This window comes from Neoarius graeffei, chromosome 9 (genome assembly GCF_027579695.1).
Source record: "Neoarius graeffei isolate fNeoGra1 chromosome 9, fNeoGra1.pri, whole genome shotgun sequence".
Lineage (NCBI taxonomy): Eukaryota > Metazoa > Chordata > Actinopteri > Siluriformes > Ariidae > Neoarius > Neoarius graeffei.
Genome location: NC_083577.1, coordinates 22,728,000 through 22,872,178, shown reverse-complemented (window position 1 = coordinate 22,872,178; position 144,179 = coordinate 22,728,000). Strand labels below are relative to the sequence as shown.

Genomic DNA, 144,179 nt, shown 5'->3' with positions numbered 1-144,179 from the left:
TTCAATTTTTACATTTTGCAATCACACAGTGGCTCTAAAAGAGATTGGCATCATTCAAAACATTATTACTGTGCTGCCAAAAGTACAGTAAAAATACAGCATTTACTATTCCATTAGGCAGATATACACTGTAAACCCGAATAAGTTGAGTTTACTTAAAAAAATTGAGGAAAGTGGTTGCCTTAAAAAAATAAGTAATTATTAATGAGGGCGGCACGGTGGTGTAGTGGTTAGCGCTGTCGCCTCACAGCAAGAAGGTCCTGGGTTTGAGCCCCGGGGCCGGCGAGGGCCTTTCTGTGTGGAGTTTGCATGTTCTCCCCGTGTCCGCGTGGGTTTCCTCCGGGTGCTCCGGTTTCCCCCACAGTCCAAAGACATGCAGGTTAGGTTAACTGGTGACTCTAAATTGACCGTAGGTGTGAATGTGAGTGTGAATGGTTGTCTGTGTCTATGTGTCAGCCCTGTGATGACCTGGCGACTTGTCCAGGGTGTACCCCGCCTTTCGCCCGTAGTCAGCTGGGATAGGCTCCAGCTTGCCTGCGACCCTGTAGAAGGATAAAGCGGATTGAGATAATGAGATGAGATGAATTATTAATGATTGAATTGAGTACCTTAAACTTACAATCTTCTGGTAAGTTTAAGGTACTCAATTCAATCATTAATAATTACTTATTTTTTTAAGGCAACCACTTTCCTCAATTTTTTTAAGTAAACTCAACTTATTCGGGTTTACAGTGTAGAGTCATGGCTACTTTGTCATTAGTTCCAACACAACTTCGGCTTTATTGCATGTGGAAGTCAAAAAGTTTTTTTTTTTTGTCAGGATGAAATAGTGAAAAACGACACACTTCATGCTCTTGACCTTGATAATGCTCTTCCAGGGAATTTGCACCTCCTTCTGCTCTCATTGTAGACAGACCAGTGGTCTGTGTTGTCTAGATGGAGAGGGTCTCTTGGTCTACAGGCACAAGACAGCCTCTATTTTGTTCATATGGAGACTTGCCTCAACAAGAAGGAAAGAGCCCTTTTCATTTCAATTTATTTGTATAGCGATTTTAACATAGACATTGTCACAAAGCAGCTTTACAGAAAAATGAAGACTTTAAACATATGAACTAATAAATCTATTCCTGATGAGCAAGCCTGAGGAGATGGTGGAAAGAATAACTCCCTCAGATGACATGAGGAAGAAACCTTGAGAGGAACCAGACTCAAAAAAGGAACCCAACCTCATCTGGGTGATAACAGACAGCATGATTATAATAAATAACTCACTTCTATAAGTGTATCCTCTATGGTCAAAATGTGCAATCAAGAAATTCCTTATAGTTTTGACATGAAGTCTACTTTCCTGATGTTATCAACTGTTCATTGATGGAGACTTGAGTACAAAACTGTTCATGACAACTGTAGTCCTAACATTATCATAGGAATTGTAGTCCCAAGCCATCACAGCAAAACATTTTAAGTATTAAGCATCCAGAGCCATCTTCTAAGTATATTTTTATGCTGTCCATATGGGGCCATCCTCCACAGGAGTGAAGCATTTTGAACTTCAGGCATCAGGATAGATCAGCCAGGTCCGGAAAACAGAAGAAGTCAGCATCACTAGTATCTCAGGAGTGACGTGTAACTCAACTGAGAGAGAGAGAGAGAGAGAGAGAGAGAGAGAGAGATTGTTCGGTATGCCTGTTGTCACTTAATGGTTAAGAACAGTGTACATTGTGTGCTGAGTGCAAGCAAGGACTCCGTCAAATCTAATTATGACAGCATAACTAAAAGGAAGAGCCAGAAGGTAACACAGACATGAGGGAGCCCTGAGACATAAAGCAGCCAGCCACTCCACCATCCACAAACCTGAGTGAACATGTGAGAGTAGGAAGGCGACAGCATCCATACAGCCCAGTTTACCAAAACACTCTACACCCGAGAACCCTCTATATCTACTGCTTTACCTAAGGAAAAAAAAACATATTAATTAAAGGTGTGACTAAACAAACATGTTTTCAGCTGAGACTTAAACACTGAGACTGTGTCTGATTCCTGAACACTACTTGGAAGGCTGTTCCATAATTATGGGGCTTTGTAAGAGAAGGCTCTAATCCCTACATTATATGAGGTACCAACAGATAGTCTGCACCTTTTGATCTAAGTAGGCGTGGCGGGTCATAAAGGACCAGAAGTTCATTCAGGTACTGAGTACCTGAGGTCTTTACTGAATGGTAAAGACAATTCAGTGCTTTAAAGATCAGTAGTAGTATTTTCTAATCAATGTGAAATTTGATTGGGAGCCAATGCAGTGTATATAAGATAGGGACGATGTGGTCATATCTTCTAGTTCTAGTCAGGACTCTTGCTGCTGCATTTTGAACTAACTGGAGCTTGTTTATGCACTTATTGGAACATCCAGACAGTAAGGCATTATAATAATCCAACCCAGAGGTTACAAAAGCATGAACTAGTTTTTCTGCACCATGTAGTGGCATTATATTTCTTATCTTAGCAATATTTCTGAGATGAAAGAATGCTATCCAAGTAATGTTATCTTCATGAGTTTCAAATGAAATACTGTAGTCAATGATCTCCCCAAGATCTTTTACTGCTGCACGTGAAGAAACAGAAGGGCCTTCCAGATTCACTATGTAATCAGAAAGCTTTCTTCTAGCATGCGGTCCTAGTACAAGTACTTCTGTCTTGTCAGAGTTAAGTAGAAGGAAGTTAATAAACACCCAGTCTGTAATGTCCTTTACACATTCTTCAATTTTATTAAGCTGGTGTCTCTCATCTGGCTTTGCAGAAACATACAACTGTGTGTCATCAGCATAACAGTGGAAGTTAATACCATGTTTATGAAGTGTATGAATACTATTACCCAGAGGTAGCATGTATAAAGAAAAAAGCAGTGGGCCTAAGACAGAACCTTGTGGACAGAGGTGGAAAGAGTACTAAAATATTATACTCAAGTACAAGTACTGTTACTCTGATGAAATTTTACTTAAGTACAAGTAAAGTTACCAGACAAAAAATCTACTCAAGTAAAAGTAAAAAGTAGATCATTTAAAATGTACTTTGAGTAAAAGTAAAACGTTACTTTTAACAATGGGTGTTTTCTGCCTCCATTGTGTTGTGCAAAAATGAAAAAGAAGAGGAAACAAGGATATATGTACATCTCAACCCAGATGTTTTATTTAAAGGAAGTGTATCAAATTGAATGCTTAGGATAATGCTGCATTAAAACTGAGACAAACAAAAAAGGTCAATACAATACCATGGCCAAGCCATAGATTTTTTATGAGATTTTTTAACTTTTGTGTGATTTCACATACAATGGAATTTAAGACACTTACTTTAAGTGTGTGAGTGAAATATCAGTTGGGCTTAGTGTCACCATGTGGATGACAAATGAACTGCTTAAATATATACTGATTTTTATTTATTCACCTATTTGCAAATAAATGGTAGGGATATGTGTCTTACTAACACTCACACAAAGATCGGCACAGTGCCATGGCCATGCCCAAAAGGAGGTGACAATTCAACCACTACTTGATCTCACATACAATGAAATGAACTGGCAGTGTACCACAAATAGACATCTTCCTCATACCTTTAAGAACACAAAATAAAATCAAACAAAATCCTAACAGAAATGTATCTTCTCTTATTCTCTAAACTTCCTATTCAGTCTCAGCAGCAGTTGGTTTTCAAAGTTAGTAGAGTTCATCCTTGCTCGCTTGGGAGTAAACAGCAGGCCAGCACAACTAAAAAGCCGCTGACGCAGGCAGGCCAGTGTTGAGTTTGAGAGCAAGTTTTTTGATGTGTGGAAATGAGTTGAGTAGATCCATCTTGTTTGAAACACAGGCAAGATACCCATCCAGTTCCCCTGTACCTTGTGACCTTCTTGTCTTCATTGATGCGAAGAAGTCTTCCTCATCGGATGAGTTTTGCCCGACTTGCTCTGCCACCTCTGCCATCCGGTCAAGGTGTTGTCTCACATAGGTCAGGCCTGTTGAAAGCCAAACACACAGCATATGCAAGTATTGAGTCTTTCTGACAAGCTTTGATTAATTAAGCAACAGGAGTTCATACAAATGCATAAATTACAATAACTACAACTTGTGTAGAAAGAAACATATTACATTAGTGACTCTGTGTGGAGTAAAATCATTGTGGACAGAACCACTACGATTCCACTTTTATGCAACTAACCCTTATGTTTACAAGATGCAGGGTTCAAAAGTCTTGGCCAGAAATATTTATTGTTTTCTTTTAGAGACCTTTTAAATTAGGATTTTGCCAAGGTCCTGTTTATACTTCATTTCAAATAAAAAACCTTTTTGTAAATTCCTTTAGTTCTGTCTGATTTTTGTTAGTGCAGATTTCCATATTATAACTATTTATCTCTTTTGTGTGGATGTTTTCAGTTAGCTGCAATATTAATATTAAGATGTAGCAGCAGGCAGCCTCCAAGTGTCTGAAAGGCCCTGGACTTTTCACGGAAATTAGAATATCCACAAATTGTGTAGAAACGCATGTTATTACGGCATAACTTCAAAAGATGAAATCATACCTGCTTCAATGATATCTGCCCTCTCAGTCCAGTTGGTCTTGAATTTCGGGAGGAGGATGGCAGCAGCAATCAGCTCAGGATCCTCCATCATCTGACCAAATCGTTTTGAGACACCATCCTGAATGGCTCTGATGAGTGGCAGACATGTCTCGGCGGAGGTTTGCAGACTGCTGAGCTTTGCTTGTAGTTGGAAGATCACTGGCAGGAGCCACCCCATGTGCGTGTTGGTTTCAGACTGCAGGATGTTCAAAGCCTTTACCAAAGGAGTCATCACGTCTCGGTACTCTCTCAGGAAAGCAATTTCTGCAGGACTCAACCTGTATGAAATCAGGGCAAATTAATACAATGTACTTTGTTAATTGAAAAACAAATCAATAAGATAGCCTCAGCACTTTCTTTAAAATTACATTATATCACATTACATTTAGCAGATGCTTTTATCCAAAGCTACTTACAAAGAGGACATAATAGCATACAATACGTATAGAAGTACAGAGTATAATGGCCAAGCAGAGTAGTGCATTTAAGTGCTTAGCAGGGAGCAGGGTTTAGTACATATAAGCATAGTGTATCAGAAATTAGTGCTTAAAATGTGCATTAAAAATGGGAATTTAAAAACTCACATTTTCACTCTGAACTCCTCGCAGACATTTCTGATTGCCTCCTCCCCCTTGTCTTCTATGATTCGCAGAATCCGCTCTATGGCCATGTAAGTAGAGTTCCAGCGAGTTTGATTTGGTCGAATGAGCTGAAGTTGGCACTGATCTTGCACAATTTCTGCTGCCACGTATGACCGGCCTGATTTGTTCCACATACCTTGGCATTTCACAAAGGATGAATGTGTCAATCTTTTGTACGTGTCATTCTTTTCCTCTGCCATTGTTGCATCTGTTGTGGCAATGAGGTTTAACAGATGGCATGCACACCTTTGATGTGGAGGAAGTTGGAACTCGAGGCCGTTGTCTTCTTCCAGAATGGTGAATGTGTCCACCAGGTAGTTGGCATCGGGTTCTTCAGATGAATCGTGGTCGGATTCTGACTCCTCAGGATCCTGGCTGTGTTCAACAAAGACAGTGAAAGCTTTAATGAAGTTTGATCTACTGTTGGTTGTTGTTCTAACCACTTTGCCCCTAATTTTGTACTGGCAATGAATGTCATCAATTGCGGCTGCCAAGACATCGAAGGTGTGGGAACCTTTCAACCTCTTACAAGCAAGTGCAGCAGACTGCCTCTCCAAAGTTTCCTCATCTATCCAATGAACTGTGATGCCTTAGAAACTTTGTTGGTGCGCTGTCCAACAATCAGTTGTGGTGCCAACATAGCTGACCTTACTGAGATGTGACATCAAATTCTTCTTCATCTGATTGGCAGCTTCTTCTATTCTGGTCCAAAGAGTAGGTCTTGAAATGACGTTGCATTGAGGATTCAGCGTGATTATGAGCTCTTTGAAAGCTGGTTGTTCAACCACAGAGAATGGATGAAGACCATCACAAATGAAGCTAATCACTAGCTTGTCAACTTTCACCTGTGGCACACGTCTGCTTGCACCAGCTGCCATCATGTCACCTAGTTTAGCTTGTTTGGTTGGGGTTTTTGGAGGTTCCAGGGTTCGCTTCCGTGTTGCCACGCAGTCACTAAAGGCCTGCAACTTCGATGGATGTCTCCTCTGAAAACATACATAAATATACAAATATTTTATTAGTATGTGAATCACTACCTTCATTAAATACTCAGCATTTAAAATATTTATTATATTCATAGTCTAGATATGTTTTCTACACAATACATTTTGTGCTTTACACATCAGAATGCAAAAGTTGGTCACAAAAACATATTAAGTACAATAATTAACCTGTAAACAAGAGGAACTGTGAAATGATCAATGATAAGAAATGCGTCTTGGTTTACACATCTAATAATGATCTAATAAAAGAACAGATACAACTTAAGCAGTTGTAATGTGTTAATTCGTTCTGAGGATGCTAATGTAGCAGATTTAGGGCTTCCATTCTGGCAAAAGTGGAATTAAAAAAAACAAAAACATGTAAACAGAGAAAAATGGAGACGGGCTTTCTCCTTCCATCGACACTGTCGCGAACAGCATATGCGGATTCACCGATAGTGTGTGAATAAAGTTAGGCTATTCTAGAAAACGGAGGGAAGAAAGTGTCCGTTCATCAAAATACCATACTCTATCATGAATGACAATGTTCTCAGATGCAGGACAATAGGTTGAGATGGTTAGGGTTAACACGGATGCCAAATAACTAGTTTGCAAGTTTGCATTTCTCAACTGCTAGCAAGGAAAGCCCTTACTACAGCAGGATAACTTACAAGGCATTGTCTTTTGTGGCACTGGTTCATCTGTACTAGCTACAATGAGAGCAATGAGTGTGCTATGCTTCAATTCAAATCTGTGGCCGAGCGCAACACAGCCTCGAATATGACCCACTACACACAGTCATGTTGTTTACATCGCCCTGACCACACACAAAGCATTGTACACGAAATATGAAAGTGAAATGTTGCGCCTAAATCTCGTAGCTTGCCTGTGTGCACTGTGTGTTATTGAACAAATGAAAAGGATTAATAAACCATGCTAGGGGTAACAAAAGGTTGGTTTCAGTACCAAAAACCATTGCAACCGTTTCAATTCAAACATTATTTGTTTTGCTTAGTATTCCTTTCTGGCCTGTTGGATGTAGAATGGTAGGAGGACTGATCACGTCAGGTTGGCGAGCTAACTTGCTTGCATGATTACCCAACCGAATAACAGACGAGTTACCGTTATGTTACAGTACCAACAGGTTGCTACTTCAACATTAGCAATGCCATCCACTATTTTTTGAATATAACCAGCCTATTGTCGGTTTTACTATGGAAAGGAAACATTATGATGCCAATGACAATACTTACCTCAACATGCTTGCGCAGATTAGACGTCAAATTTTTGTATGCCGCAATGGTTGTCTTCTTGGGCACATATATTCTGCATTGCATAATGAAACTGTCACCCCTTTTCTCTACGAAGCTGAAGTGATCACGTATGTAGGGCCAGGGGTGCACTTCATTACTGGAAGAAATTGTGTTTTCTGCAGGGTCGTCCACCACAGGTTCCTCGGTCTCTTCCATGTCCGCCATCGTCTGTGTGAGACTCGCGCGTGCGACAACTGTCCTTCCCGTGATTCATTTCCAGAACGCATTTCCCCTTCTCCGTTTTAGCCTTTTTTAATTTTTTATTTATTTATTTTTTTTACTTAGTAACGGTTGTGATGTAAAATGTACCGAAGTACACTACTTAAAAGAAAACATACTTAAGTAAAAGTAAAAGTACACTCTTTAAAAATTACTTGAAAAAGTATAAGTACACAAAAAAGCTACTCAAGTACAGTAACGTGAGTAATGTAATTCGTTACTTTCCACCTCTGCTTGTGGAACATCAAACTTTACCTTAGTATGCATACAGAATTAACCATTTACATTCAGCAAACTAATAGTGATCAGTTACATAAGACCTGAGCCAGGAGAGGGGTGTTCCCTTAACTTCAATAACATTTTGTAGTCTATCGAGTAGAATACTATGATTAATGGTGTCAAAACCTACACTACGGTGAAGCAATACAAGCAGGGAGACACAGCTCTGATCAGATACCAACATTAGGTCATTTACTACTTTAACCAGTGCTGTTTCTGTGCTAAGATGAGGTCTAAATCCTGATTGATACATTTCATGGATGTTATTCCAATGCAGATATGAGCATAATGTAACTGCTGTGCCACAGCTTTTTCTAGGATCTTGGAGATAAAGGGGAGGTTTGATATTGGCCTATTGTTGGACAGCTGACGGGGTTGAGGTCAGATTTTTTAATCAGGGGTTTGATGACTGCTAGTTTAAAGGATTTGGGTACATAGCCAGTGTGAAGGGAATATTTGCTTATTTTTAGAAAAGGTTCAATTACTTCTGGTATTATCTGTTTAAAGAGTCATGTACAGTAGGTAAGGCATCTAGTACACCAGTTGAAGATTTTGAAGAGGAAATTAGTGAAATTTGTTTGGGCTGTCTAAGGGGAATAAAACATTCTAATCACTGATCTTATATAGTTATACTGTTATCTCCAGGTTTACTTATCAAATTGTCTGGCTTCAAATTAATAGTTTGAATTTTTTGTTTGATATTTTCAATTTTCCCATTGAAAAAAATTCATGAAGTCGCTGCTACTACAGACTGAAGGTGTGCATGTTTCTATGGTGGTCTTATTTCTAGTTAATTTTGCTACAGTGTTAAGTAAGAAGCTAGGATTATTTGTCTTCTCTTCTTGCAGTCAACTTTTTCTTGATTGTTAAGGCAGTTTCCCACCTCAGTTGTGAAGTTCAAGAAGTTAAAGTTGCTCCTTTTTTCGGACATCACAACCAGTGGAATCCCTTCTGGAGAGCAGCCAAGCTTCCACCATTGTGACATCCATCATCTCAAAGAAGAGTCAGTGATACCAGTTCTTCAATCTTATTTTTGTGCAATACAGCACTACTATGGAATTGAGGAGGCCTTCTCCACCCATGCTTTTGTTGTAAATGGATACAATGGATACACACAGAAAACCAACAAAGCTACAGCCCTAACACAATGTGGATTTATTTCTATCATGAACAGGTGACTACCAATAGATAAATCAATAAATGTATGATACAGTATTGTTACTTATCATGGTAATCTAAAAAAAAAAGCATATATAGTGAGAGTTAGTACAATAATTGTTGATTTCCTGACATCTCAGTGGCATATTATTAACAAACATGGGAACATAGAATCCTCAGTCCGTTGTTGCATGTTGGTGATTCAAAGCAACATAGCTATTTTATCCATTTGCAAAATAAATCTTTGATGAACATGAAAAATAGAAAAAAAAATGAAACCAGAACTTAACCAAGATTGTGAAAAGAATTTTTTAGCTGATGAAATTCTTCAGGATGGTGCCATTTTTAGACAATTTGGGGGTGGTTAAAATATGGCTGCCACAAATGATGTCAGTTGAGGAAGAGAGTTATAAATAAATAAATGGGAAAGATCATGTGATCAAATACAGTGGTATGCAAAAGTTTGGGCACCCCTGGTCAAAATTGCTGTTACTGTGAACAGTTAAGCAAGTTGAAGATGAAATGATCTCCAAAAGGCATAAAGTTAAAGATGGCTCATTCCCTTTATATTTTAAGCAAAAAAATATATATATATTTTCATCTTTTACATTTTCAGAATGACAAAAAAGGAAAAGGGCCCGAAGCAAAAGTTTGGGCACCCTGCATGGTTAGTACCTAGTAACAACCCCTCTGGCAAGTATCACAGCTTGTAAACACTTTTTGTAGCCAGCTGATAATCTTTCAGTTCTTACATGGGGGATTTTCACACATTCGTTCTTGCAAAAGGCTTCCAGTTCTACAAGTTTCTTGGGCTGTCTTGCATGCACTGCTCTTTTGAGATCTATCCACAGATTTTCAATGATATTTAGGTCAGGGGACTGTGAGGGCCATGGCAAAACCTTCAGCTTGTGCCTCTTGAGGTATTCCATTGTACAGTAGATTATGAGGTGTGTTTTGGATCATCATCTTATTGTAGGACCCATCCTCTTTTTAACTTCAACTTTTTTTTACAGATAGTGTGATGTTTGCTTCCAGAATTTGCTGGTATTTATTCAAATCCATGCTTCCCTCGACCAATGAAATGTGCCCTGTGCCACTGGCTGCAACCCAACCCCAAAGCATGATCGATCCACACCCATGCTTCAGAGTTGGAGAGGTGTTCTTTTCCTGGAATTTGGCACCCTTTTTTCTCCAAACATACCTTTGCACATCGTGGCCAAAAAGTTCTATTTTGATTTCATCAGTCCACAGGACATGTTTCCAAAATGCATCAGGCTTATTTGGATGTTCATTTGCAAACTTCAGATGCTGAATTTTGTGGCTAGGATGCAGGAAAGATTTTCTTCTGATGACTCTCCCATGAAGGTCATATTTGTTCAGGTATCGCTGCATAGTAGAACAGTGCACCACCACTCCAGGGTCTGCTAAATCTTTCTGAAGGTCGTTTGCAGTCAAACAGGGGTTTTTATTTGCCTTTCTAGCAATCCAACGAGCAGTTCTTTCAGAAAGTTTTCTTCATCTTCCAGACCTCACCTTGATCTCCACTGTTTCTCTTAACTGGCATTTCTTAATAACATTACAATCTGAGGAAACAGCTACCTGAAAACACTTTGCTATGTTCTTGTAGCCTTCTCCTGCTTTGTGAGCATCAATTATTTTATTATTCAGAATGCGAGGGAGTTGCTTAGAGGAGCCCGTGGCTGTTGATTTTAGGGACAAGTTTGAGGAGTCAGAGAATTTATACAGCTTTGAAATCTGCACCATCTGACCTTTCCTAAAGGCCCGGTCCCACTGCACTTATGGATGCAAAGAGGATGTAAAACGTAAAAAAAATTTGCCATCCGTTGGAAAACGCTATGCATCCGTTGTGTACTCATTGCATACGTGCTTCATACGCTCTATCCATCGAGCATCCGTCCACTGTGATTTCATCCGCGCAAAAAGTTTTGAGCTGCACAAAACTTTTAGAACGGATGAACTTTCCGCCGTGTACGATGTAAATCCACGACATATACGAGCAACAAACGTTCTATGTCCGTTATCATCCATTAAACATCTGCTGTATCCTCTCTGCATCCTCTGGGCATCCTCGCAACTCACATCCGCTGCAGCTGAAAACGGAAAGAGGGAGGAAAGATAAGGTACATGAAACGTCTATTCATCGTTAGTAGCACAGAAATAGAAAGGATGTAAGCGTATGCATCTCGTATATAAAGTATTCAAAACGGACAAAGCGTTTATATCTGGGATGTATCTCGTATATTTAGGATGTCTGGAGTATGTCTAGAGTATGTAGAAGGACACCTAGCGGACAATCGGTCTGCATCCGATATACATCCGCGCAACATCCCCTTTGTTTCCGTTAGGCGTAAGTGATGCATCCCCTTCATCTGCTATGCATCGGCTCTTTCTGCTATGCGTCCGCTTCTCAGTTATCACCGGTAACCCCTTCGGAGCTGTCATCCACTTCCGTCCACTTCCATCCGCTAGGCTTCCTATGAACATGCGTTTAACATCCCCGCTATATACTACCCACGTCCGTTCTTTTCCGTTCTGTTTTCGCAAATTTTCGCCAATTTTGTCCATTTCTGGAGCGGATGAAAACGGATAGAGCCACCCCCGAAATTTTGCTCGTCTGCTGTGTCCTTTTTGCATACGTTTTGTGTCCATCGGCCAGTGGGACCGGGCCTTAATGAAGAATTTGAACAAGCCATCGTTCAAAAAGCTAATTAAGGTCTGAAACCTTGGTAAAAGTTACCTGAGAACTCAAATGTATTGGGGTGCCCAAACTTTTGCATGGTGTTCCTTTTCTTTGTTCACTCTCCAATTTTACAAAACAAAAATAATACACAAATCTTGCAGAAAACGCTGAAAAGAAATGTGTCATCTTTACCTTTATGCCTTTTGGTGATCAATTCATCTTCTGCTCACATAACTATTCACAGTAACAGACATTTTCAGTAAGGGTGCCCAAACTTTTGCATGCCACTGTATAAGCACACTCTTGGTTTCCTTAAGTTTCTCCCTTTTACAAAGGACAATTTGAATTAGTGTCTTTTGTGTGTGTGTGTGTGTGTGTGTGTGTGTGTGTGTGTGTGTGTGTGTTATATTAATCAGGAAAAGGTATGTTACTCTGACACACCACCATGCAATTCAGGGTTAATATCCAAGATTCTGCACTATTTCTAGGTGCCTAATTAAACATAAGCAAGTTTGTGATATTGACTATGTTAACTACTTTGTACAAAAGGTCTGATTTTCCTCATGTCCAATCCCTTCTAATGAAGCGTTGTGATCAGAGGGCACTCTGATGGATTTGATCTAAAATTGATCATATGGTTTTGCATAAACTTGTGGAGTCCATGCCAACTTGAGTGCACACTGTCATTAAAGCAAAAAGAAGATAACAAACTTGAAATTCATGCAAAGATTTCAGATTCTACTTTCCCACTGACCCTGTTTCAAAGAAAAAGGTAAGTAAAATCATTAAAACTGTACTTTGTTTAAAAGCAAGTGAAGTATCAAAGGACTTTCTTAAGAGTTTGGAGATCTCATCTTGCACTTGAGTACCTTTTTTCCAGCAGTTAAATGTCTGCTTTTAGCTGCATGGTGCAGGATTAGATATAAACAACTGGAAATTGACAGTATAGCCCACACTGCTGTTGTGAAAGAAATGGCAAAGCATATATCTCTTTTAGTAGAAAAGTTATTTATTCCTGACTTCCCTCCTTAATTGTGGCTCTGCATAAAAGTATCCCTACTCGATTTACCAGCATACCTTGATGTCTTCTAGCTTAATTTCAGCACTTGGCAGATGTCGTCAAGGGATAGCTGACATTACATCTGCTGTGTCTCCTTTTTCTCTTCTGTCTGCAATTTGCTTCCAATTTTTTTTATTTTTTCTAACCACCCACCATCTGACTGAATAAGTCGATGTTCTTCCTCTTACAATAGAGGATAGTCTTCATGGTTTCTCTAATGTGTAATTAAGGCTCACATCAATGAAGGTTTTAGTTCTCAATGGACTTAAATGGACTGGAGTCACATAGGTAAAAAAAAAAAAAAAAGCAGGCTGTAAAAGGTAACAACACAGGAAGGGAAAAAAAGATATCCTAAAGGTATGTTTCTTCAGTTACTTGGTTGTCTGGGAAAACAAATATCAGCTTTCCTTTTACACATACATGATTTAGGTTTCAAAGGAAAATATATAATACATTTTTTAAATACAAATTCCAAATCCACAATGTCTCCTACACTCTAAAAATAAATTGATTAAAAATTAATCCCATTTGTGTCAATTTGGACACCCAATTTGGTGGATCCAATATGGACTAAACGAGCATTGGTTGTTTTAACACAGAGAGGTGTAGGATGTTGTCTGAGCTTGCTTTTCTTTTCACCCCCCTTGAGGGGAAAATGACTATATTGCTGAAGTATAGATACCCCAGAGTGAAAGCATCCTTACTTGACTAAAGCATGATAACTCAATATCATATCCATCTATCCAACCATTATCTATACCATTTATCCATCAGTCATTGGGAGAGCTGGAGCCAATTCCAGCTCACTTGAGGCAAGTGGTGGGGTCCACCCTGGGCAGGTCGCCAATCTATAGCAGAGCTAACATAGAGATGAAAAAACATGCACATCAATGGGCAATGTAGAGTTGCCAGTCAACCTAATCTGTATGACTTTAGACTGTGGGAAGAAACTGGAGCACCCGGAAGAAGCCTACACAGGCATGAGGAGAACATGCAAAACTCCACACAGAAAGGCCCCAGTTGGCCACAAGGTTCAAATCCAGAAACTTCTTGCTGCACTGCAAAAAACTGAATTTGAGGAAAAAATTACTTAATACTAGTGAAGTTATCTTGCTGCATGGACAGATAATTTTACTTGAAAAGACATCTTGGAATAAGTTGGTTGCAATCCAGAACTAGGTTTAAAAATCCCAGAATTGGTGTCTTGTATTCTTCTAATAGGAAATGCTAGATCATTTAAACTATTTTCAAGATATTTTCACTTGCTATCATTTTTTTGCAGTGCACGGGGCAACAGTGCTAACCGCTGCACCACCATACCACCCGTCACTATCATCTCATCTCATCTCATTATCTCTAGCCGCTTTATCCTGTTCTACAGGGTCGCAGGCAAGCTGGAGCCTATCCCAACTGACTACGGGCGAAAGGCAGGGTACACCCTGGACAAGTCACCAGGTCATCACAGGGCTCCGTCACTATCATATCCTTGTAAATACTTGAAATCATAAAGGACAAATATGAAATGCAGGATGAGAATGAACTTGACTCCAGAGATAAATTTACAGAGAAAATGTGAATTTACAGAGAAAATCTAGTATTTTTTAAAAGTAGATACTACTATATATGGTGGTGCAGTGGTCAAAACCGTCACCTCGCAGGAAGAAGGTTCTGGGTTCGAGTCCAGTGACTGACGGGGGCCTTTCTGTGTGGAGTTTGCATGTTTTTCCTGTGTTTGCATGGGTTTCCTCTGGGTGCTCTGGCTTTCCCCACAGTCCAAAGACACTCAGTTAGGTTAACTGGCTACTCTAAATTGCCTGTGTGTGTGAGAGAGAGAGAGAGAGAGAGAGAGAGTGAGTGTGCAGAAAGGAAGTGGCCACGCTACTGCTGCAATTCTGGCCAAGTCAGCCAAACATGGTTCACCTCAAGCCCTGACTGGGTTCAGCAGTGACAATGACAACTACAATATCTATATACAATATACAATAACTACAACTGCACTTAACATTGTCATTAACATGATATCCAGTTAAAAATAACCTTACATTTTCTCTGTAACACTGTCTAGGTTTATAATCATAATGTTACAGAGAAAACAGCAGGTAATTTTTCAGTACCTAGAAGTAGCAATAATAGTTAATCAGAAACCCAAAGTTATGCAATTTAACATTAACTGTAAATATAATGTGGCAGCGGGGGCATGGCCAAGCATTGGTTTGTGAATCGAGGGCGAGTACAGGGAAGGTGAGTGGCAAAATGATCATGCCTGTTGTCAATTAATATTGTGTGTGTCTCTGTTTCGGTGATGACGGAGTGGAGAAAAGAAGGGAGAGAGTGAAGAGGCGAGGTCTGTCCCAACCAGAGCATGTGTGTGTGTGTGTGTGTGTGTGTGTGTGTGTGTGTGTGTGTGTGTGTGAGCTAATGACCTTAGTGAAGCTGAAAAGCAAAAAAAAATAGAGAAAATAAAGTTTGTGTTGACATCATGCTCTGCCTGTTCACGCTTCAGTATTCCACTCACGCAGGGATGTGCTACACTGGTGCTGAAACCCAGGGTACTGAAGTGAACCACCCATGGAGTCCTCCCCACTCAAGGACCTCATCCATGCCCTTACTGCCACCCAACAGAGCCAGCACTAAGTGGTGATTGCCCTCTGAAAGGAGCAAAAACAGTACTTTGAAGCCTTGTTGCTGGCCCAGCAGGAAGATTGCCAGGTGTTCTGGCACCTGTTTGTGTCAGCAGGTTCCTTGACCACCTCCACTGTTGACCCACCCCACATCATGCTCATGAAAATGGGGCCACAGCAACAACCCGGAAGCTTTCATCAAGCTATTTGAGCAAGAGGCCGATGTGCAGGGGTGGCCGGTTGAGTAACACATGGCTCATCTACTACCATTGGTGTCCAGAGAAGCCCAGATCACCGTGCAACAGCTCCCCAGCTTGATTACACCAACTTGAAGCAAGCCATCCTGTAGCGTGTCTGCTGCTCCCCGTAACAACACTGTCAAGTGCTTCTGCACACTGACACTGAAGGAAGTCAGCCAGCTGTTTTCTTTCAGCCAACAACTCTGGGATGCCTGCCGGTGGTGGCTGAGGGTGGAAGACTGTGACGCCAAGGAGATCATCAACGTGGTGGTGCTGGAGCAGTTTATTATGTGGCTGCCAGAAGGGACAGCAGAGTGGGTCCAGTGCCACCACCTGACATTGCTGGATTGAGCAATCGAGTTGGCAGAGGACCATTTAAAGGTGGTTCCAGTGGCAGGCAGACATCCTGCCTCTTCTCGCTTTCTTTCCTTCCCCTTCTCCCTTTCCTCCTCTCATCTCTTCCTATCCCTGACCTGTTCCCCACCATGGAAATGCCCCCCCCCCGCAGCCGGCTCACTGTGCCCATGGTGTCCCCCTCCCATCTTTCCCCTCTGTGTCTTCTCCCCCACAGATGAGTGATCCCCAAATTGCCAGTGCAGAGGTGAAGCCTGGGCCGGTATGCTGGCGCTGTCGGAACCTGGGCATCTCCAGGGCCAGTACTCTGTGATGGAGGTGAGAGCTGTTGTCTGGATCCCCAATGTGCCAGAGACCACCCTCAATTGGATCAGAGCATATCACATACTGGTTATTATTCAAGGGGATACATATCACATGTTGGTGAATTCTGTCTGTAATCAGATCTCCATCCACCAAAGCCTGCTTCAAGGTGAGGCATTGGGAGAGCACAAGTGGTGAAAGTTTTGTGTTTTCAATATCTACTAGTGTCAGTCAACATTCTATTTCAAGGTGAAAAGCATAGTGTAGAGGAGGCAGTTAGCCTGCACCCCCCCCACACACACACACACTAATTCTGGGGACAGATTGGCTAGGGTTTAAAGGTTTAATGGAGCATGTAGTAGTTGGTGGGTCCTGTCACATGCACACTTCAAGCACAGTGAAATCATCCTCTGCATTTAACCCATCTGAAGCAGTGAACACACGCACACACACCCAGAGCAGTGGGCAGCCACACACAGCGCCCGGGGAGCAGTCAGGAGTTAGGTACCTTGCTCAAGGGCACCTCAGCCCAAGGCTGCCTCACGTCAACCTAACTGCATGTCTTTGGACTTTGGATGGCTGGACACTTAGGTCAGGATAAGACATGAGCCCGAATAATGGCCCACTTCTATTGGGCAAGGATTCATGGGGATATCCATTAGTGGTGTGCAGCTTGCTGTGAATGCCAGCTGGTGAATACAGCGGCCACTCCAAAAGAGTCCTTGCACCCTCTCCCTCTAATCAAGACCCCCTTCAAAAGAATTGGCATGGATCTCGTAAGGCCATTAGACTGGTCAGCACAAGGATGTCACTTTATTTTAGTCCATGTGGACTATGCAATATGATATCCAGAAGCAGTCCTGCTGTGTAACATTTCTGCACATAATGTGGCAGAGGCACTGTTCAAAATTATCTCCCGAGTCAGGATTCCCAAAGAAATTCTGACTGACCAAGGGACTACATTCATGTCATGCCCACTTCATGAGCTTTATGAGTTATTGGGGATTAAAACCATCTGCACCAGCATATATCACCCATAAACAGATGGCTTGGTAGAACGATTCAACCAAACACTTAAAAACTTAATTTGGAAGTTTGTAAGCAAGGATGCACATAATTAAGATAAATGGCTTGAGCCCTTGTTATTTGCAGTACAAGAGGTCCCGCAAGCCTCCATGGGATTCTCCCCATTCAACTTATTATATGGGCATTAGCCTTACAGGGTTTTGGATGTGCTGCAGGAAAATTGGGAGGAGGGACCTTCAAATAGTAAAAACAAAACTCAGTACATTCTCAACCTGCGTGCAAAGCTCCACACACTCAATCACTTAACCAAGAAGAATGTATGGCAGGCACAAGAACGTCAAGCCTGGCTGTACAACAGGGGCTTAGAGAGTTTATACTGGGAGATAAAGTACTCATATTATTGCCCACTTCAAGGTCAAAATTGATTGCCAAGTGGCAAGGGCCCTTTGAGGTCACAGGGCGAAACCTCCTCAACCTGTTAAAACATTGAAATGAGGGGGTCCCTGTGGCACTGGCATTGGTAGTTCTGGAGAGGGCAGAATTTGGGCCAGAGGTAAAAATGAAAGTAACTACTCAAGCCACTCTGGTCTCTTGTGGAGACCACCTCTCACTGGCCCAGCTTATGGAGGTTGCCAGTTTGCAAGCATAGTTTTCTGACATGTTCTTGTCCCTTCCCAGCAGCATTTGCTTCATAGAACACCACATTGAGATTCCCCCAGGGCGATGGTGTGTCGCCGCCTATGCCACTTGCCTGAACACAAGTTCAACAAGAAATTGGTGGTTTGGGACAAACTCAGGGCCATGCTTGAAATGGGAATAATCAAGGAGTCCCACAGTGATTGGAGCAGCCCGGTGGTCCTGGTCCCCAAGACCGATGGGTCGGTTCGGTTTGTGTGGACTATAGAAAAGTCATTGCGGTGTCTACATTTGTCGCATACCCAATGCCTTGCATTGATGAGTTGGTCGATCGAGTCGGTGCTGCTCACTTTCACTCGACACCGGATTTGACAAAGGGACATCAGCAGATCCCCTTGACTCCTCTATCATGAGAGAAAATGGCCTTTTCCACACTGTTTGGCTGACAGCAATTCGTCATTCTTCTTTTCAGATTATTTGGGGCTCCTGCTATGTTCCAGCGGCTCATGGACAAAATTCTCCGCCCCCATGCCACCTATGCCATGGCCTACTTAGACAACATCATTATATCTGTGAAGATTCTCAGTCATCCAGGTCATAGTAAACTGTGGGTGGTAAAAGACAGGAACTGGATTTGCTTGAAGATTCTTGAAAATGTTTCACCTCTCATCCAAAAGGCTTCTTCAGACCCAGTAACACCCTGAAGCAGAAACTGGTCCACCCTAAGGACAGAATAGCTAGACACAAACAGGACAACGTAGTGTCTGCAATTCAGTGGAGTGAGGAATGCAACACAGGGCTCAGAACATTCCAGGGGACCAGAGAGGTACGTGATGCCAATGTCCCTTTTTGAACCTCCGGCCCCAGCTCCGCCTTCTCCGGAACCACCGACACCAACGCCACGGGGACCTCCTCGTTCCAGAGTTTAAGCAGATTGAGGTGGTAAATCTGTAGCGCCCCACCCCTGTCCGTTCGCCTCACCTCATAGTCGATGTCCCCGACTCGCCGTGTGACCTCAAAGGGTCCTTGCCACTTGGCGATCAATTTGGAGCTCGACGTGGGCAACAGTACGAGAACCTTATCTCCCGGTGTGAACTCTCTAAGGCGCGTACCCTTGTTGTACAGGCGGGCTTGTCATTCCTGTGCCTGCCGCAAATTCTCCTGAGTTAGGTGGGTGAGCGTGTGGAGTTTTGCGCGCAGGTCCATAACATACTGAATTTCGTTCTTACTTTGTGAAGGTCCCTCCTCCCAATTTTCCCGCAGCACATCCAGGATGCCGCGCGGCTTATGCCCATATAATAATTCGAATGGGGAGAACCCCGTGGAGGCTTGGGGGAACTCTTGCACTGAGAACAGCAAGGGTTCGAGCCACTTATCCCAATTACGTGCATCCTCACTTACAAATTTCTTAATAATATTTTTGAGGGTGCGGTTGAACTGTTTCACTAAACCGTCCGTTTGTGGGTGATACACACTGGTGCGGATCGGCTTAATCCCCAGTAACCCATACAGTTCGCGTAGTGTTCGTGACATAAACGTAGTGCCTTGATCAGTCAGAATCTCTTTCGGGATTCCAACTCGGGAGATGACGCGGAAGAGTGCCTCTGCAATACTGCGTGCTGAGATATTGTGCAGAGGCACTGCTTCCGGGTATCGCGTTGCATAGTCCACCAGAACTAATATAAAGCGGTACCCTCGTGCTGACCGATCTAATGGCCCGACGAGATCCATCCCAATTCTCTCAAACGGGGTCTCGATTAATGGTAGAGGGCGCAACGGCGCTTTTGGAATGGCCGCTGGGTTTACTAACTGCCATTTGCGGCATGCCGTACACCACCTACGGACATCGCCGCGAATCCCCGGCCAATAGAATCGGGCCATGATTCAGGCTAGTGTTTTATCCTGCCCTAAGTGTCCAGCCATGGGATTAAAGTGAGCCGCCTGGAATACCAATTCCCAGCGGCTCTTTGGAATTAAAAGCTGTGTGACTCGCTCCTTAGCTTGAGTGTCCTGCATCACTCAGTATAATCTATCCTTCATAATCGTGAAGTAGGGGAAGGACGGGGTGGTGTTCGGCTGGAGCGTTTGACCATCGATTACTCTCACTTGGTCAAACGCATGCCACAGAGTCTCGTCTCGCGACTGCTCTAATGGGAAATCCGCGAGGGATTCCCCAAGAGAGAGAGGAGGAGCCGGCGGCTCCTCACTCTGACGCGGAGATGACGTAGACGGCTCTGTGACAGCTGCTCCCGCCAAAGCGACACCGGGACCTCCCCCTGTCAAATGGCAGGACCCACTCTCTACTAGGCGTGTCATTAAACCCCGAAATCCCGGCCAATCAGTCCCCAAAATCAAAGAGTGGGTAAGGCGAGGATTAACCGCCGCCTTCACTATAAATTTTTCCCTTCTGAAAATAATGTGGACTGACACCAAAGGGTAGCGGTGAACATCCCCGTACACACACAACACCTTCACCCCTTGTGCTCCCCCCAATGCCTCGTTTTGAACCAGGCTTTGGCAAATTGAGGTCTGATTACAACCAGAATCCACCAACGCCTGATATGTAGCCCCTTGGATACTCACCGGTATGCGATACGCTCCAGCCCGATCGAGGGCAGCCTCTGGCGCATCGGGGATCCGAACCACCGCGCCCACCTCCATTGCTGTGCACTGCTGTTGAAGGTGGCCCGGCTCCCCGCAGCGCCAGCAAACCGGCCCGGGCTTTCCCTCTGCACCGGTGATCTGGGGCTCACTCACCTGAGGTGGGGGAGAGACAGACACAGAAGGGAGAAACGGGAGGGCACCGCGGGTGCGGCGGGCCGGCTGGGGTGGTGCCGGCCCCCGCCTCCGCAGTGGGGGAATGGGGCGAGGACGGGACACAGGAGGAGGGGGAGAGAGAGAGAAGAGGAGAGAAGAGATGATGCCATCTGCTGTCCTGCCGCCGGGACAGCCGCCAGATGATCCTCCGCCAGCTCGACTGCCTGATCCAGTGACGCCGGGCGGTGGCACTGGACCCACTCCGCGGTTCCTGCTGGTAAGCGGGCGATGAACTGTTCCAGTACCACCTGGTCGACGATTCCCTCGGCGTCGTGATCATTGGCCCTCAGCCACCGCCAGCAGGCATCCCGGAGCTGCTGGCCGAACGCGAACGGCCAGCCGACTTCCTCCAACCGCAGCACGCGGAAGCGCTGGCGCTGTTGTTCCGGGGTGCGCCCCACACGCTGGAGGACGGCCCTGCGGAGGTCGCATAGGCCAGCCGGCGGTCAGCGGGGAGCTGTAGCACGGCCAGCTGTGCCTCTCCCATTAGCAGGGGGAGAAGGTGCGCCGCGCGCTGCTCCGTCGGCCACCCCGAGGCTTCGGTGACCAGTTCAAATAACGTGAGGAACACCTCGGGGTCGTCCTGCGGGCCCATCTTGGTGACAGTGAGGGGAGACGGGCCCACGGTAGGAGCGCTGGTGGACCCCGCCGACGCGAGGAGGTGCCAGAACGCCTGTCGATCTTCTTGTTGGGCCAACACCAGGGCCTCGAACCGCTCTTCTTGCTCCTTTCGGAGGGTAAGTAGCACCTGGTGCTGGCTTTGCTGGGCCGTGGCGAGGGCGTGGACCAGTTCAGCAAACGGGGAGGACTCCATGGGGCTGTGAGGCTGCTGTGCTCCAGATTCCGGGTTTCAGCACCACTGTAACAGTTCAGTACTGGTGGGTGGAGCACAGAGGATGGCAGGACAGAGATCAGGTTCAAATGAGCATTTATTGGTTCACTTTTCAGTCTAACCATAACTCAAACAGACACACACACGATGGGTGTCTCGTTCGGGGATCTCCTCTGCTCTCTGCTCTCCCTCCTTATATAGGGCGTGGTCACTGGGAAGACACAAACACAGGTTAATTGCTCTCAGGTGTAGTGATTCTGCCACTGATGTTCCCTGACTCCACCCTCCTGTCACAGACCGGTGCTTGACCACGCCCCCGCTGCCACAGACACTCATTTCAGGATTGCAACGTATGCATTCTCGCCAGAGAGGATCATTGGTATGAGCGAGGAGTTAAAGAAGCCATTTTTGTCAACCTGGAATGGCCATCACTGAACAGAGGTGGTGGTCTAAGGCTACATCCACACGACAACGGCAATGAGATGTTATTTAAAAAATATATCGCGTCCAAATGGGCAACGATCAGTAAAATATCAGGTCCATATGGCAACGCAACGCTTGCTGAAAACGATGCAATACACATGCCACACCTCTAGGGGCGCTGTAAGATGGTCCCTTCGGAGACACCAGAACAATAGAAGTAGTAAGGACGCATGCGCATAAACTATTATGCGCGAGACTTCATATTAGCCACAAAGTCAGAAAAATCTGTTCGTAAAATTACATTATAATGACCAAATACAATGAAAAGTATTTTTCCAGTCTCACCTGTGAAAGGTAATCCCATGTGATCTCGTTTGGATGGTAAACCTGTTGGTACAGTTAAATGCAGCACATGAATGAGGCATCTTTATTCTCCGCTTTGACCCATCCAATATGGCGGCGAGGATGATGCATGATTCTACGCGGAAGGCAGCGTCTTTAATGGTCCGGAATAAATTGAATGCTACATGTTGATGGATTAATTTGTTCTTCTACGCCCTTTTTGAGGAATGTATTGTAGGACTTAAACCAACATCTGAAGAGGTGAGATCGCTCCATTTTTTTCCCTATTTTTGCTGGCGGGATTGACTCTGCCCTAAGGGCTATTCTCTCTCTCTCTCTCTCTCTCTCTCTCTCTCTCTCTCACACTTTGCACCATTACACAATAAATATTCACAGTGAAAATATTTTGTAAGCGCGTTTCATGAACCAAGTTATAGGATTTATTGACAACTCGCATCGAGTTCGTTACACTTCTACCTGGCGTGAAGCACTCACAGTCATGTGGTTGTGACATCATCATAAACAAATCCGTTCTACTCATCCAGACGACTTCGCAACAGCAATGTTGCCAGATCTTTCCACTCTGGAACCCGTTCTCAAAAGATTGCGTTTTGGGGCACCCAAAACGCCGGTGCCGTGTGGACGCTAGGCCGAAACGATAAACAATTGTATCGGATTCACCTGAATCCGTTGCCGTGTGGACAGGGCCTAAGACACCATTTATCAGCCACCTACAATGCAGTCCTTGGCACACTTCCCAGACAACTGAATGCACACCAAAACCCAGCTGTTTTCAGTGACTACGTTTACATGCACGTCCAAATCGAGCTGCTGTTGGTAATCGAGCAAAGGGTCCCAGCAGGGGTGCCAGAGAAATCCAATCCTACATGCACAAGTGAAATCGGGCTATTGTGCAAGGTGCATTGTGCACCCGAGCCACACGTGGCGCTACACGCCCCATTGTGTTGGTACACTTCCGGTTGTCATCATGAAGAAGAGCATAGTCTTGCCAGATACTGCTGACGTATCCCAGCCCAAAACATGTTCAAATCCGCTAAAATGCACTTAAAACACCCAATCTGGCAACACTAGCAGTTCCGTGTTCAAGCTGTTAGGCTTGCTCTAACAGACTATGGCTACAAACTGTCCGGCGCAGACCACTGTTTTGTAAGACAACTTATTTTGCACAATAATATTTTTCTAAAGTCCATTTTTTGCTTACAAAAAAATATTTTTTTTTGCTTACAATTTAACTCATGTCTTAATAAACACACAAAAAGTTCAGTTGTTTTGTTTTTATTGACATTCTTCAGATGTTGGACATATGTATATATATATATATATATATATATATATATATATATATACACACAAATACAATGACTTGTTTATGTACACAATTCACAGCTATGCAACAGCTGTACTTGGTGATACAGTAAGTGAGCTAAATTTTAACAGTGCAAACAATGCCACAAAAAGAAAAGTTTCATGCCGTTGTCATGATTCGTTGTCATGCCGACCGAGGCTGTTGTGTTTCCCGCTTGTGGTCTCGTCACTCGTCACTTCCGGAAGTAGCTCGACAACTAGCTCGATAGGGTATACATGCGCAAAATAGCTCGGCAGAAATCGCATAAACTAGGTCGTGTAGCTCGATTCCGAGAAATCAAGTTCGGTTCAATTTCAGCCGAATTAAGGTGTATACATGGCATTTTGAACTTCGATTTCAGTCGAGCAACGGCAGAAATTCGATTCTCTCTATGTGCATGTAAACGTAGTGAGTGACTCACAGGAGGACAGAGTGAACCAACGATCCTTTGATCACCCCAATGACTCTAGGCCTTTCACACCCAGCCCCCAGTGACCCACTCCAACAGGATGGCTTAACGACACCTTAGGATTACTTTTCATTCATGAGAGGATAAATACCTGATACTCCCTACTAGTCAGACAGAACTGAAGAAGCCTTTTGGATGAGAGGTGAAACGTCTTCAAAAATCTTCAAGCAAGTCCAGTTGCTCTCTTTTACCACCCACAGTTTACAACATCATTATATATATAGCAATGATTGGCTGTAGCACCTAGAACACCTTATGGCTGTCCTGAAGTCACTGAGGCATGTGGGCCTCACAGCTAACACAACAAAGTGTGTGATTGGGTGGATGGAAGTACAGTATCTGAATTTCCACTTGGGTCATGGGTAGGTGCATCCCTAAATTGACAAGACTACAGTGATTGCGGCCTGCCCAAGGCCCAAGACCAAAAAGAGGGTGAGACAGTTCCTGGGGCTGACTGGCTACTATCACAGATTCATATCTAATTACTCGGATGTCACCAGCCTGCTGACTGATCTCATTAACAAGGGAGCACCACATCCAGTCCAGTGGACAGAGCAGTGCCAACAGGCCTTCACCACATAAAAGCTGCACTGTGTGTGTGTGTATGTGGGGGGGGGGGCACTTTTACACTCCCCTGACTTCTCTCTCCCTTTTATTTTGCAGACTGACATGTAGGACAGAGGGCTAGGGGCTGTTCTGTCCCAGGTTGTAAAGGATGAGGAGCAGCTGATGCTGTACATCGGCCGCAAGCTCTTGATGCAAGAAAGTAAGTACAGCACCATCAAGAAAGAGTGCCTGGCCATCAATTGGGCAGTCCTCACCCTCTGATACTACCTGCTGGGGCACGCTTTCACCCCCTGTTCAGATCACGCCCCGCTCCAGTGGTTCCACCACATGAAGGATGCCAATGTGCAGATCACCCATTGTTATCTAACCCTTCAGCCTTTCAAATTCAAGGTGGTCCACAGGCCGAGGGCGCAGATGGTGGTGGCAGACTTCCTGTCCTGTCAGAGTCCGCTGCAGGCTGAATGGCCCCCAGACCTGAGTCGAGTGGTGGGGTATGTGGCCACATTAGTATCCATGTACTTATCTAGTAATGGGAAGTTCAGATCTTTTTACAGACGTGGATCTTTGAATCTTGTTTAGTAAAATGAATGAATCTTTTTTCAAATCATTCATTCACTGGAACTGTAGCCACCCTGTATGGTTCTCAAACACTAAGGTGGGGTTTACATTAGACCGTATCAGCGGATCATCAGATTAATGTTTTTAAAAACGATTAGCGTGCACACAGCAACGCCAATACATGATTCGTGTGCACACAGCAACGCCAATACACGGATACGCTAATCACATGACCAATTCGGCACGTAAGTTGAGAAATGTGTCAGTGCGGCTCATCGCTTCCTCCTCAGCGGCTGCGCTCCAAATCACTCCGCCCTGAACAGCGAGTGCCCTCTGGAGGGTGCGCACTCCGGCCCTGCGCAGCTCACAGAGCGCGCGAGGTAAGCACACGAGCAGTGATTCGGGACTGAGCCGCTGTGCGCAAGTCACTTACCACTTGCAAGTGGAAGGATGGCAAGCCTAAAGACAATCATAACTACACAATGGGCAGTATTTGCATCAGTATTTGCAGTATTTTCATACTTTTATACTCTTTAATGAAAGGTGATACAAGGCGGAAGTCCGCGCCGTTTTTCAGCAGTCGCGTCACATGACCAACGCCAGCGAATCAGGAAGGTGGATGTCACAGTGACGTTGTCCAATGACGACACCAGCTAGAGCTCAGCACAGCGTATCCGCGTATTCTCAATGTTTACACAGCACTGGACCAGACACGATTTGGATTGAATACGTGGACCCTGGCAGATTCCCGTTTCCCGGCGTTTCCAGGCGTTTTAATGTAAACAGACAGTGCATCCGCGAAGAAAACGAGATAGATACGGTCTAATGTAAACTTGGCCTGCCACATCCACACGACAACGGCAACGTGATGTTATTTAAAAAAATATCGCCTCCAAATGGGCAACGATCAGTAGAATATCAGGTCCATATGGCAACGCAACGCTTGCTGAAAACGATGCAATACACATGCCACACCACTACGTGTGCTGTAACGGTCCCATCGAAGACACCAGAAAAATACAAGAAAAAAATCTTGGCACGGACGCATGCGCACAAACCCCTTCTTCTTCCCTTCACACAACAACAAGAAGAAAATGGCTGCGACCACGCTAGAAAAAAACAACCCTCTTGTTTGGACTGATAACGAGGTGGAGTTACTCCTGCGAGTGACTCTGAACTACAAAACCTCAAAATATCAGGAGAATGTGGACTGGGAAACATGCCAGGCCAAGTATGGCGATATTACGCTCGCCTTTCGGCAGCAATACACCACCGGGGAAATGGCTGCCGGGAAGGACTTTCCTCACGACCCCAGCAGCATCTCAAAGGCCCAGATTGCTGCAAAGCTGAAGGGTATTAGAAACAAATACCGGCATGCCGTCGACTCTGGGCGTCGGAGTGGCCACGGACGTGTGGTTTTTGTATTCTTTGAATTGTGCGAAGAGATCTGGGGTGGTTCGCCTGGAACCGACAGCATCCCATTGGGCATCGAGAGTGCTGATTTGGTGGAAAGATTGGTGGAAGATTCGGCCTCCTCCTCCTCGACATCTGATTCTCCCTGGTCGTCTGTCGAGCTAGAGGTTTCTTCGGCTTCCACCGTGTCCAATCCGTCTGCTGCAGAGGTCAACCGGCGGAGAAATTTGCTTCAGGTAAGCAAGCACATGGTTTCATGATTTCAATCTTGAAGGCCTACTTGCTGTGAGTTATATGTTATGCTACTTCAAAGCTGGCACGGTGTAAAGTTCGGTATGCTCATGTTGCTTTAGGGTGTTGCAAGTGGATAAAGGACGGCCAAGGCACTGTTCTTCTTCCATAAAAAGCTTTTACTCAGTATAGCTAGTTCATTTTTAACTTTTAAAAAGCCAACATGTTTCGGCCTCACCCCAGGCCTTCTTCAGGGCTTAAAAATACAAACTGCTTTAGGGTGGTGTTGTGGAGTGTTTGCTACTGGTGATGTATTCTAAAATGTATAAACTTTTTGTTTTTTAAGGCAAAACTAGAAAGCCGCTGAGGAGGAAGGCCCCAATGGATGCAGCTGTGCAGGAGGATCTCCAGATTAAGAGGAGAATGCTGCAGCTCATGGAGGAGTCGGAGAAGTGTGCCAATGAGAACCTGGAGCGGACGAACAACAACACTGAACTCATCACGAACACTATTAAGAATGGGTTTGAACTGCTACAGACACTTGTGCTCCAGCAACACCTACAAGCCCCTGCTCCACATCTGTATAGGCCATACATGCCAGCGCACCATGCAGCACCACCGTACCTGCACACACCGCATCATCATGCAGATGCATACACACCATTACACACCACTACAAGCAACACACCATCACACACCACCCCATCACACAGCGCTCAACATACACACACTGCTCCAGGTTTCTCGTACAGAAGGGCACTGCTGCAAGAGGATGACGTGGACACATAAAGTGCCTCATTGTGCCTGCTAGTTTAATTTTTTGTTATGTAGTTTTATTAGTGTGCATAGTTTTATAACTTTTTTTTTCTTATTGTGTGAACATTTCTTAAAGCATTTTTATTTAATTCATATAACTTTTTTAAATTGTGTGTGAACATTTCTTAAAGCATTTTTATTTAATTCATATAACTTTAAATTGTGTGTGAACATTTCTTAAAGAATTTTTATTTAATTCATATTACTTTTTAAATTGTGTGAACATTTCTTAAAGCATTTTTATTTAATTCATATAACTTTTTAAATTGTGTGAACATTTTGAAAATCAGTCTTATCCAATAAAAAAGAAATTCAAGAAATGGTTCAGTTACTTGTTTATTTAAAAGAGAAGCAGTATACAAAAGTGAATGCAATGCAGTGGTTATTAGTCTGCTGAAGGGTCCTCTGACTCTTTTCCCCTCTGACTCCATTATAGTCAGGTAACTGTTGCTTTGTGTGGAAGGCTGTACTTTCTGTTTATCAAAGCAGGTGTAAATTGTCTGTCTGGCAGGTAAGTCAGGTTGATGTGTAAACAATTTCACAATATTCTTATCCAATAGAAAGCAGGCAAGAAATGGTTTGAGTCACTTGTCTATGTACAACACCCGCACAGTTTACTAAATATCCACAGTATACTAAATAAATCCACACTAAAGAATTCTATATACAAAAGTGATTGGTTCATTAAAAAAGCAGTGAACAGAAGTTACAGTGGTACATACAAAAAAACTGTTCAAGGGTCAAGGAACTTTGTAATCACTCTTCTGACCCTTCTCCCCTCTGTCTCATTACAGTCAGTCAGGTAACTGTTGCTTTGTGTGGAAGGCTGTACTTCCTGGTCACATTGTACAGCACTCTCCACACAGTGTTCGTCCATGGTCTCACTGTTTTCTTCACAGTAGTTGTGGAGAGCAAAGCAGGCATAAATTACATAGGGCAAGTCACTGAGGTTAATGTCCATTGCTCTTCTCAGGGATGCAAATCTGGCCTTCAGCCGACCAAAAGCACACTCAGTGACCATGCATGCCCTACACAAACATAACCCAAAGTACTGCTCTTGTGGTGTGGAGCCACTGTTTGAATATTCCTTCATCAGGAAAGGTAGTAGTGGATAGGCTGGGTCATCCAGGAGAAATATGGGGATGGGTTCCTCATCATCCACTATCAGCTTTTTCAATGCTGGAATCTTGCCGGTTTTAAAGTAGGTGCTGATCTTTGAATTAGCAAACACTCGTGCATCGTGCGTACTGCCAGGCCACTTTATAACTACATCCATAAATCTGTACTTGTAGTCACACACTGCTTGTACATTTAATGAATGTTTACCCTTTCTGTTGATGTAGTCCATGGCGTGGGATGATGGCTGCTTGATTTCAATGTGGGTCCCGTCGACCGCTCCCAAACACTGTGGCATGCCATGTACACGGTGAAAGCCAGACACAAGCTCCTCTGCCTCGGGTTCTGTGAAGGGCAGCTTGATATATTTCGGACCGAGGTGGAGAGCGATGGCTTTGCATGTCTGCCTCACGACGACGGAGACAGCCTGCCGCGACAGGCCGAAGGAGTTAGCCGTCTTCCGTAGCCTTCCCTCGTCGCTCAGGTAGTACAGCGTGCAAGCGACCTTCTTTAACGGTCCAATCGCTTCTCTCATGTTGGTTGTTTGGCCTTCAATATGAGGACGAAGTTCTTCGCTCAGGGCCACAAGTGAAGCTCTGGACATCCGAAAGTTCTCTCTCCACTCTGCGTCCACGACAATACCATTCACGAAGTTGTCCCACCAGCTACTGGTTCTTCCCGGTCTCACCCAAAATCTTCTTCTTTTGGCCCGTCTAGTTACACGCCATGGTGGGTTTAAAAGAATCTGACACGTGTGGCCGTGTAAGCGTCTCCACCGCTCGCCTAGTCGCTGCAACTCCTCTAAATTTTGTCTCAATAATGCGAATAAACTTAGCAGCGTCTGCAGCACTGAAAATACTACTACTATGGGGGCCGCCATTGTTGTTGTTATGAATGAGGTGCGCGAGAGTCATGTGGCTGGTCATGTGGTCATGTGGCTGGTCATGTGGCTGTGACGTCATCGTAAACAAATCCGTTCTACTCATCCAGATGACTTCGCAACGGCAACATTGCCAGATCTTTCCACTCTGGAACCCGTTCTCAAAAAGATTGCATTTTGGGCACCCAAAACGCCGGTGCCGTGTGGACGCCAGGCCTAAACGATAAGCAATTGTATCGGAGTCACCTGAATCCATTGCCGTGTGGACATAGCCTAAGAGCAACATGGTTTGCTTCACTTGGTAAAGTATAATACACAAGTTTGTTTTTGTTAAGCTCTTAAACAACCATTTGGACAATAGCCTATTGAGTTCTTCAGTTGAAATTAATGATTACATAAAGTTCAATTGCACATAGCAGAGAGCACTGTGCCTATCAATGCAAACATCATTCTATCCATTGTATGATAGTTATTCATTTTAGTCTACCTGGTCACTGAAGACCCATCATGTATAAGCTTTGTTCAGGTGGAAAGGCAAATTAAACATCCATTGAATAGCTACATTACACACAGCTACCTAGCTACGGAAATGTTCTGGTTGACCAACTAACATTAGCAAACTCTCCTATTATCTCCAGTAATAGCATTGTTCATGTGACCACGTGAATAATAATAAATTAGAAACTCAGACCCAAAAGTCCCATAATTATGATTTGTGAAGGAACACCAGTTACATAAACTGCAGTGCTTAGTGTCTTAGTTAGATGTTGGCCACCATGACCTTTCAGAATAATTTCAGTACACCTTGGCACAGATTCTACAAGTTTCTGGATGTGTGGAAGAATGATGAAGATCATAATATATTTATGGAAATAATGGACACAATTCATGCAAGCAAAATGACTCTTATACCCTAACAGAGCCACTGGAAGTTTCCACCCATCTGTGTGTGAGTGTATATATATGTGTGTGTGTGTGTGTGTGTGTGTGTGTGTGTGTGTGTGTTATATGTAAATTCTGAGAAATTATACTTATGCATAAGTAGACAATGTCTCTTATTCATTTAAAATCTTACTCATTTAAAATTGGAAGTATCCAGCTATCAGTGAATTCAAGTGAAAGCAAAAAACTTAACCCTCTTTGGGAGTAATTATGAAATAGCAGTTTTAAACATTCCACAGCCAGGTATTTTAATTACAGCCCGAGCACTGTAGATGCAGCTGGAGGTCCAATACATCAGTAAGTGATTTGGGCATGTTGTGTGGTGGATCTGAGAAATGTTAAGAAATTGTACATAATTTAGCCACACTAAATAATAAGCAAGGACACAGCAGGAAGATGACCTCCATTCCAGACTCAAGGGTCACCATGTTGGTTTATGCAGTTAGAAGCATTTTGCATGCAGGGTTGGAGGTGTGAGGGCCCATCATTTCTGCTTGCAGCTAGATTTGTATTTGAACCTCAAAGCAATAATACATTCTATTTTCTGAACTTTGACCTTTGATCTTATTTTTTGCTAGATCTCATTTATCCATTAGGGATGAACGTTTTTCCGATTCATAATGCCAGATAAAACTCCTTTTATTACATTTAAGATAAAACAACACTTTAAAAGTAAAATTAAATAATACTTTCAATATCTTTAACATATTTTCTGTTGTGAAATTATGTGTTTGATAAAAGTAATTAAGGTTGGGATGAGTGACTTTTCACATTAAGGAAAAGTTCAAAAAAAAAATTCAATGTATTCGTTTTTAATGCAGTATCGTGAAAAAGTCTTAGGATTTCAAGACAATCTTTCAAATTCATGTAATAATGAAGCCATCTTTTAATTTGCACAAAACATAACAGCACAAGCAACTTTATTCAAATTGCAATGTCTGATTTGCAGTCCTGCAATGACCTGGCGACTTGTCCAGGGTGCACCCCGCCTCTCACCCATAGTCAGCTGGGATAGGCTCCAGCTTGCCTGTGACCCTGTACAGCGGCTACAGACAATGGATGGATGGAATATAATGATTTGTGGCACTTTCCACATCTGTACACAATGGTTCACTCAGGTCAGTATGATGTAGGCCTATATCTCATCATCGCAGGGTGTACACAAGGCTCTGTGTGGACATCCATATACCCTCAAAATTCCCATTACAATTTGCACAGCCACTATGCTATAAGGACACGAGTGTGCATGAGCTGGAGGTCTGTTGCTACCTACCCATATCTGTACAATTCGTCTGTAAAGCAATGTAAAGATAATCAAATATGCAAAAATTCTGGATGGAAATCGAGGGAAATAATTAATGGAGTGGAATGCCAATCTACTGTGCATGTATAAACAAGTCAAACGTTTGTATGCCCCTACTCATTCAGAGGTTTTTCTGCATTTGGACTATTTTCTACATTGTAGAACAATACTGAAGACATCAAAACTATGAAATAACACAGGGAACATATACACAATTATGTGGTAAATAATAAAAGTGTTGAAAAACCCAAAATGTTTCATATTTTAGATTCTTCAATGTAGCCATCATTTACCTTGATGATGCTTCACACTGTTGGCATTACAGTGCCTTGCAAAAGTATTCATACCCCTTGAACTTTTTCACATTTTTCCACCTTGCAACCACAAACTTAAAAGTTTTTTATTGAGATTTTATGTGATAGACCAACACAGAGTAGCACATAATTGTGAACTGAAACAAAAATGATAAATGGTCTTCAAAATGTTAAACAAATAAAAATCTGAAAAATGTGGTGTGCATTAGTATTCAGCCCCCTGTCCTCTGATACCTCTAAATACAATTCAGTGCAATCAATTGCCTTCAGAAGTCATCTAATTAGTTAATAGAGTCCTACTGTGTGTAATTTACTCTCAGCATACAGTTAGGCCCAAAAATATTTGGACAGTGACACAAGTTTTGTTATTTTAGCTGTTTACGAAAACATATTCAGGATACAATTATATAATCAATATGGGCTTAAAGTGCAGACTCTCAGCTGTAATTTGAGAGTATTCACATCCAAATTGGAGCAAGGGTTTAGGAATTACAGCTCTTTAATACGTAGCCGCCTCTTTTTCAAGGGACCAAAAGTAATTGGACAATTGACTCAGAAGGCTGCAAAAAAATAACAAGGCTGCATGGGCTCTTCCCTCATTAACCTGTCATCAATTAAGCAGTTAAAAGGTCTGGAGTTGATTCCAGGTGTGGCGTTTGCATTTGGAAGCTGTTGCTGTGAACACACAACATGCGGTCAAAGGAGCTCTCAATGGAGGTGAAACAGACCATCCTGAGGCTGAAAAAAAGAAGAAATCCATTAGAGAGATAGCAGAAATGTTAGGAGTGGCCAAATCAACAGTTTGGTACATTCTGAGAAAAAAAAAAGAGTGCACTGGTGAGCTTGGGAACTCAAAAAGGCCTGGACGTCCACGGAAGACAACAGTGGTGGATGATTGCAGAATCCTTTCCATGGTGAAGAAACCCCCCTTCACAACATCCACTCAAGTGAAGAACACTCTCCAGGAAGTAGGTGTATCAGTATCTAAGTCTACCATAAAGAGAAGACTTCATGAGAGTAAATACAAAGGATTCACCACAAGGTGCAAACCATTAATCAGCCTCAAAAGTAGAAAGGCCAGAATTGACTTTGCCAGAAAACACCTGAAGAAGCCAGCCCAGTTCTGGAACAGCATTCTTTGGACAGATGAGACTAAGATTAACCTGTACCAGAATGATGGGAAGAAGAAAGTCTCATCTCATTATCTCTAGCCGCTTTATCCTTCTACAGGGTCACAGGCAAGCTGGAGCCTATCCCAGCTGACTACAGGCGAAAGGCAGGGTACACCCTGGACAAGTCGCCAGGTCATCACAGGGCTGACACATAGACACAGACAACCATTCACACTCGCGGTCAATTTAGAGTCACCAGTTAACCTAACCTGCATGTCTTTAGACTGTGGGGGAAACCGGAGCACCCGGAGGAAACCCACACGGACACGGGGAGAACATGCAAACTCCACACAGAAAGGCCCTCGCCAGCCCCGGGGCTCGAACCCAGGACCTTCTTGCTGTGAAGCGACAGCGCTAACCACTACACCACCGTGCCGCCCCAGAAGAAGAAAGTTTGCAGAATAATTGGAACAGCTCATGATCCAAAGCACACCACATCTTCTGTAAAACATGGTGGAGGCAGTGTGATGGCATGGGCATGCATGGCTTCCAATGGCACTGGGTCACTTGTGTTTATTGATGATGTGACAAAAGACAGAAGCAGCCGGATGAATTCTGAAGTGTATAGGGATATACTTTCTGCTCAGATTCAGCCAAATGCAGCAAAGTTGATTGGACAGCGCTTCACAGTACAGATGGACAATGATCCAAAACATACTGCAAAAGCAACCCAGGAGTTTTTTAAAGCAATGAAGTGGAATATTCTGCAATGGCCGAGTCAATCACCAGATCTCAACCCAATCAAGCATGCATTTCACTTGCTCAAGACAAAACTTAAGGCAGAAAGACCCACAAACAAGCAACAACTGAAGACAGCTGCAGTAAAGGCCTGGCAAAGCATCACAAAAGAGGGAACCCAGCGTTTGGTGATGTCCATGGGTTCCAGACTTCAGGAAGTCATTGCCTGCAAAGGATTCTCAACAAAATATTGAAAAGTAACATTTTACTTAGGGTTATGTTTATTTGTCCAATTACTTTTGAGCCCATGAAATGAGGAGTGTTTGTATAAAAATAGCTACAGTTCCTACATGTTTAATCATATATTTTTGTTCAACCCCTTGAATTAAACCTTAAACTCTGCACTTCAATTCTGTTATAGTTGTTTCATTTCAAATCCAATGTGGTGGCATGCAGAGCCCAAATCATGAAGATTGTGTCACTGTCCAAATATTTCTGGGCCTAACTGTAAATACACTTGTTCTGTGAATGCCTCAGTAGTTTAGAGAACACTGAAGAACAAACAGCATCATGAAGACCAAAGAACTCACCAGACAGGTCAGGGATAAAGTTCTGGAAAAGTTTAAAGCAGGGTTAGGTTATAAAAAAATATCCCAAGCTCTGAACATCTCAAGAAGCACTGTTCAATCCATCATTCAAAAATGGAAAAAAGTATGGCACAACTGCAAACCTACCAAGACATGGCCGTCCACCTAAACTGACAGAGTGAGCAAGGAGAGCACTGGTCAGAGAAGCAACCAAGAGGCCCATGATCACTCTGGAGGAGCTGCAGAAATCCACAGCTCTGGTGGGAGAATCTGTGCACAGGACAACTATAAGTCGTACACTCTACAAATCTGGCCTTTTTGGAAGAGTGGCAAGAAGAAAGCCATTGTTGAAAGACAGGCATAAGAAATGTAGGGGACACAGCAAACATGTGGAAGAAGGTGCTTTGGTCAGATGAGACCAAAGTTGAACTTTTTGGCCTAAATGCAAAGTGCTATGTGTGGCGGAAAACTAACACTGCTCATCACCCTGCACACACCATCCCCACTGTGAAACATGGTGGTGGCAGCATGCTATGGGGATGCTTTTCTTCAGCAAGGACAGGGAAGCTGGTCAGAGTTGATGGGAAGATGGATGGAGCTAAATACAGGGCAATCCTGGAAGAAAACCTGTTGGAGGCTGCAAAAGACTTGAGACTGGGAAGGAGATTCACCTTCCAGCAAGACAATGACCCTAAACATACAGTCAGAGCTACAATGGAATGGTTTAGATCAAAGAATATTCATGTGTTAGAATGGCCCAGTCAAAGTCTAGACCTAAATCCCATTGAGCATCTGTGGCAAGACTTGAAAATTGCTGTTCACAGATGCTCTCCATCCAATCTGGCTGAGCTTGAGCTATTTTGCAAAGAAGAATGGGCAAAAATTTCAGTGTCTAGATGTGCAAAGCTGGTAGAGACATACCACAAATTACTTGCAGCTGTAATTGCAGCAAAAGGTGGTTCTACAAAGTATTGACGCAGGAGGGCTGAATACTAATGCACATCACATTTTTCAGATTTGTATTTGTTTAAAATTTTGAAGACCATTTATCATTTTCGTTTCACTTCACAATTATGTGCTACTCTGTGTTGGTCTATCACATAAAATCTCAATAAAAAACTTTTAAGTTCGTGGTTGTAAGGTGGAAAAATGTGAAAAAGTTCAAGGGGTATGAATACTTTTGTAAGGCACTGTATCTTAACCAGCTTCATGAGGTAGTCACCTGAAATGCTTTACAATTAATAGCTCTGGTCAGTAATAGCACTGAAAACCTGAATTCGGAGCAGCCAGAGCACAAATCCTGGCTGTGGACTCCTGGTTCATGAGGCGCGAACAGGTGTGGGAAGAAGTTCACCAGAGGCTGGAGCAAGTCAACAGCAAGTACAAACAATATGCAGATTGTCACCAAGGGAGACTCCCGAATGTGCCCCAGGTGACCGAGTGTGGGTGCCCACAAGGGATCTACAACAGCTCAACTCTTGTTGGAAGCACCAAGCCCAATACATTGATCTGTATAAAACAATCCATGGAATCAGTGAAGTCTCCTACAAGTTGAAACTCCTGCCTCACTGCAAAATAGCTCCCACATTCCATGTATCATGTCTGAAATCCGCCATCCAAGGTCCCCTAGCTACTAACATGCCCATCAGAGAACCTTCCCCCTCCCTGGAACATGAGGGAGACCCAATATACCAAGTGCACAAGAGCCTCAATTCTCGGCACAGACAGGGGCAACGAGAGTACTTAGTGGACTGGGAACTGTACGACCCAGAGAAATGCAGCTAGATAAACGCTCGAGACATCTTAGACCCAGTCCTCACCCAGGAATTCCACACTGAACACCCAGACAAGCCAGCACTGAGAAGAAGAGGTTGTCCCAGAAAGGAGATCACTTGCAAAGTGAGTAGGGGGTGTTCTATCAGTAATAGCACTGAAAACCTGAGTTCGGAGCAGCCTCCAGACTACACTTCCCAAGCACCACAGTGCCCCTCATCTCCCAAATTCTAGGAAATGCACCTGTTTCCCATTTCCTCAGTAATCATCTCATCTCATCTCATCTCATTATCGCTAGCCGCTTTATCCTTCCACAGGGTTGCAGGCAAGCTGGAGCCTATCCCAGCTGACTATGGGCGAAAGGTGGGGTACACCCTGGACAAGTCGCCAGGTCATCACAGGGCTGACACATAGACACAGACAACCATTCACACTCACATTCACACCTACGCTCAATTTAGAGTCACCAGTTAACCTAACCTGCATGTCTTTGGACTGTGGGGGAAACTGGAGCACCCCCATGCGGACACGGGGAGAACATGCAAACTCCACACAGAAAGGCCCTCGCTGGCCACGGGGCTCGAACCCGGACCTTCTTGCTGTGAGGCGACAGCGCTAACCACTACACCACCGTGCCGCCCCCTCAGTAATCACCTCCCTAACAAAGCCCAGCACACACAAATGCTCACTGTGAATTATCATTCTGTGTCCGCGTACCTGATCATACTGAGTCTTGCATTCCAGTTCTGACTTTCTGTGACTTTTGCCACACTCACAACCTGCTGTAAGTGTTTTGGACATGCACGGGTTGCAGGGTTTGGTAGCTTGCAGCTGTGCCGCAGGGTCGTGGTGAACCAAGGGGAAAGTTTGGGGGAGGAGTATGGGCAAAGTACTTGTCAAGTACAGGTTGCATGCCTGATTTCCTCGAGGCGTGGGAAAAATTGTGCCGTTAGCTCCTGGAAAATGTATGTCTGATGCACATGATCAGTGCATGTTCAGTGAGTGTGGAGTGCATGTGACTTGCATTTTACCAGTTTCCTGCGTTAGGAGTACAGGCTGCACTTGTGAAGCATGTGTGGCACACATAATTAGCACATGACAATCACTCACGACTTGCATGTGACGCAAGCCAGGAGTGGGTATAAAACCAGCGTGTCTGCAGCATTCTGCATCTGTCTTTTGGCTGAAGAACAATATCACTTTGTGCTCCTCCTCAGCTTCTATTATCTGCCTATAAGGGTCCAACTCCCTCAGTCGTTGCGGTGGTATGGTGACAGCCATCTTCTTCCCTTCTACAATGCTACACATTGCATGATCAGTACCTTGGTTCCTCCCCAATATATTATACCCAGAGTCTTGCCCCTCTTGTCGCGTGCGGGTTGCATGCGCTGCGTGCACGCCACACATAGGGGTAGAAAGTGAGATGTACTTCTGTCTTGGGGGCTGCACAAATAGCAAGTGTGGAGTACTTGTGTAGTACTTCTGAGGCATGTCACTTGTACAATGACCATGTGTCACTCATGCATCTTACGGTCATCGCAAAGCCCTACTAGCCATGCTGCTGACTTGGTTTAGGCATACAAAAGGAGTACGGGTCCCATACGTAGTGTGTGCATTCTTGATTTTTCACAAGACCCGTAGAATTTGCATGTGCAGGACCAAAAGTCTCTACGGGCAGTCTGCGACCTTCTATGGCGCTGAACATACACAAGTGTCGTGCAAGTCTCGAGCATGGTTTTGCCAAATTTTTTTTTACCATAGACCGCCCATAGTAGCACGTATGGCGGGTTGTGAGTGAGCCTTTAGACTCCTTTGCATGTTTACTTTGACCTTGAGTTCTCATCTAGTCTCTGCCACAATGTTCATTGACTGACCCTTGCCCATCCCCAACTTTGTATTCAGGTTGCTGTTTTGGATTTGGTTACCAGTTTACGATGCACATGCTTTCCCCTGTATTTGCATCCATAAGTGCCTTCACTCTGACAGGATACTTCACTGGCAGTGGATACAGCAGAGGAAGCAAAGCAAACTGCTCTCAATGCTCAGGGGTGATTGTTAGGAGAGCACCAGCAAATGTTAAGCAAACTTAACACCAGAATGTTGTAGTTAATGGCTGTTGTCTCACAGGCCATCCTGATATGCCCCTTATCCTCTGCCAGTGCAGCCATGATGGTTCCTCGACTGGAGAAGTACTCTGGAGAAGTTTCAGATTGTAAGGGATTTCTTCTTCAGTGTTTGTTATATTTCACGACCTTCACAGGAGCTACAGAGGAGCAGAAGATCGCTCAATTCCTCAATCTCCTCACAGGCAAGGCTATGAAGTGGGCTAGTGCTGTTTGGGAGTGTGGAGGTGAACACACCTCTTCCTATGACTGATAGCTACTTATGATAGCTACTACTGGAATCAACTTGACATTAGCAAAGAAAATAGGCTAATGTAGTTAAATTGAGTTACATGTCGGTCCTGGGATTGAGCTGCTCACCTCTTCTGCTCCTCGGACCTGCCTGATCCATCCTGGTGCCCTGTGTCTGGTTGGAGTCTTATCGCATCGCTCCTGTGGAGGGCGGCCCCATGTGGACAGTTGGGGGTCGTGCCTGGAGGATGCTCTGGACTCTTGCAGTGGTGCTTTTGTGGCTGGGGACTGCAGTTGACTTGCTGACTTTAGGACTGCAGTTGACTTGCTGACTTTGGGACTATGGTTGTCATGAACGGTTTTGCGCTCAGGTTTCTGTCAGTGGGGGGTTTATAGCATCAACGAAGCTGGCTTTATGTTAGGACTGTTAATGTTATAGTCATGTTGTCTGTTGTTGCCCGGATGAGGATGGGTTCCCTTTTGAGTCTGGTTCCTCTCGAGGTTTCTTCCTCGTGTCGTCTGGGTTTTTTTTTTCCTTGCCACCGTCGCCACAGGCGTGCTCATTGGGGATAGATTAGGGATAAAATTAGCTCATATTTTAAGTCGTTCAATTTCTGTAAAGCTGTTTTGCGACAGTTTATTGTTAAAAGCACTATACAAATAAACTTGACTTGACTTAAATATAGGCAGTTAATGTTAGCAAATTAGTGAAACTTACCTCAATGCACTTTTTTAAATTGATGCCTTTCAGGGATGAAAAAGGATATGGATCATTTTACTTACTCTAGTATACTAAAACATTTATTTGAGGTAGCGAAAGAGGCACTCATCTTCAAATTCAACAAAGGAGTATAGCTGATTATCCATCTTCAAACACACTCGTATAGTTATAGTGCTCACTACATTGTGTAGAATGACAAGGTTGGAGCAGATGATGATGAGTTGGATTTTAAAATGAAATGATTGGATGCTAAAATAAGTGATATAAGTACCATACAGTCAGTGGCAGTTCTCGCTTGTATGATACCCTGGGCAAATTCCCCCCCAGTTTGCTTATTACAGTTGTCACAGAATTTGCATTGAAATACAGTATATCAGTCTGACACCCTAAATACATTTGTTGGGCAATGAAACATACACGTCATTATGCACAATTTATCATATTGTGCATATGATACAAAATGTCAGCATAACATAGACATCTTTTATGTCAGCCTACAGCATTGGAAATTCCCTTTACTGAGCTCAGGACCAAGTTGATACAATCACAGAAAACCTTTAAGATCCCACCTCAGTGAAAGTTAACCAAATCAATAATGTGTTACTTAGGTTGTAATCGTTTTACTGCAGGCTATTTGGAAAGAAAACTGTTATATTGAAAAACTGAATGTTGTCACCCTATGTGTAATAGCATAGCAATCAGCATAGGCTCACAAACATAAGTGTTATACTAGCCTATTTCATTACATGTATAATATTATACTCATAAAGAGATGACATAACTGCATAACTTTATCTTTTGCATGTTTCTCTTCTTCTTTCCTCTTTTTTCTAAACTGATTTGGACCAACCTGATGGCTTGGACCTTTTTTATCCATTTGCGTTGATGTGTATGGAGAGAAATGTGAAGGGATTACATTACACACAATTTAATGATGAAATCATAACAAACCACACAAAACCAAAATGCAAGAAGTGTCTTTGCTTTTCTCCAAATGCTCTGTGGCACTGGTTCTCAATCCTGCTCCTGGGACCCCCCCTGCTCTGCATGTTATGTTTTTCATCTTTCTCTTCTCCACCTACCTGACTGAACTCATCATTGGAGCTTTTGATTAGCTGAGCACACCTGATTTTATCAAGAGCATGTTAGTCACACTAACTTCAATCAGGTGTGTTTGGTTTGGAGTAAGGATACCCTGTGTCCAAAATCGCTCCCTACTCACTATACAGGGCACTATATAGTGAGGACACCATTTTGTAGTGCTGTCCGAAACCTTAGTGAGGATTATTTACACTCAAAGTATCCCGCAATGCATCATGAAAAGTAGTGTACAACTGATGGTCACTAACCAAAGTAATATATCCCATCATGCATTGGGTCGTGCTGAAAGAAATCAAATTAAAAGTCTCAAATTTGATTTAATAAAAGGCAGCAGCAAAGAAGAAAGTATTCAGCCTTGATTAAAAAAAAAGAAAGATGCAGGTACTTTGTATTGATTAATGGAGGAAATATGCTCAGTATAATATGTATTTATCACAAAAATACAGTACGTGCATGTATTTATTTTGAAAACCCACCAGCCAACTGATCTGGCACGTTTTAATTGTGCGACAGTAGTGATCTTAGTACCAGCACAACAAACTAGTGTCCGAAAGCGTTTTTACATTTTACCAATTAGCTCGCTATATAGTCCTCTATATAGTAATTCCCTATATAGGGAGTAGTGAATGAGTGAGTGATTTCAGACACAGGGATAGATAGAAGATGTGCAGGATAGAGGGTCCATGAGGAGGACTGAGAAACACTGCTCTATGGTGTAATGTCTGCACCTGAGAGCACTCAAGATTCCACTTCCCAGCATTTTCACCAGCCTTCAAACATGGCTGACATGCACTACAATATCCATCCTACACTTCACCATTCACAGTCTCACCTTATTAATCATAGGCACATTATTTCAGTTCTCTCACTGTACATGCACCTTGCCCAAAACAAAAACAAAAAAGCACTCAGTTCAATGAGAGGCTCTGTTGGCCATAATTTATACTTGGGTTCACACATAAGATCATAATCTCACATACCGGTATACACCACTATATTCTTACACTCACCGGCCACTTTATTTGGAACACACATCCACCTACTGTTTTATGCAGTTCTCTAATCAGCCAATCCCATTGACAGCAGCACAAGGCATAAAATTATGCAGATACAAATCAAGAGCTTCAGTTAATGTTCACTTCAAACATAAGAATGGGGAAAATTGTGATCTCAAAGTGTGACTTTCACTGTGGCACGGGTGTTGGTTTGAGCCAGATGAACCGGTTTGATTATTTCAGAAACTGCTGATCTCCTGGGGTTCATTCTACAGAGGCACCATCGAGAACATCCTGACCAGCTGCATCACCATGTGGTACGGCGCCTGCACCGTGTCCTGCTGCAAGACTCTGCAGCGCATCATGAGAGCAGCTGAGAGGATCATTGGTGTCTCTCTCCCTTCTCTTATGGATGTCTATAACTCCCACCTCACCCAGAAAGCCATCAGGATTGCAGGTGACCCCACCCACCCATCTCACAGCCTCTTCAGCCTGCTGCCATCAGGGAGGAGACTGCGGAGTCTCCGGGCCAAAACCAGCAGACTCAAGGACAGTTTCTTTCACCAGGCAGTCAGGAGGCTCAACTCCCTCCCTGTTCTGCCCCTCCTCCCCCCTCTGCCCCCTGCCACAGATTCTGCCCATACACCCCCCTGCCCCCCCTTCAGCATCTGACATCATGTCACCCTCACAGCCCCCCCCCCCCACACACACACACACACTCTCAACATTAATTCGCACACTGAACTCAGGGACTGCACATTTCACTTTACCTCACTCATTTGCACTATTCCGCATGACCTCACCTTAACAGCTATTAGTTTATTGTTTATACTGCTTATTTCATGTTTACCTGCTATACCTCAAGTGCCCTTGACTGTTTATTTTATGTCCTTTGCTCCAATTTATATGTATGTGTGTGTGCACATACATACATACACCTGTGAGTGTTTAGTCTATGTCTATTTCTTATCTAGAGTGTTTATACTGTTTATATTGTTTATTTCAGTTATTCTATTTTTTATTTATTGCATTGCCTATTTGCACCATGGGTCAGAGAGGACTGAAATTTCATATGTGCTGTATGTCGAGCATGTATAGCATATTTGACAAAAACTTGACTTGACTTGACTTGTTTTCAAACACAACAGTCTCTAGAGTTTACACAGAATGGTGCGAAAAAAACAAACAAAAAAAACACCAAACTTTCAGTGAGTGACAGTTCTGTGGGTGGAAACAAACGCCTTGTTGATAAGAGAGGTCAGAGGAAAATGGCCAGATTGGTTCAAGCTGCCAGGAAGGATATAGTAACTCATATAATCACTCTTTACAATCATAGTGAGCAGAAAAGCATCTCAGCATGCAACAGCAGAAGATCACACTGGGTTCCAGTCCTGCAGCCAAGAACAGGAATCTTAGAATGAAGAACACGTTCCTATTCTTTTATTTACTATTATCCTCTCAGACGCACAGCAATGTTCTCTCTTGCCCACAGAACTATACTTACAGTGGTGCTTGAAAGTTTGTGAACCCTTCAGAATTTTCTATATTTCTGCATAAATATGACCTAAAACATCATCAGATTTTTATCACACATCTATCAAAGTCTGATCTTCACAACACATGTTTGTGGAAGTGTATCACGGCATGAACAAAGGAGATTTCTGAGGACCTCAGAAAAAGTGTTGTTGATGCTCATCAGGCCGGAAAAGGTTACAAAACCATCTCTAAAGATTTTGGACTCCACCAATCCACAGTCTGACAGATTGTGTACAAATGAAGGAAATTCAAGACCATTGTTACCCTCCCCAGGAGTGGTCAACCAACAAAGATCACTCCAAGAGCAAGGTGTGTAATAGTCGGTGAGGTCACAAAGGACCCCAGGGTAACTTCTAAGCAACTGAAGGCCTCTCTCACATTGGCAAATGTTAATGTTCATAAGTCCACCATCAGGAGAACACTGAACAACAATGGTGTGCATGGCAGGGTTGCAAGGAGAAAGCCACTGCTCTCCAAAAAGAACATTGCTGCTTGTCTGCAGTTTGCTAACGATCATGTGGACAAGCCAGAAGGCTATTGGAAAAATGTTTTGTGGACGGATGAGACCAAAATAGAACTTTTTGGTTTAAATGAGAAGCGTTATGTTTGGAGAAAGGAAAACACTGTATTCCAGCATAAGAACCTTATCCCATCTGTGAAACATGGTGATGGTAGTATTGTGGTTTTGGCCTGTTTTGCTGCATCTGGGCCAGGATGGCTTGCCATAATTGATGGAACAATGAATTCTGAATTATACCAGTGAATTATAAAGGAAAATGTCAGGACATGGGGCGGCACGGTGATGTAGTGGTTAGTGCTGTCACCTCACAGCAAGAAGGTCCAGGTTTGAGCCCCATGGCCAGCAAGGGCCTTTCTGTGTGGAGTTTGCATGTTCTCCCGTGTCCGCATGGGTTTCCTCCAGGTGCTCCGGTTTCCCCCACAGTCCAAAGACATGCAGGTTAGGTTAACTGGTGACTCTAAATTGACCGTAGGTGTGAATGTGAGTGTGAATGGTTGTCTGTGTCTATGTGTCAGCCCTGTGATGACCTGGTGACTTGTCCAGGGTGTACCCCGCCTTTCGCCCGTAGTCAGCTGGGATAGGCTCCAGCTTGCCTGCGACCCTCTAGAACAGGATAAAGCAGCTAGAGATAATGAGATGAGATGAGAATGTCAGGACATCTGTCCATGAACTGAATCTCAAGAGAAGGTGGGTCATGCAGCAAGACAATGACCCTAAGCACACAAGTTGTTCTACCAAAGAATGGTTAAAGAAGAATAAAGTGAATGTTTTGGAATGCCCAAGTCAAAGTCCTGACCTTAATCCAATCGAAATGTTGTGGAAGGACCTGAAGCGAGCAGTTCATGTGAGGAAACCCACCAACATCCCAGAGTTGAAGCTGTTCTGTATGGAGGAATGGGCTAAAATTCCTCCAAGCCGGTGTGCAGGACTGATCAACAGTTAGTGGAAACATTTAGTTGCAGTTATTGCTGCACAAGGGGGTCACACCAGATACTGAAAGCAAAGGCTCACATACTTTTGCTACTCACAGATATGCAATACTGGATCATTTTACTCAATAAATAAATGACCAAGTACAATATTTTTGTCTCATTTGTTTAACTGGGTTCTCTTTATCTACTTTTAGGACTTGTGTGAAAATCTGATGATGTTTCTGGTCATATTTATGCAGAAATATAGAAAATTCTAAAGGGTTCACAAACTTTCAAGCACCACTGTATACTTGGCATATCAGGTGAAAATTCAAATTCAGTCCAAATTGCTTGAAACTGATCTCACTGAATTCATAATTGAATGCAAAACAACATACTTTTTTTACAGAATTAAAATAAGTTTATCAGTTCTTGAGATATTACAAATCAAAGATTGAAAAAAAAGGCTTAATTTTTAGAAAGCTGAACACTTGGTCCAAAATGGACCTCATTAACGAAGGAGATCAAAAGTTTTTCTTAATAACTTTTCTACTTTTCAAAATATTTTCATGGAAATTGGCAGGCACATAGATGGGTGTATACTGAATACAACGTTTAGTAAATTAGTAAAAATCTATTTTGCAAATTAGTATTTAATTAGGATTAATTATGCTAATTAGGTAAAAACATTACATCGGTACACTCTCTTCTTTAAAGTTTCACCAAATGGCTTTATTTGTGCAATATAAAGCTGATCTTAACTCTCATTTATACATCACAAAGAAGGAGAAATCAATGTTAATTATAAAATCTGCATAAATAAGCATTGAATGTCATTCACATCTACCATTCTCTATCAAAATAAAGAAATAAAAGATTATTTCTAATCCCCTCTTTGTGCTCTGTAGGCCTTTGTATTTCTACTAGTGTTTATATGAAAGAATATAATGATGATTTTGATTAATATTCACAGCTTTCAAAATGAACCTGTGTGAGTCACTTCCAATAAACAATTCCTGTTAACTGAATTGAAATTGACACTTGCGTTTCTGACTTCCGTTTTTTAAAAATATCATTCCGACCACTAAGATCTCAATATTTTTCATCAAAACAACTACAGTTTTATTCTAAAATAGTTATTTATTTACCTGAATCAGTTTGATTTGAAAAAAATAAGTCGGTAAAGCTATGAAAACTCACTTCAAAGTCTCCCGTGAATCATAACATCAAAAGTAGCTGATGGAAAATTTTTGCTGAATACTTCATCAGAAACAGTGAGAGCTCGAGAACATCCCTATAAAAGTTATCTGATTGATATTCATGAGTGATCCAGTCAGAAATCTATCAGAAGAGTGAGAGCCTGACCGCTTTCCTGTGACTCAAAAAGCACCGGCAGTTTCCCGACGCCATACAAGCAGAATTTTTACTCTGTTGTACCAACTTCAACCTGCTGTTACTCCCAAAATACTGAACAGATATTAATGAGATTTTTTTTTGGAAAGCAGATATTATAAGCTTTTTAATGATATTATTCATGATCGAAAATTTTCACACATGAAGCAATGACAGATATGGAAACTTAGATGAGCGTCTGCATGCACAATTTTCACAGCATGGCCAGCGAGCATCTGATATGCCTACTTATACACACATTATGCTTGCATGATAGTCTGTGTAACCAAGGATAAGTATGGTAGTACTGTATATCAGTGTATCTGAAAAGATCTAATGTATATGAGAGTATAATATTTCTGAAGCAGTATAATTGCATATGTAAAAGAAATTAATATAAGGTACATGTGCATGTGTAGGTGCAATAGGCTTATCAAATCAGTCTCATGTAAAAAGGGATCAGTCTCAGAAATTCATTAATCATTAATTCAGGTGTCTAATAGTTTATCGTTAAACTATTAAAATCAATGGAATAACTTAGTAGTGTATGTTGCTATGGTTTACTGAGTATTGTAGCACTAATGTAGTATGTTTACTCTAGATCTATGACATTCATATAACAACCAAATGGGTGAAGGCAATTAGAATACTTATTTGGCAGAGGTTGGCATTCAGTGGGTGTTGTAGCAATAAACAGGACACAGTTTATTAGTAAGTAAGTAAGTTTAATTTATATAGCACATTTAAAAACAGCAAGAACTGGCCAAAGTGCTGTACAGTGTCAAATTAAAAGACTAGAATTAAATAATAAAATGAGCTAAAAGCGAAACATGGTCAAGCAGCAAGAATAAAATACATAAAATACAAAAAGCATTCCAACAGACAAGTGCAATAAAAAGGCAAGATAAAAAATAGGGATAAAAGAAAAAAATAAACTAGGAGGCAAAGGCCAAGGAGTACAAATGTGTTCTGAGTCTGGATTTAAAAGTAGTAATTGTGGGAGCAGATCTGATGTCAGGAGGCAAACCATTCCAGAGACGTGGAGCTGCCACAGCAAAAGCACGGTCCCCTTTGTTTTTGAGGTGGGACCGGGCAACATGGAGGAGACCTTTGTTGGCAGATCTGAGGGACCTGGGTGCAGAGTAGTGCTGAAGCATATCAGAGATGTACATAGGTGCCTGGCCGTGAAGTGACTTAAAAACCAAAAGTAGTATTTTAAATTGAATTCTAAAACAAATAGGAAGCCAGTGCAGAGAGGAGAGGACAGGGGTGTTGTGTTCCTGCCTCTTTGTGCCTGTTAAAAGCCTAACAGCAGCATTCTGCACCAACTGCAGGTGAGCTAGCTGGGACTGGGGGAGGCCAAAGTAAAGGGTGTTGCAGTAATCCAGCCGAGATGTTATAAAGGCATGGATAACTGTTTCCAGATCTTGAAAGGACAGTGAGGGCTTGAGCCGGGTGATCACTCTCAGCTGATGGTAACTATTTTTAATGACAGTATTAATCTGTTTTTTAAAACACAAGTCAGACTCAAAGAAAGCCCCAAGGCTTTTAGCAGATGGCTTAACAAAGGAGGAGAGGTGAGATAGATTGTCAGTAACTGTGGGTATTGATTTAGAGGATCCAAAAATTACGACCTCGGTCTTGCTATCATTGAGTTGTAAGAAGTTGTTGGACATCCAATGCTTAATGGCCTCTATACAGTCTAGGACAGACTGGGCAGACTCCTGTGTTGTTAATGGTAGATATAACTGTGTGTCATCAGCATAAAAGTGAAAAGAAACAAAGTGTTTACGGATAATGTCCCCTAGGGGGAGCATGTACAGGCAGAAGAGTATTGGCCCTAAAATTGATCCTTGGGGGGCACCATAGGAGACGCAGATGAAGAATGCAGAAGCAGATGAAGAATGACCGATGGAGACTGAAAAAGTTCTATATTGCAGATATGACTTAAACCAGAGCAGTGCTGTCCCTTTAATGCCCACCCACTCTTCAAGGTGGTTGAGGAGGATGTTATGATCCATGGTGTCAAAAGCTGCACTGAGATCCAGCAGGACCAGGACTGCATTTTGACCAGCGTCAAGTGTGAGGAGCAGGTCATTAGTGATTTTCAGCAATGCAGTTTCTGTGCTGTGACAGGCCCTGAAGCCAGATTGAAAGGGCTCCAAGATGGCGTGTTGAGATAGGAAGGGGGACAGCTGGGACAACACTACTTTTTCAAGTACTTTGGAAATAAATGGGAGTTTAGAGATGGGCCTATAGTTGTTCAAGCATTTGGGATCCAAGTTGTGTTTCTTGAGTAAAGGTTGGACAATTGCATGTTTGAGGCAGGCTGAGACAGAACCAGATGTCAGACAAGAGTTTATAATGAGTTGTAGGGAGGGGCCAACAACGTCAAAGGCTTCCTTTAAAATGGAACATGGAACCTCATCACCAGGGGACGAGGTAGTTTTCATATGGAGGACAATGTCCTTTAATTCGACCAGGGAGACAGGGTTGAAGTGACAGAAAGTAGCTATTGAGGTTTTTCACCCACGTGACCAAGTCATGTGAGGCTGCCATTTTGGACATCACGGCTCGAATCAGTTTGAATGCGAGGAAGGCGACAAACGAAAAACATAAAAGAAAAAGGAGCGAGATGCAGAAAACAGCTTCACTGTCCAGCGATGTAGGGCATTTACAGGGTGAGCAGAGGGAGAGGTATTTGCAAAAATTGAGGTTAGCAGGCTTAGAGAACGATGTTTACCTGCTTCCACCAGGATTGTTCACTGACGTACAGAAGTACACGAAGCCCACGTCTTTACCTGACTTCGGCCCACATGATCTGTATACCTATGTCGTTAAAAACCCATCGCCATACACAGGTATTGATCTGAAAGCATATAAGAGTTTGGATGCCTACAAATATTTTGTGTCAGGCTGGGTAACATGCCTACATCAGCGGGTCGTCCCTGGAGCCGGTGGTCGCCATCTTATTACAGCTAAGGTTTGTTCACATTTTCATTTACTTTCGGTCCTCAGGATAAACAAAATGTTATTAAATGTCATTGAAATAACTTCTTAGTCTGTTGAGACACGGCCCATTATAAATTTGCTGTTACCAGGCAATGACCAAGAACTGTATTATTAGGGTCGGTGTCTGTGTTGTAGCAGTGTACTAGCAGCTAGCTGTTAGCACTAGCTAATGTCAACAACATATGATAGTATGGTACTGTAGCAATGTTTACGTTCAGTCATTTGGATGACTGTTAAAACCTTTCAGCCTCAAGTTTTTCCTTTACTGTTGTAACATTTCTGTGTTGGTGGGTGGAGCACAGAGGACGGCAGGACAGAGATAAGGTTTGACAGACTGTTTTATTTTCACTTTTCAGTGCAAATGTATTCTACTCTCAGCCACACACGCACACACATTCCAGTCATCTGGTTGTGGAGAGAGCTCCTTCCGCTCTCGCTCTCCCTCCTGATATAGGGCGCGGTCACTGGGAAGACACACAAACACAGGTTGATTGCTCTCAGGTGCAGTGATTCTGCCACTTACCTTCCCTGACTCCGCCCTCCTGTCACAGACCGGCGCTTGACCACGCCCCCGCTGCCACATACCCCCACCGCCCGACTCAGGCCGGGCGGCCGTCCAGCCTGCAGCCGACTCCCCTCCCCCTTGACGGGAGAGGAAGTCCGCCACAAACATCTGCGCCCCCGGCCTGTGGACCACCTTGAAATTAAAGAGTTGGAGCGCCAGATACCAACGGGTGATCCGTGCATTGGCATCTTTCATGCGGTGGAGCCACTGGAGGGGCGCGTGGTCCGAACAGAGGGTGAAAGGGCGCCCCAGCAGGTAGTACCGGAGGGCGAGAACCGCCCACTTGATGGCCAAACACTCTTTCTCTATGGTGCTGTAGCGCCCCTCATGCACTGACAGCTTCCTGCTGATATACAGGACAGGGCGGTCCTCCCCCTCCACCTCCTGGGACAAAACTGCCCCCAGCCCTCTGTCCGACGCATCGGTCTGCAACATAAAGGGGAGAGAAAAGTCAGGGGAGTGTAGAAGTGGCCCCCCACATAGTGCAGCCTTTACCCCAGAAAAAGCCTGCTGGCATTGCTCCGTCCACTGGACCGGATCTGGTGCCCCCTTTTTAGTGAGATCAGTCAGCGGGCTGGTGACGTCCGAATAATTAGGTATAAACCTACAATAATAGCCAGCCAGCCCCAGGAACTGTCTCACCCCCTTTTTGGTCTTGGGCCTCGGGCAGGCCGCAATTGCTGCCGTCTTATTAATTTGGGGACGCACCTGCCCGTTGCCCAAGTGGAAGCCCAGATACCGTACTTCCACCCACCCAATCGCACACTTCTTTGGGTTGGCTGTGAGCCCCGCTGGCCTCAGCGACCTAAGGACGGCCCTCAGATGTTTGAGGTGCCGCTGCCAGTCATTACTATACTGTAGATGATGATGTCATCTAAATACGCGGCCGCATAAGTGGCGTGAGGGCGGAGGACTCTGTCCATCAGCCGCTGAAACGTCGCGGGCGCCCCAAACAGCCCAAACGGAAGGGTGACGAATTGGTGTAAACCAAACGGTGTGGAAAAGGCCGTTTTTTCTTGGGATAGTGGAGTCAAGGGGATCTGCCAATATCCCTTCGTCAAATCCAGCATCGAATAAAAGCGAGCAGTGCCGAGTCGATTGAGCAACTCATCAATACAAGGCATTGGGTACACGTCGAATTTAGACACCGCGTTGACTTTTCTATAGTCCACACAGAACCGGACCGACCCGTCGGCCTTGGGTACCAAGACCACCAGGCTGCTCCTGTCACTGTGGGACTCCTCGACGATGCCCATTTCAAGCATGGTCTGAAGTTCTTCCCAAACCACCTTTTTTTTGTGTTCGGGTAGCCTGTAAGGGCGGCTATGCACTACCACCCCCAGGGGCGTCTCTATGTGGTGCTCTATGAGGTTAGTGCGACTGGGCAGGGGCGAGAACACATCTGAAAACTCGGTCTGCAACTGGGCGACCTCCGTGAGTTGGGTCGGGGAGAGGTGGTCTCCACAGGGGACCGGAGAGGTACGTGATGCCAATGTCCCTTTTTGAACCTCCGGCCCCAGCTCCGCCTTCTCCGGAACCACCGACACCAACGCCATGGGGACCTCCTCGTTCCAGAGTTTAAGCAGATTGAGGTGGTAAATCTGTAGCGCCCCACCCCTGTCCATTCGCCTCACCTCATAGTCGATGTCCCCGACTCGCCGTGTGACCTCAAAGGGTCCTTGCCACTTGGCGATTAATTTGGAGCTCGACGTGGGCAACAGTACGAGTACCTTATCTCCCACTGTGAACTCTGTAAGGCACGTACCCTTGTTGTACAGGCGGGCTTGCCGTTCCTGGGCCTGCCGCAAATTCTCCTGAGTTAGGTGGGTGAGTGTGTGGAGTTTTGCGCGCAGGTCCATAACATACTGAATTTCGTTCTTGCTTTGTGAAGGTCCCTCCTCCCAATTTTCCCGCAGCACGTCCAGGATGCCACGCAGCTTACGCCCATATAATAATTCGAACGGGGAGAACCCCGTGGAGGCTTGGGGAACCTCTCGCACTGAGAACAACAAGGGTTCGAGCCACTTATCCCAATTACGTGCGTCCTCACTTACGAATTTTTTAATAATATTTTTGAGGGTGGGGTTGAACCGTTCCACTAAACCGTCCGTTTGTGGGTGATACATGCTGGTGCGGATTGGCTTAATCCCCAATAACCCATACAGTTCGCGCCGTGTTCATGACATAAACGTAGTGCCTTGATCAGTCAGAATCTCTTTCGGGATTCCAACTCGGGAGATGATGCGGAAGAGGGCCTCTGCAATACTGCATGCTGAGATATTGTGCAGAGGCACTGCTTCGGGGTATCACGTTGCATAGTCCACCAGAACTAATATAAAGCGGTACCCTCGTGCTGACTGATCTAATGGCCCGACGAGATCCATCCCAATTCTCTCAAATGGGGTCTCGATTAATGGACGCAAAGGGCGCAAAGGCGCTTTTGGAATGGCCGCTGGATTTACTATCTGGCATTCGCGGCATGTCGTACACCACCTACGGACATTGCCGCGAATCCCCGGCCAATAGAATCGGGCCATTATTCGGGCTAGTGTTTTATCCTGCCCCAAGTGTCCAGCCATGGGATTAAAGTGAGCCGCCTGGAATACCAATTCCTGGCGGCTCTTCGGAATTAAAAGCTGCGTGACTCGCTCTTTAGTTTGAGTGTCCTGCGTCACTCGGTATAATCTATCCTTCATAATCGCGAAGTAGGGGAAGGACGGGGTGGCGTTCGGCTGGAGCATTTGACCATCGATTACTCTCACTTGGTCAAAAGCATGCCTCAGAGTCTCGTCTCGCGACTGCTCTAATGGGAAATCCACGAGGGATTCCCCAATAGAGAGAGGAGGAGCCGGCGGCTCCTCGTTCTGACGTGGAGATGACGTAGATGGCTCTGTGACAGCTGCTCCCGCCAAAGCGACACCGGGACCTCCCCCTGTCAAATGGCAGGACCCACTCTTTACTAGGCATGTCATTAAACCCCGAAATCCCGGCCAATCAGTCCCCAAAATTAAAGAGTGGGTAAGGCGAGGATTAACCGCCGCCTTCACTATAAATTTTTCCCCTCTGAAAATAATGTGGACCAACATCAAAGGGTAGCGGTGAACATCCCCGTGCACACACAACACCTTCACCCCTTGTGCTCCCCCCAATGCCTCGTTTTGAACCAGGCTTTGGCGAATTGAGGTCTGATTACAACCAGAATCCACCAACGCCTGATATGTAGCCCCTTGGATACTCACCGGTATGCGATACGCTTCAGCCCAATCGAGGGCGGCCTCTGGCGCATCAGGGATCCGAACCACCGCGCCCACTTCCATTGCCGTGCACTGCTGTTGAAGGTGGCCTGGGTCCCCGCAGCGCCAGCAAACCGGCCCGGGCTTTCCCTCTGCACTGGTGATCTGGGGCTCACTCACCTGAGGTGGGGGAGAGACAGACACAGAAGGGAGAAACGGGAGGGCACCGCGGGTGTGGCGGGCCGGCTGGGGTGGTGCCGGCCCCCGCCTCCGCGGTGGGGGAATGGGGCGAGGACTGGACACAGGAGGAGGGGGAGAGAGAGAGAGAGAAGAGGAGAGAAGAGAAGATGCCATCTGCTGTCCTGCTGCCAGGACAGCCGCCAAATGGTCCTCCGCCAGCTCGGCTTCCTGATCCAGCAACGCCGGGCGGTGGCACTGGACCCACTCCGCGGTTCTGGCTGCCAAGCGTGCGACGAACTGCTCCAGCACCACCTGATCGACGATCTCCTCGGCGTCGCGGTTGTCGGCCCTCAACCACCACCAGCAGGCGTCCCGGAGTTGCTGGCCAAACGCGAACGGCCGGCCGACTTCCTCCAAGCACAACGCGCGGAAGCGCTGGCGCTGCTGTTCTGGTGTGCGCCCCATGTGCTGGAGGACGGCCCGGCGGAGGTCCGTGTAGGCCAGCCGGCGGTCGGCGGGGAGCTGTAGCACGGCCAGCTGTGCCTCTCCCGTTAGCAGGGGGAGGAGGCGCGCCACGCGCTGCTCCATCGGCCACCCCGAGGCTTCGGCGACTTGCTCGAAGAGCGTGATGAACGCCTCAGGGTTGTCCTGCAGGCCCATCTTGGTGACGGTGAGGGGAGACGGGCCCGCGGTAGGAGCGCTGGTGGACCCCGCTGATGCGAGGAGGTGCCGGAAAGCCTCTCGATCTTCTTGTTGAGCCAGCACCAGGGCCTCGAATCGCTGTTCTTGCTCCTTTCGGAGGGTGAGTAGCTCCTGGTGCTGGCTTTGCTGGGCCGTGGCAAGGGCGTGGACCAGTTCAGCGAACGGGGAGGACTCCATGGGGCTGTTCGGCTGCTGTGCTCCAGATCCCGGGTTTCAGCACCACTGTAACGTTTCTTTGTTGGTGGGTGGAGCACAGAGGATGGCAGGACAGAGATTAGGTTTGACAGAGATAAGGTTTTACTAGTTTACTGTAATTATGATCCAGCAGCTATTTACACTGGATCCAGTGTAAATAGCTGCCGGAGCGCGCTCTGGCTTGCTCCCCCTCAAATTAAGCAGCGCACTCTGGGAGCAAGCCAGAGCGCGCTGCTTAATTTGAGGGGGAGCAAGCCGGAGCGCGCTCTGGAACCTCGGCCAGAGCACTCCGGGAGCAAGCCGGAGTGTGCTGCTTAATTTGAGGGGGAGCAAGCCAGAGCGCGCTGCTTAATTTGAGGGGGAGCAAGCCGGAGCACGCTCCGGAACCTCGGCCGGAGCACTCCGGGAGCAAGCCGGAGTGTGCTGCTTAATTTGAGGGGGAGCAAGCCAGAGCGTGCTGCTTAATTTGAGGGGAGCAAGCCGGAGCGCGCTCCGGCAGCTATTTACACTGGCTCCGTTGACATTAGCTAGCTTGACCTTCAAAATGGCGGACACCAGGGCGTCACGTGACCCTGTGATGTCAGGTGAAAAACCTCAATAGAGTGTGGGGGTATGTGAGGAGATGGATCAGGAAGAGGGAACAGAGCTCTGATGTTCTCAATTTTCTCAGTGAAAAAATGTATGAAGTTCTCGTAGACATCCGAATTTATAATAGGGGCTGGAGAAAGAGGTGGATTCATGATAGAGTTTATTGTGTTAAACAGAATTTTTAGGTCTATTAGAATGCCGGTTAATGATATCTGAAAAATATCTGGCTCTGGCTTCTTTGGCGGCAGCCTGAAAAGATGATAAAGCAGATTTGAAGATTTGAAAGGAGACAGTAAGACGGTCTTTCTTCCATCTCCTTTCAGCTCTGCAACAGGTCTGCCTGAGTGAGCGAGTATGGTCATCGAGCCTCACTTTAGGTTTAAAATTGGGATGTTTGTATCTGAGAGGGGCCACTAAATCCAAAATCTCTGAGCAGGATGAGTTCATCTCATCTCATTATCTCTAGCCGCTTTATCCTTCTACAGGGTCGCAGGCAAGCTGGAGCCTATCCCAGCTGACTACGGGCAAAAGGTGGGGTACACCCTGGACAAGTCGCCAGGTCATCACAGGGCTGACACATAGACACAGACAACCATTCACACTCACATTCACACCCACGGTCAATTTAGAGTCACCAGTTAACCTAACCTGCATGTCTTTGGACTGTGGGGGAAACCGGAGCACCCGGAGGAAACCCACGCGGACACGGGGAGAACATGCAAACTCCACACAGAAAGGCCCTTGCCGGCCCCGGGGCTCGAACCCAGGACCTTCTTGCTGTGAGGCGACAGCGCTAACCACTACACCACCGTGCCGCCCAGGATGAGTTAAATAAAACAATTAAATCATCAGGGCTACATAAGGCATAGCTGCAGTCATAGCTGAGGCAACATCTTTACTTAAAAAACAGTCAGTGAACTCGGCTGTAGCCTGTGAGTTTCAGTGACGGAAATAATGTCCAGGGGCTTTGACTATCTGAACAGGATGAGCAATGTTGATGTTAAAAAAGACGGGCTTATGATCAGAAAAAGTAGCATCGTCAACTGAGATGTTCTCAACAGAAAAACCATAAGAGAGGACAAGGTCCAGAGTATGACCCAGTATATGGGTGGCTTGGTCAATGTGTTGGGTGAGCCCAAACGCATCCAATACGTCACAAAACTCATTGACCATGGGCTTATCTGGACAGCAGACATGGATATTAAAATCGCCCAACAACAGCAGGCGATCATACATCGACACAAAATCAGATAAAAAAGATGAAAATTCTGCAATAAAGTCTTTATCTGGCTTGGGAAGTCTATAAATCAATACACACAACAGTGGATTGTGTTTTGATTCCACAGTAACGCATTGGAGTTCAAAAGTGGAAAAAGTTCTCACGGAAAGCAGCTGGATTTTTAAAACATTATTGTAAACAAGAGCTATTCCACCACCACGTCCGGAGCGCCTTGGGGTGCTAATGAATGAGCAGTTTGTAGGGCACAGTTCACCAAAGGCACAAGACTCACCAACTCCGGCAGAAATCCAGGTCTCAGTTAAAAATAATAAATCCAGATCATGATGGGAGAAAAAGTCATTCAGTATGAACGTCTTATTTAACACTGATCTGCTGTTGACAAGTGCCACTTTTGCCTCCGTGTGTGTCGCGACCTGCACACAACGAGATAATTCCAACAGTCAAATGTTATCCGGGTTTACCCCACCGCTGCAGATGAGGGGTCGTGGTCGGAAGGGAATGACAGGTACCGAGGGAAGCCGTGGGACAATGGGTAATATAGCAGGAGTAGTTCAGGTCCCAGGATCGCTGTGTCAGGAAGAGATCAACCCGACTTGTGTGGAATAAGCGGCGACAGCGGGAGCCTGACCATGGCTGTGAGACAGCGAGACGGGCCCAGGCCTTGATCTTCACTCGGAGACCTCCGTGTTTACCCCGCCACTTCCGATGTTTCTTGCGGTGAGCAGAGCAGCAGGGGAGCCGGGGAATGCACTCCACAGGCAGGTGGGAGAACGTCGGATGGTGTCTGAAACTGGCAGCAGGATTTCCACTCGTGTACTGCTCGAAACAGTCCTTAATATGCAGCAGAGACAGGCGATCATAAGTATGAAAAGCCTCACAGTGTACACAGAGCAGCAGAAAAATTAGCAGAGAGAGACACAACAAACGAACAGGTAGGAGCTCATGGAGCAGACGGCAGGCCAACAAACACACTGGCACCATCTTTCTGCATGTGGGAGCCTCACTTTATTCCAAAGATACCATTTATTGAAATAGCTGAGATGAATTAGCAAACTAATACTGATCAGATATAACAACAATAGCAGCCAAGGAATAATTCAATAATATATAGATTTAGGCACTGCCTAAAAGCGGAGCTCCCATCTGTTTCTGGGTTGTAGAATTTTCTTATATCATAGCCAGTCTCTTTTGTTTTATTTCTTTACTGGCTAGCACTGGCCACTAGGCGGTGTGTATGACTGGTAATTACTAACACTGGCCATGAGGCGGTGTGTCTCATCTCATCTCATTATCTCTAGCCGCTTCATCCTTCTACAGGGTCGCAGGCAAGCTGGAGCCTATCCCAGCTGACTACGGGCAAAAGGCGGGGTACACCCTGGACAAGTCACCAGGTCATCACAGGGCTGACACATAGACACAGACAACCATTCACACTCACACCTACGGTCAATTTAGAGTCACCAGTTAACCTAACCTGCATGTCTTTGGACTGTGGGGGAAACCGGAGCACCTGGAGGAAACCCACGCAGACACGGGGAGAACATGCAAACTCCACACAGAAAGGCCCTCGCTGGCCCCAGGGCTTGAACCCAGGACCTTCTTGCTGTGAGGTGACAGCGCTAACCACTACACCACCATGCCACGAGGCGGTGTGTATGACTGGTATTTACTAACAATGACCACTAGGCGGTGTGTATGACTGGTAATTACTAACACTGGCCACTAGGCGGTGTGTATGACTGGTAAGTATTAACACTGACCACTAGGCGGTGTGTATGAGTGGTGGTACACGTACACGGACAAACCACAAAAAATCGACTCAATGGGTTTACCATTTTTTCTTAGGTATGGTGCTCCGCTCGCACAGACCGAAGGCCCATGTGGGAGCGCCGCTATAAATGGTGATACAATGTATACAAATAAGAATCAGTAGTGTATATGATAATTAAGGCATTAGTGGTGATCAGAAGTAATAAGTTACATGCCAGTGTTACAGTGTAGGGGCGAGTGGATGTTAAAATGTGATAAGGAAATCACATGTTTATGTGTGTGTGTGTATGTGGGTGTGTGTATGAGTAGGTGTGTGTGTGTGTGTGTGTGTATGGAATGTGAATGGAATGCGTGAGTCTTGTGCCAGGCCGCACCCAGAGGGGGATGGTCAACACAGAGAGCGCGCGAAAAAGAAGAAACAAAGGAATCTGTAGTTTAAACTAGTCTCGGCTAGGCCTTAAACCCAACTTCTGCTTTAACTACTCCTGAAATCCCAATGTTGAGAAGTGTAGTACCACGGGGGGAGTTAAAAAGAGAGTGTGAGAGAGAGAGAGAGAGAGAGAGAGAACTTGCATGATCTAAATAAATACAGATAGTAAACAAAGTAAATCAAACAACATGCGGTCTAAGACCAACTTTCATGTGACTCAAAATGCGTACATTTAAACTATGAATGAATTCAAATAAACAACACTCTTCACATTAACTAGCCACAACTAAGACTAACAATTGCCCAGATGCCAGGCTTACTTGAGATCACTCTGGCTTGAAAGTGTGCCTTCTGTTATCCGAAGACAGCGCGGAGCGCAGGTCCAGGGAGAAGACAGTTTTGTTCCTTTCATTTTTACAGCTCGTTAGCTGAAAATCTTCGGTGTCCCGTCAGTCGTCCGATGATCTGGAAGGAATCTTGTTTATAGTTCATCGACGTTGAGAAAGGGAAAAGGGATCTGGTCGCCTTTTTTCTTTGAAATACTGCCTAGGCTGCAGTAACTAACCAGTTCAGTTATTATTACAACTATGTGAAGGTCAAATACATTGAACTTTGGCTAAAGGTCCGGTATCAATAGCTCGTTCTTTGTTCTCTGTCCTTCTGAAGCACCGATGCATGGCTTTTCTTTCATGCGTGGAATCCACCGCCAGAGAGAAAGAATTTCGATTTCGCCGTGGGTTTTAAGCACAGTCGTGACATCATTGTATTTGGTATCCGGTATCATTCTCTGTATCCAATACCATTACAGGGACTCCAAAGAATGGATGGAGATAGAACATGGCATCGAGTACAGGGATTGGTGTGTTCAATTCTGTACAGTGAAAGGGAGAAGATGGTTCATAAATGGTTACTATGGCTACAGGCATGGCAATCCATCCCTACACATGAAAATAATTTTATTCTATCCACATGCACTGGATATGAGCAATTGTGTGCTCTGATTGGCTACTCTACTACAAGGATATCAGCTCATGTACCATGAGTAGAGAAAAACAAAATGGCAGAGCATGTTGCTGAAGCAACCGAGGATGAAATAAAAACTCTACTCGAAAACAAAACCCCAAAAAATACAAAAAAAGCAACAAAATATGGAATGAAAGTATTTGATGGTAAGAACATATCTTTTTTTATTTTTGAAGAATGATTTAATATTGCATTTTTCACAAATTGCTACTGTCATTTCGCCGGTTTGTTTACATTCTAAGAGGAAATTATTTTGTCAGACGTTTTGTATAGTTTTTATTTATTGAATTTGCAAAAAATAAAAATGCTTTGTTTCTCAAAATCCAGTGAATGTGGATAGAATAAAAGTTATTCCACTCACTCTTGTCGTACATGGCTTATAGCCAACTTGGTGTTACGTGCCTCATCAGCTATCAGCTCATGTACAGTATGACTCGATTTCATGGAATAACTATTTAAAGTTTAAGGAACAAAATGACAGTGAGTGTAAACCAGAATGATCAGATATGTGAATGAGAGTAATAGTTTGTGTGAGAGCAAGGGAGTAACTTTGATTTTGACATTGGTGGGGACACAAAAGTGATCCAAGGCAGAGCTTTCGAAAGGTGTGTGTTTTTTTTCCATTAGCAATCATAATTTCATGTGATGCAGATCTTATAATCTAATAAGGGCAGCTGTGGCCTAATGGTTAGGAGTTGGTCTTTGGATCCCAGGGTTGGAGGTTCAAATCCCACCCTTACCTCTCCCTATATCTCCATCCATGGCTGAAGTGCCCTTGAGCAAGGCACCTAACCCAACATTGCTAGAATCTGATTATTTATTACTTTTACACCACACAATTCCTAGTTTGTGTTTAAGCAGTCATTCTGTCTCTTCCACGGAAATACATGAAAATAAGAATTAAAAACTTTAAGCATTTTTAGCATTAAATATTGTTTTGTTTTTTAATTCAATATCTGTATTGTTTGACATTGGGGGGGGTGTCTCAAAATTCACTGACTGCCTTATTGAGACACTCATAAATAGGTGCTAGTGGTGGCATTTTCTATTCTGTAATTAAGCTCAAATTTAGTTAAAATGATATTTGGATATATAATTTAGTGATTGCCTATTATAGCATGATTATGATTACATTAGTATTGCATTTGCAGTATACCCCTCATTTTTTTGTCTTTTTGTTGCCCCTCCATTTTCCATATTATGTCTTTTTATTGCCTGTTTCTGTGTTCGTAATGTCTCATCTCATCTCTCTCATTATCTCTAGCCGCTTTATCCTGTCCTACAGGGTCGCAGGCAAGCTGGAGCCTATCCCACCCAGCTGACTACAGGCGAAAGGCGGAGTACACCCTGGACAAGTCGCCAGGTCATCACAGGGCTGACACATAGACACAGACAACCATTCACACTCACATTCACACCTACGGTCAATTTAGAGTCACCAGTTAACCTAACCTGCATGTCTTTGGACTGTGGGGGAAACCGGAGCACCCGGAGGAAACCCATGCGGACACGGGGAGAACATGCAAACTCCACACAGAAAGGCCCTCGCCAGCCACGGGGCTCGAACCCGGACCTTCTTGCTGTGAGGCGACAGCGCTAACCACTAGACCACCATGCCACCTGTTCATAACGTGTGTTATGATTTTCACTGCAGATGTGCTTGTGACTTCTTTTTATGTTCATGCTGCAGTTACCAATATTCATCTGTAGGTGGCAGTAAAGGACCATGGATTTGTTGTATCTAGCCTAGCCTAGTAGTAGTAGAAAGAGGTCTCTGTAAAACGGTGAACGCAGCAGACTCAGCAGCAGACTCAGTGGCTGTCACGCTGTTGATTCTGAAATGCAAGTCGCACGTCTGCATGGCTATGCAGTAGCCTACATCTGACTACTTACATTCTGTAAAACCATTAGGTCTATAAATGTAACATTCATTCATTGAGGATATTATCTAACACCAAGTTACATTGCTCCAGCATTCCTTTTCTCTGCAGCTATGCAGTAGCCTAGCTCTGATGCGTCCTGTCACGTTGCTAAACCTGCCTAAGGAGCCGCAGCAATACTTTTATGAAGGGTTTCCATACATCAAAAGGATTTTGTTGAGTTTTTAAAGCTCGACGGAAACCCTGCACTTACATTCTTGACTTTGAAGAAGAATGAACGAATGTCTCGTTTCTTGGGGGGGGGGGGGGGGGGGGGGCGTCATCCATGATACTCAAGTCAGCATGCGAGTCGTAGGGCAAGCATGCATGGACATCGAAGTCCAGCTCAATTTGTAGGCTGATGGAGAGTGGGGGGTGCGTGGGGTAGGTCAGGTGTGTACAGTGGTGCTTGAAAGTTTGTGAACCCTTTAGAATTTTCTATATTTCTGCATAAATATGACCTAAAACATCATCAGATTTTCACACAAGTCCTAAAAGTAGATAAAGAGAACCCAGTTAAACAAATGAGACAAAAATATTATACTTGGTCATTTATTTATTGAGGAAAATGATCCAATATTACACATCTGTGAGTGGCAAAAGTATGTGAACCTCTAGGATTAGCAGTTAATTTGAAGGTGAAATTAGAGTCAGGTGTTTTCAATCAATGGGATGACAATCAGGTGTGAGTGGGCACCCTGTTTTATTTAAAGAACAGGGATCTATCAAAGTCTGATCTTTACAACACATGTTTGTGGAAGTGTATCATGGCACGAACAAAGGAGATTTCTGAGGACTTCAGAAAAAGCGTTGTTGATGCTCATCAGGCTGGAAAAGGTTACAAAACCATCTCTAAAGAGTTTGGACTCCACCAATCCACAGTCAGACAGATTGTGTACAAATGGAAGAAATTCAAGACCATTGTTACCCTCCCCAGGAGTGGTCGACCAACAAAGATCACTCCAAGAGCAAGGCGTGTAATAGTCGGCAAGGTCATAAAGGACCCCAGGGTAACTTCTAAGCAACTGAAGACCTCTCTCACATTGGCTAGTGTTAATGTTCATGAGCCCACCATCAGGAGAACACTGAACAACAATAGTGTGTATGGCAGGGTTGCAAGGAGAAAGCCACTGCTCTCCAAAAAGAACGTTGCTACTCATCTGCTGTTTGCTAACGATCATGTGGACAAGCCAGAAGGCTATTGGAAAAATGTTTTGTGGACGGATGAGACCAAAATAGAACTCTTTGGTTTAAATGAGAAACATTATGTTTGGAGAAAGGAAAACACTGCATTCCAGCATAAGAACCTTATCCCATCTGTGAAACATGGTGGTGGTAGTATCATGGTTTGGGCCTGTTTTGCTGCATCTGGGCCAGGACGGCTTGCCATCATTGATGGAACAATGAATTCTGAATTATACCAGTGAATTCTAAAGGAAAATGTCAGGACATCTGTCCATGAACTGAATCTCAAGAGAAGGCGGGTCATGCAGCAAGACAACGACCCTAAGCACACAAGTGGTTCTATCAAAGAATGGTTAAAGAAGAATAAAGTTCATGTTTTGGAATGGCCAAGTCAAAGTCCTGACCTTAATCCAATCGAAATATTGTGGAAGGACCTGAAGTGAGCAGTTCATGTGAGGAAACCCACCAACATCCCAGAGTTGAAGCTGTTCTGTACGGAGGAATGGGCTAAAATTCCTCCAAGCCGGTGTGCAGGACTGATCAACAGTTACCACAAACGTTTAGTTGCAGTTATTGCTGCACAAGGGGGTCACACCAGATACTGAAAGCAAAGGTTCACATACTTTTGCCCCTCAAAGATCTGTAATATTGGATCATTTTCCTCAATAAATAAATGACCAAGTATAATATTTTTGTCTCATTTGTTTCACTGGGTTCTCTTTATCTACTTTTAGGACTTGTGTGAAAATCTGATGATGTTTTAGGTCATATTTATGCAGAAATACAGAAAATTCTAAAGGGTTCACAAACTTTTAAGCACCACTGTACATGTGAGATACGGGGGGTTGATGGGCGGGTAGTCATGGCTGCTGTGGGAAGTGTGCTGCTTTTACAGCAGATGGAGTGACAGCTGGGATAGCCAACCATGTAAGTTAGCGAGAAACAGGTAGCTAATCAGAGAATGTATATCTATGTAAGAGGGGGGATTATTAGCAGTGTCATACATTTAACCCTTTGTGTGCCATATAATCATTGCTCAGGTTAGGACATCGGTTTTATTGATCGTGATTACACAGTAGCAGCCGAATATTGGTAGGGACATGTCCCTAGCGTCCCTACCCAAAATTACGCCCTAGTGTGAGAGAGTTTGAAGGAAACAGAAGAAAGTTTAATTGAATCAGAAATAGTTCTAAATTCTCAGTTCCTGATCAGTTATCTTTGATGATGGTGATAGCTCACCTTTCCAATCATGATTGATATGAGAAGAATGAGGACCAGGACTGACTCAGTGAAGCCATCGGCCTCTTAAATAACATTTTAAACACTCCAACCTCTGTCACAAGAGTGTCAGAAATGTTAGATCAAAGTCGACAGCCATCCACAAGGGCCTCTTTTAATGTGGCAGATCTTCAGATTAGGTGCATCAGGGAGCACCAATGGTACGTCATGTGGAGCTTTCCTTCATGTGAAGCAAGTGATGTGACCTCAAGATCCAACACAACAGCATTTCAGTGGATGGGCTTAAAAGTCCAGGAAGAGGTGAGTTCATTGATGAAGGTTGAGTCATGTTTATTTCGCTGAAGATCTTTTTTTTTTAAATCCTCTATTTATTAACATTACTTTGTCTAAGCTAAGACATTAGCATTAACACAAGCTGTTACTTTTGTCAGTACTAAGGGACAGGACACAGGTTTCTATTGCAGTTTCATGCAAAATAGAGTTTTTTTTTTTTTTTTTAAAGTCAACAAAACCCAATTGCGAATGGTCCGTATTTCCACTGAGTAATGTAATGTGATTAAAGCTGGGTTTTCTCCTCCAGTGATAGTTATTCTAATTAAACAGATGGATCTCCAGGACCTGATAAGTGCTGGCATGGTGATTTCAATTGTATCCACCGCAATACCCAAATGTGAAATATATTAACATTTCAATTTGCGATATATTGCTTTGTCGAATCATCTGGAAAACACCACATCTGAGCATATAAACTTTTTGTGATGTTTGATATTTTTTTAAATCAAAATTCAAGTGTTTCCATTACTCTTTTTTTGGAGTTCGTAATTTGAAATTGTGCATTAAGCAGGTTAATGGAAACCCATCTAGTGATGTTAGAAGTGAGCCATTGTAGTGTTTAATTTTGTGAAAATTAATGCTGCTGAATAACATTCTGCATGCATACTGCCTGACTAACCTGTAAATCAACTGATCTGGTAGCTAGGGCTGAACAATTAACTCATTGAAAAGTAAACTAAATCAATATTCCTAACTGACCTCATGTTAACTGTCAGGTCTTTTTGGCCAACATTACCTACGCCTTAAAACGACAACAACTGTTCTTACTCTTGGCTTGAGTACCAGTCAGCTTGCTGTGTTGAACCATTTCATAACTCAAGTCCAGTCAGCAAGTGATGCAATTATGTGTGTGTCCGTTCTAACCTGGATTAAAAACAACAGCAACAACAACAACTAAAACACCCTACTCAGGCACCAGAGTAACGGGAGCATGAGCACATGATAAAGAGCTTGCACTGAAAGTCACTGCGCATACTTTGATTTGTAGAATAGGGAAATGAGAGAGAGAGAGAGAGAGAGAGAGACTGTCAATGTTAGGGAGGGAGAGACAGAGACAGACACAGGGACACAGACAGAGAGAGAGATATTTGAGATTTAAGGAAACCTGTATTTAACAAGGTGTGAAGATAATTGGTATCAATTAACTTCAGTCATTGCTCAAGTAAAAGAAAAAAAAAACAAGAATCAAAATGAAAGCAGCAACTCTCCCTCAATTCCAAGAGTACACAGTACATCTCCCACAGCCCACAGGTCACTGAAGGTCATCCACCAAAGTATAAAAAGCATGTTCCACTCTGATCCGTGCTTAAAGCAGCCCTCTGAAAATCTGCTCGGCATCAACACAGCCCACACCCTGACACCCATTCTTATGGGTCAACCAAACAGACAGCTTAGCAGTGGCTAGTAAAAATTAATCAGTGAGAAAGAAAGAGAGAGAGAGAGAGAGAGAGAGAGAGAGAGAGACTGGGAGGGAGAGTGTGAAACAGGGAGGGAGAGACAGGGAAAGAGAGGGAGAGATAGAGAGACAGAGAGACAAAGAGGGAGAGAGAGAGACTGGGAGGGAGAGTGTGAAGTGAAACATGGAGGGAGGGACAGACAGAAAGACTGGGAAGAACAGAGAAAGACAAGGAGACACATGAGAGAGAGAGAGAGAGAGAGAAAGACACTGGGAGATATATAGAGAGAGGGAGGGAGAGAGACAGAAAGATTGGGAGGGAGAGACACAGAGAGAAAGAAACCGTCAGTGTTAGGGAGAGAGGGAGGGAGAGACGGAGGCAGACACAGGGACACAGACAGAGAGAGACATGGAGAGAGAGAGAGAGAGATTTAAGGAAACCTGTATTTAACAAGGTGTGAAGATAATTGGGGGGCGGCACAGTGGTGTAGTGGTTAGTGCTGTCACCTCACAGCAAGAAGGTCCGGGTTCGAGCCCCGTGGCCGGCGAGGGCCTTTCTGTGTGGAGTTTGCATGTTCTCCTCGTGTCCGCGTGGGTTTCCTCCGGGTGCTCCGGTTTCCCCCACAGTCCAAAGACATGCAGGTTAGGTTAACTGGTGACTCTAAATTGACCGTAGGTGTGAATGTGAGTGTGAATGGTTGTCTGTGTCTATGTGTCAGCCCTGTGATGACCTGGCGACTTGTCCAGGGTGTACCCCGCCTTTCGCCCGTAGTCAGCTGGGATAGGCTCCAGCTTGCCTGCTACCCTGTAGAACAGGATAAAGCGGCTAGAGATAATGAGATGAGATGAGAAGAGAATCAAAATGAAAGCAGCAACTCTCCCTCAATTCCAAGAGTACACAGTACATCTCCCACAGCCCACAGGTCACTGAAGGTCATCCACCAAAGTATAAAAAGCATGTTCCACTCTGATCCGTGCTTAAAGCAGCCCTCTGAAAATCTGCTCGGCATCAACACAGCCCACACCCTGACACCCATTCTTATGGGTCAACCAAACAGACAGCTTAGCAGTGGCTAGTAAAAATTAATCAGTGAGAAAGAAAGAGAGAGAGAGAGAGAGACTGGGAGGGAGAGTGTGAAACAGGGAGGGAGAGACTGGGAGGGACAGAGAGACAGTGAGAGACATGGAGGGAGAGAGAGAGGGAGGGAGAGACAGACAGAGAGACTGGGAGGGACAGAGAGAGACAGGGAGACATGAAGAGACATGGAGGGAGGGAGAGAAAGACAGGGAAAGAGAGGGAGAGATAGAGAGAGTGTGAAACAGGGAGGGAGAGACAGACAAAGTGACTGGGAGGGACAGAGAGAGACAGGGAGACAGTGAGAGTCATGGACAGAGAGAGAGAGAGAGAGACAGGGAGAGAGAGAGAGAGAGAGAGAGAAGTGAAACAGGGAGGGAGAGACAGACAGAAAGACTGGGAGAGACAGAGAAAGACAGGGAGACAGGAAGAGACATGGGGAGAGAGAGAGAGAAACAGGGAGAAAGAGACAGGGGCGAGGACAGAGAGATCAGCTGTGTTGAGTTTCAGCTGCCCTCTGATTCACTCGCATCTCTGTGTAACTGCACTCAGGCAGGTGAGCTGGTACTCAGTCAGGTTAGCAGTGAGACTGAATCTCACAGAGTAGGTACTGAAGCTCAGCATGCACTAAGTAAAGCTTCACTCACAACCCGCTGTAAATATTCTGGGCACACACGGGTCACAGGGTTTGGTAGCTCGCAGCCGTGCCGCAGGGTCGTGGTGAACCCAGGGGAAAGTTTGGGGGAGGAGTATGGGGCAAAGTACTTGTCAAGTACAGGTTGCACACCTGAGCTCCTCGAGGTGTGGGAAAAATTGCGCCGTTAGCCCGTGGAAAGCGTATATCTGACGCGCGTGATCAGTGCGTGTTCAGTCAGTGTGGAGTATATGAGACTTGCATTTTACCAGTTTCCTGCGCTACGAGTTCAGGTCACACTTATGAAGTGTGTGTGATGCATGTGATTAGCACGTTACAATCACTCATAACTTGTGTGTGATGCAAGCCAGGGGTGGGTATAAAACCAGCGTGTCTGCAGCATTCTGCATCTGTCTTTCAACTGAAGAACATTGGATATTTTGTGGGAAAAATTAAAACATTTTCAGCTTAAAGTTTAGAAAATGGGACCCAAGAAGAAGCGAGCAAAAGTAAAGTAACCCAGCCTGAAACAGCAGAGGGGGAGGAGGAAGAATTTGATGATGATGGTAGCAGCACCAGCGAGCCCTGCACAGACAGGGAGAAGTTTGCCGTCAAGCCAGCAGAAGGCACAGCACCCCGCCAGAGGGATTTTCACAAGTAAATACACACGCTTTAAACATTCATTTCAGTATCTATATGCTTATGTAATTAATATTATATATGCTTTTTTTCATGTATGTTTCAGCTAACGACGCCCAGAAGTGAGGACACTGCAATCCCATCATCGCTGTCAGGCCATTGTGCCATGCTCAGTGATGAGGACAAGGACATCCCGACACCCCGTCCCACCACTCAGCAGGAGTAGGAACAGGACAGGAGCTCAGAGTCAAAGTGTGTTTCAGTGCTCAAACTGTTGGGCTATTTAGTTGGAATTTTTCACAGTGTAATACAATGTGTTATTCCCTTATACTCATGTTTTATTATTTGACATTTGCATGGAAAATTAAACATATACTCAAATAAAAACAGCAAATCAGGTGGTCTTCTTCACTGAAAGAAATCATTCAAGAGCCCAGTAAATGTAACATTAATATATAGGTAGGCATGCTTAATAAAACTGCTGAATGTCATCATGACGGGTATTTGATTTGACTACATCAAAATTCATTAGTAAAAATCCAACAGGAATCTTTGTGTGAAATACCTATACTAAAATTAAGTTAATGTCTTTAAAATAAATTCATATTTGACTCACAGATTATATTATTTGAATATTTGTAATAATAAATGTTTGTTTTCAACAATTTTTTTGAGAATGCACTACAAATATCAATTAGCTTTAAGTACGTGTGGTTATCAAACAATTCAACTCAATTTTATTGGACAGTAACTTAACAACTTAAAAAAATCAAGTAAGCAGAACCGACTGTGTGACGTCTTTCCCCTGACGGTTGGGACAGATCTGAAAAATGGAGGCAGGCATGGAGGAGCATGTGGCCGTCGTGCTGGCGGGCAAAGCGGATTAATTTAAATATCAACCTGACCTGACGGTAAGTAGCTGATTTTGAATGAATTTATTTTTTTGTGATAACATTCCTTTGCATTAAATATCAATTTAACGTTACAAACATTACTATCGCGACGAAGCCATTCCTCACCAAAGCTAATTGGCCTTGTTAGCTAACATTATTTTAATGGCATAACTTATTTGAAACACTGTGTCAAACATGTTGTGGCATATTTTAAGGTAGAGACAGTTTCGGCAATAAATTCCAAAACTTTTCTCCGTGCTAAGTTAGCCATATACAGACTTGCTTTGTAGTTCGGTTTCAGACCGCGTGAACGTTAATTCTGGCGCCGGGTCAACCCGGCCCGACCCACGGGTTATGGCAGGACAAGCCCCCGGCCTCTACGGTAGCATGTAGTGTTATCCAGCACCGAAATAGCGGATGTACAAGCTCTGAATGCACTGTTGCACGCGCTGCATATTTTTTTCGAGTTCGCCTGGAAGTAAGTGTCGGTCTGCTTCATATATCCACGGGTTTGGCTGTCTTTTGAGCTGCTCTCACCGTCGACCTGGTTCACCTGGGAGAGGTGGTCTTGGTCGAAGCGGTGTGCACGGGGTTTTGTTGAGTTTAGAGCCATAAACTATGCGAAATGTGGTCCATGTATGAATTCTCCCAACTTTGGAATGATGCTGTCTCCGTTCTCATCTCCTTTTCTCTGTTTTTAATTTCATGTGCTTTAATTAAACACATAAATGGAAGGGGAAAATTGTTTCTATGGTGTAAATAATATTATCAAAATTAAGTAAGTCTTAAGTAATTAAGATTAAACATGACGAAGTAAAAAAAAAAGTCACTACATGTGCTGTGCCTGTGTTTATCATAGTTGTCTCAAATGTTAACGTCTCAGGCTGGGCTCTGTCTTATATTGATTTTCAGTGCAGGTCTGTTGTCTGTCTCACTCACTTGAGCCAGTGTGTGTGTAGTAGGCTTTTTTTTAAGTTCATAGTGGCTTGTATGTTTGGTTGTTAAAGTGTTTTCATGCATTTAAAAATATTTTCAAAACCTGCTTTTCAGCATGGGAAAAAATCGCTGAGTAAGAGTGAGTGGAGAGGTAAGTTGTTTGGATTTAATAATAGTAAAGCACACTGAATATTTATTATAAATTTTGTGGGAAGATATACTTGCTGTAGCAGGTAACAGAGATTTTTATTGCGGTCACATTTTTTCTTTTTCCTTATGTTACAGAATCGGCGTGGGAGCCACAGAAGTGCACGTATTACAGAGAAAAATTGAGGGAGGACAGCAGAAGGCCACACTTGACCCAGATTACCACGACCACCTTGTTCTTTGGCGTGTGAGCTGCTGATGCTCCCTATAAACCCACATTAAGGTAACAGTGTATGGAATGGCACTGCAAGCTCTGCACATTTGTGGCATCATCGAAGGGGGGACTTCTTAAACACTATCGACTGAAACATGGACATTTTGGTCGTGGACATTTTCTGCCTTGTATTCATTTGAACTGTTCATGTTCCTTTAAAACTTGGGGTGGCTTGCGTACACACTTGTATAGAGCTCACAAATCAGAGGAAACTGAAAATCAACAAGATGCAATAGCTTTCAAATGTAAAATTTGTGACTCATGCTTTCCAAATACTAAAGATTATTTTCAACACATTAACTCTCATCTTAAAAGACTAGAAACGATCGAGTGTGTGTTTGATGGCTGTGAGTTCACAACAAACGTATATGGCACTTATGCTACTCATAGAAGTCGAAAGCACCAATCTTACTCATGTGAGGACTTGAAGGCTGATGTCATTGTAAAAATTCCAATTTCTACCAGTGTTCAACAGAATGAAAGCCATTTTTCATCACTGGAATCAACTGATGATGTGGAGTTGGAAACTACTGTAGATTCAGATTGCGAGGGACATACAGGTGCATATGTGGAAATAATTGGTTCTCTCTTGTTGAAGCTAGAAAGCATTTATAATGTCACAGGTAAATGTTTAGATGACTTGGTGGAACAGCTCCAGTTTATTTGTGCATCGTCATCTCAACAAATTCCAAATTTAGTGAGAAATATTTTGACACAGAATAACTGCACTGTTGATGAAAATGTTATCAGTGAGTTAGTTGAAAAATTACAACTCTGTAATCCTCTAACTAAAGCCTTTGCGGCTGATGGTCCCTTTCATTCTAAGTATAAGAGGGGGAAATACTTTAAAGAAAACTTCAATTTTATTGAGCCAGTTGAATATATATTTGATCCACAGGACAGTAATAGCTTTCAATATGTGCCTATCCTAAAATCCTTACAGCAACTGTTAAACAATAAAGATATTGTGAGCAAAATACTGACAAGTCATTCAGGCAAGGCGTCACAGCTTTCATCCTTTAAAGATGGCAAATATTTTAAGTTAAATGAGTTTTATTCAGATGGAGAGTTAAAAATTTCACTCATACTTTATGCGGATGATTTTGAAATATGTAATCCGCTTGGAACCTCGCGGAAAAAACATAAAGTGACAGCCTTCTATTGGGTACTTGCAGATGTGCCTTCAGAATTGAGATCCCAGTTAACATCAATTAATTTGGCACTACTTTGCAAAGCTAATGATGTTAAGAAATTTGGCTATGAAACCGTCCTGGAGCCTCTCTTGAAGGACCTTATTATATTAGAGGAAGAAGGCATTTTTTTCCCTGCCATTGGCAAAAATATTAGAGGAACAGTTTTTTGTGTTTCAGCGGATAATCTGGGTGCCCATGCTTTGAGTGGTCTGGTGGAAAGTTTTACTGGGCATTACATATGTAGATTTTGTGTTGGGGACCATTCAGACTACCAGCAAAAAGAGGTGCATTCTGGATTTTTTCCACCAAGAACAAAGGAGAATTATGCATCACATGTTCAAGCTGTAAAGGAAAACCCTGATCAGGGACATTGTTATGGTGTAAAGAAGGTTTGTCCCTTAACAGAAAAATTGAAGCATTTCCATTTTGTGACAGGGTACCCCCCAGATGTGCTCCACGACCTCTTAGAAGGAGTAATACCATTGGAGTTAGCACTATGTCTTAACTTGTTTGTAAAAAAGCAGTATTTCTCTCTGTTACAACTGAACAATTTAATTGCAGAGTTTCCATATAAGTGGACTGACAAAACTGACCGCCCTCAACCAATCTCGCTAAATCTTTCTTCTCGCAGATCTATCGGCGGAAACGCACACGAGAATTGGACACTACTGAGATTGTTACCATTCATAATTGGTACAAAAGTGCCATTCACTGAACCCGCTTGGCAAGTTCTCATGACCTTAAAAGACATTACTGAACTTGTGATATCCCCTGTTCATACCGAGGACAGTATTAGTTATCTCGATAAATTGATTTCTGAACATCGCCATCAACTGTTAGAAGTGTTTCCTGGCTTTAAGTTAACTCCGAAGTTCCATTTTTTAGAACATTATCCGGACATGATAAAATGCTTTGGGCCTTTGGTTTGTGTCTGGACCATGCGCTTTGAAGCTAAACATAATTTTTTCAAGCGTACTGTCAGACACACCAACAGTTTCAGAAACATTCTACTCACTCTCGCCACAAAGCACCAAATGATGCTGGCTTATCATTTACATGCTGATGCTTTGAAACCTGCATTATGTGTGAGTAAAGTAACTAGTATTCCATTGGCATTGCTGCATGAAGAGATACAGGAGTCTTTTAAAAAAGCATATCCAACACAAACCACAGTGGAGCTGACAAGTGCACTGTCATATCATGGAACCAGATATGCAGTTGGGATGATTCTACCCCATGGATCTACCGGTGGTCTGCCCAATTTTGTGGAGATTTCACAAATTGTGATTGTGGGCAGTGATCTAAACTTCATTGTTAAGTTGCTCAACAGCTGGTATTATGAACATTTTAGGGGGTTTGTTTTGGAGCACTCTGGGAAGGTGACCCTGCTCGGCATAGAGCAACTTAGTGATACATACCCACTGACACCATACTATGTGGGAGGGAAATGCATGGTCAGTTTAAAACGACATGTTATTATCCAGTATTAGGTCAGTAAAAGCTGTATTTGTTTTTGTACAGATGGACCCTGTTGTTCTGAAGGTGATTATTGATCATCATAGTGAGAAGCTCACACTGTCACCAGGGATTCCAGATACAGTGGAGCAATTGCATAAGACTGTGAAGGACACATTTCAGATTCATGAAGAATTCACTCTTCATTACCTTGACGAGGACTTTGGAGATTTCTTCACAATTCATTCTACTAAGGACGTTAAACATAAGGGAACAATCAAAGTGGTTGTCATTCCTTCCATAGTGCTCACAACGGTACCACCAGAGACTGAAAATGTGGCAGATGTAAGTGATGTGAGTGACACTTCCAGCTTTACTTCAAAAACGTTGCCTTCACAGTCATCCTGTAGTTCTGTAGACTACCAGTCAGATGGCTCATCGGTGTCATCACAAGATACTATATTGTTGAGCCCTGAACGGGCATTGTGGCCAAGTGAAGTTGAAATTCCACTTTTTTCAGTTGCAACAGAGGCAGTACTCAGGAATGCAAATGAACTGTTTTTGAAAGATGGCACTGTCCTCAACAACACCCGGGTCAAGTCTGAAATAATGGAAAAGCTGGCAGATTACATGTACATTTACACTGCCTATCCTACAGGCCTTCAGGTTGGACAGGTTGCAGAAGCCTTAGTCCAAAAACATCCATGTCTAACAGAACCCGGAAGTCGCAACGGATGGATTGGATGGATGTACAGCCTCAAATACAAAATGGGAAATTATAGGTCCAAGTTAAGAAATCTTGGATTTCCTGAAGTCACGTGCAATTCTCTTAAAAACAAACGTCCTGGTGAGAGGAAACCAGCCCAAAATGTTAAAAAGGCACGCAAAGGGGAAGTGATGTATCTCCCACATTATCCTTCAGGAGAAAGCTCTGAACAACAAGAGGCACAGCGGCTAACAATCCTGTCCGAACTAAAGAAGAGAGAGAGGGCGACCGTCAGCCAATTGATGTCCAACACTTTTGCTCATAGAAGACAGGATGTTGTCAGTCTTCAACTGAGCATCAGAGAGATCAAAGAAAGGTGGCCTGCCTTGTTTGACATGTCACAGGTGAGATTAAAAATCTGTACAGTTTTATGCAAATGCACCTTAGGCAGCTTGTTTAAACCCAAGTCTATAAATTGGGCCTTGTGCTTTTGTTTTGTCTTTTTTCAGGTCAACGCAGAGTTCCATCGAATAACCACCATAAATCTTGAGGCCAAATTCATGTTCAAGTTGGACCACTACACCCCGAAACTCCTTGCCATCTTCCAGGCCAAGAAAGGTGCTGCTGCAGAGAGACATCGTGCAGAGATGAATATTCTACTGCAGGTATTTTAGTTTACTCCTGAGATCATTTTTTCCACCACAGTGTTTTCTTGTTTATCTGCTCTAACCAACTATTTCTTGTTCATATACAACAACATACTCTGCCTACTACAATGTTTTACTGTTAATTTTTACTGTTTCAATATGACTGTATTCTGAGCTACATCAGAAATATCATATGGCAAATATGACGTCAAGATTCCAGTGACCACTACAGATAAGGGATGAATGTTCATAGAAATTTTAATGATTTACCAACTGCTCGACTAAACTGTTTCATTTTTCCAGTGTAGTCAAAACTGTTATAATCTTTAAAGTAGAAGGGCCAAAATGTACACTGAGTGACTACAGTATCTTGTCAGCTGTTGTTTTTTCCCCCTCTCCTTAACAGAGTGGAATTCCTATTGAGAAAACTAGAGAAGTTGTCATCAGATGCCTCATTGATCACCTGGGAGAAGATGTCGGTGCCTTAATCAAGGAGTTTGAGGTGAGTGCAAAAAAAAATACATTGTCAGCTGCACTTTGCCCTTTTGTGTCTATTGGAAAGACTGCAACATTGCTCTTGTAGCTTATATCTAAATCAGATCAGATCAGTTAGTGCAGGGAGGTGGAGCTCTCGAGGATCTGTGGAAACAAAGAGACACCAAGGCCAAACTACAAGTTGAAACGTTAATTACCTGAATTAGTGTTTAAGTCGTCATCATTATTATTTTCATGGGTCTATTCATTATAATTCAAAGTTGTGCTTGTTAAAATAATAGACAACTTGGACCATGATGTTTGTATAGCTTATTTTATGTAGTTGGTCATTTATGTTGTTCTGGTGACATTCTGCCTGCTCTAACCACTTTCATTTACAATGTCTACAGACTTCTGGTGACTCAGCCATCGATGTGGAAGAAGAGCTCAGAGCAGAAATGATGGCTCTGTACCTTGTGCAAAGTGCAAATGGACAAATCGTGGACGTAGGAATCGTCATCGAGGGTTCCATTGTACTCAACCACCTTGATGATCTCAGCAGAGCCTGCTGCTACTTGCTTGGGCTAACTTATGCCTTGGATCTTAAATACCCAAAAACTCACAAGTACACTTTTGAAGTATTTCAGAAGATGCTTGTTGAAGTGGATGCTGGGAACCTGTCAACAAAGGTGCAAAGACTGAAAAACAACGTGATGATATAGATATCTGTTGAGTGAGCACAGCTGAGACTCAAACATAGAACTATGCGTGTAAGGCAAAAACAGACTCTACCCATTGCACATTTACATTGTGTTGTGTTGTGTTCATCATTTCTGAGCCACAAGACTGGTTACTGGGCATTATATATGTAGATTTTGTATCGAGGACCATTCAGACTACCAGCAAAAAGAGGTGCATTCTGGATTTTTTTTCCAGCAAGAACAAAGGACAATTATGCATCACATGTTCTGTGATGTGCTCCACAACCTCTTAGAAGGAGTAATACCATTGGAGATAGTACTATGTCTTAACTTGTTTGTAAAGCGTTATTTAACTCTGTTACAACTGAACATTTTAATTGCAGAGTTTCCATACATTTGGACCGACAACACTGACCGCCCTCCTGCTAAAACTTTCTTCTCGCAGATCTATCAGCGGAAACGCACACGAGAACTGGACACTGAGATTGTTACCATTCATCATTGGGACTAAAGTGCCATTCACTGAACCTGTGTGGCAAGTCTGTCTCTGCACAGACTGCACATCTGATTTCTTTTTGATTTCATATTTACCACAAGGCTTCAATTTTTTCAACTATAGAGTGTTGAGGCCAGAAATAACTTTGTTCTTCTAAAGAAGAAGTTTTTGTATTTTCAGTTTGAAGTATTTGGAAATGTGAGAAAAGCACAAGAGTTGACTATTGTATCGTCACATCTAAACATGAAGCCACATACTATATGCTGGAGATGATGTTTGCCGTTATGTTACAGATTGAAAGGTGTAACTATTCATCAATGTGTTTAGTGTTAAGATTACACCTAGCATTAATATTCATTTCTATCTTTTTTTTCCATGGCCATTTGGCAAGAAGTATTTGTTTGATCTTGTAGCAGTTTCAAATGTGCTGCTGTAGGTTGTGTCCCCATAACTTGAGTGTTAAGACAGACGGACAAGGTAAATAAAGTTGGTGATTGAGATAGGGAAAATCACAGTTGAATCCTTCTGTTGTGATACAACTCCAGTTCTCGTGGAGAATTTTGAAGAATGGGGGGGTGGGAGTGGGGGGCTGTTAAGATGCACTTTTGGTTGATGCTAGTATGTGCAGATGTTGGGGGGAAAAATGTCAATTTCTGAAAATTGTTTTGAATAAACTTTTCCTGTTTTGTGAAGCCTTGGTCATATTCATTTATAGTAGCTACTGAATATCCTCAAATAAAAATAAAAACTAAAAAAATCATTCAATACAACACACCTTTTTTAGTAAGTCATTGGCAAATTTGCTAGTATCTCCTATAAATGTTTTCAATTACATTTACTTAGTTTCTTTAGTTTTTTTACTCAGGTTTTTCAATACGATTAACACAACGTTTCAGTTACATTTACTTAATTTATGTGGTATTTGAGCCTAGTCAATTCATTCAGACTTACTTGAAAATATTACTCAGATTTACTCATGATTCATGTTTTGATTTAACTGATTTGGGAGCTTTCAAATCTACTCAATATCTTTGAGTGTAAAAATGTTTCACCAATTGTATTAAGTAATATGCAGTATTACTTTTTAGAGTGTTCCTTTCTACAATGCTACACGCTACATGATCGGTTCCTTGGTTCCTCCCCAATATATATACCCAGAGTCTTACCCCTTGTGTCACATGCAGATCGTGTGTGCTGTGTGCAGGTCGTGTGCGCCGCGTGCACACCACACATGGGGTAGAAAGTGAGATGCACTTCTGTCTTGCGGGCCACACAAATAGCAAGTGTGGAATATTTGTGTAGTATTCCTGATTCATGTCACTCATACAATGACCATGCGTCACTCATGAGACTTACTGTCACCGCAAAAAGCCCCAACTAGCCGTGCTGCTGACTTGGTTCAGGCGTACAAAAGGAGTACGGGTCCCGTACGTAGTGTATGCGTTCTTGATTTGTCGCAAGACCCGTAGAATTTGCATGTGCAGGACCAAAAGTCTCCACGGGCAGTCTGAGACCTTCTACGGTGCTGAACACAAGCAAGTGTCGCGCAAGTCTCAAGCACGGGTTTGCCAATTTTTTTACCGTAGACTGCCCGTAGTAGCCCGTATGGCGGGTTGTGAGTGAGGCTTAAATGAGAATATCAAGCTGAGTTCCTGACTTGTGTTTTGCAGCAAGCCAATACAGTGACAGCTGTTAATTTCAAAGTAAGTAGCAGTTTCTCTCTGGAATAGTCTCATCTCATTATCTCTAGCCGCTTTATCCTTCTACAGGGTCGCAGGCGAGCTGGAGCCTATCCCAGCTGACTACGGGCGAAAGGCAGGGTACACCCTGGACAAGTCGCCAGGTCATCACAGGGCTGACACATAGACACAGACAACCATTCACACTCACATTCACACCTACAGTCAATTTAGAGTCACCAGTTAACCTACCCTGCATGTCTTTGGACTGTGGGGGAAACCGGAGCACCCGGAGGAAACCCACACGGACACGGGGAGAACATGCAAATTCCGCACAGAAAGGCCCTCGCCGGCCACGGGGCTCGAACCCGGACCCTCTTGCTGTGAGGCGACAGTGCTAACCACTACACCACCGTGCCGCCCCTCTCTGGAATAGTAAAAAAAAATCTCCCCTGACCACAGTAAGTAAACTAAAACAGCTCACAGCTCATTTCACATGCAGCACTCACTGACAAAAACGTTTTTTTTTTAATTATTATTATTTCACTTCATATCCTCAGAAAGGCTGATGCAATTGGAACAGAATCCATAATAGTGTTGTTAAAACCTAGTTATTGCAAAATAATAATTGTTTTTTAGCCACCGGATGTGTGAAACTAAGCCTGTTATACTTTTCCTGCTTTAGAAGTGATAAACCTGAGTGTTTTTAACTACTAAATGCTACAGAAATATTACTCAGTTATAATTTAAGTTCAATTCAAATAATAATGAGACAGTAAAGACTCTTGTGCACATACAGTACCAGTCACGAAGGTTCTGGGTTCAAGCCTAGCGGCCGATGAGGGCCTTTCTTTGTGGAGTTGGCATGTTCTCCCTGTGTCTGTGTGGGTTTCCTCTGGGTGCCCCAGTTTCCCCCACAGTCTAAAGACATGCGGTGAGGTTAACATGGGGCAGCCTTGGACTGAGGTTGGGCTGAAGTGCCCTTGAGCAAGGCACCTAACCTCCAGCTGCTCCTCGGGCACAGTAGCATAGCTGTCCACTGCTCTGGGTATGTGTGTGTGTGCTCATTGCTTACGTGTGTGTGCATGTGTGTTCACTGCTTCAGATGGGTTAAATGCAGAGGAGGAATTTCACTGTGCTTAAGTGTACGTGTGATAAATAAAGTTCTTCTTCTTCAAAAGTTTGGACACACTTATTCATGACTATGAATGACTTATTATTTTAGTAAGCTTTTGTGAAATGATGAAATGTAATGATAATGTTTTCTCTTTTAGGCCTCTCACCCCAAATCATGCTATCATCAACAAAGATGTCATACTGTTACTTAATTCTGCATGGGATGAATGGAACATCTGAGTCCTCCTTCCACCACTGCTGTAATGAAATGCAATTACTATATTAGCAGTGTGTATTCAAATAACCACTGTGAGCTGGCCTAGTAGTTAGCATGTCTGCCTCTCAATCGGAAGATCGCAAGTTCTACTCACGGTCGGGTCATACCAAAGACCATCATAAAAATGGTACCTACTGTCATCTGGCAAGGCACGCTGCAATACAGATGTGAGTGGGGAGTCAAATGCTCACGGTGACCAGAGGACTAGCCCCCCCACTGTAACCCTAGCTGTATAGGTGAGAGGCCGAGGGCTACAGAAACAGAGATCGGTGTCACCCTATGCACCTCAAAGGCCTGGTTAGTACTGGGACGGGAGAGTGCCTGGGAAGACCAGGTTGTAGCATGGGAAGGACCCATCCATACATTATCTGTAGCCACTTATCCTGTCCTATAGGGTCGCAGGCAAGCTGGAGCCTATCCTAGCTGACCATGGGTGAGAGGCGGGGTACACCCTGGACAAGTTGCCAGGTTATTGCAGGGCTGACACAGAGACAAATAACCATTCACTCACATTCATACCTATGGTCAATTTAGAGCCACCAAATTGCCTAACCTGCATGTCTTTGGACTGTGGGGGAAACCGGAGCACCCGGTGGAAACCCACACAGACACAGGGAGAACATGCAAACTCCACACAGAAAGGCCCTCACTGGCCACTGGGCTTAAACCCAGGACCTTCTTGCTGTGAAGCAACAGTGCTAACCACTACACCACTGTGCCGCCTGGGAAGGACTTATGATTCAAATAACCAAACTTGGTGTAAAATTGCAAAATACCCTTGGGTGCTCCAAGGGACAAGCAGTAGCAAATATGTTGATGTTGTATTTTGAAGTGAGGGTGACCAGGATGACCAGTTCTGATTGTTGGTGGCCGTCCTCCTGGCTGTCTGTCAGTTCAACGGAGGTCTTTTCTTTCTCATCTGCCTCCAGATTCTTTTCTTCTCCCGTAAGAAGAGGATGAATCAGGTTGAGGAGCAGAACATACAGTAAGCCTGTGCAAGACCTGTTTTGAACAGTGATAGTGGGGGTGCGCAATCCTCAATCGCACCACTTTGTTTCCAGTTGGTTGTCCAAGTAGCAAGCAATTGTTGGTTGTCTTGAAATAAACACATCGTTTTGTCTCATTTCCACTGATCTTGGAACAAAAATGTGCATACAGTGCCTCTAGTACATATAAACTTTCTTGACTGTCACCTAGTGTTGTAGTACTGGACATCGGTCTCAAGATCACTTTTTTAAGGTCTTGGTGTTGCTGCATTTTTACTTGGTCTTATCTCGGTCTCGGACATAGAGACTCTGGATTTTATTTTAAGACTGGTCAAGACCACAACTGTGGGGATTTCACTAAATTGCCTGTGTATTGTCTGATTTATTTGTTAACATTGTTACTGTGATCGGATGTCAAAATTTCCTGCTTCAAATATGACCAATAACATGACTCATTGTTAATTTGAAATATTTCTTCTTGTAATGGTTGTCACACCTCCCCTGTACACCCACTGGTCAGGTCCTGGTCTTGACTCGGCCTCGCCCTGCCTTGGTCTCAGTCTTTGGTCTTGACTTGGTCTTGGTTTCAGAGGTCTTTACTACAACCCTACTGTCACCGATTTCTAACCACTGGCTAATTGAGAAAAGAAAGACATTGTCTACACTGCAAAAAATAAAAATCTTAGGAAGTTTATTTGTCTATTTTCAAGTCAAAACATCTAGCCACCCTTATTATAAGACATAATTGCCCAACAAGCAAAACCTCATTTAGCTAGAAAGGCTAGTTTTTAGACAGTCCATCTTGAAAATCTTGTATAGACAAAATGTCTTGAAAAAGTCTTATTTGGAGCACCTTTGAAAATAAAACAAGGGTTTTTTTTTTTAAAACAAGTAAGTACATTTTGGACATTTGTCAAATGCGGTTCATCTTGTTTCAAGAAAAAAAAGTATGCTTGTTTTGGGAATAAATGAACTTTACGATTGAGATCCTTCTAGATGCTGTACACACTCTAGACCAGACAAGTGCCTTCAAAAAGGCTATGAGTGAGTGGAGGACAAGTTCAGTGGTTTGTTTTGTTTCCCACCCACTCGTGAGTTTTTTTTTTAATGTGTATAAGGGGTTTACAAGATCAGGCACCAAACAAAAACAAACAAACAAAACAAACAAATAGTCAGTGCCCCCAAAATGCATTGTTGCTTTGGCGTTGTGTAAGCACTGTAAGTCAAAATGCGTAGACTTTTGGGTCACCTTTCATATCCTTAGTTTACTGTGACTGTTTACTCAGTCATTCAGAGTGAGCTCCTTCTAGATGCTGTACATACTCTAGACCAGACAAGTGCCTTCAAAAAGGCTATGAGTGAGTGGAGGGCGTTTTAGTGAGGTCTTTTTGGAAAGCTGTGAGTTAAGTTCAGTGGGTTTTTTTTGGGTTTTTTTGTGCCTGATCTTGTAAACCCCTCGTGCACTGCACTGTTGCTTTGGCGTTGTGTAAGCACTATAAGTCAAAATGTGTAGACTTATTATTATTTTTATTTATTTATTTATTTTTTGGTGCCTGAGGTCCTGGGGAAGTGGAATCTTAAGAGATGTTTTAATGTTTGAATGTTGAAATGGGAAAAAAAAAAAAAACTTGTTGCAATGCTACACGTGTCGTCAACTTGATTCAAGATAGTCTCTGGTCTCATATCGAGAGTATCTTACTAATTACAGGTCACAAAAGGAGAATCTTTTAAGCTAGCAATGCTTAGTTGTAGAATTTAACAATCCTAATATTAGTATATTTATCTTAAATTCAGTTTTTACTGCTAAGACTTTGTCATGAATTTAAGTGAAATACCCTTAAAATGAAATAAATAAAAATGACTTGAATGGCTAAATGTAAGAAGTACGATCTTGTTATACGAACTATTTTGATTATTTTGAGTTAATCAGATCTCACAGAATAAGTTCCCCAATCTTATTTTGGAATTATTTCATCTTAAAACAGGTTAGATTTTTCATTTTACTTTAAGAAATCTTACCAAGTCAAATTTGACTAGTTCCATTGGCAGATTTTTTTCACGTGATTCAAGCAAATATGCTTTGTTTTAATCTTTTATTTCTTATTTTTGAAAGGCCATTTTTTTGCAGTGTATTCATATCCATTAAGCCCACAGGATAATCTTTCCAAAATCATGCTATCATGTCCCAAGCTGTCAGTTTCCCTTACAGTGTTCTGAACACACCTCACTGTATTACTGACAAAACAAATAGTAAATGAGGTTCTCCTCATTACCATTTACTTCCACAAACAAAAACTGACCTTGAAAAAGAAGGTAAATAAATGGGAAAACTCATGACTGCTTTGCTACAGTTCTTACAAAGCTAGAACATCGTCCTTAAAAGTGCAGCTGCTTGATTTGAATGCTCCCACGGAGCTCAAATTTAGCGAGCAGAGCGGGTACTTTGAGCGGGTACAGACTTTGTTTTCAAGGCTGTAAGCTGTAATCAGGGAATGAGAATTTAAACTGTCTTCCTGTTTAATCAAACTAACTTCCTTTTTAATTATACTCTCTCACCCACAGTTCCATTCCTTCTCATGTAAAACATTGTACTGTAATTTCTTACACACACACACACACACACACACACACACACACACACACACACAGTCACTCATTAGCATTATCCTACTCTTCGAAACACACCACTGTTTTCTTCTCACTTAGTCATTCCCTCTCAGATGCACTCATTTTGTCTTACATACATCATCATTACATCATTATTCTAATTTACGTACCCAACCATTGTCTCTCACGTCCACTATTATTTTGTTACACACACGACAATTTGATCATGCAAACATTATTATTCTTTCTCATTCACAGTGCTATTCCATCTTGCATCCACTACCATACCTGTCAACCCTCCCGTTTTTCCCGGGAAATCCCTTATTTTGACTTATTTCCCGCTGTCTTCCCGTTTTTTTATTTTCCTGAAAATATCCTGTATTTTGACAATATATAAAAGTCCCGTATTTTCACAATATAAAAAAGTCGGTAGGTCCAGAATTCATGACGCGCCTCTGACAGGAGTTTACAGCAGGAAGTCGGGCCATGAATTCACGTCCCCGCCCTCTCAGGCATCAGTAATTACAGAACTACGTCCGGAGGCGAGGCTGAACAAGTGATTAGGTCCAGTGTTGCCAGATTGGGCGGTTTCAAGTGCATTTTGGCGGGTTTTGAACATATTTTGGGCTGGAAAACGTCAGCAGTATCTGACAACACTGATTAGGTCTGAGGTGAAGATGGCGATGCTGATAGCTAAGAAAAACATTAGCCTCTCTTTCTTTGATGATTTCAACAAGTGCGTGGCTGGAATGTTCCCAGACTCTTCCATCGCAAAGACATTTTCCATGGGGAAAACGAAAGCCTCCCAAATAATCATAGGTAAGCTACACATGTTTACATTAAGTATGTCCTGGCTAAGACCTCATAAATAGCCTAGTGTAAACTAATTGGTGTATTAACTGTTTTATCCACTCATTGTCTATGTTATTTTCTATCTGAAACTTACCCATTTTAAATCACTCTTGGTTTAATATTTTATATTACTCTTTATTACTCTATCTATCTATCTATCTATCTATCTATCTATCTATCTATCTATCTATCTATCTATCTATCTAGTGTTCCGAGGCCATGACTATGGTAAAACCATAATAAATTGCAATGGAATTGAATTTATTGACTGGTTATATAATGACCTTTCTTATTTTAATATAAGATACGTATTTTAGCCCTTAATTTGGGAAATAACTGGTACCACTGAAAGCAAATAAAAATAAATGTATAGTTTATTCACAAATGCACTCTATAAACCATAAGCATATGGAGTTTGGGTCTTGGCTATCACCAACATGCACCAGAGTACAGGAAATCACAAATACTAGATAGAAAATTGCCCCCCATTCAACTACACACCCACTTTTAGTGAAGGGTATGACTTTCCGAAATTTTCCCTTATTTTGAGTTAAAAATCTGGGAAATATCCCTTTTTTTCAAACCTCAAAGTTGACAGGTATGTCCACTACTATGAAGTGTTTAATTAATTATGTATTAGAGTAGGATAGTACTGTATTTATGAAAGAGGAGTGAGTGTGGAAGAGTATAGTGAAGTATGTGTGAAATTATATAGATAAACTTCATATATTCGCACCACTGTGTAATGTTCTTTATATTATACGGACACATCCACACACACACAAAATGCAAGTTAATCAAAATAATTTTAATTGTGAACCAGTTTGCCATTTTGACAACGCGTGTCTAGTCAGTGGGAAAACACTGGGAGTGACATCATCAGAGTGAAATACCGGGAAATGTATCACTTAGATCCGCTATGTATTTCGTATGAAAAATGCAAGTTTTTCAACATAAGAAGAAAAACTTCATATCTTCATCCAATGTGTAGTTTTCTTTTTATTATATCAACACATTCACAGACAAAAAGGACCCAAATTTATTAAAACAATTCATCGATTTCCTCACGAGTAACATATAGAGATTTATGTCACAGTTTTGGATCTCCATGTCCTAAATGTAGCTCGTATGAAAAATACAAGTGGCGTACTTCACAGTAAAACACTCGCGTCCATATAATATGATGTTTTATTCTATCCACATACACTGGATATGAGCAGTTGTGTGCTCTAATTGGCTATTCTACTACTAGGATATCAGCTTATACACCATGAGTAGAGAAAAACAAAATGTTGCTGAATGTTGCTGAACCAACCGAGGATGAAATAAAAACTCTACTTGAAAACAGAACCCCAGAATTTGTTATCAAGTATTTAAAAGAAACAGAAATAGCTAAAAGAATAGAGTTTGTTTGTTTGTTTGTTTCCCCAGTATCTCCTGTTCCACACTCCAGCCTAGTTGGAGTTGGTGGTGGTAATGCACCTTTAAGTTGGTTTGCCAACCACCAAAGAAGAAGAAGAAGAAGAGAACCCCCCCAAAAAAAATATAAAAAAGCAACAAAATATGGAATGAAAGTATTTGATGGTAAGAATGTATCTTTTTTTCAGGAATTGTTATTATAGTATTTTCCACAAATTGCTACTGCCATTTCACCGGTTTGTTTACATACTAAGCGGAAATGAAATTTTGTCAGACATTTTGTATAAAGTTTTTATTTATCGAATTTGCAAACAATAAAAATAAAAATGCTCTGTTTCTCAAAATCTGTGACCCTGTAGAACAGGATAAGCGGCTACAGATAATGGATGGATGGATGGATGTTTCTCAAAATCCAGTGAATGTGCATAGAATAAAACAGTTATTCCACTCGATCTCGTCGTACATGGCTTATAGACGACTCGGTGCTATGTGCCCTGTCAGCTATCAGCTCATGTACGACTCGATTTTGTGGAATAGCTGTTAAATATGTGAAACCAAGTATAAATTATGGCCTACAGGGCCTCTCATACATTTACGTGTGTCTGACTTGACCAAGGCTTTGGTTTGTTTACTGTAGTTTTCTGGTTTTTGTATTCTTGGGCTTGACATGGTTGAAGAAAATGAACTGAGATAGTTCAAGATCTAATCAATTAGCCAAGAGCCATTTATTTTATTTTATTTTGTGGTTGTGTCACCTTAAATCCACTTATTGGTATGAGGGACGAGTGAAAGTCCTTATGGGGTGACAACCGTACAGTGCATACTTAAATCCAGGCAGCATCTGTATAGTAGGGTGGCACGGTGGTGTAGTGGTTAGCGCTGTCGCCTCACAGCAAGAAAGTCCGGGTTCGAGCCCCGTGGCCGGCGAGGGCCTTTCTGTGCGGAGTTTGCATGTTCTCCCCGTGTCCGTGTGGGTTTCCTCTGGGTGCTCTGGTTTCCCCCACAGTCCAAAGACATGCAGGTTAGGTTAACTGGTGACTCTAAATTGACCGTAGGTGTGAATGTGAGTGTGAATGGTTGTTTGTCTCTGTGTCAGCCCTGTGATGACCTGGCGACTTGTCCAGGGTGTACCCCGCCTTTCGCCCATGGTCAGCTGGGATGGGCTCCAGCTTGCCTGTGACCCTGTAGAAGGATAAAGCGGCTAGAGATAATGAGATGAGATGAGATCTGTATAGTATCTATCAACTGTTTGGTTGAGGCAATTTCTGCATCTGTCCAAGAATTGGTGGCAATTTTGCTTCAAGTAGATGGTGTCTCATAAAATAGCACCTTCTCTATAGGTCTGGTGCACCATAGCAGAGTATTTCGCCAGTGAAAGACAAAATGACTATCACAAATTCCAGAAACTCATACCATATCGCTTGTCGCGCAGGTCAACAAGGCGCGCATTCTGCTGATGTCCTGACCTTGGCACAGTGTTCAAACAATCAGCTACAGGGTCACCAATCAAAGCTTTTTGTATGCAAGAAGACCACATTAATTTCCACCTTTAATGTTGGCACACTCAGCTCCTCGAATCAGCTACCAGAACGTGTCTCTTCTGCCACTGAGTTGAATATAAATGTCATCTGTGTTCAAGAACATCGCTTCTTCCACTCTGATATCAAACTCAAATACCATGATGTCAGAAGAGGCTGGACCTTTATCTCAGCCTCTGCTTGGAAGAACTCTATAGGCGCAACTATTGGTGGAGTTGGAATGGTACTCAGCCCCCTAGCTTCAAAAGCTTTTAATAGCATGGAGGAGATAGAACCTAGAATTCTCATTGCCACCTTTAAGGGCAATCCTACAACAACCATCATCTCGTGCTACTAACCCACAAATACCAGTGATGAAGAGGATGTACAGCTTTTCTATCAGAACCTCTCCTCTCTTGTCAGACAAGTCCCAAAGCACAACTTTCTGATCACAGGAGGGGATATGAATGCTCAGATAGGACACAGTGAATCACACAAATTTGCCTTTCATATCTCTTCTAACAGAAATGGTCTTCATCTTGAGGATTTCATTCAAGAGAACAATCTTGTATGTCTAACCACCAAGTTTCAAAAAGATAAATCCAAACTATGGACTTTCACCTATGCAAATAACACAACAGCTCAATTAGACCATATTATGATTAATAAAAAATGGAAGAATAGTGCACTTAATTGCCAAGCTTACAATACGTTTGAAGGGGTATCCTCTGACCACAGAATTGTCACATCTACCATCCGACTAAAGGCCAATTTATGCTGACAACCCAGTCCTCGCAGATAGCGTCGCAGATAGCGTCTGCGTAGCCCCCCCACCTTCACAAACGCTCTGCGCGCACCTCCCAAAAATTGTGACCACCGCAGAAGCCTCGCAGACAGCGTCGCAGACAAGAGGGCTCTGATTGGTCCACTCTACATCCGCTGTACATGCACTTCCGCTTCCCTACTTTCCCGGTTTGGTTTGTTTTCACGACCGCCATTTTTAAAAACACGAGCGAAGATGGAGCAGCACGAAGAGCGGTTGATCGAGGAAGTGAGGAAGTACGTAAATCTATACGACTCCAGTTCTAGTCATTATAAGTAACCGGAGGATAAACACTCCACTAACCACACCCACCAACTACTCCTAGTGATTTCGTGACTTCGCGCCCCCTTGCGTTGTGGCGGTGAATAACATCGCGCACGCCTATTACTCCCCGCTCAATGATAAATTACAACTGTCTGCGAAAAGCTATCTGCGAAAGCCTTGTTGCAAGAGCATGCAGAGGCCTTAAGCCTTCGTGCAAATAAGAAAACATCCTCGTCTTTCCCTCAGTATGACTGGTCTTTCCTTACCACAAATCAAAATATTCAAAGGCATTATACCATCACTGTCAGAAATAGATTCGATGCCCTACAAGCGGAATTAGTCACCATCTGCTAATGCAACTTATAACAACTTTGTTGCCTCTCATGAAAAAGCTGCTGAAGATACCATCCCTATAACCAAAACTAAGGAAATGCATTCCCTAGGAGTCAACCAAAAAGAGCTAAACTCAAAGAAAAATCAACAAACAAAAATTCTAATCCTTCACCAAATTATATTCAAGAGTTCAACGACGCACTTCCCGAACTGAAGAACACTTATGAAGATGAGCAGGCCCAATATATACAAAGCAAAGTACAACTTATTTGCCATGCAGCAGAAGAAAACAATCAGCATTTGCTTGGAAAACCACCAATGAGATAAGTGGCAGAAAATCTTCAAACAAGTCCAAGTTGAAAACCAACTGTCAGGAAGAAAAGTTGAATAAATGGCAAGAACATTTTCAAAATTTCCTTGGAATAGCCCCTAATGTATCTGATGCAGAGGTTGAGCAAATTGTTGACACCCCTCTTAATATCAAATTCAGAGATTTCTCATATGATGAACTTAATGAGGTACTGAAGAAGACCAAAACCAAAAAGGCAGCAGGATTAGATAATATCCCCCCTGAAGTATGGAAAACTCAAGCCTTTAATGACATCCTCCTTGAACTTTGCAACTCTGTCTACAATGGGAAAGAAATTGAAAAATGGACCGAAGGCTGCATACTTCCTTTTCCAAAGAAAGGAGATTTGGGTCTAGCAAAAAATTATAGAGGAATTACACTCACCTCTTTAGCAGCAAAAATTGACAACTCGCTACTTCTCAATCATATACAGCCGGAGGTTGAAACTATCCTGTGGAAGAATCAAAATGGTTTCCAAAAGAACCGATCAACAGTTGGACAAATCCTGACAGTGCGGCGGCTCAAAGAGGGCGTTAAGGCTAAAAATCTACAAGCCTGCTTTATCTTTGTAGAATTTTCAAAAGCCTTTGATTCTGTTCACAGAGGCAAAATGGAGAAGATTCTTTTGGCATATGGCATTTCCACTAAGACAGTAGCCGCCATAATGATGCTTTATAAAAATTCAAAATCTTTGGTCAGATCCCCTGACGGCGACACCAGTTGCTTTGAAATAAAAGCAGGAGTCCAACAGGGCAACACACTAGCGCCTTTCCTATTTGTTATCACACTTGACTATGTTCTGAGAACATCTCTTGATAAGCACAGTAACCTAGTGTGACAGTTCGTGTAGGTGGGTGGAGCACAGAAGGACGGCAGGCCAGAACTGAGTTCACAAAACTCTTTTATTTAGCTTTTCAGCTTCTATATTTACTCTCACATTTTGATTACTTTATTTGGGAGGACCAATAATTATTGAAAAAACAATACAGCACCCCAAACAATCTTAAAGAAGCAATAATGTGTCTTCTACATAAATACCAAAGTTATATTGGTCTACAGCCTATTCAGGGGTACAAGTGAGATCTCCTTCTCCAGATATGCAAACTGCCTATAACTGCAGACAGTGAACAATACTTAGCTAGCTGCTTTGCTTTCTTTTTATTTAAACCGGCTATTTGCAGACCTCTGACACACAATCTCGTACATGTCACCCTATACGGAATGTCCATATTTTATACGGATTTGATTCAATAAATGTAGTATACGGGCGTACAAATAAAGTTATATGGATTCTTAAAAAAAAAAAAACTTCAATATTTATTTAGAGCTATAATCAATTCCCACAATGATAAAAGAGCGCATAACATTTACAAACGTACTGTACACCACAGACAGCCAGTAAAGAGTCTTATGAAATCACGCATTATCTTGTGGTAGCGAGACTTCATTCCACTTCTGATCATGCTCACACCGCATTGCGAGAATCCCGCCAACCGGGAAGTAACATTTTGTTTGAAACGCATATTTCCGCCTGAGCGACTTTCACTAGCGACTGAAAAGATTCTGAATGGGCACTCCGGCAAGATCAACACAGACACTTGCTGTGACATGCAGCCTAGTGAGTATTGGTGCAGACTGCTAAAAAAAAGCTGTCATGGAGTACAATTCAGAACATTAGAGTGACACTTTGTGTTTTTCTCAAACATTGGAGCTTTGTATTCATTCTGAAGGTTTATTGTTATTAATATTGAATAAAAAGTAACTGGGATATATCATTGTTAATTATCATTCAAATTTTAGGTAAATTATTTTAATTTGCATCTTATACGGATTTTATAAGGGAAATACGGATTTTGGAGGTTGGTTATACAGGTTTGATTGACCAAAGGTTGACATGTATGCAATCTATGAACGTGACCAAGGCTACCATAGATGAGTGCCACCATGGATGTTTTATAGCCACTTTCTGTCAATGCATGAACAATTGGTTGATATTTCACACATTTTTCAGCAAAGCACAGGTCCATATATGCGTCAGAACAGCATCCTATTTCCAATACTGTGATGGTCTTTGAAGTCTCATCCACAACAACAATGTCCGGGGTATTAGGACAGTCTTTAAGGACAGTGTCCAGAGAATCATTGGTGGTCAAGTTGGAAAACCAGTTGGATTTTATTTTTCTGTCCGTGTGTATGTGCGTTGTTGGTCCATGCAGTTTGCACAATTCTGTCGCAGTAATGTCCACAATGCGGTTGTGACGGGTGGTGTACAGGCCTTTGAAAGCTATGCACGCATTCATAATGTGTGCTGTAGATTCTATTGTGTTGTCAGTGTGTAGCAGGCAAAATGGCTTATGGCGCCTTGGGTACCAGAGAGAAAGGTTGTATTGAGTTGGAAGAACTTGGAGTCTAGCTTTGATGACGAATTTCAGAATGCCTGTATTAACAGCTGGATTGTGCAGCACAGAGTGAGAGACCATGTGATCAGCGCACTGAAGGCATGCGAGTTTGCCCTGAAGGTGCAGGTTCACCCAATGAGCACGTTGTTGTGAATGAAAATGATGTATAATTTCATACCTGCACGTCCTGCTGCTGAGCACCTGCTTCATATGCTGCTGAGCACCTGCTTCGTCATGGTGTAGAGTCGCTTCTGCACGAACATCTGAGTCTATTAAAAGCTCCTCACTGACGTTGACCTGAGCACCGCTCCTGTTTACCCAGCTTAGCTCCACGTTGTTACTTGTACATAGATCATTCAAATCTGGCCAGTCAGACCGTACTCCGAATCCACTGGCATGGCTGTCTAATTTGCTGCTTGTTTTCCTTTTAAAGCCAAGGAAACTTGGTTCGCCGGTACGGGCAAGTGGAATGTTACACTTCCTCATGTCTAGAAATAGTGAGCCCCGTGCCATGTCCTGAACTGTCGCATCATCACTGTTCAGCATGCGCAACAGGTGATTTATCTGGGTGGCCGTGTAAGTCCACAGGATGTTTGGGACTCCAAGCCCCCCATCTGATTTTTTTCAAAAAGATAATGCTTCTGGTTGTGTGTGAGTTTAAACTTAGCCATTTCCTCACCAGTTCCACTGTTTTGTTATTCAATTCATTCAGCATTTTCTTAGTTATGTGAATGTTGGCGAATAAATGTTGGACTTTATATAAAGCTATATCACGAATTGCCTGGAGTTTCATGCAAACTGGCAGGGGGCATTGATCTATTTGAGGTAATCTCTCCAGGTATTCATTGCAGATTGCCCCCAGTTGTTCCTGCCATTCACTGGCTATATTAAACATATGTCCCAAGTAACGGTAAGTTTCATGTCTTGTATAAACTCGGATGTCGTTCCCCGTTCCCAGCTATGGTAAATGAGGGAGGATGGTCATGCTTTGCCCTATACCACCTGTTGCCACCACTGCGTCGTTCATAAAACACTGCACATTTGCTTGCCTTGACCTCAAGCCCAGACCATTGCAGGAAACGTTCCGTTCTTGAGAGCATGTTTGTAATGACATTTTCTTCCCTCGATGTTATGAGGACTTCATCTGCAAAGGCCTGGACTGGATTCGGGGATGTAATGCCAGGTGGGGCGAGGGGGCATAGCCATTTCAGCCATTGATTTAAGGCCACTATGAAGTTTACGGCGCTCCATGGGCACCCGGTTTTAATCCCAACCTCAAGCTTGACTGGTTTCGTCAGCTGATGTCTGCATATGACCTGCAGAAAGGAGTTATCATACACATCCTTGACTATTTGTATATACTGATCCGGTAACTTTATTTCCACCAGGGACTGGAGCATCACGCAGTGGGGCAGGGAGCCAAATGTGTCTCAAAAGTCAAGGAACACTGCGTAAAAGCGGGATGACTGATGTTTAAAGTCGTCGATGGCCGTCTTTAAGCAGAAAACGTGCTCATCCATTCCCCGCCTTTGGATGTATGCTTTTTGTTTTGTTGACAGCATTCCGGATTCCACCAGCCACGGTAAGATTCTGTTTAGGATGCACTTCACAAAACTCTTTTATTTAGCTTTTCAGCTTCTATATTTACTCTCACACACACTCAGACATACGCACACACATCAGTTGTCTGGTTGGGGAGAGAGATCCCTCTGCTCTCGTTCTCTCTTCTTAAATCGGGCGCGGTCACTGGTGAAGACACTCAAACATTAATTAACATCAGGTGTAGTGATTCTGCCACTTACCTTCCCTGACTCTGCCCTCCAGTCACAGACCGATGCTTGACCATGCCCCCACTGCCACATACCCCCACCGCCCGGCTCAGGCCGGGCGGCCGTCCAGCCTGCAGCCGACTCCCCCCCCCCCCCCCCCCCCCGACGGGAGAGGAAGTCCGCCATGACCATCTGCGTCCCCAGTCTGTGGATCACCTTGAAGTTAAAGGGTTGGAGTGCCAGATATCAATGGGTGATCCACGCATTGGCATCCTTCATGTGGTGGAGCCACTGGAGGGGCACGTGATCCGTACAGAGGGTGAAAGGGTGTCCCAGCAGGTAGTAATGGAGGGCGAGGACTGCCCACTTGATCGCCAGGCACTCTTTCTCAATGGTGCTGCAGCACCTCTCACGCACCGACAGCTTGCGACTGATATACAGTACTGGGTGATCCTCCACCTCCACCTCCTGGGACAAAACAGCCCCCAGCCCTCTGTCCGATGCATCCGTCTGTAACATAAAGGGGAGAGAAAAGTCAGGGGAGTGTAAAAGTGTCCCCCCACACAGTGCAGCCTTTACCTTAGAAAAAGCCCGCTGGCATTGCTCCGTCCACTGGACCGGATCTGGTGCCCCCTTTTTAGTCAGATCAGTCAGCGGGCTGGTGACATCCAAATAATTAGGTATAAACCTACGATAATAGCCAGCCAGCCCCAGGAACTGTCTCACCCCCTTTTTGGTCTTGGGCCTTGGGCAGGCCACAATTGCTGCTGTCTTGTTAATTTGGGGACGCACCTGCCTGTTGCCCAAGTGGAAGCCCAGATACCGTACTTCCACCCACCCAATCGCACACTTCTTCGGGTTGGCTGTGAGATCCGCTCGCCTCAGCAACCTAAGGATGGCCCTCAGATGTTCGAGGTGCCTCGGCCAGTCATTACTATAGATAATAATGTTGTCGAGGTAGGTGGCTGCATAGGTGGCGTGGGGACGGAGGACCCTATCCATCAGCCGCTGAAATGTAGCAGGCGCCCCAAACAGCCCAAAAGGGAGTGTGACAAATTGGTGCAAGCCGAACGGTGTGGAAAAGGCTGTTTTTTTCTCAGGATAATGGAGTCAAGGGGATCTGCCAATAACCCTTTGTTAAATCCAGTGTCGAGTAAAAACGAGCCGTGCCTAGCCGATCAAGCAACTCATCAATACGAGGCATTGGGTACGCGTCAAATTTAGACACCGCATTGACTTTTCTATAGTCTACACAGAACTGGACCGACCCGTCGGCCTTGGGTACCAAGACCACCGGGCTGCTCCAGGCACTGTGGGACTCCTCGATGATGCCCATTTCGAGCATGGCCTCGAGTTCTTCCCGAACCACTTTTTTCTTGTGCTTGGGTAACCTGTAAGGGCGGCTACGCACTACCACCCCTGGGGGAGTCTCAATGTGGTGCTCTATGAGGTTGGTGCGGCCAGGCAGGGGCGAGAACATGTCCGAAAACTCCGCGAGTTGAGTCGGGGAGAGGTGGTCTCCACAGGGGACTGGAGAGGTATGTGATGCCAATGTTCCCTTTTGAACCTCTGGCCCCAGCTCCGCCTTCTCTGGAACCACCGACACCAATGCCACGGGGACCTCCCCATTCCAGAGTTTGAGCATGTTGAGGTGGTAAATCTGTAGCGCCCCACCCCTATCTGTTTGCCTCACCTCATAGTCAACGTCCCTGACTCGCCGTGTGACTTCAAAGGGTCCTTGCCACTTGGCGACCAATTTGGAGCTTGATGTGGGCAACAGTACGAGTACTTTATCTCCCAGTGCGAACTCCCTAAGGCGCGTACCCTTGTCGTACAGGCGGGTTTGTCGTTCTTGGGCCTGCCGCAAATTCTCCTGAGTTAGGTGCGTGAGTGTGTGGAGTTTTGCACGCAGGTTAATAACATATTGGATTTCATTTTTACTTGGTGAAGGTCCCTCCTCCCAATTTTCCTGCAGCACATCTAGAATGCTGCGCGGCTTACGCCTGTATAACAATTCAGACGAGAACCCCGTGGAGGCTTGGGGGACCTCTCGCACTGCAAATAGCAAGGGTTCGAGCCATTTATCCCAATTACGTGCGTCCTCACTTACGAATTTTTTAATTATATTCTTGAGGGTGTGATTGAACCATTCAACTAAACCGTCCATTTGTGGGTGATACACGCTGGTGCGGATCAGCTTAATACCCAACAACCCATACAGTTCGTTCAGTGTACGTGACAAAAACGAGGTGCCTTGGTCAGTCAGAATCTCTTTCAGGATTCCAACTCAGGAGATAACGTGGAAGAGTGCCTCCGCAATACTGTGTGCTGAGATATTGCGAAGAGGCACTGCTTCTGGGTATCACATTGCATAGTCCACCAGAACTAATATAAAGCGGTACCCTCATGTTGACCGATCTAATGGCCCAACGAGATCCATCCCAATTCTTTCGAACGGGGTCTCGATTAACGGTAGAGGGCGCAAAGGCGCTTTTGGAATGGCCACTGAATTTACTAACTGGCATTTGCGGCACGCCGTACACCACCTACGGACATCGCCGCGAATCCCTGGCCAATAGAACCGGGCCATTATTCAGGCTAGTGTTTTATCCTGCCCTAAGTGTCCAGCCATGGGATTAAAGTGAGCCGCCTGGAATACCACTTCCCGGCGGCTCTTCGGAATCAAAAGCTGCGTGACTCGCTCTTTAGTTTGAGTGTCCTGCGTCACTCAGTATAATCTATCCTTCATAATCACGAAGTAGGGGAAGGATGGGGTGGCATTTGCCTGGAGCGTTTGACCATTGATTACTCTCACTTGGTTAAATGCATGCCGCAGAGTCTCGTCTCGCGACTGCTCTAATGGAAAACCCACGAGGGATTCCCCAACAGAGAGAGGAGGAGCCGGCGGCTCCTCACTCTGACGCGGAGATGACGTAGATGGCTCTGTGACAGCTGCTCCCGCCAACGCACACCGGGACCTCCCCCTGTTAAAATATGGCAGGACCCACTCTTCACTAAGTGTGTCATTAAATCCTGAAATCCCGGCCAATCAGTCCCCAAAATTATCGAGTGGGTAAGGCGAGGATTAACCGCCGCCTTCACTATAAATTTTTCCCCTTGAAAAAGAATGTGGACCTACACTAGAGGGTAGTTGTGAACATCCCTGTGCACACACACACCTTCACCAATTGTGCTCCCCCCAATGCCTCGTCTTGCACCAGGCTTTGGTGGATTGACGTCTGATTACAGCCAGAATCCACCAACATCTGATATGTATCCCCTTGGATACTCACCGGTATGCAATACGCTCCGGCCCAATCGAGGGCAGCTCCTGGCGCATCAGGGATCTGAACCACCGCGCCCACTTCCATTACCGAGCACTGCTGTTGGAGGTGGCCTGGCTCCCCGCAGCGCCAGCAAACCAGCCCGGGCTTCCTCTCTGCATTAGTGCTCTGGGGCTCACTCACCTGAAGGGGGGGAGAGACAGACACAGAAGGGAGAAACGGGAGTGCACCACGGGTGCAGCGGGCCATCTGGGGTGGGGCCGGCCTCTGCCTCCGCGGTGGGGGAATGGGGTGAGGAGGAGACACAGGAGGAAGGGGGAGAGAGAGAGAGGAGAGAAGAGAAGAGGTCGTCTGCTGTCCTGCCATCGGGACAGCCGCCAAATGGTCCTCCGCCAGCTCGATTGCCTGATCCAGCGATGCCAGGCGGTGGCACTGGACCCACTCCGTGGTTCCTGCTGGTAGATGCGTGATGAACTGCTCCAGTACCACCTGGTCGATGAGTCCCTCGGTGTCACGGTTGTTGGCCCTCAACCACTGCCAGCAGGCGTCCTGGAGTTGCTGGCCAAACGCGAATGGCCGGCCGACTTCCTCCAAGCGCAAAGCGCGGAAGCGCTGACGTTGTTGCTCGGGGGTGTGCCCCACCCGCTGGAGGACGGCCCATCAAAGGTCCATGTAGGCCAGCTGGCAGTCGGCGGGGAGCTGTAGCGCGGCCAGCTGCGCCTCCCCTGTTAGCAGGGGGAGGAGGTGCGCCGCACGCTGTTCCACCGGCCACCCCGAGGTCTCTGCTACCTGCTCAAAGAGCGTGAGGAAGGCCTCGGGGTCGTCCTGCGGGCCCATCTTCATGAAGGTGAGGGGGGAAAGGCCCACGGTGGTGGAGATGGTGGACCCCGCCGACACGAGGAGGTGCCGGAATGCCCGACGATCTTCCTGTTGCGCCAGCACCAGGGCCTTGAACCATTGTTCTTGCTCCTTTCCGAGGGCGAGCAGTGCCTGGTGCTGGCTCGGTTGGGCTGTGGTGAGGGCATGGATCAGGTCTTCGAAGGGGGAGGACTCCATGGGGCTGTTCTCTTCTGTGCTCATCCCGGGTTTCAGCACCACTGTGACAGTTCGTGTAGGTGGGTGGAGCACAGAAGGACAGCAGGCCAGAACTGAGTTCACAAAACTCTTTTATTTAGCTTTTCAGCTTCTATATTTACTCTCACACACACTCAGACACACGCACACACATCAGTCGTCTGGTTGGGGAGAGAGCTCCCTCTGCTCTCGCTCTCTCTCCTTAAATAGGGCGCAGTCACTGGGGAAGACACACAAACATTAATTAACGTAAGGTGTAGTGATTCTGCCACTTACCTTCCCTGACTCCGCCCTCCGGTCACAGACCGATGCTTGACCACGCCCCCGCTGCCACACCTAGGTTTCACTCTATTTGAAAGACGCTCTAGCAGATATCTCGCCAAAAAGCTGACTGACGTTGACTACACAGACTACCTAGCACTCACTGCTGATACCATCCCAAATACCACAAATCTATTACACCTCCTAGAAAATGCTACTAATGATGTTGGGCTGTATGTTAATGCCTCTAAAATGGAGCACATAAGCTTCAACCAGCAGGGTTCAGTACAATCTTTATCAGGAGATCCAATCAAATCTGTTGAATCCTTCTCGGAAGCTAAATCAACTCCACTAAACATGATGTGAAATCTTGTATCGCTAAAGCTTGGGCAGTCTTGAACAAAATGCAAATAGTCTGGAAATCAGATCTATCTGATGACCTAAAATGCAGTTTCTTTCACGCCACAGTAGAATCAGTCCTGTTGTATGGTGCCACAGCTTGGACTCTGACTAATACCCTCGAATCCAAACTTGATGGCACTTACACTTGGATGCTAAGAGCTGTCCTTAACATCTCTTGGAGACAGCATCCCATCAAAGCACAGCTCTATGGATCGATCCCTGAAATCTCCTCTACCTTACGTGAATGTAGAATGCATTTTGCTGGACACTGCTGGTGAGCAAAACAAGAACTTGCAAGTGACCTCTTGCTATAGATTCCTCATCATGGCCAAAACTGAGCTGGTAGACCAGCCACCACGTACATTGACCAACTATGTAGAGACATCGGTTGCCTACCTGAAGGTCTGCCGATCTTGATGCAAGATCATAATGGATGGCATGATAGGATGCTTGTCCGAGCTAGCTCGACTAAATGATAATGATGATTTTATTTTATTTTTTGTGCGGTAGTCCTGTGCCGACCCTGGCAAGATGCCACCCTGAGGGGCTGCCCATGTCACTCAGAGCTTAATCCACTATGGCATACAGTGACTGGGTGGATGACAAAAGAAGAGACTTTTTTCCTTTGTAACTAGTACTTTGAATGTCTGAATAAAAATGTAAGAAGTAAAAAGTACATTTCTTGTTAATTCAATTTTAGTAATACACAATAAGTATCAGTACATGAAATAAATAATACGTAAATGTCGCCACAACGTACATGTACTCAAGTACTGTATTTTCCACTCCTGGGTATAAATCACAGTTAGAGACACAGCTACGTAACTCAGTAGGTGAGTTATATCAGGCTTGTATCATCTATAAAAGTCAGTTGTCGCTTTTATCTGTGAGATTTCAAAGTAATTTTAATTAACAGAGTGCTAATTTAAAAAAAAAATTGCATGACAGAATTAGAGATACAACATTTATCACATTTTTAATATCAGGCTAAATTATTGATCTAGATTTTGCCGTCTTGATACCTCACTCGCACGTAACCATGCTTGAATGTCATTGATTGTTCATCTCTCCATTTCCTGCGGGTACAGACATTTCTGGTAATGCACCATTTACCATGGAGCAACGCTCACCCTTACACACAGCCTTGCAGACTCAAGAGGGAATGTGTTGACACAGAGATCAAACAGGACATCCACATGCTGTGAAGTGAGATTTCCCAGCTCAGAGCATTGACCTATTTCACAGAAGCACTGTTTCCACACCTCGGTCTCCCTTAATAGAAAAGGTCAGAGAGCACAAGTGGGATTGATTGATTGAGGGCTCTGAAGCATTCGTGGAACATCACTGATGATCCATCCTTCATTGAATAGGCACAGTTGAATGTTGGACATAAAGAGCTGAAAAGTTCATTTGAAGGTTTCCGGCTTGTTTACAAATGTCAAAAGCAGCACATTGTTCATATCAACCAGTGCCCTAAGCCTAATTACCATTTCTGATAGGATATTTCATCTTGTCTTGTATTTTTTGAAAATTCAATATTGTTGTAAACAAGAACTTGGCCCTGTGTGTTGCTTGAATGAGATTGAAATAAATGGGATGATTCTGGGAAAGAAGTGCATGCTGTAACAACCTCTAGATTGGATGACTGGAATGTGTTGTTGTCAAACCACTATAACCTATCCACTACTTTAAGGAAAATTCATCTGGTTCAGATTGCAGTTACATGAGTCCTTATCAGGAAAAGAAAATCAGAGCATGTTATTGCAAATTTTTTTTTTCCAGGTCTAGTTTCTCTCCTGGGCGGCACGGTGGTGTAGTGGTTAGCGCTGTCGCCTCACAGCAAGAAAGTCCGGGTTTGAGCCCCGTGGCTGGCGAGGGCCTTTCTGTGTGGAGTTTGCATGTTCTCCCCGTGTCCGCGTGGGTTTCCTCCGGGTGCTCCGGTTTCCCCCACAGTCCAAAGACATGCAGGTTAGGTTAACTGGTGACTCTAAATTGACCGTAGGTGTGAATGTGAGTGTGAATAGTTGTCTGTGTCTATGTGTCAGCCCTGTGATGACCTGGCAACTTGTCCAGGGTGTACCCCGCCTTTCGCCCATAGTCAGCTGGGATAGGCTCCAGCTTGCCTGCGACCCTGTAGAACAGGATAAAGCGGCTAGAGATAATGAGATGAGATGAGTTTCTCTCCTGAGTCAGGCCTGCATTTTATCCAAAACAGTACAAAAAAAACAAAACAAAAAAAACTTCAAGCTTGATTAAAGTTTGCAGCTGACCACCTGGACAATCCTTCTGGAGGAAAGTTTGGCCACAGTGGCCAGTGATATGTTTGGAGGAGTAAAGGTGAAGCATTCAACCCCAAGAACACTGTACCAACTGTGAAACATGGTGGTGGTAGCATCATGTTCTGGGCTTGTTTTGCTGCCAGTGAAAATGGTACACAGAATAATGAAAAAGGAGAACTACATCAAAATTCTTCAGCATGACCTCAAACCATCAGCTAGACAGTTGGGACACAACTGGGTGTTTCAACAGGACAATGACCCCAAACACACATCAAAACTGGTTGTGGAATGGAGAAAGGTTTTGGAATAGCCTGACCTAAACCCTATTGAATTTTATATATACAGTTTTGGTCAGAAGTTTACATACAGATATGAATGTCATGGCAATATTTGGGCTTTCAGTAATCTCTTTGAACTGCTCTTTTTCTGTGGTGGAATGTACAGCAGACATCTTCAATTAAAAAAAAAACACTAGAATTTGGTGCACAAGCTTTAATTTTCTTTGGGCTTTCTGAAATCAACCAAGGGTCAAAATTATACATACAGGGTCAAAAATATACATCCAGCACACCTAATATTTGGGTAAAATGTCTCTTCGCAAGATTCACCTTGACCTTCTTCATTATTCCATCTGCTTTGTGCAATGAACCAGTTCCACTGGCAGCAAAACAGCCCCAGGTCATGATGATCCTACCACCACCACCACCAGCTGGTACAGTGTCCCTCTGTACATGGTGGTCATTGTGGCCAAACAACTCAATCTTTGTCTCATTTGACCATATAGCTTTCCTCCAGAGGCTTTTTTCTTTGCCCGTGTGGTCAGCTTCAAACTTTAGTTAAGCTTGAAGGTGTCAATTTTGGAGCAGGGGGTTATTTCTTGGTGAGCAGCCTCTTAGTCCATGGTGATACAAACTCACTGAACTGTAGACAGTGATCCATCAGCTTCCAGTTCATGGCAGGGCTGTACCATGGTGGTTCCCAGGTTGTTCCTGACCATCCAAACCAATTTCCTTTCAGCTGAGGGTGACAGTTTGGGTTTTCTTGAAGCAAAGTGGCTTAGCAAAGTGATTACACCTCACAATAACTTGGATACAATTGTTTGAACTGATCTTGGAATTTGCAGTTGTTTAGAAATGGCTCCAAGAGACATTCTGGAGTTGTGTATATCTGCAATCTGCTTTCTCAGATCTGCACTGAGCTCCTTGGACTTTCCCATTTTACTGTGTGTTGGTCAATGAGTGCTGTAAACAAACCCTTTTTATGAAGGCACAGAGAAGCTACCAGCTGTAGTCACTCATGATCACTAACAGGAAGTTAAGAGACCTCGGCCTTGTCAAGATAAGAGACATTTTGGAAGTTCCAGCACCTCTGAATTAATAATCTAAGTGAGTGTATGTAAATTTTTGACCTAGTGCTGATTTCAGAAAACCCAAAGAAAATTAAAACTTGTGAACTGAATTCTCGTGTTTTTTTTTTATTAAAGATGTATGCTGTACAATCATTCTGCAACAGAAAAAGAACAGTTCAAAGAAATTACTGAAAGCCCAAATATTGCCGTGACATTCATATCCAAGATGACATTCATGTCACTGTATATAAACTTCTGACCACAAATATATATATATATATATATATATATATATATATATATATGGTGGCACGGCGGTGTAGTGGTTAGCGCTGTCGCCTCACAGCAAGAAGGTCCGGGTTCGAGCCCCGTGGCCGGCGAGGGCCTTTCTGTGTGGAGTTTGCATGTTCTCCCCGTGTCCGCGTGGGTTTCCTCCGGGTGCTCCGGTTTCCCCCACAGTCCAAAGACATGCAGGTTAGGTTAACTGGTGACTCTTAATTGACCGTAGGTGTGAATGTGAGTGTGAATGGTTGTCTGTGTCTATGTGTCAGCCCTGTGATGACCTGGCGACTTGTCCAGGGTGTACCCCGCCTTTCGCCCGTAGTCAGCTGGGATAGGCTCCAGCTTGCCTGCGACCTTGTAGAACAGGATAAAGCGGCTAGAGATAATGAGATGAGATGAGATGAGATATATATATATATAATTGGGTCTCATACAACCCCGATTCCAAAAAAGTTGGGACAAAGTCTCATCTCATCTCATCTCATTATCTCTAGCCGCTTTATCCTGTTCTACAGGGTCGCAGGCAAGCTGGAGCCTATCCCAGCTGACTACGGGCGAAAGGCGGGGTACACCCTGGACAAGTCGCCAAGTCATCACAGGGCTGACACATAGACACAGACAACCATTCACCCTCACATTCACACCTACGGTCAATTTAGAGTCACCAGTTAACCTAACCTGCATGTCTTTGGACTGTGGGGGAAACCGGAGCACCCGAAAGAAACCCACGCGGACACGGGGAGAACATGCAAACTCCGCACAGAAAGGCCCTTGCTGGCCACGGGGCTCGAACCCGGACCTTCCTGCTGTGAGGTGACAGTGCTAACCACTACACCACCATGCCGCCAAGTTGGGACAAAGTACAAATTGTAAATAAAAATGGAATGCAATAATTTACAAATCTCAAAAACTGATATTGTATTCACAATAAAACATAGGCAACATATCACATGTCGAAAGTGAGACATTTTGAAATTTCATGCCAAATATTGGCTCATTTGAAATTTCATGAAAGCAACACATCTCAAAAAAGTTGGGACAGGGGCAATAAGAGGCTGGAAAAGTTAAAGGTACAAAAAAGGAACAGCTGGAGGACCAAATTGCAACTCATTAAGTCAATTGGCAATAGGTCATTAACATGACTGGGTATAAAAAGAGCATCTTGGAGTGGCAGTGGCTCTCAGAAGTAAAGATGGGAAGAGGATCACCAATCACCCTAATTCTGCACCGACAAATAGTGGAGCAATATCAGAAAGGAGTTCGACAGTGTAAAATTGCAAAAAGAGTTTGAATATATCATCATCTACAGTGCATAATATCATCAAAAGATTCAGAGAATCTGGAAGAATCTCTGTGCATAAGGGTCAAGGCCGGAAAACCATACTGGGTGCCCGTGATCTTCGGGCCCTTAGACGGCACTGCATCACATACAGGCATGCTTCTGTATTGGAAATCACAAAATGGGCTCAGGAATATTTCCAGAGAACATTATTTGTGAACACAATTCACCATGCCATCCGCCGTTGGCAGCTAAAACTCTATAGTTCAAAGAAGAAGCCATATCTAAACATGATCCAGAAGCGCAGACGTCTTCTCTGGGCCAAGGCTCATTTAAAATGGACTGTGGAAAAGTGGAAAACTGTTCTGTGGTCAGACGAATCAAAATTTGAAGTTCTTTATGGAAATCAGGGACGCCGTGTCATTCGGACTAAAGAATAGAAGGACGACCCAAGTTGTTATCAGCGCTCAGTTCAGAAGCCTGCATCTCTGATGGTATGGGGTTGCATTAGTGCGTGTGGCATGGGCAGCTTACACATCTGGAAAGACACCATCAATGCTGAAATGTATATCCAGGTTCTAGAGCAACATATGCTCCCATCCAGACGACGTCTCTTTCAGGGAAGACCTTGCATTTTCCAACATGACAATGCCAAACCACATAGTGCATCAATTACAGCATCATGGCTGCGTAGAAGAAGGGTCCGGGTACTGAACTGGCCAGCCTGCAGTCCAGATCTTTCACCCATAGAAAACATTTGGCGCATCATAAAACGGAAGATACGACAAAAAAGACCTAAGACAGTTGAGCGACTAGAATCCTACATTAGACAAGAATGGGTTAACATTCCTATCCCTAAACTTGAGCAACTTGTCTCCTCAGTCCCCAGACGTTTACAGACTGTTGTAAAGAGAAAAGGTGATGTCTCACAGTGGTAAACATGGCCTTGTCCCAACTTTTTTGAGATGTGTTGTTGTCATGAAATTTAAAATCACCTAATTGTTCTCTTTAAATGATACATTTTCTCAGTTTAAACATTTGATATGTCATCTATGTTCTATTCTGAATAAAATGTGGAATTTTGAAACTTCCACATCATTGCATTTCGTTTTTATTTACAATTTGTACTTTGTCCCAACTTTTTTGGAATCGGGGTTGTACATATTTAGTATGTATATGCTATACACACACACACACACACACACACATAGATAGAGAGAGAGAGAGAGAGAGAGAGAGAGAGAGACTATAGCACTTTTAACAGTGGGTATCATCACAAACCAGCCTTACAGAAATATATACATTATGGATATGCATTTTAGATATACAGTACTGTACAAAAGTCTTAGGCACATGTAAGGAAATGCTGTAGAACAAAAATGGTTTAAAAATAATAAAATGAAATGTTTCAATATTTTAAAAAAAATCATAAACAGTAGTAAGCCATAATAAATGAAACAAATTAAATATTTGGTGGGAGATAACCTTTTGCTTAAAAAAAAAAAAGTAGTCTCAGGTACAGTGAGTGCAGGTTTGTAAGGAAATGAGCTGTGGGTTTTACTGAGCATCTTGCAGAACCAGACAGTTCTTCTGGACACGGTGACTGTCACACTTGTTTCTTAATTTTGCACCAAACCCAGTAGCCTTCATTATGTTTTCTTTCTTTTTTTTATCGTATTGTTAGAAATGGATCCAAACTACAAATTACCCGGAGTACTACACTGAAAATGACAAGACCATAAATAATATGGAGGATGTGGTAAATGGTTTTAATCAATTCTTTGTAAATGTGGGACCAGATTTAGCGGCAAAAATAAAGGAACCCGAGACAACACAATGTGGGGACATAGAAGATATGGGGGACAGAAATCCAAGTACAATTTTTCTAACTGCAACTGATGAAGAAATTATGCAAATTGTAAGAAAATGTAAAAACAAAACCTCTGCAGACTGGAATGACAGAGAAATGTTAACAGTAAAAACAGTTATTGAGGGAATTGTGAAACCACTCACCCACATCTGCAATTTATCTTTTCAATCAGGTACATTTCCAGACAAAATGAAAATTGCAAAAGTGATACCATTGTTTAAAACCAGAGATAGACACCATTTCACAAACTACAGGCCTGTTTCTTTACTCCCCCAATTCTCCAAAATACTCAAAAAACTTTTTTCAGATAGACTGGACAAATTCATTGAAAAACACAACCTCCTTACGGACAATCAATATGGATTCAGAACAGACAGATCAACATTGATGGCACTAATGGAACTAATAGAGGAAATCACAAACTGTATAGACAATAAAAAAAATAGCAATTGGAGTATTTGTGGACCTTAAAAAAGCATTCGATACCATTGATCATAGTATATTATTAAGTAAACTAGAAAATTGTGGGGGTGGCATGGTGGTGTAGTGGTTAGCGCTGTCGCCTCACAGCAAGAAGGTCCGGGTTCGAGCCCTGTGGCCGGTGATGGCCTTTCTGTGCGGAGTTTGCATGTTCTCCCCGTGTCCGCGTGGGTTTCCTCCGAGTGCTCCGGTTTCCCCCACAGTCCAAAGACATGCAGGTTAGGCTAACTGGTGACTCTAAATTGACCGTAGGTGTGAGTGTGAATGGCTGTCTGTGTCTATGTGTCGGCCCTGTGATGACCTGGCGACTTGTCCAGGGTGTACCCCGCCTTTCGCCCGTAGTCAGCTGAGATAGGCTCCAGCTTGCCTGCAACCCTGTAGAAGGATAAAGCAGCTAGAGATAATGAGATGAGATGAGATGAGATGAGATGAGATGAGATGAGAAAAGGGTGGTGTTAGGGGAGTTGGGTGGAGCTGGCTATCGAGCTATCTAAGAAACAGGCAACAGTTTGTGCAGATAGGTGACCATAAATCTGATTTCATGAACATTACATGCGGGGTACCACAGGGGTCAATATTAGGTCCAAAATTATTCATATTATATATCAATGACATATGTAGAGTTTCGCAAATACTGAAATTTGTTTTGTTTGCAGACGACACCAATATTTTTTGTTCCGGTGAGAATTTGCAGCAGACTTTGGAGACAATCACAACTGAAATAAATTAACTAAAACTATGGTTTGACAAAAATAAATTATCATTAAATCTAAGCAAAACAAAGATCATGTTGTTTGGGAGACACAAAATAGATTGTAATGTAGAATTGATAATAGACAATACTAAGATAGAAATGGTACAGGAAATTAAATTTCTTGGTGTGATTTTGGATCATAAAGTCTGCTGGAAACCTCATGTAGGATACATGCAAGCAAAACTGGCAAAGTGCTCGGCAATTCTGTGGAAAACAAAACATATTCTTGATTGCAAATCTTTGCGTACTCTATATTACTCGTTATTTTTGCCATATCTGACTTACTGTGTCGAAGTCTGGGGAAACACCTACAAAACCACTCTGCAGCCGATATGTACAATACAGAAAAGAGCAATAAGGACAATAAACAAAACAGGATACAGAGATCACACAAACTCACAATTCATAAAATCACACATGTTGAAATTTATGGATCTGGTCAAATTCAGAACAGCACAAATAATGTACAAAGCAAGAAATAATCTACTGCCAAAAAATATACAAGGAATGTTTAGTGAGAGAGAGGGGGGATATAATCTAAGGGGAGACCTAAATTTTAAAAAAAACAAAGGTTCGAACAAATATGAAAAGCATGTGCGTATCGAGCTGTGGGGTGACTTTATGGAACAGACTGGAGACAGAAATAAAACAAAGTGCAAATATAAATCTGTTTAAAAAAAAGGGACAAAAAATTATTTTAAACAAGTATATGGAAGAGGAAGTATGTAACAGAGGATGATGAGGGATAAATCTATAAATAGAATAGTGTTGATTGTTATATTAGAACTAACTTAGTATATGGTATATATGGTATATATTTATTTATGGGGATAGTTGTTTATATATTTAGATTTACAGGGATAGGTATGTAGTAGATATTTATTTTTGTAATTATATATTTATATAGATATTTATGAAGTGTGTATATATATATTTTTTTTGTAGTTCTATATTTATATAGATATGCATGAAGTGTATATATGGTATGTAGTATATATTTATTTTTGTAATTATATATTTAGATAGATATTGATGAAGTGTATTGTGGCAGCGGGGGTGTGGTCAAGTGCCGGTCTGTGACAGGAGGGTGGAGTCAGGGAAGGTAAGTGGCAGAATCACTACACCTGATGTCAATTAACCTGTGTTTGTGTGTCTTCCCAGTGACCGCGCCCTATATAAAGAGAGAGAGAGCAGAGGAAGTGAGCTCTCTCCTGAACGAGATGCCTTGTGTGTGTGTGGATGACTGGGAGAGTTATTTTTGTGTCTGAAAAGGACAAATAAACCATAAGTTATGGAACTTTATTCTGGCCTGCTGTCTTTCTGTGCTCCTCCCCCTTCTATGAAATGTCACAGTGGTGCCGAAACCCGGGACGGAGCACAGGAAAAGAACAGCTCCATGGAGTCCTCCCCCTTTGCAGACCTGGTCCACGCCCTCACCACAGCCCAGCAGAGCCAGCACCAGGCGCTACTCACCCTCCGGAAGGAGCAAGAGCGCCGGTTTGAGGCCCTGGTGCTGGCGCAGCCCGCCAGCAGGAAAATCGACAGGTGTTCCAGCACCTCCTCGCGTCGGTGGGGTCCACCATCTCCACCACCACGGGCCCTTCTTCCCTCACCCTAGCCAAGATGGGCCCGCAGGATGATGCCGAGGCCTTCCTCACGCTCTTCGAGCAGACAGCAGAGGCCTCGGGCTGGCCAGTGGAACAGCGAGCGGCGCACCTCCTCCCCCTGCTAACGGGCGAGGTGCAGCTGGCCGCGCTACAGCTCCCCGCCGACCGCCGGCTGGCCTACGCTGACCTTCGCCGGGCCGTCCTCCAGCGGGTGGGGCGCACCCCCCGAACAACATCGACAGCGCTTCCGCGCTCTGCGGCTGGATGAAGTCGGCCGGCCGTTCGCATTTGGCCAGCAGCTCCGGGACGCCTGCTGGCAGTGGTTGAGGGCCAACAACCGCGATGCCGAGGGAATCCTCGATCAGGTGGTGCTGGAGCAGTTCATTGGCCGCCTGCCAGAGGGAACCGCAGAGTGGGTCCAGTGCCACCACCCACCATCGCTGGATCAGGCCATCGAGTTGGCGGAGGACCATTTGGTGGCTGTTCCGACGGCAGGACAGCGGACATCCTCTTCTCTCCTCTCCTCTCTCTCTCTCTCTCTCCTCCTGTGTCTCGTCCTCGCCCCGTTCCCCCACCGCGGAGGCGGGGGCCGGCCCCACCCCAGCCGGCCCGTTGCACCCGCGGTGCCCTCCCGTTTTTCCCTTCCGTGTCTGTCTCCCCCCCCCCCCCCCAGGTGAGTGAGCCCCAGGGCGCCGGTGCAGAGAGGAAGCCCGGGCCGGCTTGCTGGCACTGCAGGGAGCCGGGCCACCTCCAACAGCAGTGTTGGGCAATGGAAGTGGGCACGGTGGTTCGGATCCCCGACGTGCCAGGAGCTGCCCTCGATCGGGCCAGAGCGTATCGCATACCGGTGAGTATCCAAGGGGATACATGTCAGGCGATGGTGGATTCTGGTTGTAATCAGACCTCAATTCACCAAAGCCTGGTGCAAGATGAGGCATTGGGGGAAGCACAGGGGGTGAAGGTGTTGTGTGTGCACGGGGATGTTCACAGCTACCCTTTGGTGTCGGTCCACATTTTTTTCCGAGGGGAAAAATTTATAGTAAAGACAGCGGTTAATCCTCGCCTCACCCACTCGATAATTTTAGGGACTGATTGGCCAGGATTTGGGGAGTTGATGAGTCATTTAGTGAAGAGTGGGTCCTGCTATGGTTCATCAGGGGGAGGTCCCGGTGTTGCTTTGGCGGGAGCAGCTGTCACAGAGCCGTCTACGTCATCTCTGCGTCACAGTGAGGAGCCCCAGGCTCCTCCTCCCTCTCTTGGGGAATCCCTGGCGGATTTCCCGTTAGAGCAGTTGCGAGACGAGACTCCGCGGCATGCGTTTGACCAAGTGAGAGTAATTGATGGTCAAACACTCCCACCGAACGCCACCCCGTCCTTCCCCTATTTTTCTATTATGAAAGATAGATTATACCGAGTGACGCAGGACACTCAGACGAAAGAGCAAATCACACAGCTTTTGATTCCAAAAAGCCACCGGGAATTGGTATTCCAGGTGGCTCACTTTAGTCCCATGGCTGGACACTTAGGGCAGGATAAGACACTAGCCTGAATAATGGCCCGATTCTATTGGCCGGGGATTCACGGCGATGTCCGTAGGTGGTGTACAGCGGGCCGCGAATGCCAGTTAGTAAATCCAGCGGCCATTCCAAAAGCGCCTTTGCGCCCTCTACCATTAATCGAGACCCCATTTGAAAGAATTGGGATGGATCTTGTCGGGCCATTAGATTGGTCAACACAAGGGTACCGCTTTATATTAGTTCTGGTGGACTATGCAACGCGATACCCGGAAGCAGTGCCTCTTCGCAATATCTCAGCACGCAGTATTGCGGAGGCGCTGTTCTGCATCATCTCCCGAATTGGAATCCCGAAAGAGATTCTGACTGATCAAGGCACCTCGTTTATGTCACGAACACTGAATGAACTGTATGGGTTATTGGGGATTAAGCCGATCCGCACCAGCGTTTATCACCCACAAACGGACGGTTTAGTTGAACGGTTCAATCGCACCCTCAAGAATATAATTAAAGAATTCGTGAGGACGCACGTAACTGGGATAAATGGCTCGAACCCTTGTTATTTGCAGTGCGAGAGGCCCCCCCAAGCCTCCACAGGGTTCTACCCGTTTGAATTATTATATGGATGTAAGCCGCGTGGCATTTTAGATGTGCTGCGAGAAAATTGGGAGGAGGGACCTTCACCAAGTAAAAATGAAATTCAATATGTTATTGACTAGCACGCAAAACTCCACACATTCATACACCTAACCCAGGAGAATTTGTGGCAGGCCCAAGAACGGCAAACCCGCCTGTACGACAGGGGTACACACCTTAGGGAGTTCGCACTGGGAGATAAAGTACTCGTACTGTTGCCCACGTCGAGCTCCAAATTGATCGCCAATTGGCAAGGACCCTTTGACGTCACACGGCGAGTCGGGGACGTCGACTATGAGGTGAGGCGAACGGACAGGGGTGGGGCACTACAGATTTACCACCTCAATCTACTCAAACTCTGGAACAAGGAGGCCCCCGTAGCGTTGGTGTCGGTGGTTCTGGAGAAGGTGGAGCTGGGGCCGGAGGTTCAAAAGGGAGCATTGGCATCGCATTCCTCTCCGGTCCCCTGTGGAGACCACCTCTCCCCGACCCAACTCGCAGAGGTTGCCCAGTTGCAGACCGAGTTTTTGGACGTGTTCTCGCCCCTGCCCAGCCGCACCGACCTCATAGAGCACCACATTGAGACGCCCCCGGGGGTGGTAGTGCGTCGCCGCCCTTACAGGCTACCCGAACACAAGAAAAAAGTGGTACGGGAAGAACTCGAGGCCATGCTCGAGATGGGCATCGTCGAGGAGTCCCACAGTGACTGGAGCAGCCCAGTGGTCTTGGTACCCAAGGCCGATGGGTCGGTCCGGTTCTGTGTGGACTACAGAAAAGTCAACGCGGTGTCTAAATTTGACGCGTACCCAATGCCTCGTATTGATGAGTTGCTCGATCGGCTAGGCACAGCTCGCTTTTACTCGACACTGGATTTGACAAAGGGTTATTGGCAGATCCCCTTGACTCCATTATCCTGAGAAAAAATGGCCTTTTCCACACTGTTCGGCTTACACCAGTTTGTCACACTTCCTTTTGGGCTGTTTGGGGCACCCGCTATGTTTCAGCAGCTGATGGACAGGGTCCTCTGCCCCCACGCCACCTATGCGGCCACATACCGCATACCTCGACGATATCATTATTTATAGTAATGACTGGCAGCGGCACTTACAACACCTGAGGGCCGTCCTTATGTCGCTGAGGCAAGCGGGTCTCACAGCCAACCCAAAGAAGTGTGTGATCGGGCGGATGGAAGTACGGTATCTGGGCTTCCACTTGGGCAACGGGCAGGTGCGTCCCCAAATTAACAAGACAGCAGCAATTGCGGCCTGCCCGAGGCCCAAGACCAAAAAGGGGGTGAGACAGTTCCTGGGGCTGGCTGGCTACTATCGTAGGTTTCTACCTAATTATTTGGACATCATCAGCCCACTGACTGATCTCACTAAAAAGGGGGCACCAGATCCGGTCCAGTGGACAGAGCAATGCCAGTGGGCTTTCTCTGAGGTAAAGGCTGCACTGTGTGGGGGGCCACTGTTACACTCCCCTGACTTTTCTCTCCCTTTTATGTTACAGACGGATGCGTCGGACAGAGGGCTGGGGGCCGTGTTGTCCCAGGAGGTGGAGGGGGAGGACCGTCCAGTGCTGTACATCAGCAGAAAGCTGTCAGTACGCAAGGGGCGCTACAGCACGATCGAAAAGGAGTGCCTCCCGATCAAGTGGGCGGTCCTCACCCTCCGCCACTACCTGCTGGGACGCCCTTTCACCCTCTGTTCGGACCACGCGCCCCTCCAGTGGCTCCACCGCATGAAGGATGCCAACGCGCGGATCACCCGTTGATATCTGGCACTCCAACCCTTTAACTTCAAGGTGATCCACAGGCCGGGAGTGCAGATGGTTGTGGCGGACTTTCTCTCCCGTCAAGTGGGGGGGGTGGGGAGTCGGCTGCAGGCCGGATGGCTGCCCGGCCTGAGTCGGGCGGTGGGGGTATGTGGCAGCGGGGGCATGGTCAAGCGCCGGTCTGTGACAGGAGGGCGGAGTCAGGGAAGGTAAGTGGCAGAATCACTACACCTGATGTCAATTAACCTGTGTTTGTGTGTCTTCCCAGTGACCGCGCCCTATATAAAGAGAGAGAGAGCAGAGGAAGTGAGCTCTCTCCTAAACGAGATGCCTTGTGTGTGTGTGGATGACTGGGAGAGTTATTTTTGTGTCTGAAAAGAACAAATAAACCATAAGTTATGGAAATTTATTCTGGCCTGCCGTCTTTCTGTGCTCCTCCCCCTCCTACGAAATGTCACATGTATATATGGTATGTAGTATATATTTATTTTTGTAATTATATATTTATATAGATATTCATGAAGTGTATATATGGTATATATTTTTATAGGTGTATTAATGTAGTTTGGATTTCGGGGTAGTTAAAATGGGTGGGAAATTAAAAAAAAAGTATTGTACTTCTTCCCACTCCTTTTTCGAACAATGTACGGTGTTTTGTAATGTCTTAGCTCTTTATGTTATTTTATTTATTTATTTTTAATTTCTCGTTTTCTTTCTTTTGTATGTACAAATAGTTACATACATTTTTTATACATGTTCGAAATAAATAAATAAATAAATAAATAAAAGTGGTCTCTTATGTACGGTAATATGCTGCTCAGATACAAATATATTTTTTTTCTGTAACATTTAATTTTGTGCTGGAAAATGAACATTTGGAACTCTAAAATGTTTGTGTACTGACTCAATGATGTAGACGTCATAAAATAGAAATCTATAACAAAGTTTGTATGAAAAAATAGGGGGCCTTTTGCACAATACTGTACATATAAATATAAATTTAACCCTGATGAGCAGATGTGATGGTGACAAGTTAAACCTCCCTGAGAGGACATGAGAAACAAACCCTGATAGGAACCAGACTCACTTCTATAACTGTGAGCTATATGGTCAAAAAACTGTAATTGTGTAACCAGGAAATTCATTACCTCTATCAACTTTGTTGAAGGAGATTATGTTTTAGCCTTCGTTTGTTTGTCTGTTCCCAACATAACTCCAATAAGTAGTGAACAGATTTTGATGAAATTTGGTGGAAATGTGAGTCATGGGCCAAGGAACAATTGATTAGATTTTGATGCAAATCCGGATATGTATGCAGATCCAAGATTTTTTGTAACTGTTCCCAGTATAACTCAAAAGGTAGTGTATGGATCTGGATGAAATTTGGTGGGCAGCTTTAGCATTATCCTATGTTTGAGTTTGATTTTGATGTTGTGGCTTGGTGGAAGTTTGCATTCTACTGAACAACCTTCTAGTTTTAACATAAAGTCTATTTTGTTGACATTATCAGCTGTTCACTGATGGAGACTTGAGTGCAAATCTGTTCATGGTCGCTGTAGTCCTTAAGTTATCATGCCAGTTGTAGTCCTAGGCCATTTTCACAGTTTCTAAGTGCATCTTTACGCTGTCTTTATGCTAGGATCAGCAGTGGTCAGGATCACTGGTATATCAGAAACAGCACATAGAGAGAGAAAGAGAGAAATTTTACACATACTTGCTATCCTATTTGTAGCTCTTTTATGTCCTATTATGTAAAAGGTGCATTAGGTAAGATAAATCGTTCTTTTATTGTTTCCAATATTAAATCTCTAACTGTTCAATGAGTTTGAAATTTAAATATATTTTTGAACTCATTCAGCCCACTCCCCCATTCCTGCCCATGTTCATGAAGCTCCACCCCCAGGCTCTTAGCTGTCCCTTTGAGTATAATGGCTCTAAAATGTCTGACAGGATGTGTATCCAAACCGAAACAAGAATTCAAGTAGTTTTCCAAATGTGTTTTCTCACAGATGTAAAAACCTTTTGCTCAAGCCAAGGTTTAATCCATTTGTTTTTGTTTTTTTAATATTCTACGGATCTTTCAGGTTATTTGTACAAGTAAGGAATTAAAAATTGACTATTGTACCCTTAAATACTTTTTTGCCTAATATTCTTAAAATATTATAAAACCCTTTCTGTTGAGAAAAGTGGATGATTACTGAGACAGAGTAAGGTATCTTTAAGTCATCTCTCTGTGGCATTAAAGGCCAACTAAGGGTAATGACAATTGCCCTACCCATTTTTCTTATTTTAAACAAACAAACAGTGGTTTTCAACCACATAAGAGCCCATTTTCTGACCGTTTACAATAGTAACCCAATTACTAGTAATTGGTAGCAATAGTAGTTAGCCAATTACTTTCACATATTTTACACACTATTACTGCTTGGTTGATGATTGGAAATGTTCATAAACTCCCAACAGGTAACATCACTCACAGTACACACCACCAAAATTGAGAGAAGTGAGAACAGTGAGGATCATTTGCGTTCATATTTTTTAAGATTATTTGAGGTAATGGTTGGATCCAGGTGTTGTGTTGGAGGATTCCACAATTAATACCATTAATCAAGTCAAGTCAAGTCAACTTTATTGTCAAATATGCTATACATGCTCGACATACAGCACAGATGAAATTTCAGTCCTCTCTGACCTGAATGAGCAATTTTATTGAGAATATATTAAGAAAAACTCTTACCAGTCATTTCAACCCAGACACTGGTGCTGTGATTCTGACCCATCATTCCCAGAGGACTTTTCTGTGTCCCTTTCCACCTTTTTCCGTACAAGTGTGATATAATGCATAGTTTTACAGGTAAAGAGTTTGGGTTTGTCCATAAGTCAGGGTTGCATCTCATTAATACACTATTTCAGATGTATAGTAAAAAAAATCGACATTGTCACCTTAGTAGACCTTTAAATATTCCCTTTTGTCTCTGGATCAGGCACTGGTGTCTCCAGCTGGACACATCAGGACTTGCACTATCTCCTGTGCTCAAGAGAATCATTATTCTTGTTTCTCGGAGGGCTTGCAATGCCAGAACTGAAGCTAACCATCTGTGTATGCTGCCAAGAAATGTGCAGATAAGAGATAGAATCTCTAAGGCAATGCCTTGTACCAACTCGCTCAGATATTACCTGCCTAAAGCCTTCTTTCACATTTTGAATTTGAAATGATTCATGGTGCTATCTTATTTTAATACCATGTAACACATTTGATGACCTGCACCCAATGCATAAAAGGTTCGGTGTAAATACTTTTTCTTTTCTTTTTTTTTTCCCCTGCCATTGCTAGGGTGATATTAGAGAGCCATTTCTGCTTTATATAATAACTCTTAGTAATAAGATCTTCCACATCCATTTGCTTTCTGGAGACCACGCTTTATACCTCGCCCTCGTCCTCTTTGACATTTCCACGCTCAGAGCGTGACATTCACAGCCGTGCATCTTGATGCGCTGGATAGATGGGGGAGGCAAGGTAAAGGAAAGTGGCTTTTTTTTAACATTTCCCTTGAATCTTACCTGTATTTTCAGCTATTGGCTGGATATTTGCTCTTGCACTCTCCCAGCGGCAAATATTTAATCATCTTGGGAAATGGCATTGCTTATCCTTCCCTTCATCTTCTCCATCCAAGGTTATAGTGCAGGAACATGATATAGAGCCTGATGGATTTCTCTAAGCTCTAAGTACATTGAGCGCAAATTTATAACCATGCCTTAATGTTGTATACAGGCAATTTAGTGAACAAATCTCAACTGTTCAACCAACCAAAGCTTTTTAGCACATTTAAAATGGCTTGTTGTGACCTGTGACCCCATTAAGATGTTTATCACATTTCTACCAGCATTGCCTGCAATTAAATTCCATGTGCAAATAATTTTACCACTTGCAAAGCAATTCACATTTCTGATATTTATTTAAAAAGGAGAACGCCTACGAGATGCCCTACTGAATTTTGAACAATGGGCATGAAAAAAATAGCCCTGGAAAACATGTGAATTGATATGTTGAACACTATAATATTGGCTCTTATGGTGATTTTTTTTTTCCAACCACTGGTCCACTCCTACTCAAGGGTTATGTGAAGAATTATTTATATTCATATCAGACTTTTATTGACCACAAAACTTCGATAACAGTTCAAAGAGCACATAAAATCCCTTAATGACAATGCTTTGCTCACAACTCAGGTCTCAAATGAAAAGTCTTTGCCCAAAGACAGATGTTTCCTGGAAAAGTGGCCCAGTCCTCCAGATGTTTGGTGGCATGAGGATGTTCGCACCACACCTGGAACCGTTCAAGCTTACTCCCCAAAAGGCTGAGCTCATAAAACAATATGTCATGAAATGAAAAGAGAGTTGCAAAGGATTCAAGAAGTGAAGTGGCATCTTAATGGAAATTGTTTTTAATATTATTCAAAAGTAACCTGGATTTGCTGAGGGGGGAAAAAAGCATTTCTGAGCTATTTATTAGACATGTGTTCATACTGTTTCTTCGATACATTGATGACATCTTTGGTATTTTCATCTGTATGCTCAAAGAGCTTCATTTCTTTCATCCATATTTCACCTGACCTTGGAATATACTGTACTCAGGATATCACACACCCTGGCTCAAGCACAGCCTCTTTTTTTCTTCTTTTTTGGATCAGTGAAATCAGATTATTCAAGTTTTAAAACTAAAATGCATAAAAATCTGATGGTTTTTCCTCCCTACCAACAGGACAACTCTTCCCATCCAAGAGACATCCATAGACTTGCAGTATATCCCATTTGGATAGTAATAACACCACTGGCAGATGTTCTTTTGTGGTAATGGACTATTATAGAGTGCAATCAAATATTATCATTATCTTGTTGAACGTATAATGATGCAAATTATGGCAGGCTAATGTTAGCAAAATAACTGAGCCGTCTTCGTCATTGTCAAGATTGCCCAGTGCACCATATGCTTCTTTTCAAAATAACTCTTTCTGAAGACAGTGCTTCTTTTTTCCTCCTTTTACTTAGTCTCTATCCAGCACATTAAATTTTTCCGCACTGAAGAAAAAAAAATAATAAAGATGTTTACTCTAAATTAATTTGTCAAGGAAGTCTAAAGCCAGCTGTTGAATGCAGTCATTAAATGTTTATGCAAAACATATTTTTGTCAAATACAAATGTTTATTCATGAATACCTCAGTCACACGTATTTCTATATTAAGCTCTCAATCTCTATTGCTAGAGGCAACAATTTGCAATTACGCAATTCCAACATAGTCAGTTTGCACCTGGTATATGGATACCAGAAAATCTTAGAGAAAATATAAGCAAAATTACTTTTACTGTATTGCTCCAGTGTTGCTCCAATGGCTTTGTTAAGATTTTCTTTCATGTCTGTCTCATCTTAAGAGCCTTATTGATAAATTGCTATTTGTATGGGTGGTCTATACTAGAAATCCTGCATTTTAACATTTCTTAAACAAATTTAACAGCCTTTACATTTTATATGAGTTTTCTATTGTTTGGTGTCACTTTTTTAATTATCATCTGCATGGTAATGGTTACAGATAGAGATTAGTCTATATTACATTAATGGCATTTCACAGATGCTCTTATCCAGAGTGACATATAACATACCCACGGCAGCCTGGGGAGCATTTGAGGGTTAGGTGCCCTACTCAAGAGCACTTAACCCATTCCTGCTAGTCTAGGGAATCAAACCGGCGACCTTTTGGTCCCAAAGCTGCTTCGCTAACCATTAGGCCATGGCTAACCCCATGGTTAAATGGCTAGCATGACTTTATAAAACACAAATGATAAAGTTCTATAATCTGATTAGCTGAGCCATGTTCAAAGCCACAATAAAATACTCGATATACTGTACATACTCCTGTGAACACATCATAATACTTGAATTTTGAAATAATAAAAAGGAACATGAATGTGTCCTGGAAATCATATGGAATGCTGTGTTATTTACACTACATGACTTTTAATAATTTTTATTTTAATCAAAAGTTTAAAGTCCCTCCCATGCCAGGTCTTCCCAGGTAGCCTCCTGCTAACCAGGTGCATTGGGTGGTATGGATCTCCATTTCAGTAGTCCTCAGCCTCTTCGCCTATTATATAGCTGCAGTTACAGTGGGGGGCTAGTCCTCTGGTATCCACAAGAGCTTAACTCCCTACCATACTTGTGCTGTGCCTCGCCAGAGGGCAGTAGGTACCATTTTTATAAAGGTCCTGACCACGAGTAGAACTCACAATCTCCTGGTTGAGAGGCAGACATACTAAGCACTAGGCCAACTTGCAGTGATTGTTTTTAATGGACTTAGCTAAATTAGGATATATACTACATGATTACTTATATGAGTTTACATGATTTTTCACCTGTAGTGAACCGAGGTGAAGCATGTCTCATTATTTCTAGCCGCTTTATCCTTCTACAGGGTTGCAGGCAAGCTGGAGCCTATCCCAGCTGACTACAGGCGAAAGGCGGGGTACACCCTGGACAAGTTGCCAGGTCATCACAGGGCTGACACATAGACACAGACAACCATTCACGTTCACACCTACGGTCAATTTAGAGTCACCAGTTAACCTAACCTGCATGTCTTTGGACTGTGGGGGAAACCGGAGCACCCAGAGGAAACCCACGCGGACACGGGGAGAACATGCAAACTCCGCACAGAAAGGCCCTCGCCGGCCACGGGGCTCGAGCCCGGACCTTCTTATTGTGAGGTGACAGCGCTAACCACTACACCACCGTGCCGCCCCGGTGAAGCATGTCTAATCCCCAAATCCTGCTTTCTCATGGAAAATGCAAGAGCTGTCTCTTATATCCATCTTTACTATTTTTATAGGAACAATAAATGTGGAGGAAGGATTGGTTGGGGAAATGGATGCACAAATAGCTATGTTTACATGGACCCTAATAAGCCATTAATAATTAGATTCATGCTCAAACAGAATGAAATTCCTTAATGTAAACAGCTTGATTGGAATGAAATACCCCATTATGATTGAGAATGTACTCAGACTGAAAGAGGTGGCAAGAACTCTGAACATATTAGCCATGTAAACACTTGACTGGATTGCCTTCTGCACATGTTCAGTATGCCTTCATACAGTGATGACGTCTGGGTGCTCTGTTTGTCGTCTTGCAGTAACAGCATGTACGACATTACATGCTGCTTCCAGAACTTTTGGTTTGGAACATGCAGCAAATGTATGGCTATAGACAGGATTTTGAAACAAATTATCCTGTACTTGCCTTCTCCTGTTCAGCACTTCTATGAGGAGAAGGGTTACTAAATGAAATAGATAAAAGAAGTATGATTGGCTAAAATACTCACCATACCAATCTTTACAGAGCAGTAAGTCAGTCATATGGGAATGCCAGAAATTCCATTTTGATTGTATGCTTGGGATAATATATAAACACACACATCTCTCTGAACACTTTTATGTAAACAGTACAGTCTGAATCACCAATCAGAATGAATTCATTCCGAATGTAAAAAAATGTATGCATGTAAATGTAGCTAATGGTTGTTATAGTGAAAAGAAACATAGCTATTTTTATAGTGTGCCACCAGGAATCAGGGTAGTTTTTATAACCTCCACCAACATTGTTGGAGGAGGTTATGTTTTCACCACTGTTTGTTTGTTTGTTTGTTTGTTTGTTTGTTTGTTTGTTTGTTTGTTCCCAATGTAACTCAAAAAGTAGTGAAAGGATTTTGATGAAATTTGGAAGAAAGGTGAGCCATGGGCCAAGGAACAATTGATTAGATTTTGATGCAAATCCACGTATATATGCAGTTCCGAGATTTTTTTTTTTTAATCCCAATGGAATTCAAAAAGTCGTGAACAGATTTTGATGAAATTTGGTAGGCGGCTTTAGTATTATCCGAGGTTCAAATTATTTGATTTTGATGTTGATAATATGTGGCTTGGTGGAAGTATGCACTCCACCATGTGCCCTTCCTCTGCTACTTTTCACTGTTCCTAATTGCCATTTGGGTATGACTTGCCTAATAAATTATTTTATCATTATAAAATAATTAAATAAATTTATTTTATAATAAGTATATCATTATAATTTTATAACTGTCCCTTATATATAATTTATCATTATTTTAATTTATTTATTATAAACATGCAGGCGATTGGTCGAGAAATTCGGACTATTTCTCGATAATCACCTCAAGCGACTCAGCAAAATGGGAGCCAATCACTTTGTCACCATAAGTGAGGAAGAATTACAAATGATGATAGAAAATGCTGTTCCTAAAAGCACTAAAGATGCTATGAAGTTTGGTCTAAAACTATTCAAAGGTCAGGTGGAATTGTGATTTATTTTATCGATTTCAGAGCAAAGTATTTTATGTGAGTTGGCATAGAAAAGTGACACAAGGCTGTGCCGCACCATTATTATATTTGCATGCCACTTTTGAAGTTTGAAATAAATGATTTTTCAAGATGTTTATTAAAAAAAATCACTTGTGTATTTATACTAAAACAATTATCCACTTTAGGCTCAGTGAATAATTACCTTGACTTCATCTCCGTTATTATTCACCGATATTCATTTTAATCATTGTTAAATAGAACTATGTGTACTGTGCTTACATTTTGGCCTCACCCTCTTAAAATCGATGGATGATAAACTGGATTAAGGAATCTGCTGCACATGAGATTTCCTTTCAGACTCTCATTGACTGTCTGTCATATAAGAAATATGTTACACAAAATCTATTGCCAAGAATGTCAAACAGGCTTGAACATATCAGAGTATTACCAATGGGTAATTCTCTAATGTATTTATCATGCCTACCAATATATATATTGCCTACCAATATACAACCCCGATTCCAAAAAAATTGGGACAAAGTACAAATTGTGAATAAAAACGGAATATAATAATTTACAAATCTCAAAAACTGATATTGTATTCACAATAGAACATAGACAACATAGCAAATGTCGAAAGTGAGACATTTTGAAATTTCATGCCAAATATTGGCTCATTTGAAATTTCATGACAGCAACACATCTCAAAAAAGTTGGGACGGGGCAATAAGAGGCTGGAAAAGTTAAAGGTACAAAAAAGGAACAGTTGGAGGACCAAATTTCAACTCATTAGGTCAATTGGCAATAGGTCATTAACATGACTGAGTATAAAAGGAGCATCTTGGAGTGGCAACGGTTCTCAGAAGTAAAGATGGGAAGAGGATCACCAATCCCCCTAATTCTGCGCCGACAAATAGTGGAGCAATATCAGAAAGGAGTTTGACAGTGTACAATTGCAAAGAGTTTGAACATATCATCATCTACAGTGCATAATATCATCAAAAGATTCAGAGAATCTGGAAGAATCTCTGTGTGTAAGGGTCAAGGCCGGAAAACCATACTGGGTGCCCGTGATCTTCGGGCCCTTAGACGGCACTGCATCACATACAGGCATGCTTCTGTATTGGAAATCACAAAATGGGCTCAGGAATATTTCCAGAGAACATTATCTGTGAACACAATGTTAGGGTTTAGCTGGGATACAAACCCAGGTCGTTGGTGTGATAACCCAGCAAACCCCCACTAGGCCACCAGGGGGATGACTCAAGTGCAGAGGCGTGAGGTGAAAGTAGAGTATCAAAAAAAAAAGTTTATTTACACTATTTACAATCCAATGGAAAAAACAAAAATAAAATCCAAAAGCTCAGAAGATAAACCAAAATAAAAATATCCAAAGGTAAAATGTCCAAAAACAAAAGGAAAGGCAAAATGCTGAACGGTCAGAAGATCAAAAAGGTACAAAGTCCAAAGAAAGCAAAAATATCAAAAACACAAGGGCACAGGCAAGATACCTGGGACAGAGGAAACTAGCACTAGACAGCATAGCATAAAGACTCCGTGACAAGGGAACAAACAGAGGGGTATTTATACACAAACTAATTAAGGAACAGGGCGGGGCAGGAAACAGGCAATCAAGACAAACACAAAACACAGTGGCGGCCTCTAGAGGCCAAAACAAACATGACAAGATAAACATAACAGCGGCCTCTAGAGGCCAAAACAGTCCCAGTCCTAACAGGACCCCCCCCCCCAGGAGCGTCTCCTGACGTTCCCAGGGCAATCCGGATGGGCCAAATGGAAGTCCCGACAAAGTCCTTTATCTAAAATGTCCCGGGCGGGGACCCAACAGCATTCCTCAGGGCCATAGCCCTCCCAGTCTACCAGATATTGAAGCCCGCTGCGGACCCGGCGGGAGTCAAGCAGGCAATGCACAGTGAACACAGTCTGACCCTGGAAGATGCAGGGGGGTGGGGGATTCCTAGGGGCAGGGGCATATGTGGATGTCAGTACGGGCCGCAACAGGGAAACATGGAATGTGGGGTTGATCCTCAGAGGCCGGGGCAACTGGAGGCGGTAGGCGACAGGGTTCACTCTGCGCACCACCTTGAAGGGGCCAATGTAGCGAGGAGTAAGCTTGCGGTTCTCCACCCGCAGCGGAAGGTCCTTGGTGGACAGCCAAACCCGCTGCCCAGGGCGGAAAGCATGGGAAGGTCTTCTATGGCAGTTGGCCTGAGTCTGGTTGGTTCTGGAGGTCTGGATGAGGGTCCTCCTGACCTTGCTCCAGGTCTTGCGACACCGTCTCACATATTGGTTGACCGAGGGCACCCCCACGTCCTCCTCCTGGTCCGGGAACAGAGGTGGCTGGAACCCGAATTACTGGAATGGCGACAGCTTGGTGGCTGATGACTGCAGGGTGTTGTGGGCGTACTCTGCCCATGGCAGCCAGGTGCTCCACGATGTCGGGTTATCCATGGCCAGGCCTCGCAGGGTGGTTTCCAGGTCCTGGTTGAGCCTCTCCGTCTGGCCATTGGACTGTGGGTGGAACCCAGAGGAGAGGCTGGCAGTGGCTCCGATGAGCTTGCAAAACCCATGCCACACTCGGGAGGAGAACTGGGGCCCCCGGTCAGAGACAATATCCTGTGGGAGACCAAAGACTCAGAAGATGTGATTGAACATTAGTTTAGCTGTTTCAAGGGCAGAAGGGAGCTTGCACAGTGGTATAAAGCAGCAGGCCTTGGAGAATCTGTCAACTATGACCAAAATGACAGTGTTACCTTGTGACTCAGGGAGACCCGTGATGAAGTCGACTGCCACGTGGGACCAGGGACACCGGGGAATGGTCAGAGGATGCAGGAGGCCCTGGGGATGCTGTCGTGGGTTCTTGCTTCTGGTGCACACCTCGCAGGAAAGGATGAATGACCTTACTTCCTTCTCCCTGCTTGGCCACCAGAAGCGTCTTCTCAAAAAGTCCAGGGTCCTTCGAGCTCCCGGGTGGGCGGTGAGAGGGGACGAGTGACCCCACTGGAGAACCTTGGCCCGGGCTTGATGTGGGATGTACAAGAGGCCCGGTGGCCCCGTCCCAGGACCGGGGTCCTGGCGTTGGGCTCACTGGACGGCCTCCTCAATACCCCAGCGGACAGGGGCCACAATCCGGGACACAGGGATAATAGGCCCAACTTCGCTCTCCCTGTTGGTGGGAGCGAACAGCCTGGAAAGCGCGTCAGGTTTGGTGTTTTTGGAGCTGGGGCGGTATGATAGGGTAAAGTCGAACCGACTGAAAAACAAGGCCCACCTAGCCTGTCATGGATTGAGTCTTTTTGCTTGCTGGAGGTACTCCAGGTTCTTGTGGTCCGTCCAGACCAAAAATGGATGTTGCGCTCCCTCCAGCCAGTGCCTCCACTCCTCAAGGGCCAGTTTAACTGCTAGCAGTTCTTGATCCGCCACATTATACCAGGACTCCACAGAACTCAGGCAGTGGGAGAAGTATACGCAGGGGTGCAACCTTCCTTTGAAGCATTGAGAGAGGACCACGCTGACGCCGCTGTCCGAGGCATCTACCTCGACGATAAAGGGTTGTGAAGGGTCCGGGAGGACCAGAATGGGTGCCATGCAGAAGCGGTGCTTGAGGTCTTTGAACGCCTTTTCCGCCTGAGGAGACCAGACATACGATCCACCTGTCCCTTTGGTGAGGTCCGATATGGGCGCTGCTACAGAACTAAAGTTCCTGATAAACTTGCAGTAGAAGTTCGCAAATCCTAAGAACCGCTGAACCTTTTTGACAGACTTGGGGGTGGGCCAGTCCCGGACGGCCAGGGTCTTGGCTGGATCCATCTGGAGTTGGCCTGTCCGTACAATAAAACCCAGAAAGGAGACCTCGGGAACATGAAATTCGCATTTCTGGGCCTTAGCGAACATATTGTTCTGTAGCAGCCTCTGGAGAACCTGGCAGACATGGTGGTGGTGCTCCTGCACGGTCTTGGAAAAGATTAGGATGTAGTCGAGGTAGACAAAAATGTACTGGTTAATCATGTCCCTCAAGACGTCATTGATTAGGGCCTGAAAAACAGCTGGTGCGTTGGTGAGTCCGAAGGGCATCACCTGGTACTCGTAGTGCCCAGACGGGGTGTTAAAGGCAGTCTTCCACTCGTTTCCCTGTCGGATACGGATGAGGTGGTATGCATTCCGTAAGTCCAATTTGGTGAAGACAGTGGCGCCTTGGAGCAGATTGAACGCTGTGGACATCAGCGGAAGGGGATAGCGGTTGCGTACAGTGATCTTGTTCAGACCCCTGTAATCAATACATGGCCGGAGCCCCCCATCCTTCTTGCCGACAAAGAAGAAGCCGGCACCAGCGGGTGAGGTGGAGGGTCGAATGAACCCAGAGGCCAAGGCGTCCTTGATGTACTCCTCCATGGCCTTGCGTTCTGGCTGAGAGAGGGAAAACAGTCTGCCACGAGGAGGGGTAGTCCCAGAGAGCAAGTCGATGGCATGGTGCGGAGGAAGAATGGCGGCCCTGCTCTTGCTGAAAACTTCCTTGAGATCCCAGTACTCTGTGGGAACTTGAGATAACTCGGTGAGATCAGGAGGCTCGGCAGGAGACACAGGAGAGCTAGAGAGCAGACGAGGCATAGCAAGCAGGACCCCACTCCACAACCTGGCTAGTGACCCAGTCTATATGAGGGTTGTGGCGGGTGAGCCAAGGAAGACCTAGAATAACTGGGAACTCTGGTGAAGGAATCAGGTGCAGGGATATTTCTTCCTTGTGACCTTGAGACTGGAGGAAGACTGGAGAAGTTACTTGGGTGACTCTTCCATCACCTAAGGCTTGGCCATCCAGGGCAGACACAGACAGTGGGACTTCAAGAGGAGCAGTCGGGACATTGATACTTTGGGCGAAGTGAACATCCATACAGTTTCCAGCCGCCCCGGAGTCTAACAAGGCTTGACAAGAGTGGACGGACTCACCCCATGAGATGGAGACCGGGATGTAGACTCCTTGGCCAGGGAGTTCAGGAGAGAGGGTAGGCCCCGTCACAACCCTCCCTCAGCTGGACAGGGCGGTCCTTTTCCCGAGAGCTTGGGACATGATGCTCGGAAATGGCCAGGCTTGCCACAGTAGCACTTGTCCCTCCTTCTGCGCTCCCTCTCAGCTGCGGAGAGATGAGTACGGCCAACTTGCATGGGCTCTGGACAGTCACTGGAGGAGGTAGACAGGCTCCAGGTCGAGGCAGTGAGGCCGGGGAAGCTCAGGACTCGGCGGCGCTCTCTAATCCTGTTGTCAAGACGAGTAGAATGTGAGATCAGAGTTTCGAGGTCACTTGGGCATCCAATAGAGGCCAGGCCGTCTTTGATGGGGTCAGACAAACCATGGTGAAAGGCTGAAACCAGGGCTGCTTCGTTCCATCCGCTGACTGCTGTGAGCGTCCAGAACGCGATGGCATAGTCCGCGACGCTTCCTTCTTGCCAGATGGACATGAGCTTCCTGGCTGCATCTTTACTGGTGTCTGCCTGATCGAAGACATGACGCATCTCCTCCATAAACAACTTGAAATCAGAGCACTCGGGTCCCTGTCTCTGCCAAATGGCCATTGCCCAAGCTCGTGCCTTACCAGCTAACAAGGTTATCACAAAGGCAATCTTGCAGCAATCCGTAGTGTAGGTGGTAGGCTGAAGCTCAAAGGCGAGTTGGCACTGGGTAAGGAACTCCCGGCACTCACCATGCTTGCCGTCATACCGCTGTGGTGCAGGAAGGCTGGGTTCACGAGGTGAAGGAGACAGCGTGGCAGGAGGCACTGGAGCGGGAGCTGGATCAGGATGAGGAGATGTGGGCAGAGGAGTCAGCTGTGCCAGGGTTTTCCCAATTTGCTGAAGCAGTACCTCGTGGTGAGCAAGGGCCTCACGTTGGCTCGTAAGTGTTCGTCCATGGGTGTCCATGGTAGCTCCGAAGTGTGTTAAAGAAGCCATAATTCCCTGAAGGTTAGCCGGGTAGACCATTGAAGACGCCTCTGCTGAGTCGGTCATGACGGAGTCTTTCTGTTAGGGTTTAGCTGGGATACGAACCCGGGTTGTTGGTGTGATAATCCAGCAACCCCCCACTAGGCCACCAGGGGGATGACTCAAGTGCAGAGGCATGAGGTGAAAGTAGAGTATCAAAAAAAAAGTTTATTTACACTATTTACAATCCAATGGAAAAAACAAAAAGAAAATCCAAAAGCTCAGAAGATAAACCAAAATAAAAATATCCAAAGGTATAATGTCCAAAAACAAAAGGAAAGGCAAAATGCTGAATGGTCAGAAGATCAAAAAGGTACAAAGTCCAAAGAAAGCAAAAATATCAAAAACACAAGGGCACAGGCAATATATGTGGGACAGAGGAAACTAGCACTAGACAGCATAGCATAAAGACTCCGTGACAAGGGAACAAACAGAGGGGTACTTATACACAAACTAATTAAGGAACAGGGCGGGGCAGGAAACAGGCAATCAAGACAAACACAAAACACAGTGGTAGCCTCTAGAGGCCAAAACAAACATGACAAGATAAACATAACAGCGGCCTCTAGAGGCCAAAACAGTCCCAGTCCTAACACACAATTCACCGTGCCATCCACCGTTGCCAGCTAAAACGCTATAGTTCAAAGAAGAAGCCGTATCTAAACATGATCCAGAAGCGCAGATATCTTCTCTGGGCCAAGGCTCATTTAAAACGGACTGTGGCAAAGTGGAAAACTGTTCTGTGGTCAGGCGAATCAAAATGTGAAGTTCTTTATGGAAATCAGGGATGCCGTGTCATTCGGACTAAAGAGGAGAAGGACGACCCAAGTTGTTATCAGTGCTCAGTTCAGAAGCCTGCATCTCTGATGGTATGGGGTTGCATTAGTGCGTGTGGCATGGGCAGCTTACACATCTGGAAAGACACCATCAATGCTGAAAGGTATATCCAGGTTCTAGAGCAACATATGCTCCCATCCAGACAACGTCTCTTTCAGGGAAGACCTTGCATTTTCCAACATGACAATACCAAACCACATACTGCATCAATTACAGCATCATGGCTGCATAGAAGAAGGGTCCGGGTACTGAACTGGCCAGCCTGCAGTCCAGATCTTTCACCCATAGAAAACATTTGGCGCATCATAAAATGGAAGATACGACAAAAAAGACCTAAGACAGTTGAGCAACTAGAATCTTACATTAGACAAGAATGGGTTAGCATTCCTATCCCTAAACTTGAGCAACTTGTCTCCTCAGTCCCCAGACGTTTACAGACTGTTGTAAAGAGAAAAGGGGATGTCTCACAGTGGTAAACATGTCCTTGTCCCAACTTTGAGATGTGTTGTTGTCATGAAATTTAAAATCACCTAATTTTTCTCTTTAAATGATACATTTTCTCAGTTTAAACATTTGATATGTCATCTATGTTCTATTCTGAATAAAATATTGAATTTTGAAACTTCCACATCATTGCATTCCATTTTTGTTTACAATTTGTACTTTGTCCCAACTTTTTTGGAATCGGGGTTGTATAAATCACATGCCAGCATGGCATTCAGCCCACTAGTGCCACCAATCTCCACCATCTCTCACAGTCTTGGCTGAGTGCCAGGATGTCCTCCAGCCTCAAATGAATCTGCTGAAGGTATTGACAAATGACATAGTTCCAACAGGTGCATGGTTGGCCGCAAGGGCATCTCCATTCCACCACTGGCAGATCAAACTCATAAATGGCTCTTGTGGGGTGGTCATCTGTGCAGCACAGGATGTGTCTGACCCAGCAAATATGGTGTTGTGTGATGGTGTGGAAGATATTTGGTTGATTAGTCCTCTGGCAGAGCTCCTCATTGGAGACATGATCATACCAATGCACCCTCTCAATGTTTATGACGACACAGGTCTCAAAGCCGAGAACATGGGTGGCCAAGGTCTTGCTGAGAGGCCAGGTATTGGCGCTGTAGAGCAGCACAGAAAAAAACTGTAGTGTTGTAGACCCATAGCTTGGTGCAGAAATGTTACATTGTCTCCAGAGTTGTCTACAAAGGCTTCTCATGACACCTGCCGCCAGTCCACATCGCCTATTGATCTCAGTGAGATGGTTGCAATTTAAAGGGGATGACTAAATAATTTGAGTCTTTGAGTCTCTGAGAGCAAACACCATCTCTCATACTTCCTCCATTATTCTTTATGGACAGAAAAGTTGGCCTCTCAACCACATAATTGTGTGAAAGCCTCAAATTGGAGACCAAAACAACCATTACATTTTGTGTTTCTTGAGCCTCTTCATCTGAAGGGGAGCAGGGTATTCAGCAACACTATTCCCATAATCCTATAGTCCTTTGAGTATTTGATAAATCTACATGAACATATCCATCTCTCAAAGGGAAAGTGCACAGTAAATAGCAGCAGCTTTAACCTCTCGTGCTTTACTAGGCTCTGGAGAGGTTGGGAAACGACTGGCTGTTCCTAAACTTGGCTTACATGTGAAGATCATCCATAAACAAGGAAATGAAAATGACAAATGGCTGAGTGTGCTGCTTTTCACGTTGAGATAAATCTACAGCGGCAGTGAGAACATCAGTCAGGTGCAATGTAAGACAAGCTGACTAAATGTGGCAATGCAATGCATAAAATCATGTACAGGCTGGTTGGAGTATTTCAGAGTCTGATCATCTCCTGAGATTTTCATGCAGAGTATGGTGTTAAAATATATACAGTGGTACTTGAACATGTGTGAACCCTTTAGAATTTTCTATATTTCTGCATAAATATGACCTAAAACATCATCAGATTTTCACACAAGTCCTAAAAGTAGATAAAGAGAGTCCAGTTAAACAAATGAGACAAAAATATTATACTTGGTCATTTATTTATTGAGGAAAATGATCCAATATTACATATCTGTGAGTGGGAAAAGTATGTGAACCTCGAGGATTAGCAGTTAATTTGAAAGTGAAATTAGAGTCAGGTATTTTCAATCAATGGGATGACAATCAGTTGTGAGTGGGCACCCTGCTTTATTTAAAGAACAGGGATCTATCAAAGTCTGATCATCGCAACACATGTTTGTGGAAGTGTATCATGGCACAAAAAAAAAGGAGATTTCTGAGGACCTCAGAAAAGCATTGTTAATGCTCATCAGGCTGGAAAAGGTTACAAAACCATCTCTAAGGAGTTTGGACTCCACCAATCCACAGTCAGACAGATTGTGTACAAATGGAGGAAATTCAAGACCATTGTTACCCTCCCCAGGAGTGGTCGACCAACAAAGATCACTCCAAGAGCAAGGCGTGTAATAGTCGGCGAGGTCACAAAGGACCCCAGGGTAACTTCTAAGCAACTGAAGGCCTCTCTCACATTGGCTAATGTTAATGTTCATGAGTCCACCATCAGGAGAACACTGAACAACAATGGTGTGCATGGCAGGGTTGCAAGGAGAAAGCCACTGCTCTCCAAAAAGAACATTGCTGCTTGTCTGCAGTTTGCTAAAAATCACATGGACAAGCCAGGAGGCTATTGGAAAAATGTTTTTTGGATAGATGAGACTAAAATAGAACTTTTTGGTTTAAATGAGGAGCATCATGTTTGGAGAAAGGAAAACACTGCATTCCAGCATAAGAACCTTATCCCATCTGTGAAACATGGTGGTGGTAGTATCATGGTTGGGGCCTGTTTTGCTGCATCCGGGCCAGGACGGCTTGCCATCATTGATGGAACAATGAATTCTGAATTATACCAGCGAATTCTAAAGGAAAATGTCAGGACATCTGTCCATGAACTGAATCTCAAGAGAAGGTGGGTCATGCAGCAAGACAACGACCCTAAGCACACAACTCATTCTACCAAAGAATGATTAAAGAAGAATAAAGTGAATGTTTTGGAATGGCCAAGTCAAAGTCCTGACCTTAATCCAATCGAAATGTTGTGGAAGGACCTGAAGTGAGCAGTTCATGTGAGGAAACCCATCAACATCCCAGAGTTGAAGCTGTTCTGTACGGAGGAATGGGCTAAAATTCCTCCAAGCCAGTGTGCAGGACTGATTAACAGTTACCGGAAATGTTTAGTTGCAGTTATTGCTGCACAAGGGGGTCACATCAGATACTGAAAGCAAAGGTTCACATACTTTTGCCACTCACAGATATGTAATATTGGATCATTTTCCTCAATAAATTAATGACCAAGTATAGTATTTTTGTCTCATTTGTTTAACTGGGTTCTCTTTATCTACTTTTAGGACTTGTGTGAAAATCTGATAATGTTTTAGGTCATATTTATGCAGAAATATAGACAATTCTAAAGGGTTCACAAACTTGGGCTCTTCTGTGGGTGGAAACGCTTTGTTGATAAGAAAGATCAGATGAAAATGACTAGAACAACAAATGTGTCTTTAAAAAATAACAGCTAATGAGGAGATCGTTATTCATGGTCACTGGGTCTTGGATGCTGAATGCTGATTGGATAGACTAGAAGGCATGTGGGCTCCTTGTCCGAACAAAAATTATCATTTTCAAGAGCCCTAGATCCCTGAACAAAAGCATTTTGTCTGAATTTGAATGATTTCCTCAAAATACTGTCAATAAAACAACAAATTAAATCAGCTGATTTGAATAAATGAAGCTCCTCAGAGACAGAAGATGATCTGAAAACCAAGCTTGAGCTTTTTATTGTATTTTTGCCCTATCTAATACAACAGCTTGCAGAATATGTTGCGACATTCAAAAGACATCCACCTTGATATCCTTTAACCTTTTCTGTCTTCCTTGAATCTATCCTTGAATCACTATTTCACATTAATGAGGGGGATTAAAATAAATAAATTAATTTAAAAAATACACAAATTGCTTCAACAAGGCTTAACATGAATCCAGTGAGGAAAATAACAACTGGAAACAGGAATTGAGCAATCACTTAATATTCCTTCCCATAACTGGGCATAAGAAATGTGTTTAAAAACAAGAATCCACCACTGACACACTAGCATCTGGTCACTTTTTTTCTCCCTTCTAGGCCAGTACCTGATCAGACCAGTATTTCTCCTAAGGTGACTTGAAGCCTGAGGGTGTAAAACACAAAATTCATATTCTCTGCACAAGTCCAGAATTTCTTAACAGCTTGTTGTTTAGCCTGGGGGGGCGTACACATGTTTTGCACATATTGCCAGATTCATCCAGAGATTCAGGGAGCTGCTCATACAAGTCAGTGCAAGCAGGGTGACCCCAAGAAGTTAATTACAGGCACAAGGGTTGAGCCGCCTCAGCACTGACGTGAGGGCACCTTTTCGGCTTTTGAACTTAAGATCTCTGGACTTTCTTGCTCCTGTTTAGACCTAGTTTTCTCTGAAAAGTGACTTTTGAGAGGTGAAAATGGGGCATTAAGCAAAACTTGTGCAGTAGAGCTAAAACTAGGAGAAGGTCGATGTAAATTATCTGAAATGTTCTTTTTGCTAATGAATAGAACTTCTTTTGGAGACCTTCTCAATATACATTTTGTTTAGGCACAGGAAAATTCTTTCATTGAAATAATAAAAAAAAAGATTAAAATAATAAAAAAGATGAATAGCATATCTGCCCAAGGAGAGAAACATCTGTTTGTTGAAAGGTAGACATGGTAGATATTGTAACAAGAGATAAATATACCCACCGGCCACTTTAATAGGAACTTGTTCTTGATTCTCAGATCCCTGTTCTTGGCTGCAGGATTGGAACCCAGTGTGGTCTTCTGCTGTTGCATGCTGAGATGCTTTTCTGCTCACCATGGTTGCAAAGAGTGATTATATGAGTTACTATATCCTTCCTGGCAGCTCGAACCAATCTGGCCATTTTCTTCTGACCTCTCTTATCAACAAGGCATTTTCACAGATTGAGTGATGTGTGATGATTGCAGAGTCAGAGGAAGTGTTAATGTTGAGTCGCTTCACATATGTGAATTTTCAAATCCTCATACTTGACCATTTTCATGCTAATTCATAGTTTAATGATTACTGTCATTTGAAGCAATTGTAGTGAAACATTGTTTTCTTGTGTTTCATATTAACACCAGGAGTCAAAAGAGTATTTGTAGTGACTGGAGGGCCCCAACAGTGGGAGCATAGCCCTACTGAGCTGCATTACAGGGCACTGCACTTCCTCACTTCAGTCATTACACCAGTGACCTAAGGAAAACCATGTCTGTGTATATTTTCAGTTATTCAATGTTCCCCTTTTTTCAGGTACGAGTCCCTCATGTTAATAGTTTATTTATACTTGTGTGTTGAATGAATGCTTATTGGTGCTTGGGAGACCATTTCTGATGTATTATGTTTGTGTATGATGAAATTATAATGTTAGTTGCTGTACAGCAAATGAGCTACTGTAGCCACATCAGCATATCATGATTTTAGCCATGCTGTTGCTTTTGGAGTATATGGAGTATGGGGTATTATAATACTGTAGCCTACTGCCATTTGTTTTCTCTGCCAAATTATTTGTTGTGTATTTGTATATGTGTTTGTTCTATCAGTCATTACACAAGTGACCTAAGGAAAGCTGCATCTGTGTATAATTTTCAGTTACTCAATATTCCCCTTTTTCAGGGCATTTACATTTGGAGGCACCACTGGGATGGTAGAAGTGGGGATGGTATCCCTAAACAGAGGGGTGGTGTAAGTGGTTAGAACGGTCACCTCACTGTAAGAAGGTTCTGGGTTTGAGCCTAGTGGCCGGCAGGGGCCTTTCTGTGTGGAGTTTGCATGTTCTCCCCATGTCTGCGTGGGTTTCCTCCGAGTGCTCCGGTTTCTCCCCACAGTTCAAAGACATACAGTTAGGTTAATATGGGATGGCCTTGGGCTGAGGTGCCCTTGAGCGAGGCACCTAACTCCCAACTGCTCCCCAGGCACTGTTAGCATGGCTGTCCACTGCTCTGGGTATGTGCGTGTTTACTGCTTCGGATGGGTTAAATGCAGAGAGGAATTTCACAAGTGTGTGATGAATAAAGTTCATGCATCCTGAGGTGCAGAGTATCCACTAAGGAGTAGCAAAATCCATGGTAATAGGCAAAATATCATCCCACAGCTCTGCTTGTCACTCACCTGCCAAGATGGACCCAGAGTTTGAGAATATGCAGTTTGAGATTAAAGGAGCTCTTATTCAACTTGCCACAGATCAGTTAATGCAAATAAGTGACTTTCTTGGAATCTCAGGAACAAATCAAGAAAACATAGTTGGCAAAACTCAGAATGCTCTTGCTTCCCATTTCATCAAACATGTTGAACGTGATGAACTAAGGGAACTTGAAGACGAAGGCATGTCAGAGCTCTTGAGCCGAATGGACATGATAAAAAAAAAAAAAAAACTTGCAAGAGGCTAGTAAAAATGACATGCTGGAAAAAGCAAAAGATGAGAAACAGGAGAAATTAAAGAGAGAACTTGAACAGCTAAAACCTATGGTACAACAGAAGGAAACTGAACTGCAGGAACAAGCTAACAGAAACATAAAGACTAAAGTAAACAATGAAACTGCACTATTTCACACAGCCACTGGCCATGCAAACAGGCTGTCGTGGTGAAAAGACTACAAAATCTCAGGTCAGATTGGCGAACCTGGACAAAAAGACAGACTCACTTTCTCCAGCTTGGCTCGCTAAATTGAGAATGGTCTCAGCCAAGGTTATCCTGAGTCGGAAACTGTGGATGCTGTTATTAGAGCCATTGTACCTGGCCTGAAACTGCAAAGCGATCTGTCCCTGCCTACTCTTAGGAGGATGCTCTGGCTACACTATCAAGAGAGGATTACAATTGAACTATACAAACAGCTCACCACCGAAGTTCAGAGCAATAAAGAGACTCCACAGAACTTTTTAATTAGAGCAATGAACTTAAGAAAGAAAATATTGTTCGCATCACATGAAGCTGAGTTTAGCCTTAAGTATGATCCGGCACTAGTGCAGAGCATGTTCATGCACACTGTACTCACAGGCCTACAAAATGACAACATCAAAACTGATCTCCAACCTTACCTTTTGCAACCAAGTACCCCAGATGAGTTGCTTCTGGAGAGGCTAAACATGGCATGTGCTAACAAGAAAGAGAGACAAGATAAAAAGAGGCACACTGCACAACAGTGACACACTGGCATCCATGCTGTTCAGTCCAGTGACTGTTGTAGGGAAAAGAAATGTACAGCTCAGCAAAGCTCCACCACACTCCCTCCAGATGTGCTGTTGGATTTGAAAGAAATCAAAGCAGACATAGTATTGCTGAAAGATCTCAAAACAGAGGTATCACAAATCAGACAATCCATTCATAAGACAGACACTGCACCAAAATTGTATCCCCCTGCCAGGGAAGAAGCACATTATGGGGCAGCCAACCAACCAGCATGTGTTCAGCCACAGTTTCCAGCCTGGAATGCCAGTTTTCCATCAGCCAAGTAGACCAGGGCAGGAGCACAGAGCAGCAGGTGGCCCAAGGTCAATGAGAGGAACAGCTTAATTTCAGCAGAGGCTCACACCACAGAGATGTCCAATGCCACATCCCTGGCCAAGATGTTTTGCATGCCAGCAGTGAGGGGAGGAATACTGTAACCATTGCTATAGGTGTGGGAGTAGCAAACACTTCAATGTGGGCTGTAAAATATACAGAGGACCCAATGCTGTACAAGAGACCCCTTTAAATGAGGAGTGGTTGCCCCCGAGGAACAGGTAGTGACCAGGACAGACAGAGCATCCCCAAAATGCACCAACTGTGGAGAAAAAGAGACATCAAAAGCTTCAACAGTGTTCGGTGTGTAAAGTAGCACTTTATTGTTCCAACCAGTGTCAGGGTAGTCACTGGCCAGAACATAAAGAAAACTGTAAACCAATCACACACCTTGAGCCAAAAATAAAACAAAACACATTCATGTAAGACTATGATTGACCAAAAAAGAAACATTCAGACAAAGAAACATTCAACAGTGACTGAACTCGTGGGAAAAAACTGTCTCCTCAACTGCTACCTACAAGGGAAGAGGACCCAAGTACTATGGGATACTAGCTCACAGGTGTCTGCAACTGATGAGGTATGGAAATCTGACAATTTCCCTGACATTAAACTGAGAGACATAGCAGAGATAGTTGACTCAGATGATCCCTTGCAGATTGAAGCAGCAAATGGTACTGAGATGCCTTATGTGGGGTGGGTAGAAGTGACCTTTAGACTCGCAGCTAGTGCTAAGGAATTTCATGTCCCCATACTTGTTATGAAAGGCAGCCAACAATCCTGCCCAATCATTGGCTTCAATGTCATTGACTGTGTTGTTATTAACAGCCAAAAGAACCAGAGTAATGATGAAGAGACAGAGAAATTCATAAAAACAGTGGACATGGCTTTTCCTAACTTCAATAAAAGGGCAGTTAAGGCATTCATTCAAGCAGTGGGTGTCGAGCAAACAAGTGAGTATCTAGTGAGAACAGCCTGTCAAAGAATGAGTATACCGAGTCATAGTGCTGCCCAAATAAAATGTAGAATACATGTCAAACCCTTTAGAGAAGACACCACATTGGTCTTTGAGCCTGATGACAATCCCTAGTGGCCAGAAGGGCTCCAGTTTTGTGATACACTTGTTAAGGTGAGGAAAGGGGCACAACTCAACATCATCCTTAGTCTGCAAAACCCTACTGATCATGACATAATGTTAACAGGAAGAGTAGTTATCGGTACAGCACAGTCAGTCACATCTGTGTATCTACTCAGTGCTGTTAAGGAAGCACACTCAACTATTGATGTAAACATCATTCAGGCACAACACACCAAAGACCAGGAAACTAGCGCAGAGCTCTGAGATCCACCTATTGATCTCAGCCACCGAGATGAAAGTTATAGGCAGATTGTTCATGAGCTGCTGAGGGAGGAGTCAAACTCTTTCTTCTGATCAGATAGTGACATAGGTTGTACTGAGAAGCTTCAGTTGAAAATTTAATTGAAGGACCCTAAGCCTGTAGTACAAACCTACATGTCAGTCCCTAAGCATTTATATGAGGAAATGAAGGACTATTTAACAGATTTGATTGCACAAGGGTGGATAGAGAAATCCCACTCATCCTATGCTTCACCCATAGTTTGTGTAAGAAAGAAATGTGGCTGTTTGCATTTGTGCATAGGGTGTTGAACCATAAAACCCACCCTGACAGACAGCCAATCCCCAGAGTGCAGGATATCATGGATGGCCTTGAAGGAAACACCATGTTTTCACTGTTAGACCAGGGGAAGGCCTCAGGGGAAACCATCAGGGGTTTATGGCAAAAGACAACAAGCACCTGACAGCTTTCATGACACTGTGGGGTTTGTACGAATGGGTTAGGATCCGATTTGGACTTATGAATGTTCCAGCAGCCTTCCAACTCTGCATGGAGGAATGTTTAGAGGGCTTCTGAGACAAGATATGTGTCCCATATTTAGATGATAACTTAGTGTTCAGCAAAACATTTGAGAGCCATGTCAGTGATGCAAGAAAAGTACTGCAGAGACTAAGACAGTATGGGATCAAATTAAAACCAAGCAAATGTGAGTTATTCAAAACCAAAATTTGCTACCTTGGTAGAATCATGTCAGCAAAAGGGAATGTAAAGGACCACCATTGTCCTTGTATGTGTTTTGTAATTTTGCCTGGGAAAAACAACATATAAATATGTCTAATTTATTCTCTAACTTATTCATAAATATTTATATTTTTGTACGTGCTTTGATCTGATTTGTGTGTGAATTCGTGATTAAATATTGTGTGTGCTCATAGTATTGAATTTTGTCCTGTGGGTGACACCGTAGTTTGCACAATGGGGAGATCTTTGTAAAGGTAGCCTGCAGGTGGGAGTGATTGGAAGCTGCTTTGTTTGGGCCTAAGCTGCATGAGTTTTATCTCCAAGTTTTTTTGTATTTTATTTACACAAGAAAAGCTCATTTTGACGCCTGTTTTAATGGCAGAAGATTATCGTATCATACATTTTTCTTTGCATTCCTTGGTGAGCACAGCGAGGTATGTTTGTTTATTTAGTCATGGTTTGTAAGTCATATCTATGTATGTATGAAATGTGGTTGTGTATATGATTGTTGCTTTGACATAATGAGAATTTTGTATTCATTGAAACTAGATGCTAAGATGTTTATTGTTTGTATGTCCTGATACAATTTTCACGGTGCTATAAGGCTAAGACGAAATGGATTAAAGTTGATGCTATTACGAACTAAAATAAAAGAAACCTTAAGCATCTGTCAAGACTCTTTGGGATCCAAGGGCTGCTACAGGGAATAAAGTTGATCAAGCTGACACTGCTGCCATCAGAGTTCTGAAAGATAAAAACCCCAAAACAATTGGTAAGTTAAGGCAGATTATGGGACTGTTGAGCTGCTATCACCAGGACATTATGGACTTTTCTTGCATTGCCAACCCCCTTTATGAGCTAAGGGACCTGAACCTGCAGAAATCCCACAACCAAAGGGAAGGAAGTTTCCTAAAAAAGTAAATGTGAAAGTGGTGCCATCTCACACACCAATTGACTAGACAGACTCACACCAACAAATTCTTGAGCAACTGATAGACTGTTTAGTCCAACCACCTGTCTTGGCCTTTCCAGATTTTTCTCAGCCATTTGTCCTTCATACAGGCACATTGAGTAAGGGGCTAGGAGCCATACTGTATCAGAAGCAAAATGGGAAGCTGTGTGTTATCGCATATGGGTCCAGGGCACTGTCAACATCAGAAAAATAATAGCACCTTCATTCAGGTAAATTGGAATTTCTTGCTTTTAAGTGGGCAATTACAGAAAGATTCCGTGACTATTTGTATTGTGCCCCCTTTTTCACAGTTTACAGTGACAGTAACCCCTTGACTTGTGTGTTATCTCCTGGTAAGTTGAATGCCACAGGAAGTAGATGGGTAGCAGAACTAGCAGACTTTACCATCAGATACCACTCTGGCAAAAAGAACACTGATGCTGATCGTTTGTCTCGAATGCCAGTTGACATTGAGAAACTAATGAATGAGTGCACAAAAGAGATGTCTTATGATGCAGTGGGAATAACTGCTCAGGCATTAGAAACACAGTCAGAGTCAAATGCCTTGACTCTGGTTAATGTCCATCTCTGTTAATAGTCTGCTTGATGCTCAAGATACAGTTGCCTTATTAACACCAGCACAAATAGAACAGGATCAGAAAGACGACTCACATATTGAACCGGTTTTACAGTGCAAGTTATCTGGACTGAGGCCTTTATGTCAGGAAGTGACAAAATTCAATGCACAGAGCTGTTGCCTCCTCCGGGAGTGGGATAAACTAGTGGTAGATGAAAGTGGAGTCTTCTGGAGAAAGACAGCCTACAGAAAACAATTGGTATTGCCTGAAAAATACAAAATCACCACAAGAAAGGAGCTACACAACTACATAGATAGGGCACCAAGGCACTGAAAGCACAGTATCACTGATGAGAGAGAGCTTTTTCTGGCCATACATACAGCAGGAAATAGAGCAATATGTATTGAGCTGTACTTGCCTAAACCAAAAAAAAACTATCCATGAGACAAGAACCCCCCCTTACAAACACTGTCACCACCCAGCCATTCTAACTTGTGTCAGTGACTGTAGATTATTTTACACATTTCAAACAGGCATACCCTCCAACATCAAAGTCTAGAAAAACAGTGGCTGATAGGATATTCAACAACTCATCTTATTATCTCTATCCGCTTTATCCTTCTACAGGGTCGCAGGCAAGCTGGAGCCTATCCCAGCTGACTACGGGCGAAAGGCAGGGTACACCCTGGACAAGTCGCCAGGTCATCACAGGGCTGACACATAGACACAGACAACCATTCACATTCACACCTACGGTCAGTTTAGAGTCACCAGTTAACCTAACCTGCATGTCTTTGGACTGTGGGGGAAACCGGAGCACCCGAAGGAAACCCACGCGGACACGGGGAGAACTTGCAAACTCCACACAGAAAGGCCCTCGCCGGCCCCGGGGCTCGAACCCAGGACCTTCTTGCTGTGAGGCGACAGCGCTAACCACTACACCACCGTGCTGCCATATTCAACAACTATGCACTGAAATTTGGATTTCCAACACACATTCACCACAATCAGGGAGGTGAGTTAGAAAATCAGCTTTTCTCACAGTTGAGTAAATACTGCAGCGTGGCTGGATCAAGGACAACCCCTTACCATCCAGGTAGAACATTTCAATCAAACATTAATGCAGATACTTAAGACTTTCACAGACAAAGACAAGATGAACTGGAAAGACTCTCTGAATAAGCTCATCTTTGCTCATAACTGCACACATACAGAGGTTACAGGTTTTTCTCCATTTTACTTAGGCTGCTGGGCCATAGAAGGTTCACGCTGCACGCTGCATGCTGCACGCTACACGCTACACGTTCACGTGAAGAACCGGACCCTGGGCCATTAAACTTCATGCTTGGATGTTCACGTGTTGCGTCTGTTCTACTTTGACCGAGTAATACAACAATAACCAACAATATGGACTCTTCGGATGACGACGATTGCCTCATTCTGCTTTTACTGAGACAGAGGAAGAGAAAAAGGAACAGAATTTGGAGCCGAGAACACTTCCTTCTGAGAGAAACCCGTGGTGAATTTCACCGAACATTCTATAATCTGCTTGACAATCCCGATGAAGAACTATTTTTCAATTATACCATTCAATTATATTTTTTCTGAAGTTTTCCCCTGAAAGCATAGCGTTATCTCCCTAGACCCGTTCTGATTGGCTGGCGCGGCGGTGACCGCATGCATTGACTGGAATTTCCATCTTCACGCCTAGAAAAAAGTGTGCATGTTCATTTCTCGCTTCACGCGTGAAGTGTGCAGCGTGCAACGTGAACGCCGTTCTATGGCCCAGAGCAAGTCATGCTACGTTTGTCCACTTTTCTTTACACGCGTGTAGCGTGTAGTGTGCAGCATGCAGCGTGCAGCGTGAACCTTCTATGGCCCAGCTGCTTTACTGTACAGCCACGCTCCAGGACTACCTATTGACATGTTGTTTAACTTGCCCACTGAAGCAGGAAGTTGTAGTCAGTGTGACTATGTTGAAAGATGGAAGCAGGGAATGCAAGAGGCCTATGCTATTGCAAGAGACAATGTGCACAAATCTCAGAGGAATAAAAGGATGTATGATGGCAAGATGAGGAGTTCAGTGTTGTTCCCAGGTGACCGTGTGTTAGTCTGAAACATGACCCCTCATGGTGGACCTGGAAAATTGAAGAATTACTAGGAAGACACCATTCATACTGTAGTTCGGCAAGTAGGAGAGGCTGTCCTGATTTATGAACTGAGACTTCAACATGGGAAAGGAAAGTCCAGGACCCTGCATCAAAACCTCCTTTTACCATGCCGTGGGAAGTTGAAGTGTGCCCGCCTGTGAAACTGAAAAGGAAAACCACAGTGACTGAAAAAGTTCGAGAGGATTCAGAGAATATAATATAATAGAATAGACTTTTATTGTCATTGCACAGTGGGGTACAATGAAATTGTGGGAGCTCTACTCAAAACAGTGTACAGAAACAAATAATAGAATAAAAACAATAATAAAAATAAGTAAAACATATGAAAGGTGGCATTTTCAATGTGCATTACAAGTTAAAACTTTCAAAATAAGTACTTAAAATAGTGCAATGGAGCTTCAATGGACAAGCAAGATGAGGATGATTATTGTTTCATGACACCTCACATCATGACTCAACCATCAGAACCAGTGAGAGGGATTCCTGTCATGGCAGACAATGTGACAGAACCAGGTCCAAACGAACCTGTCAGAGAACCACCTGAGATAGAGAACTGCAATGACAACCTACTGGAAAGTCAGGATACCCAAGACAACAACGTACCTGATTCTGAGGAGCAGGCATCATTGCCCACTTTGGATAACATGCAGGAAAGCCAGATGGAGATGAGATGTCAGAGACCTCAGAGACAGTGTAGGCCACCAAAGACCTTTAGATATGACAAGATTGGAACTCCATCTTGTTACAGTCTTACAACACTGCCCCCTTGTGTACGGCCTCAAATATGGGCACAACCAGTGCAGCCATACTATAACCAGCACCTTTATTTGTATGGAATGTGAACTGAAAGACTTACTTCTGCCTTGGCCAGTTTAAAATGCCTTATACTCATGGACGTATAAGCTGAGTGTTGCTGATCATACATGAATACTTCATGCACTTGAGGACTTAGGAAAAAGCACAGTACTGCTGATGTCACAAACTTTGCACAGTTGACTGTGGTTGATTCAAATGATATACTGTGAAGAGTTTTGACATTTTTTTTTCCAGGTACTGGACATACATGTGTCCTGTGGACCAGTTCCAGCCTGTAACAAGTGTTTTGAAAATGTTTGGCTGCATTGGGACACTAAAGTTGATGATGTTGAAGACAACATCTAATTTTGAGAGGAAGCATGTGATGGATTGAGTGATGTGTCATGATTGCAGAGTCAGATGAAGTGTTAACTTTGACCTAAGGAAAACCATGTATGTGTATATTTTCAGTTATTCAATATTCTCCTTTTTAGAAGAACAACTTTATTCATCACACGCTTGTGAAATTCCTCTCAGCATTTAACCCATCTGAAGCAGTGAACACACACATGCACACACACGTGACCAATGAGCACACGCACACACCCAGAGCAGTGGTCAGCCATGCTAACAGCACCCATGGAGCAGTTGGGAGTTAGGTGCCTTGCTCAAGGGCACCTCAGCCCAAGGCCGTCTCATATTAACCTAACCGCATGTATTTGAACTAATGTGGGGGAAACCGGGGGAAAGCGTTGTTGATACTCCTCAGGCTGGAAAAGGTTACAAAACCATCTCTAAAGAGTTTGGACTCCACCAATCCACAGTCAGACAGACTGTGTACAAATGGAAGAAATTCAAGACCATTGTTACCCTCCCCAGGAATGGTCGACCAACAAAGATCACGCCAAGAGCAAGGTGTGTAATAGTCAGCGAGGTCACAAAGGACCCCAGGGTAACTTAAGCAACTGAAGGCCTTTCTCACATTGGCTAATATTAATGTTCATGAGTCCACCATCAGGAGAACACTGAACAACATTGATGTGCGTGGCAGGGTTGCAAGGAGAAAGCCATTGCTCTCCAAAAAGAACATTGCTGCTCATCTGAAGTTTGATAAAGATCACTTGGATAAGCCAGAAGGCTATTGGAAAAATGTTTTGTGGATGGATGAGACCAAAATAGAACATTTTGGTTTCAATGAGAAGCGTTATGTTTGGAGAAAGGAAAACACTGCATTCCAGCATAAGAATCTTATCCCATCTGTGAAGCATGGTGGTGGTAGTATCATGGTTGGGGCCTGTTTTGCTGCATCCGGGCCAGGACGGCTTGCCATCATTGATGGAACAATGAATTCTGAATTATACCAGCGAATTCTAAAGGAAAATGTCAGGACATCTGTCCATGAACTGAATCTCAAGAGAAGGTGGGTCATGCAGCAAGACAATGACCCTAAGCACACAAGTCATTCTACCAAAGAATGGTTAAAGAAGAATAAAGTGAATGTTTTGGAATGGCCAAGTCAAAGTCCTGACCTTAATCCAATCGAAATGTTGTGGAAGGACCTGAAGTGAGCAGTTCATGTGAGGAAACCCACCAACATCCCAGAGTTGAAGCTGTTCTGTATGGAGGAATGGGCTAAAATTCCTCCAAGCCGGTGTGCTGGACTGATTAACAGTTACCGGAAATGTTTAGTTGCAGTTATTGCTGCACAAGGGGGTCACACCAGATACTGAAAGCAAAGGTTCACATACTTTTACCACTCACAGATATGTAATATTGGATCATTTTCCTCAATAAATAAATGACCAAGTATAATATTTTTGTCTCATTTGTTTAACTGGGTTATTTTTATCTACGTTTAGGACTTGTGTGAAAATCTGATGATGTTTTAGGTCATATTTACAGTATGCAGAAATATAGAAAATCCTAAAGGATTCACACACTTTCAAGCACCACTGTATGTTTGTGTATAATGAAATTATAATATTAGTTGCTGGACAGCAAATGAGCTAGCCATATTAGCATATAGGCTAGTGATGTTAGCCCGCTGAGCTCTATATAAAATCTGGAGAGCTCAAAGTTTATTCTCTGTTGTAGAGACGAGTGAATCCATCTGGCCACCATCCTACCACTCATGTCGCGTGTATTTGGCTTATATGTTAAACAATTGTATCTAATCACACTTGCCCCAACAAAAGCATCTCTTGACTTTTTATTCCCTTTCATTACCTCCTCTTATTTTCTCAATTTTACCCACATTGCTCACATATCTTTATAGAACTCCCCTTCACTGTTATTGGTTTGTTTGTTTTTTGGGGTTTTTTTTTCCATTTCCAGTCCAGTCTCTGATCTTTTTTTTTTTTTGAATGGCTCTTTTACTACTATATTTCAGCTTTTCTCTGATTCAGTGTATCTTTCTCTTTTGTATATTTATTATTCCTTTCTATTTATTATGATACATTGTCAATTGTGCTTATCCTTAGGTAAATGAAAAAAACTACTGACCAAACTAGAACAATACCATATCTCTTTTTATTTGCATCCCTCGCTGCCATTTCTGCCTAAGGCTATGGTCCTTCTTTCATTTAGGCTACTCAGGCTAATTTACTCAGTTCGTTTCTCTTTTTGAATTTGAGCTATTGAGCTTCAGCTCTCACATTCAATATCAAACATGTCTAGACTTTGGCTTTGATCTAGTCTGGGACATTTCCATTGAAAATCTCACACAGTCACAGTGTTCATCTCAGACATCAACATCAGATTTTCAACAAAAACAGACAAGACAATGAGACAGATTTTCTGTTTTTTTTTCTTTCACTCTTGCAAACCATCATAAAATGCTATGGGGGTCCATGCAAATGGCACTGTGCACACATGTAAAAATGATCACACACTATCAATACTCACAGGTGAAACGTCCATCCACAACCTTTGACTTGAGGGTTTGTACAGTTCACTCCTGCACATGCAGGCATTTTTCTTGTAATTTTTCTCACCAACTACATAAATAACTTGTCCAGTTTTGTGTAGCTTCCAGTAGTCTAACTGACTGTTCCACTCTGCAGTGTGAGTGGTAAGATGGCGGCCAGATGGCTTGACTCTGACGAGCTTATAAGCTCTCCGGATTTTATATAAAGCTCAGCGTGTGAGCCACACTGTTGTTTTTGGAGTATATGGAGTATGGAATATTATAATACTATAGTCTACTGCCATTTGTTTTCTATGCCAAATGATTTGTTGTGTATTTGTATGTATTTGTTCTATCAATCATTACATGAGTGACTTAGGGGGTCACTCATGTAATGAAAATATACACGGACACAATTCTGTCTCATCTCATCTTCATCCACTTATCTGGGACCGGGTCACGGAGGCAGCAGTCTGAGCATGGAAGCCCAAACTTCCCTTTCCCCAGACACCTCGGCCAGCTCCTCGGGAAGAACACTGAGGCGTTCCCAGGCCAGCCGAGAGACATAGTCCCTCCAGTGTGTCCTGGGTCTTCCCTGGGGCCTCCTCCCAGGGGGACATGCCTGGAACACCTCCCCAGGGAGGCGTCCAGGAGGCATCCGAATAAGATGCCCGAGCCACCTCAGCTGATTCCTCTCGATGTGGAGGAGCAGCAGCTCTACTCCGAGCTCCTCCCAAGTGACTGTGCTTCTCACCCTATCTCTAAGGGAGCGCCCAGCCCCCCTGCAAAGGAAACTCATTTTGGCCGCTTGTATCCACGATCTTGTTCTTTCGGTCATTACCCAAAGCTCATGACCATAGGTGAGAGTCGGAACATAGATCGACCGGTAAATCGAGAGCTTCGCCTTTTGGCTCAGCTCCTTCTTCACCACGACGGACCAGTAAAGCGACCGCATCACTGCGGAGGCTGCACTGATCCACCTGTCAATCTCATGCTCTATCCTTCCATCACTCATGAACAAGATCCCAAGATACTTAAACTCCTCCACTTGAGGCAGGACTTCTCCACCAACCTGGAG

General features: G+C 43.8%; 1 protein-coding gene across 1 annotated transcript; it reads right to left on the bottom strand.

Moving 5' to 3' along the window:
- Nucleotides 1–28,706: 28,706 nt before the first annotated feature.
- LOC132892118 (putative nuclease HARBI1) lies at nucleotides 28,707–29,693 on the bottom strand. The gene has a single exon (XM_060930517.1). It carries the CDS (start codon nucleotides 29,691–29,693, stop codon nucleotides 28,707–28,709), a length of 987 nt encoding a protein of 328 aa, XP_060786500.1.
- Between the last annotated feature and the right edge of the window lie 114,486 nt (nucleotides 29,694–144,179).

What these genes read in the sequence shown, in the direction of transcription:
- LOC132892118 (XM_060930517.1), bottom strand. Translation starts at nt 29,693, where the DNA reads ATGTCCAGAGCTTCACTTGTGGCCCTGAGCGAAGAACTTCGTCCTCAT.